General features: G+C 37.8%; 2 protein-coding genes and 1 pseudogene across 2 annotated transcripts; 2 read left to right on the top strand and 1 right to left on the bottom strand.

Moving 5' to 3' along the window:
• Positions 1 to 30635: 30635 nt before the first annotated feature.
• On the top strand, positions 30636 to 102534 carry PLXNC1 (plexin C1). Its single transcript, XM_032221567.1, has 31 exons — positions 30636 to 31739; positions 43244 to 43372; positions 44179 to 44313; positions 48378 to 48478; positions 49626 to 49749; positions 50625 to 50781; positions 60359 to 60434; positions 60704 to 60788; positions 60892 to 60951; positions 61631 to 61767; positions 63135 to 63314; positions 65138 to 65222; positions 67242 to 67448; positions 67551 to 67739; positions 80061 to 80154; positions 80827 to 80937; positions 82827 to 82930; positions 83796 to 83843; positions 84164 to 84264; positions 85091 to 85289; positions 85884 to 86030; positions 89734 to 89911; positions 91101 to 91204; positions 91380 to 91434; positions 92052 to 92083; positions 92174 to 92281; positions 92841 to 93004; positions 95611 to 95758; positions 97106 to 97246; positions 98843 to 98917; positions 99808 to 102534. The coding sequence occupies exons 1-31, from the start codon at positions 30744 to 30746 to the stop codon at positions 99910 to 99912; spliced, it is 4575 nt and encodes a 1524-aa protein (XP_032077458.1). The 5' UTR covers positions 30636 to 30743; the 3' UTR covers positions 99913 to 102534.
• A 5048-nt stretch (positions 102535 to 107582) lies between these two features.
• CEP83 (centrosomal protein 83) lies at positions 107583 to 136173 on the bottom strand. The gene is given in 18 exon segments (XM_032221998.1): positions 107583 to 107873; positions 108267 to 108444; positions 109769 to 109872; positions 110245 to 110374; positions 112604 to 112761; positions 113524 to 113599; positions 117573 to 117687; positions 117690 to 117724; positions 118426 to 118570; positions 120860 to 120974; positions 125669 to 125800; positions 126557 to 126808; positions 129525 to 129656; positions 130933 to 131025; positions 131897 to 132003; positions 132006 to 132046; positions 132801 to 133064; positions 136090 to 136173. Coding segments are annotated over 17 exon segments (2154 nt in total). The 5' UTR covers positions 132953 to 133064; positions 136090 to 136173; the 3' UTR covers positions 107583 to 107684.
• LOC116511802 lies at positions 127131 to 127857 on the top strand (annotated as a pseudogene).
• Positions 136174 to 144179: the final 8006 nt, after the last annotated feature.

Here is a 144179-nt window from a genome sequence, read left to right as displayed (position 1 = left end):
ACATGGACGAACCATTTGTGGTCCAAGCTGATGCCAGTGATGTGGCAGTGGGAGCTGTACTACTTCAAGCGAATAGCCAAGGTAAATTACAACCCTGCGCTTACACCTCTCGCAAACTGACCGACACGGAAAGACGGGCTATTTGGGAGAAAGAGGCTTTTGCTGTTCGTTGGGCTTTATCAACCTGGCGCCATTTTCTAGAGGGCGCCAACACCCTTTCAAGGTGTGGACTGACCATAAAAACTTGGAGGCATTGAGAACCCCCAGAAAACTTTCTCCTAAGCAGATGCGCTGGGCTCAGCATTTCAATAGATTCAATTTTACCTTGAAATACATTCCGGGAGGGAAAAATTTTATGGCTGATGCTTTGTCCAGACTCAATACAACTGTTCAAAGCTCAGTGTTGTCCAGCCTGTCATTCCCACAAAGAGCCTAGCTGCTCCTGTAGTTACTAGAAGTCAGACAACTTCCAAATTGGAGGTCACTGAGGACTTTCTATCTAACCTAAAAAAGGCCCTTACTGAGGATGACTGGTTCCAGCAACACATGGATGAATGCACTATAAAAGATGGATTGGCTTGGATTGGGGCAAAGTTATACATCCCTGGGTCCATTAGGACCATTGTACTTCAACGGGCTCATGACTCCCGGATGGCTGGACACTTTGGGTTCGTTATGACCCTGCACCTTGTTAAGAGGCAATTTTGGTGGCCATCGCTGAAAAAAGACATTGAGGCTTATGTAGCTAGTTGTCCAGTTTGTGCCACGGCTAAACGCCCTCTGGGTAAGCCCCAGGGGTTGCTCCAGGTGGTGGCCCGCCCATTAGCCCCGTGGAAGGAGATATCCATGGATTTCATTGTTGAACTTCCGGAAAGTCAAAGAAACACAGTAATCTGGGTTGTTACTGACTTATTCTCCAAGCAAGTTCATTTCATCCCTTGTTCCAAGATCCCTTCTGCTAAATCTCTCGCTAAGATGTTCATCTCACATATATATCGCTTACATGGGGTACCCGACCGCATAATTTCGGACAGGGGTGTTCAGTTCACCTCCCTATTCTGGAAAGAATTCCTGAAGCGGATTGGCTCTGCCCAGGGGTTAAGCTCCTCCCACCACCCTCAGACTAATGGGGCCTGCGAGAGGACTAATTCTGTGCTGGAGCAATATTTACGTTGTTTCATCAACTACCAACAAGATGATTGGGTGGACTTGTTGCCTCATGCTGAAGTGACCTACAACAATTCCGTACAGCAGCACTGGCTTTACCCCTTTTCGTGTGGTGTACGGCCAGGATTTTGTGCCCATTCCTGAGATTCCTCGCGAGCAGCGCAAGTGTCTTCGCTGTCCGGGTGGAGTGATCGCCTTTGGGACATCTGGCCTTTGGCACTCCAGACTCTAGATGCTGCGCACCGCGCTCATAAGAAACAGGCTGATAAGAAATGGACTAAACCCCATGAATATAAGGTTGGTGATCAAGTTTATTTATCCACTAGATTTCTTCAAACTACGCAGAAGTCGAAGAAGTTGGGCGCCAAGTATGTTGGCCCATTTCCTGTTGTCAAGATCATCAACCCTGTCTCAGTCCGTCTCCAGTTGCCTAAGAATCTCAACCGAGTTTACCCTGTTTTTCATGTTAATCTCCTGAAGCCTCAACTCACTTCTTCCTTGAGAGCACCTCTTCCTCCTCCACCTGCCCCACTTTTGATAGAAGGAGAGCAGCATTTCGAGATCTGTGAGATTTTGGACTCTCGTAAGTGGTGGAACCGTGTCCAGTACCTGGTGGCTTGGAAGCATTTCCCCCATCTCACGCTGAATGGGTTGACAAGTCCCATGTTCAAGCTCCTCGTCTGCTCCACAAGTTCTACTCTGACTATCCTGACAAGCCCTGATTCTTGGACAGTCTGCTAATTTTCCTTTTTTTGTTGTTTTTTTCTCCCTTCCCCTTTCTCTCTTTCATGTCTTGTTGTCTGTCTGTTTGTTTGTGTTCTTTTCGTTTCTGCAGGTCTGACCTTTTCTGGAGGAGGGCCAGATGTCAGCCTCTGCTTTGCTGCTGCTTCGGCTGACATTGAAACGGGGAGAGGGGGCATGGTATTTGGGAAGTGAATCATTATATGCTGAAGGAAGATTCTAGACGCTGGCCTGACCATCTCATTGCACATGCGGAGGAAGAGAGTTTCCCACCAAGGTTAACTGTCCAGCATTCCACCCTGATGATGTTTTTTGAAGATATCTTCAAAAGAAGCCAAGGTGGCGCAGTGGTTAAAAATGCAGCACTGCAGGCTACTGCTAGATCAGCAGGTCAGCGGTTCAAATCTCACCGGCTCAGGGTTGACTCAGCCTTCCATCCTTCCGAGGTGGGTAAAATGAGGACCCAGATTGTTGGGGGCAATATGCTGACTCTCTGTAAACCGCTTAGAGAGGCCTGAAGGCCTATGAAGCGGTATATAAGTCTACTGCTATTGCTATTGCTATATCTCCCACCTGACAGTTGGGTGAATTATAATTGGACTATGGACTGGGGTGCCAAGGGGAGGGGATTGAACCATACATGATATTCTTTGCTTTCGTGCCTAATTAATCAGATTCAGCTTTGCTTCGCTACTATTCATTTGTAATTAGTAAAAGTACACTCAATTTCAAACAAATGGAGTTGAGTGGTTTTTTTTCCTGATTATTAAATGAAGTAGCATCTGACAATGGGGGCATGTAAGGATGTATAATTATATAAATATAATGATGAGAATAGCTGGGAATTGTAGACAGGTCTACATCTCAGCTAAAATTAGCCTAGCCGGGGGGGGGGGGGAGAGGTTAAAAGCACAATGACTATATATGTATACTTTTTTGTTGTATTTTTTTTAAATAAGGAGAATACATGTTAAAATTAAATATTATATTGAAAATGAATTATAAATATCATCAATATAAAATGGAGCTTGCTCAGAAGCTAAAATACACCAAGTAAATGAGCTGAAGAGTGGGAAATAGAGGAGAGAGGTAAAGGAAGAAGAGAGGGATAGGAGAGAGGGCAAGTGGGGGGGAGAGGAGGAGAGAAATTAGGAATGGAAAGGGGAGAGAGGAGAAGGAGAGAGGAAGGGGAAAGTAGAGAAGGGAAGGATGACAGAGGGAAGAAAGGAGGTAGGGGAGGGGAAAGGGAGAAAAAAGTGATGGATAAGGTACAAATATGGTGTATGGAGAGCAGAAGAGCCAATAATTGTTTTTGAGAGTTGATGGTAAGATGAATTGATGTAAACATTTAATAATACAATATGATGTAATAGTATACATGCGATTATATGTTATGAAAATGAAAAAATAAAAAACTTTATAACAAAAATAAATCATAAGATACAACTTAGTGATAGTCATGAGATACTAAATAAAAGCAATCAACATAAATCATAATACAAAGAACAAAGTGATAATCATAAGATGATAAAGGAGTAAGTCATAAGAAAATGAGTAGGATAATAGTAATACAGTCCTACAATATGGTTTAACCTCCTAGGGCATAAGACAGTGCCAAAGCTAGCATAATCACTGAAGCCTTCAATTTTAGAGCATTTGGTGCTTGCAGCCTGATGTGGACTAGAGTACTGAAACTATTTAGAACCAATAAGAATTATATGAGACTTTACGACTTTTCATTTCTATCCATGTCCTATCTATGTATCTCAGTCCCTCAGTCCATCTATAATCCTTTTTCTAAAGCTGGAGGAGAGATGTAAAACAAGGATTTCTATCCAAGACCATCTCCATCAGATTCTTACTCCTGATGAATAACCAATTGGATCCTGTATGAATAACAGAATTGGAACAGAGCTTGGAGGTCATCTGGTCCAAACCCCTGCTCAGGCAGGAAACCCTATACCATTTCAGACAAATGGTTGTCCAATCTCTTCCTAAAAACTTCCAGTGTTGGAGCATTCACAACTTCTGGAGGCAAGTTGTTCCACTGATTAAGCTGTGAAACTCTCCAGCAAACCATCATGCAATATGTTGCTCTAAATATATCATCAATAGAATGTGTGGGAGGGAGCTGTAGCATTTGCTTGGCCTTTCAGAGTGAAGTTGCCTCTGTAATAATCAGCTGATGGTACATGCCAGGAAGAAGCCTCCAGAATATGATTCTTTTAGGACATCCTGAGATTAGCTTTTTTTTTTGAGGCACAGGAACAGTTTATTACAATAGTTTATAAACCTGCAGAAAAAACACCAAAAGTACTAAATCTATATGCATGTGAAGTCCACAAGCTGATTAAATATTAAAACATTCTGCTCTGAACAAGCTACAAAGGACATAATTTCCAATTTAAGATCACCATTAATCACCATGTAGCTTTAATTTCCCCCCTGTATTGTTATTTGACTAGATGCCTTCTGTTATGATTTCATAAGCAAGAAATTAATAAAGCACTTAATTTTCATACTCTGAATTAATTAACATATAAATTCAGATACTCTGGGCTGGTACAGATTATGAAATGTTACTCATGTGACATCACAGTTCTGGGTGATGAAACATTTCAGTGATGCCAGTGCTTACTCAAGAGTTCCACTACCTTGGAAGATTTTTTTTGGGGGGGGGGGTGGCTTTTAATGTCACATGCATGTTCATGCTGTGATACTTCATTGTACAATTGTCTATATATGCCATAGTATCTTGCATCCCCAAACTACATTTTCTAGGCAATAGAAGACACAGTGACACTACGCACATAATGTGCAAGTGATGCCTAGAAGTTACAGTGACACCACGTCTTTGTGCAAGTGATGCCTAGGCATAGATTTCGTGTTTTTCATCATTTGCAAATAATTTCAGGTTGTTTTATTAAGATAATGTTTCTCACTGTTTGAATGACTGTTAGGCAAAAAAAAACAACCCAAAAGAGTCATTTTAAAATAATGCATACTTCAATATTATTAAGAAGATGAATCAAAATTAAGCCTTTATTCAGTCTAGTTTATTTGAAGCCAAGTTAACCACAGACCAGCAAGAATTAAGCAACCAGACACAGAACGCCTAAGAAAATAACCATTCAAGAAAAAGTGCTGGGAACCTGTGAATTAGAAATGTCCCTTCTCTTGTAAAGAAGCTCTTGGTTTTTTAAATTAATAATTGTAACACAATCCATTTCTTGCTGTTTAAGTGGTGAAATCTCGGGAGACCATTTATAACAAGATTATAATAATTGTTTTAGCTTAAATCTAAGAGTTGAAACGTAGGCAGGTCTTCAAGTTCTCTGGATTTTGCTGGGATGGTTTAATATTTCTACAAATACGTTTTCTTATATCCAATACAAGTCATTGGAACCGATCCAATAATTTTAATAACAGTAGCATATTTCATCGTTTGTAACAAGTTCTTACTGGAAGGAATTCTTATCTAGCCCTGCATCCAGTAATTCTAGTTTCTGTGGAATGCTATTTTATTTACTTTGCATCAGCCTCTCAGTAGTCCAAATTAATCAAAAAATAGGTTAATCAATTACACCAATGATGGCTTTTCCAGACAGAGTGCCCAAAACACATGCGCCCCACCGCATGCACCCTGCCCCCACTCATGTGCTCATGGGCCCCGCATGGGCCCCACTCCTGTGCATGCATGACAGAGACACAAAGGCCAGCTGGCCGGCTCGCACATGCGAGTGAAGCTGAACTGGGGCGACAGCTCACATGCCATCAGAGAGTGCGCTGTGTGTCACTTCTGGCACAAATGCCATAGATTCGCCATCACAGAATTACACTATTAGTTCAGGCTATTCATTTCTCTTTCCTTCTATCTTGAACAAAGCAAAAACTCCTTTTTCAATATTTAAATGTTGGCAGAAATGAAAAAAATATCTTCACATTAATTCTGAAGAACTGGAAATAGTGGCGACATGGAAGTAATTTGTGGGCTCATCCCCATATTCTTCTAATTACCTGTTTCTAATATATATAGATCATGTGCTCATGATGTCACCTTCATTCCATCCTTAGTTTACCACAGAGACAATGCATTTCCATTTTGGATGAGTGTTTTTCTTCTTCTCATGGTCAACATTTTGCATGTGAATCAACTCCAAGATTCCTAAAACTTTCTTTGTTGTCCCTGTTGTCCATCTGGGGATGCTGTGGGCATACTCCCTCCCTCAATTTAGATTTGCATTCAATTTGAATTATTGATTTGAGTTCAATTTGTAATTCAGTTCAAATTAATGTTTCAATTAATTTAGATTTGTGGTTTGAGTGGCTGATATAGACAGGTACCGTATTTTCACCCATATAACCCGCCCACGCAAATAACCCGCCCACGCGAATAACCTGCAGGTTTTCAAGATCGTGTAAAATGTTTCCCGTATACCCCGCCCACTTATATAACCCGCAACGAGTAAGCCATCGGCAAACATTACATTAGCGCTATTCCATCGGACCTACCCATTAAAACCAATCGGAGGAGAAAGCCTGGGCGAGCTGGGGAGGGGTTGGAGGAACTCAACTCAAGGGAGAGATCTTGAAATTCAATAGGAAAAAAAAATGCTTGGGTTTCGGGACGCCTTCGTGAAAACCCCGCTCCTGGCTATGGGCGAAGCGACCAGGAAGAAGCAGGAGGTGAGAGGAAGCCCGGATTCTGCAGCTCCTCGCCTTCTCTGGGCTTGGAAGTCCGGCAGGAAGGGAAGGGGAGGAGGCGGCGGCGCGGCTGTGGCTCCGTTTTCACACACACACACCCTCCCTTCTTCTGCTTTGCTCTGTGAAAGGGCTTCACTGCCGAAGCATTTTGGTTTAAAAAAAAAAAACAAAAAAACACCGTCCCTTTCTCTCTCCAGTTAACAGGGCCAACCCAAGTGGTGCATTTTATCTGGGGGACGACACACACACACACACACACACACACACACACACACGACACGTGCGGCAGGAGGAGCGGCGTCCTCCGCGCTCTCGGCTGCCACAAACGCCACGCAACGAGGGAATCTCCTTTTGTGGGGGGTGTGAGACGCTGACAGAAAAAGGGCAAGCAGTGACCGCGTGAGGCGGCCTTGAGAGCTCCAAACGACCTACCATACTGGCTGGCAAGGTTAGTTCTCTAAAGGCCGTTGAAAGCTCCGGGGAAACCCCTTTTTCCGCCCTCGGAGCCCCCAGTGCTTCCTCAACCCCCCCCACACTTTTTCCTCTTTGGTTCACCCCACCCCCACCCTCAAGGGCCCGGGACTCTGGGAAAGTGTGCAGCTGGGGGGCTGGGGAGGAGAGAGCGTCTACCGTTCCTCACGGGAGGCACTTCGAGCCCCGCCGTATCTGAGAGGCTCTTAGTCGTCGGTGTGGGAGAGGAGAGAAAGGTTAAAATGTTTTTGAAACATAAAAAGAATCCTTTGTGGGCAAACTTAAAGCTGCTGGGATGCACAGGCTTGCTGTAAATTGAGGGCATGTTTTGCCTTTATTTATTTTGCCGCCTCCCCTTCCCTTCCTCGGAGGGGAACGCTCGGAGCAAAAGGGACCCCCGCCTCGTTAAAGCCGCATCCGACGCTTCACCTAAAAACGATCCCGATTCTCCCGCGTCCTTCCTTCCCTCCCTTCAATGTACTCTTCCTATAAAGAGAAGGGAAGCGTGACAAGCTCCGGGCAGGAGATGGGCTCGCGTAGAGGTACCAGAAGTTTAACGGTTTCACCTAAGCCACAGCTCGTCCTCTCTTGGGACAGCCTTCCGCCGACATTAAAACGATGCGTGAACTTGCGAAAAACTGTGGCAGGCATGGAGGGGAGGGAGGGAGCGAAAAAAGAAGCCAGAAACGGATATTTTCTCCCTCTCGTGAAGGGGGAAGGATCTGGTGCTTTCCGGCTCGGGCTCCTTTTCTCCCTTTTCCTGCTTGGGTTTCGGGACGCCTTCGTGAAAACCCCACCCCTGGCTATGGGCGAAGCGACCAGGAAGAAGCAGGCGGTGCTCGGCAGCCCGGATTCTGCAGCTCCTCGCCTTCTCTGGGCTTGGAAGTCCGGCAGGAAGGGAAGGGGAGGAGGCGGCGGCGCGACTGTGGCTCCGTTTTCACACACACACACCCTCCCTTCTTCTGCTTTGCTCTGTGAAAGGGCTTCACTGCCGAAGCATTTTGGTTTTTTTAAAAAAAAAACCAACACCGTCCCTTTCTCTCTCCAGTTAACAGGGCCAACCCAAGTGGTGCATTTTATCTGGGGGACGACACACACACACACACACACACACATGACACGTGCGGCAGGAGGAGCGGTGTCCTCCACACTCTCGGCTGCCACAAACGCCACGCAATGAGGGAATCTCCTTTTGGGGGGGTGAGACGCTGACAGAAAAAGGGCAAGCAGTGGCCGCCTGAGGCGGCCTTGAGAGCTCCAAACGACCTACCGTACTCCGTTTTCACACACACACACACCCCTTCTTCTGCTTTGCTCTGTGAAAGGGCTTCACTGCCGAAGCATTTTGGTTTTTTTTTTTAAAAAAAAAAAACACCGTCCCTTTCTCTCTCCAGTTAACAGGGCCAACCCAAGTGGTGCATTTTATCTGGGAGATGACACACACACAGGAAAGTGTGCAGCTGGGGAGGAGAGAGCATCTACCATTCCTCACAGGAGGCACTTCGAGCCCCGCCGTATCTGAGAGGCTCTTAGTCGCCGAGCGGTTTTGTTTTTTAAAGCCGAAGGGCTCGGGGCTGAGGGCAGAAGAAGGGCGACGGTCGTTAACGCCGTCCGCCTGAACCTCGCCGCATCCGGCTCTTTAACGAGGCGGGGGTCCCTTTTGCTCCGAGCGTTTGCGAAACTGTGGCTCTGGGAACTATAAAAGGGGATAAACAAGTTTGGAGGCTCCGTCGTCGCCTCTGCCGCTTCCTCGCTCTGCCAACTGGCTGGGTGTCGAGAAGGTGCCAAAGAGGAAGAGATCAAATGAATCACCCGAACAATAACAAAGGAGCGGAGAAAGCACCAGATCCTCCCCCCTTCACGAGAGGGAGAAAATATCCGTTTCTGGCTTCTTTTTTCGCTCCCTCCCCTCCGTGCCTGCCACAGGACGACGGCGCCTCCAAAATGCTTCGGCAGTGAAGCCCTTTCACAGAGCAAAGCAGAAGAAGGGAGGGGTGGGTGTGTGTGAAAACGGAGTACGGTAGGTCGTTTGGAGCTCTCAAGGCCGCCTCACGCGGCCACTGCTTGCCCTTTTTCTGTCAGCGTCTCACCCCCCCAAAAGGAAATTCCCTCGTTGCGTGGCGTTTGTGGCAGCCGAGAGCGCGGAGGACGCCGCTCCTCCTGCCGCACGTGTCGTGTGTGTGTGTGTGTGTGTGTGTGTGGTCCCCCACATAAAATGCACCGCTTGGGTTGGCCCTGTTAACTGGAGAGAGAAAGGGACGGTGTTTTTTTTTTAAAAAAAAAAAAACCAAAATGCTTCGGCAGTGAAGCCCTTTCACAGAGCAAAGCAGAAGAAGGGGTGTGTGTGTGTGTGAAAACGGAGTACGGTAGGTCGTTTGGAGCTCTCAAGGCCGCCTCAGGCGGCCACTGCTTGCCCTTTTTCTGTCAGCGTCTCAACCCCCCCCAAAAGGAGATTCCCTCGTTGCGTGGTGTTTGTGGCAGCCGAGAGCGCGGAGGACGCCGCTCCTCCTGCCGCACGTGTCGTGTGTGTGTGTGTGTGTGTGTGTCGTCCCCCAGATAAAATGCACCACTTGGGTTGGCCCTGTTAACTGGAGAGAGAAAGGGACGGTGTTGTTGTTTTGTTTTTTTTAAACCAAAATGCTTCGGCAGTGAAGCCCTTTCACAGAGCAAAGCAGAAGAAGGGAGGGTGTGTGTGTGTGAAAACGGAGCCACAGCCGCGCCACCGCCTCCTCCCCTTCCCTTTCTGCCGGACTTCCAAGCCCAAAGAAGGCGAGGAGCTGCAGAATCCGGGCTTCCTCTCACCTCCTGCTTCTTCCTGGTCGCTTCGCCCATAGCCAGGGGCGGGGTTTTCACGAAGGCGTCCCGAAACCCAAGCAGGAAAAGGGAGAAAAGGAGCCCGAGCCGCCGAGCCAGCCCACTGCGAGGAAAGTGGTGGTCCCAAGCTCTCCCTTTAGTTAATCTGTGTAAAATATTTTACGTACACCCCGCCCACTTTTATACCCCGCAGGGGGCGCTGTGCATGTAAAAAACGCATATAACCCACGGGTTATATGGGTGAAAATACAGTAATTTGATTTGATAAAACTATTTCTGAGACTACAAAAGCAAGACCTCCTCTGAGCTTCCCTCCACTCCACTCTCTGTGCCCATGGATTGGGTGGGGGAGGCAGCATTTCCTCCTCAGAGGGGATCTGTTGTCTGTCATTGCCGCCAGCAGTCTGTAACCAATCCTCCAGTGTGTTTGTGAAGGCAGGCGGCTCCCTGTCCAGTCAACCACTTCCCCCAATGTTGAGGATGATGCTTGGGACAGCATCATCCTCAGCCCCTGGATTCTCCAGTTGTTCCAGGGGAGACGTGCCATCACTGTCAGATGGTTCTGGTTCCAACTCCCCCTCCTCTGAACTAGGATCTGATGAGGCCATGACATATTGTCTGTAAACATGGTCAAAACTAACGAAGAAATTAAATCCTGCAGTTCTTTAATCTCTTGATATACTGATATACTTACATTGTCTTGGCATCGCAAGATTTTTTAGTCCCCTAATTTTAGTAATCGCTTATTCATGAGTGGGCCAACTTCAGCTCTTGGCTGCTTGCTGTATAGTGCATACTATTCCTAAGCTGTATAGTATGGGAAAAGAGCCAACCCACTTATCAAATAGGTTTGATTAGGAACTCTTTTATTCTTTGCCCTGAATATAATAAGTATGCCTGTGTCACAAGGATCAAGTCATGTGAGCCACCACAAAGTGGCTGCTTTTGCATATGCACCACTTCCATTTGGCTTGGGTGTGGTGTACAGAACTGGCACTTTCTGTTTGGGGTGAATGAGTCACTTTATTTGCCTACCACAAGCTGGGAAAATATAAAACAACAAAACAAAACAGCTATAGAGATTGGCTTGAAGCTAATACCTAGATAGTTTTGTAAGATGTAAGAAGTTCAGAGAGGATCTTATTCAGTTGTATCAGAAGGCATATAAGGGGTCTTTCAGGCAAGCTATAGCCTTGTACTCTTGCAAGACAAGCTCCCCCTCCTGATCATATGACATCATTACCAGAGGCTGAAAACAATTATGGTACATATTATTGATTTACTTAGGGACTACAGTGTTGTAAAAAGGGGGTTTATTCTTGATTTACTTATGCATTTATAAACCACTCTAAACTCTAAAAGAAGTTCAGCAGCAACTGCAGGAACCAGTGCAACAACAAATAATCAAGAAAGCTATAAAGTAAAAACTTTTTTATATTTATATCTCACCTCTTGTACAGAACCTTGAAAGAGTATACTAGTTAGTTAGCTAGTTATATTCAGTCTTTATTATTTTTATAAGCAACTCTGGACAGCAACAATCTTTCCTCCTCCTATTTTGTGAGGTCCCCCCAGACAACTTCTCTGGCTGTGGGTAGACTAGAAGCTGGGTCTCTACTGCTAATCCAACCACTTCCTCACAATTGTTCTCCATTCTCCTCTTGGAGTCAAGAGCTATCAAATTACAAAGACCTCTCAGAGGAAGTATGAAAAACAAGGGGGGAAACCAGCAATATATTCATTTTTATTTTTGTCAAAGGAGGAAGAAGCACAGCGATACAGGTCTTTTCAGCCACGGTTGCTTGATTTACAGTTCCTTGTGCTCAGCTGGTGTTCAGAAAGGGAAGAACTGATTGAGTTGTTCTTCACAGATTTTATAGGCTGGCAAGCCAGCAAACATGCTTTATTTGTAAATGTCCAAATAAATCTGAAAACAGTCAAAACAATCTGATTTCCACCCACACACTGTCTAAACCAGGGACAATCTGTATGTGAATCGATAGTTCTTTCCATAAGAAAGAAAGAATGATGATATGCCCACATATAATTATATTCCAGATTCCAAAGTAATTTATATGCATAAGTCTACTCACAAAAACAGCAGTCCCTTTACACTGGGGATCAGAATGAATTCTCTCCAACAAGAACACCTAAGAATATTCTTCTGCTTGAAAAAGTGTATTTTTTTTTTGTAATGATGCATGCTAAAAGATCTATAGCTTCTTTCTAAATCAGCAACAACACAACGTTCAATAACTGTAAGATCTAGAGATATTTCTTACATGATGATAATGACATTATATCTCTGTAATTTCCAAGTCCCAATAAACTGCAGCAAAGATGTTCCAAGGACATTTGTGCATAAATAAATATATGTTCCAAAAATGAAGGCTAAAATATATGAAGACTGGTTGCAAGAACTGGATCTGTCTAGTCCATGAATGTCAAACTCGATTTCATTGTGGGCTGCATCAGGATTATGTTTGACCTCGGGGGGGCTTGGGGGGGGGCATGGCCAGAGTGGCCGTTGCCAGTTCAACGTCATTCATGTGATCAAATACTACTTTTGCTAGTAGTTTGTTTTGCAAACACTCTGCCAGTGAAAACAGAGCTCCTCCTGGGCTCCATTTTCAGCTGCCTCCTGTAGCCCTTTGCCAGCAAAAATGGAGCTCAGGATGGCTGTGCTTTGTTTTCACTGGCAGAACACTGCAGGCTGGTCCTTCGCTATTTCCAGGGAAGCCCTACGGGCCTTGAATTTGACACCCCTGGTCTAGTCTAATAAACAGAAGGACTAGAGATGACATGATAGAAATCTTTCAATATCTAACGGGTTGCCACAAAGAAGAGGGAGGTCAACCTATTCCTGAAATGAGGTCAAGAACTAACAGGTGGAAACTTATCAAGGAGCGATCCAGCTAGAACCAAGAAGACATTTCCTGACAGTGACAACAATTAATCAGTGGAATGGTTTGCCTCCAGAAGTTGTGGGTGTCTCATCATTACAAGTTTTTAAGAAGAGATTGGACAACCATTTTTCTGAAATGATATAAAGTTTCCTGTTTGAACAGGGGACTGGTCTGAGAGACCTCCAAAGACACTTCCAGCTCTGTTATTCTATTACTTCAAAACCTTAAGAACTAGTTCTTCTTCCTAATATGTATTATTGGCGCCATCCTGTGGTTAAACCACTTCTGTAAAGCTTAAAAAAAGATTTTAGCTCATGGTGCTTTTTCAAAGGAGCCAACAGGATATCAGAACTTGAGGGAGTATTTCCTTTTTAATTAATATGCCCAAACATGAAGGCATGTGCTTCAGCCACAATTTTTACCCATGATTTAATCTCAGTTAACTTGTTAAAATCACAGTATTGTGGATCATTCAAATTCAATTAACTAGCCTCTGAATATATAGAACCAAAAGCATCACTGTAGCTTCTGGTACTAGTTTGACTAGTTTGACTATTTTGACTATAGTATGGGATATCCTGTTGTAGACATGAGATTTTGATTCTTATAAATTATAACAACTGCATTACCTATCAATCTGCAAATGATCTGTTTCTCAGCCGCTCCTTGAGTTGTGGCATTATCTGGGATGGCATCAAACTGCTCAGAATATCTTAGGTAAAGGTAAAGATTCCCCTCGAACATATGTGCTAGTCATTCTTGACTCTAGGGGGCAGTGTTCATCTCCATTACAAAACCGAAGACCCAGTGCTGTCCGAAGACATCTCCGTGCTCATGTGGCCAGCATGACTAAATGCTGAAGATGCACAGAATGCTGTTACCTTCCCACCTCAGAATGTTTAAATATGTGCAAAACTGAACATTTTATTGAGGTGCTTTTGTAAAATATTTATATTATCTGAAATAATCTTGTCACTTAATTTATAATACTTTGACATGGAAGAGATTATTGGAATATGTACATCCTCTTCTTTAGAAAATAAAGCTACACTGCCATTTTGTAAAATGTTGAGAGTTCCTGATAGCTATTGTTTTCTTTAAATTCATGAAGAATATAAATGAGAGGATATATGCTTGTTATTATATTTGTGTAATGAATTTTGAGTTTGTTTATGATGCCTAGCAGTGGAATATTACTGAGGCAATACCTAAGAAGTTTTATGATTTTGTTTGTCCTCTATAATTTCCAAACATCAACTGTAAGATATATCGGTATTGCAACTTCCAGAATTCCAAAATAAATTGGCATGCTGAAAATTATAATGCGTGAAGATGAAGTATTGTGCTTCAGGTAACAATATATTTGTTTTTTCTTTGCTACAGCCACAGAAATATGAAGTTAACTTTGTGTGTTTTCTCTTTCGTCTTCATTAGCAGTTTTGCTCTGAATGATCTCTGCAGAAAATATCTCATGATACAGATAGGACTAACTTTCTCCTGCACTTGCTGCTGTTTCTTGAGATGTTTACTGATTGATCTGGAAATCTGATCACTTCCTTATTGTATCTGTTCTTTCGCATATTATTTTTAATAACACAAGAATTCCTCAACTTATGACAACAATGGAGTTTGCCAATTACGTGCGTAAGTCATGTCTGTTGTAGAATGTGACCAGTCCAATTTCATGACATTTTTTTGTGGCTATCATTAAGTAAGTATGGTGATTTTTAAACAAACACCATGGTCATTAAGTGTTATTGTTTGCTATAGGGCAGTTTCCGAAACCGATACTGGTTTTCAACAAAAATTTAAATTACAATCATGTGACATGGAATGATGCATATAGACATAAATGCGGGGTGGTTGTTATGTGTAAACATGTGACTCTCTCTGTATGTCGGGTGCTACTGGAACTTCAGAACCAGATTGTAAGTACTTTTGAGAATTCCATTGTAACTTTGAACAATTGCTAAGTGACTGGTCATAAGTCAAGGACTACCTATAAAATCTCTGCATTTAATTTGCACTAATAACCCATTTCTATTATTAACACTGTATTTTCTACTCCTTTCTTTGAGCATAAAGTAAGCTTGCTTGCTTTACTGTCAAGGAAACAATTGGCCCATTGCTGGGAGAAAGTAGCAAGAAGATAACAAGCAACACGGAGAAAGCAGAACTATTTAACTTGTTTTTTGCATCTGTCTTTATGCAAAGGGAAAAAACAGCACCACAAAAAATCAGATTAGGAACACAAATTAAAATAGGGAAGAAAATGGTAACTGAGCACCTGTCTACCATAGACAAGTTCAAATCACCAGGATGGATTGCACCCCAAGGTTCTGAAGTAACTGGCAGATGTGATCTCAGAATCACTTAACTATATCTTTCAAAGATCTTGGAGCACCGGGGAACTACCAGAGGATTGAAAAAGAGTTGATGTAGTTCCCATCTTCAAAAAAAGGAAAAAAATAGATCCAGGAAACTATAGACCCATCAGTCTGATCTCAATACCAGAGAAGATTCTGGAAAAGATAATCAAGCAATGAATCAGCAAACACTTAGAGGCAAACAAAGTAATAACCATAGCCAACATAGGTTTGTCAAAAACAGACCATGCCAGAGTAATCTTATTGCATTATTTGACAAAGTGGCAAAATTAGTGGACCAGAGGAATGCTGTCAATATAATTTACTTAGACTTCAGTAAGGCATTTGACAAAGTAGACCAGTGTTTCCCAAACTTTTGACATATGTGTACCCCTTCTATAATTTTCGTAATGCTGAGTACCCCTCATAAAAAACGCTGAGTACCCCTCATAACTACATAAAAAAATGTAGTTAATGATTTTCACGCTTTCATCCAGAACTTTCTGTAGATCAGTGGGCATCTTACGTGTTGCCAAAGGCTCTCTGTGTATGCAACAATGTGTGGCTATGACATTTGGAGCAACATTTTGAATTCTTGCAACGAGTCCTTTATTAATTCCGACCATACTTTTTGCTCCATCTGTGCTTATTCCAACACATCTATTCCAATGAATTTTGTTCTCTTGCATAAATGTATTCATAACATTAAAGATATCTTCTCCTGTTGTGATATTCCCACGTGATCCCCACCAAACTCTTCCCGTACCCCTGGGGGTACGCGTACCACACTTTGGGAAACACTGAAGTAGACCATAACCACTTACTTGATAAAATAGAAAAATGTGGGTTAGACAGTATTGCCACCAGATGGATTTGTAACTGGCTGACCAACCACACTCAACATGTATTCCTCAATGGAACTGCATCTACATGGAGGGAGGTATGTAGTGGGATACGCCAGGGCTCTGTTTTAGGCCCAATACTCTTCAACATATTCATCAATGATTTGGATGAGGAGATAGATGGGGAACTAATCAAATTTGCAGATGACACCAAGCTATGAGGAATAGCCAACACTCCAGAAGATAGGTTTAAGATACAGAAGGATATTGACAGACTTGAACATTGGGCGCTATCTACCAAAATGAAATTCAATTGTGAAAAAAGTAAGATTCTACATTTAGGCAATAAAAACAAAATGCACAGGAACGATATATGTGGTACCTTGCTCAATAGTGGAGACAATGAGAGGGATCTTGGAGACCTAGTGGACAACCATTTAAATATGAGCCAGCAGTGTGCTGCAGCTGCCAAAAAAGCCAACACAGTTCTAGACTGCATAAACAGAGGGATAGAATCAAGATCACATGTTAATACCACATTATAATGCCTTGGTAAGGCCACATTTGGAATACTGCATCCAGTTTTGATCACCACAATGTAAAAAAGATATTGAGACTCTATAAAGATTGCAGAGAGGAGCAACAAAGGTGATTAGGGGACTCGAGGATAAAACATATAAGGAATGGTTGCTGAATGGATGGAAACTAATCAAGGAGAGAAGCAACTTAGAACTAAGGAGAAATTTCCTGACAGTTAGAACAATTAATCAGTGAAACAACTTGCCTCCAGAAGTTGTAAATACTGCAACACTGGAAGTTTTTAAGAAGAGATTAGATAACCATTTGTCTGAAGTGGTGTAGGGTTTCCTGCCTAAGCAGGGGGTTCGACTAGAACAATGGTCACAAACTGGGGGTCCATGGACCACTGGGGGTCCATGGACCACTGGGGGTCCATGAGAAAATGTGGTGGTCTGCAGAATTTTTTTTTTCATTTTTTATATTGCACTAAATCGGGGGCCCTCAAACTACGGCCCCTGGGCTGGATACGTGCAATGAATGCTTGTGTTGCTGCAGAGAATCTCCCCCTTCAGGGTCTTTTTTGTAGGTAGGAAGGGTGTCATAAATTCTGACTTGGGATCTGCTTCAGCCTCCTGGTGTGGGGCTTTGGGCAAAGGCTGGAGGGAAGTGTTGCTGGTGGCGAAGAGCTGGAGGGCCTTATTCCAGTCGGACTGCATCATGGTCTGGAACTGGCTGACTGTCTCAGCCTGCTGCACCTCCAGGCACTGACACCTGGCCTTGCACTCCTGCAGGTCTTCTCTCTGCTTGGAAAACCTATGCTCATAGACCTCAGCAAGGTCCTTCTGCTGAACCTCCTTCTTGGTCAGATCCAATTTGAACTGAGCCAGCTGATTTGCCAACTCTTTCTCATGGTGCTACTTAGCTCCAGCAATTGCTTCCTGTTGGGGCCCTAAGGAGCCCGGGTGGGCAGGTGAAGAGTGACGAGTAGAGGCTGGCAAGGTGCCCCTTGACATGAGTGACATCAAGTTGGTCACACCAACCTAGTCACATGACCTTGCCACACCCACCCACCCAGTCATTAGGCAGATCATATTAGTGGTTTGTGGAATTTAAAATTATGAATTTAGTGGTACCTGAGGTCCAAAAAGTTTGTGACCCCTAGACTAGAAGACCTCCAAGGAGGTCCCTTCCCATTCTGTTAAATTAATTAAATGTTAATTTAATAGTTAATCCAAATCTAAGATTCATAATTTTGGGCACTTTTATTCAAAGTATGCTTAAATCTGAAGTTGAATTTCTTACATAAACAGCATAATTGCTAGTATTATGGCAAGCTTTTAGGCATAATACTATTACTAATATTTTTCAATGAATGGTAAATTGCTTTATAAAAAGATATGTAAATACTTCTTCTGACATCATTACTGTGGCTTATAAAAGTATGATGTTGGCTGGAAAGTACCTACATTTTTATACAGAAAAGTTCAGGATGCTATTCTAAGAAGTGCACATATATAGAAAATCAGTTAACAACCGACATATTGATGATCAGGAAAAAATATAGAAAAATTAACATAATGCTTCATTCTGTCCTAATTATTTGTTGTTGCTGTTTGCCTAAATGATAACATTTAGTGAGGATATTAAGTTATATGAAGACCTTTCAAAAAATAATCCAAAATGAGGAGACCCCAGGATTATTAATTCTTTTAGTGAAGGGACATATCCATTATACAAAGTGTACACTATTATGTTTCTGTAGAATTGCATTAGCCCAATAAAAGCTCAGAGAAGAAGCTCAGAAGGTCAAAAGTGGTAGACTAAGGACAATCTCTAGTTTTTATCCCATCTTAGAGAAGTTAATTATCCATACTAATTTGATTAGGGTCTAGATATACATGCAACACACACACACACACACACACACACACACACACAGCATATACTGGAATTATTTTTAAAGCTTTTCCTTGACACATGAGAAAAATAGCTACAATCTTCAAAATGAGTGTTATAGATTGCTCAATTGGGCTTATTTTAAAAAAATTACCAAAAATATAAACTTCCCAGTCTTTTTAGTTACTGTAGTAAAATTGCAATTCTTAGAATAGAGGAAAATAACTGTTACTCAGTGTTAATAATGATTATCTTCTTACGAAGTCATTTCTAAGAAAGAAAATATTAATGGACAAACAGTGGTGACCATTTTGAAATATTTTAGTGACTTAATTCAACCAAATTATGGCTCTCCAAACTTGGCAACTTTAAGACTTGTAGACTTCAACTCCCAAATTCCTGCCTGGGGAATTCTGGGAGTTGAAGTTCAGAATTCTTACAGTTGCCAAGTTTACAGAGCCTTGAGCTAAATGGAAGGATACAATGCGAATGAGAACAAAACAGAACAACCCCATTGGACCAGCCCTATAAGTCCATTTAGCCCAGTAGAGGGGCCTTCAGAGAGATTTTTAAAAAGTCAACATGGTGGGTGGTGTGTACCAGGACCTGTGGGTAGCCAGAAGAACTGAGGCGGAGACGGGAATAAAGGCTAACAAATTTTATTCCCTAACAAGTACAGGCTAACACTTCAGAACCGGCTTTAGATAGGAATGCGCGCTGCTCGTTTGGACAGCTCCCTTTTTATACAGGAGCTGTCAAACGATCAGCCAATCGGGTGTTGAGCGCTTCCCGCTTAAACTCTTTATTTTAGCGCATGCTCAGAACATGACGCTGGGCACAATCACTCTTTATTTTGCATGCGTAAATATATAGGGATTTGATCACTTGATTGTGGCTGCCATCTTGAATTTTTGTGCCACAGTATCCCAGACACACATGGAATAGCAATAGCACTTTATATTGCACCCCCCTTTCCTATGAATGTAAGCCGCCCTGAGTCCCCTCAGGGAAAAGGGCGGCCTATAAATTCCAAATAAATGATTAAAAAAAAACTTAGACTTATACTGTATATATACCACTTCACAGTGCTTTACAGCCCTCTCTAAGCAGTATACAGAGTCAGCATATTGCCCCAAACAATCTGTGTCCTCATTTTACCCACTTTGGAAGGCTAGAAGGCTGAGTCAACCTTGAGCCAATGAGATTTGATCTGCCAAACTGCTGACATCAACATAGGTAGCCTGCAGTACTTCACTGTAACCACTGAGCAACCACAGCTCATCTTTCTTCCTGTGTCACATAGATGCTTGGACTTCCACTGCCATCCTCAGCAACAGATATTTATACCAGAGGTGGGTTGCTGCCAGTTTGGCCCAGTTCAGCCGAACCAGTAGTGGAAGTCAGACTTGGGTTGAAGAACCAGCAGTGACCCAGGCCTGCCACGCCCCCGAACCAGTTCCCTAGCCACTGCTGGGCCAGTGCCATTTTGGATTTTAGTGACTGCGCATGCACAGTTCACTGTAAATTGTTCTGCGCATGCACACAGAACAATTTACATTGAACAGCAACGTGCACATTGCGCACATCGTGTGTGGGTTGCAAACCGGTAGTAAAACCAGCAGCAACCCTGATTTATACCATACAATACTATGTTAAAATTCAGAAGGAAATAAAACTCCATTTGTATTAACAGCTATTGATAGCCTGATTGTCCATAAATGTGTCTAATATCTTTTGAAAAGTGTCCAAATTAGCTGCCATTACTGTGAGCTGGCAGGAAATTCCACCAATTATCTGTGTGCATATTTACACCTCTCAGCCCTAAATTTTTTCATATTCACTGCATAGCATCAAGTGCTAACAGTGTGAAAGGGGAAGGAAAACTCTCTCTCTCTGCATTATTATGGCACACATGACATTTTACATCTATTTCATAATGTTCCTTATTTCCGTTGAGGCTAAGAAGTTCCCATTGTGGTAATATTTCTTCAGGAGACAGCTGCTCTAACCTATAAGTAATTGGCTGCTCTGATTTGCACCTTTTCTAACTGTTGAACTAGAAAACTTTAATTTAATAATTTAATTTAATAGATCGGATTTTTAAACTTTGCGCGCTCTCTCTCTCTCTCCTCCTCTTCTCTCCCTCTCTCCCTTCCTTCTCTCTTTCCTTCCCTATCCCCCCTCCCCCCTCTCATGTTTATATGACGGCCCATCTCACAAAAGTGTGACTCTATGAGTTCTAATAATGCAAATTGGAGAAGGAGTTCAACTAGGCACCATACAGAAGCTGTGACATTGGCTTGGCTTAAAATAATTTGAGAACTGCAGGTATGTAGGGGTCCCCTCTTCTCCTAGGGAATTTAAGAATGGCAGATGAGCTCTCCTGTGCATTTTTAGCAATGTAATCCTTTGTGGGAGAGATGAAATTCTACTCCCAAGTATTTGAAATGGTAGACCTGGTCAGTCTTGTGGCTGCCTAAGCTCAGGAACAGCTCCTGAGTCCTTTGGCAAATGCCATGATTTTAGTTTTCTGATAATTGAGTCCAAGCTGATCTTCTTTGCAGTATTTCTTGAGTTTAAGCTGACCTTCTTTGTGCTATTAATCTCAGTGGTCTTTTAAGGCCAATCGATCTTGAAAGTCTTGATGCATTACCTGCACAGATTAGAACAGCAAGTTCATCCAGCAAGCTTTGGGAAATAAAAGTCTGTGTGGGGAAGATGAGCCACTATGGAGTCGATATAGAAATTGCATAAAAGTAGGGCTAATATGCAGCCCTGCTTTATGTACTTCTCACTTTCAATGACATTAGTGAAAGAGCCTTTGTTCTACAGCATAAAGGGAGGGTATTGCAGGAAATAGTAAAAATAACAATATCATTTGTGGAATACTTTTTTGTAATGAAAGGATAGAGCACAGCATCATAATTAAACAATACTAACATATCTAAAGAAATGATACCGTGGCAAATAGTAAGGAAGATTTATAAACCTGAAAATTTAAGCATGTATATCCATTGAAAAAACATTTTGGCTAAACATAAATGCAGAAGAAAACAAATAATCAATAAAAACAAAACCCCTGAATCAAGTATTCTAGAAGGAAGAATAGTGGTATGAATACAGTGTAAATGCCTGAACTATACTTTGAACTTAAATAGACAGTATGTTAATAAGGGGCTGGATAAAGTAGTATGTATATATCTATATCTATATCTGTATCTGTATCTGTATCTGTATCTGTATCTGTATCTGTATCTGTATCTGTATCTGTATCTGTATCTGTATCTATATCTATATCTATACCTATACCTATCTATAGCTATAGCTATAGCTATAGCTACATCTAATCTATATCTATCTATTTACACACACACACACACACACACACACACACACACACACACACACAACTTATATATATGTTCTGACCCCCCTCCATCGGGGAGTCACGCCGACACAAGGTTACTGTTAGCCACGCTTTATTCACAGTAATTACTCACAGACAAGACATTGGCAGCAACCCAGACTCCCACAGATAATAAATTCACACAAGAGCTTCTCCAGCTTAGTATAACGGTTGTGTTCTGCAAAAGGTCTCCTCCCAAAGTCTCTTCTTATATACTCTCTTGGGAGGAGCCAAATCACAACCACCTGGGCCTGATTATCTCCTATGTCTCCGTAATTGCTGCCTGCGCTTCGTCCTTCTCTGCCTGGCGTATATATTTGTTTGCTATTGAGATTTAAGATTGAAACTTTGTGAGATGTGAGTTGTTATGTGTTCCCATTTCTATCATGTAAACTAGCAGTATAGGTAATGATTCAAGCAATAAGATAATAGAACCCTTTGAAATATGGATGTAGAATAGATTACTATTATGGGTTGAATGAAATGAGACAGTCCTCCAAAGGATGGATAAAGATATAGATATTGTGAAAAAAATATAGGAAAGGAATATTTGGAAGACATAACATGCAATAAGAAATATCAACCACAAATACAAGAAAATGTTAAGAAAACTATAGCACTGGTAGTGGTGTCCAGTATAGCTGAAAAATTTACATACACTATTTGATATACATTAATATAATATCCTTCTTTTGTTCATCAAAAAAACAAAAAAAAAGATGATTATCAGATTATCTGATAGGAGACAGCACTTAAGACAGTAAATACTCAAAAGATTCAAAAACACTCATAGGTTCACATAGCTTCATATTGCCAAATGGCTGAAAATAGTATCTTTATGTTTCTTTTATTTTACTTTGCCTAAAAATAGATGTGGAAAAAAAATCTAACATACTCTATCATAAGTTCTGTAGAGCACAATCATTTCAAGAAAACACTCCCACCTACATACAGTGCTAGAAGATATTGTTAGTGTTGTCCAAATTGCATCAAATTAGTTCTACTTAACATAAACACACTTAAAATGATGAACAAGCATCGTCCTCGAATTGGTCCATTCTCTTTGCCCTTATAAAGGAACGTGGGTGGAAAGATCAGGCTTTGCATAGGGCAACTGCTAATTATTTTTATTAATGTGTAGCTTAGTGGCATGAGATGCAGTTTAATATAAACTACAGTTTTAAAGTATAGTGGTTAAAAGTAGTGGGCTAGAAAACAGGAGACTGAGTATTATTCCCGACTTTAGACACAAAATCTAAGAAACTCCAAGAGTCTCCAGTCAAAAGGTCTTACCGGTATATGTATTGCATAATAAAACAATTAATTTGGGGTGAATTTTAATGTTAAATCATTTGTTGACAAAACTTCTGTTATTTGGGATTTAGCAGATATTACAAAGTCATGGCTGAAGATGGGGATGATGATCTCTCCCACGTCTGTCTGCCAGGGTAGAAGAATATAAGGAGAAAGCCTTCAGACTTCCCCACCTTACTCTCATGCTGAACGAACTGAAACAAAATCCAGATAGGCTTTTGGTGGTAGTATTGGTAAGAAATAGAACTAATATTTGGCATTTTGATGAAGTTTTCTCTGGGTGGAGTTATATTTCTTCAAAAGAAGTAGGTTTGCAGTTTGGGAGCATTCTTTGATTCAGTTGTAGATTATGTATCAGGACGAGTATGGTATCCAAATATTATGAAGACTCTAGCAGCTCCTTTTCAGACCAAAAGTTTCATTATGAATACAAAATATTTTGTGAGCTGCTGCTTTCATGAAGTTTTCACAGGGTTTTATCCTTCCTATTGATCTGAAACGTGCTGCCTGATTTTTTAAAAATTCTTAACAGTTCCTGATGGCAGTTATGGTGATGAGCACATCTAGATAACAGTGGTGGGTTTCAATTTATTTTACTACCGGTTTGCTCATGTGCGTGCGCTCCTGTGACACTTCTGCGCATGAACAGAGGCATCCGGGTGGGTGGACAGAGCCTCCTGCCACCGCCTCTACCAGTTCGCCTGATCGGGGGTGAACCGGCAGAAACCCAACTCTGCTACACAACTCCAACTAGTGCACCCACTGCAGTTCTTCTGAAGGTGATTCTTGACCTACAACCATTAATTTAACCACTATTCAAAGTTACAAGTGAAACTATAACAGAACTGAAAAAAGTGACTTATGACCGGTCTTCACAGTTAAAGTCACGTGAAATAATTCAGACATTTGGAAATCAGCATATATTTGTGACAGTTGCAGTGTCCAGAGTGATCTGTTCACCGTTTATGACCTTCCTAGGGGATTCTGAAAATCAGGTGTGACTCACTTAATGACCATATCATTGAAACATGTTCAGAAATTGCAGGCATGTAAAAGGCAGTGGCTAAGCTACCGTTTAATGTAAGGTTCAGGGTTCATATAATTCCACACTGAAAGATCAGCTGGCTATCAATTACCTTCCAGGCACGATTTAAGGTTTGATTCCTAAAGCACTAAACAGCCTATCTGCAGGTCAGTTTCTCCTGATATAAAGCTGCCTAACTTTACAGATTAGAAGTGGTATTTAGCCAGTTCTGACCAGTTCTGGCAAACTGGTAGCAGAAATTTTGAGTAGTTCAGAGAACCGGCAAATACCATCTCTGGCTGGCTCTGCACTCATCTATTCGCTGCCTCCCGAGTCCCAGCTCATCGGCTGGGCCTTCTGTTGCCCTACACAGGTGAACGGAGCTGGAAAGCAGGTTAGTGGGATGGGTAGGGAATAGGGATTTTACAGTATCCTTGTCCTGGAGTGGGGTGGAAATTGAGACTTTACAGTATCCTTGCCCTGGAGTGGGGAGGGAATGGGGATTATGCAGTATCCTTCCCCTGCCACGCCCACCAAGCCATTCCATGCCCACATAACCGAGAGTAAAAAAAAATTTGAATCCCACCACTGGTTCAGATCAACAGAGAAAGGTGGCTTAAAATGCTCCTGTTACTGGAGGCTCTTTTATCCAATACACAAGGAATTACGTTTTCTTGTATGGTTGTAGGATGGTGCAATAAGATACAGCATTTGGGAATTTGGTAAAAAGAGCTATCTTCCACCAAGATTCTTTTTTAATATTTGTTTTTATCAATATTTTAATCCATTTACATCTCAAAAGTAGCTTATGAGAGAACATAAATTACAACCTGGGGCAAATACCAAGTCTAGTAACATAAAGGAATATTTATATAAAAATAATGTATGAACCTAAATTTATGATTTATGGGAGTTCATCACACACTTTGATTCTGGTGTGAACATATTATGCTATTTATATTTTAAAAATTGCAATTCCTGCCACACATTATTTTTCATGCTTTGTAAATGAGTTGCGTTACTATGATATAAAAGTGACTCAGTGATTTGACTGAAACTAAATTGTTGAAATCCAAAGTGGTAGTTCTATGAATTGTATCTACAGAAGCTACAGGAAAAGGAAAAGGCTGTTCAGTTAGAACTTGAAGAGAAAGGAGGAAATAGTAGGAGGTTTATTTTTAAAAAATGCAAAATGAAAAAAGCTTTGAAGTTCTCTAGAATTTAATACATTCTGATTAAAAGATAAACAAAAATCTCTCTCTCTCTCTTTCTCTTTCTCTCTCTCTCACGCACACACACACATCAAAAGAAATATATCACTATCTTAAGCATGTATGCATGACAATGAATTCCATCAGCTTCAGTGGGACTTATCATGCATTTCAGAAAAAAACCTGATTGCTAAGAATGGGACTGAATTTGAGAAAATCAGAAATTTAGAAATTCAATCAGTACCTTCCTTGTTACAGCCAGAATTTTATTTTTATTATAAAAGAGACGTGGTATAATAGACAGTTTCGGGGATAAATTATAACACTTGTGGTCTAAACGACTGGTCTCGCTGTCCTTCTCCACTGGTTCCACATATGGCACACCATTGCTGTCACAATTTTCAGGCAGCAGAAGCATTGAGCAAAAGAAAAAAATAATTACATGCTTAAGAACTTAAAAGAGTTTGAAATAAATAGCAGATAGCTAAATAAAATTGATCTAAGAAAGTTGTAAACAAAATAAGAGTCCAGTTAAATTTGGAATGTTGACTTTCATTTTAAGATTTTGGAATTAACTATTAAAAATATCTTCTTGTGGGAACTTAGGCTAATAATATAGATAAGTGGCTTTATGATTTTAGAAACTGGACAATAGAGAAGACTAAAGGTTCCAAATAGATGGGAAAAAACCTGAGCCTGTACAAAATGGCATAACACTTCCAATCATAACATTGGGAATATTAAAGGAGATATTTGAAGAGTAGAGCTAGAAATTAGTAGGTACAATATAAATGCTGTCAGTAATAATGTCTGATTAAATGGGTAGATTATGTTCAAAATACGCTAATGAGAGAATGACAGTTGTGGAGAAAACTTTGCCTGATTAGACAAAAAGAATAGAAAGTTGAACCAGAAATGACAAGAGAGTGATTTGGAAAAGGACCATTTTATCGGACATGTACAAACAAACCTGGCTAAAGTTTTAAAAATTAAAGGGGAAATACACATGATACATCATGACAAGAGAATGATCTGGAAAATGTTTTTTTATTGGGTCTACAAAAGGAGTCCCAAATAGTGCAGCAGATCTGACTGAGGTCATGTAACTCCATCGAGCACCAAAAACAGGTAAAATCCCAGATCCAGAAGGCTCCAAAACCCAGAGCCATTCAGTCTTGCCAGGATTCAGATAAAGCCTGTTGTTTCCCATCCAGACCCCCACAGCTTCCAGGCACCAGCACAAGACATCCATAGCATCACTTACTTTGCCAGGGGCAGAGGGATATAATTAAGTATCATCAGCATACTGATGATACCTTACTCCATGGCAACCGATTATTTCACCCAAGCAGTTTCATGTAGATGCTAAGTAAAAAATGGAGAGAATTTAGAAACCCATATTGTAAGGGCCAGAACCTCTCAATCCCATTTTGTATATGTATAAAGAAGTTAATATGTCTGTTACTCCCCATGAAAAGAGAATCAATATGAATGAATCAGTGTTTCCTCATTGTAGCCAGATTGCCTCAGCAAACTTCTATTTCAGTGTTTCTGTATGGTGTTTGTTATCTTATCCCAAAAAATTATGGCATGTCCCACTGGACAAAATCGCCAGGACCCGCTGTCTCAACAGAGTGAGGAAAATCCTCAGGGATGATTCACACCCTGGTCAGCACTTCTTTACTTTCCTACCATCAGATAGGAGATATAGAAGCATAGTCAGCCGAAACAAATAGGATGAAAAATAGCTTTTATAGGCTGTCAGACTTTGAACATAACACCACAATTAGGTTTAATATGATAGACTTGCAGGGCCAGCGCAACGGGCAACATGTTCATACTGATGTAATATAATATAATGTTACATACATATAGGTGTATGGGAATGTGTGTTAGTTTTTACTTATTTGAATTTAGGGATTCTATTTCTTTCATTTATTGAGTTATTGAGATCTATTTTGTGTTTCGCGGTGGGGGGGCTGCACCAAGGAAGGCTCATTCAATTTCACTGTGCACATGTTGTGCATTGACAATAAAGGTTTGATTTGATGTGATTTGATCTATATTTGAGGCAGCTTTGAGCAATAAAAGTTAAAGTGTTAAAAGTTGTGCTTTGTTATTCCAGTGCAGCCTTATAGACATATTTTTATAAAGGAATGTTAAATCCTCTAATACTGGTGAAGCACTTAGAGTTACTAGACTCTCAGTAGATATCAAGTCACATTAAGGCAAAAGAAATTACCTACAGTTCCTCAAATAATACAGGTAGTTTTCAACTTATGAGCCCAAAGTTTCTGTTGCTAAGAGAGGCATTTGTTTTATGACTTTCCTTGCCACAATTGTTAAGTGAATCACAGCAGTTTTTAAGTTAGTGACACGGTTGTTAAGTGAATCTGGTTTCCCCACCACTTATCAGAGGTCACAAAAGGGAATCATGTGGCACTGGGACACTGCAACCATCATAAATATGAAGCGTCTGAATTTTGATAATGTGGCCATAGGGATGCCAAGGTCGTAACTGTGAAAAATGGTTATAAGTCACTTTTTTGCCATTGTAACTTTGAATAGTCACTAAAGGAATTGTTGCAAGACAAGGACTATCTGTACTAGTAATATATATTATTCTACTAATTTTACTCTAGTACACACTACTATACTTTGCCAAAGTTCTCCAAAAGAAGGATTATCTTAATATTTGATCCTCCTATAACGTTAATTACAGAAGCTCATAAATATTATGTCATGCCTCATTAGTAACTAATATGTGACAGAATCCAAAGGACTTGGACCCAAATGTCTTTTAACTTATAAGGAGTATAAGTAATAACCCTGCATCACTGTAATTATTTAATATTGATTTTATCTTAATATGACTGCAAGATTATGCTCCAAACTGTGTTTAAATGGACCTAAGCAGAACAATTGACTCAAGAAAACAATGGCAACTATAAGGAAGTAAAGATTATTATGGAGCACTTGCTACTCTTAATCTTTCAAATTTCTATGACCAGAACAATTATTTTGAGAATCTTGAAGGATCTTATTAATGTCATGTCAGCATCCATTCTATTCTCCTTAAGATATCATGGAGCTCATTGTCAAAGGACAAAAGCAGAACAATGCATTTCTTTATTCCAAGGTGAGAGGAGAAGACCTGGGTATCAGCAGAGTGGTTGGCTTGATACTGAAGCTGGACAATACTTTGGAACAGATTATTAAATAATCAATTTGTGAGCATTTAGAAAACAAATTGATTATTTGGCAGGAATCAACACAGACTTATCAAGAATAAGTCATGTCAACTAGCTTTATCTCTCTGTTTGATAGAATCATCAGTTTAGTTAATCATAGGAATGTAGTGAACATAATGTATCTTAACTTTAGCACAGCATTCAACAGTCTCCCATGAGATTCTAATAGACTAGATGGAAATGTTTGGACTAGACTATGCTATCAGTAAATGGATTCAGAACTGTTTGAATAAGTGTATATTAATGGAACTGTGTAAAGCTGAAAGAAAGAATAAGTAGCGTATGAGAAATTTCTACATTGTTCAACATACTTGTAAATGACTTGGATTTGGAACTGGAAATTATATTTAACAGTTTGTCATGAATTAACATGGAGATAAGGGGATACAGCATCTTGAAGAACAGTCTGAACAACCAGGAAAACGAGTCTTCAGATTGGAAGATACATTGATAGATTGAAAAATGGTAGAAAAGTGGCAAGATAAGTTTCAATTTGCCATTGAATATGGCAAGTTCTATATTCAAAGCCATAGGAATAGAAAAATCAAAGCCATAGGAATAGAATGGGGTGAAAATCAAAGCTATATGAATAGAATGGGGTGACATACTTGGCAGATGTCATACAAAAAGATTTGGGGTATCTTGAAGGCTCAAAATCTGAACATGAGTCCAATAGTTACAGGAAAAGGAAACGTAATTCTGGCCTGTGATCTGACAACTGGTATCAACTGTTGTCTAGAGTCTAGTGTCAAGATCTAAAGTGTCAAATCTAAAGAAATAATCATTGCACAGGATTTCGCATTGGTCAACTGAATGCCCCTGGACCAGGGGTGTCAAACTGGCAGCCTGCGAGCTGTATGTGTCACATGCAGGCCATCCCCACCCCAGCTCCATGAAGAGGAAAAACACAATGTGATGGCGCCTTTGACCCCCCCCCCCCCATGCCCTAGAATACCTAGTGCATGGCAGTTTGGAAAGACACTGACAAAATGAAGGATGTCCACAGAAACCAAGATGGCAAGAAATTTGGAAAGAAAATTACAAGAACACTTGGTATTTTTAGCCTGTGCAGCACTATAAAAGACTGCAGTGAAATATAACAGCCATTTCCACATACCTGCTGGCCTGTCTTGTGGAAGATGGACTGGAATTGTTTTTTTTCCAGGAGACAGGAAATAAAACAATGGTTTAAATGAAAAGAGGGTAGATTTCAACTAGGCATGAGGGCGGGGGATGTATTGGAAAAAGCTGCCCAACAGTGGGGTAAAGTGCTTGGGTGGGTGGTCTCTATCCCAATGGAGACGCTTGAAGGAAGGCTGGAATGGCCATCTTAACATGCTCTAGTACAGTCTTGCTCTGAGCAGAAAATTGAACTAAATGGTCTCCAAGCTCCCCTACAAGCCTTATTCCTACTTACATAAGTCTTTCATCCACATGGACCATTTTCACCCTAGTTAATTAAAACCACTGGTCTATTGAGGGCAGATCAAGCCTGCTTGTTATATTGCACCAGGGCTGGTAAGTTGATGCTGCAAATTGCTAAAGAGGGGAAATGGCTGGGGGGGGGGGCGGGGAGTCAGCCTTGGAACGTTTTTAGAAGGGGCACCTCGCGGCAGGCCCTGGGCGGAGCGGAGGCCGAGGACCCCAATTGAACCTTCTGGCACCAGCGAGGAGACCCATCCAGCCCCCCACCCTTCCTTAAATAACCAGCTGGCCTCAGCTCCGCCAGGAGAACGGCACACATCTGCAGCAGCCTGTTTCTCGCCTGGGTGACAGGGAGCTCGAGGGTTCGGGAAGAAAGCGACAAGCACGTGGAGCGCTCCGGCTGGCACGCCCTCAGAAGGAGGGAGGGAAAGTGGGGAGAGCCGGGGTCGGCCCTGCAAGCGAAGGAGACGAGGAGGGCTTCCCACCTCCCAGGGAAAAAGAGGAACCGATGAGGCGCGAGGCAGCTGAGGCACAGAGGAAGCCACAGAGGGGGGAAGGGCAGCCGCGGGAGCGGTTCCTTGCTCGTCCGAGGGGTGGGGCGGTGCCGCAGCTGCTGGCATGTCCGTGGTAGCGGAGCCTCTCCCGCTAGTCGAGGAGCCCTAGGTAGCCGGGGCAGACGGGGGACCATGGTCCGAAGGTCGGGGGGCACGAGAAGGTATCTAGCACGCCGTGACCCTGGGAGCTCGGCGTTGGCCGCGCCGCCGCCGCCGTTGCTGCTGCTGCTGCTAGCCTGGGCTGCGGCGGGAGCCCGAGGTCAGGGGCCCCTCGAGTTCCCTCACGCCGTTGCCAACCTGGCCGTGAGCGGGGAGCGCTTCCTGGTGGCCAGCGGCAACTGCTGGTACGAAGTGGCGCCTTCGCTGGCGTGGAAGGAGAAGCGCTTCTGCGAGAAGTCGGGCACGTCCTGCGGGGAGTCGGTGGCCTCGGTCAACAAGCTGCTGCTGCCCTTCAGTCGCGACCGCCTGCTCACCTGTTGGACTCAGCCGCAAGGCGTCTGCCGTCTGCAGAACCTCACCGATGTCAGCTTGAACTTGAACGAGACGTTGGGCGAGGAACTGGTGACCTACGCGTCGGAAAGCGCGGTGGTCGGGTTGATGTATTGCGAGGACGACAAGGACTCACGTTGGTCGCTGGTCGCGGCCACGACCCATAAACTGAACAACTGCCCCGAAAGCCCCCCGAAGAGCCACGCCAACAAGGCGGTCTTCCTCATAAAAGAAGGTGAGAAACACGTGGCCGAAAACAGGCAAGTGGCCATGAAGAACGTCTACAACCTGCACTTCGAGGATGCCTTTCGCTGGCAGAAGCACTTCTTTTTCCCTTATCATAACAATGACAGCATGCAGGCCAAGATGCTCATCGCTCTGTACGAGCGAAACACCTTCAGGCACAATAGCCAGATCCTGCGATGTGGCGGCAAGACCAAAATTCTTTCCTCGGCGTACCTGGAGCAACGCGGGCTCTGGGCCGGGATTTTCGGCTCAGCTTCAAGTCCCGCCACCCCGACTTCCACGGGCCTTTGCATCTTTGCTCTTGAAAAGCTGCTGGAGAATGCGAATAACTGCAAGTTAAGACAGCCCCCCGCTTCCGAGTTCAGTTCGGAAGACGATGCTTCAGACAATTGTGTGAGTACCTTGGGTTATTTGTTGGCCAGATGCTTGGCTGAATCGGTTATATTTTGGGTCGACTTGTTTTATTGTTGCAAGCTATGCATTTATGAGAGGCAGAATTCCCGAAAAAAATATTTTGGCAGACTGCTCCCCACCTCAAAAAAGGCATAGCCTTCCATCCTTAGCAAGCAGATCACAATGGAGGCCAAAACTAAAAGGGAAGTTTAGTGTTTTCTGCAGGATTGTGCCATGGTGGGGTAAGTTGTCTTTTCTGTATTTTGCAGTGATGAGACACAGCAGATTCTTTCATTGATTTCCATTCTGTTATTATATTCTTTCCATTGGCTTCAATAAAAAAACCCCAGTAGATCAGTGGTTCCCAACCTTCCTAATACAGTTCCCTTTAATACAGTTCCTCATGTTGTGGTGACTCCCAACCATAAGATTATTTTATGTTTTCCATATTTTTTCAAAAATATGTGTTTTCCAATGGTCTTAGGCGACCCCTGGGAAAGGGTCGTTCGACCCCCAAAGGGGTCCCAACCCACAGGTTGAAAACCACTGCAGTAGATAAAGAATGCTTATGCAATGAGAAGAAAACTAATGGTAGGCAACCCTGGGGTTTGGAGATGCTTTAAAGGTATCGATGAAGGAGAATGTTTGTAGATCAGGGTTGAATTGAAGGGTCTTTGATGCTCTCTGAGTTTGGTTGTTTTCTTGCAGGTGTTTCATTACCCAAGCTAGGTAACATCACCAGGATTAGCACTAGTACCAAGGTTCCCTCATTTAAAGGTACCATTATTCCTTTTATGGCTGTGGGAAGGGGCACAAATAGAGACTAACCAGCAGGAAATGAAATTCCATGGATGAGGTTAGGCAGTTTGGATAATAAAATTCCCTTGGAGAAAAATCTTGGCATTCATGCTTGAAACCAGTAGGTGGTCCAAGCCAAAAGTGAAAGCAATTATTTTACATCCAATCTTTCCACCAATGAATAGCACTTGTCCATATCCAGATTCAATTGGACTAAAAGCTATGAGTTCTAAAATATTGATTGGTTTTACTGGGCATTAGGATTGCTGGGGTCTTGACTGATGTAGCTGATACCGCTATAAGAATCCTCTTCATTGCAGAATGAAATAATAGATTGGGAACTTTCAAATGACCTTTTATATTGCTTCTGTTACTTTTTGGTATATTTGTAAACTCAAAATAATATCTTTTAAAATGGGAACAAGACAAAAATAGTAAACGTTCATTGCCTTAATTTAATCTCTGTGTGATGATAATGGTAGAATTAGGGGAAAATGTTTTTCTCCTTCGATTATGAATCTTATCTTCACATGTTTTTCAAAGGATGGGTGATCTTTTCTGAGCAGCCTGTGACAATTGGCCTAATTTTTAATATTCCCTGAAAGAGATGCTGTAAATTCAGATATTTAGTGTCTGTTCATTTCTTGCAGGCTCTTACTTGGGAGAGAGAAACAAAGATGTGAGGAAAAAGAATGGGAGAGAGAAAGTGGGAAGCAGTAAAGAAGAATATTTTTAACTCAGGTTTGAAATGAGGAGTCTTTGGTGCTCTCTGAACTTGGTTGTTTTCTTGCAGATGTGTCCTTATCCAAACAAGGTAACATCATCAATGCTAGCAGTGATGATATTACCTAGTTTGGGTAATGAAATGTCTGCAAGAAAACAATCAAACTCAGCACCAAAGACCCTTTAAAAAGGGAAGCATTGGAAAGAGAGAAATATTGTGTGCCCTTAGCCACTTTTGACAGAAGGCTGAATCCATCAAGTTGCCTCATCCTACAGAAAGAAGAAATCCTCCCATCCTTTCCATCCTTAAGAGTAATGCAATCATTCCTCTAATCATGAACATTTTTCGTGCCAACACCAAATAAACAGAATGGGGAAATGAAATGCAATCCCATTATTTTTCTGGATGTTTTGCTGCTTTTTGATGTTATCAAGGATGATACCCATTTAAAACTGTGAGGTGGAATCTTTACTTATTCACCAATTCTTAGAAAGCTGTGCTGGAATATTTAATCATACTGAAAATGCAACACAGTTTAACTGGCTGTTATTGTATTCCTGAGCTACTTAACACTGATCTTAAATTGGTGGCTAAGACTATTTGTAATGCATTATGGTTTGCATGCAAATAATGCACATATCAGTAACCATAATTTGTTTTAATCATACAGTAGTTTGGATAAACTTAAATAACCATATATAATATTGAGTCATAATTTGTTTTAACTATTGTTTGAACATATTTGAATTAAAATAAAATAGCTGGATTTATAAACATATTTATCTAATAAACAAGAAAATTGCATCATGGATTAGCGTAATGTGTAAATCCACCTTATTTTTCATTCTCTCATGTTATTTTTAAAAGTTACAATAATTCAAAAAAATCAAAGCATGAGAGAGAAGAAAATAATGTCAAAATGAAGAAAAAAATTGGATAAAAGTCTATTCAAAGCAAAAACTAACATGTCCCATACAGTAATATATCCAGAGCCAACAATTTCTAGCTGCAACTGCTATGGCACAGAATTTCCTAGAAATTTTGTAGTGTCCTAAGTGTTTAACAGGAAGCATACAATTGCCTGTAGGGATCAAGTAATTTGTAAATGGAAGAGAGATTAACTCCATCCTTCAGAGATAACAGAGCATTTCAAAAACACCATCTCAATGTCAGTATCTGAGTGTATGTGTAAGAGCTTCGAATAGGGGATATTATTGAATTTCCTAGTCAATATCTTTGCGAGCAAGTTTTCTAAGCATGTCAGTTTGAGTGGCCTCCTAAGTAAGAGTACAAGTATACAAGGAAAGTATTTGGGGATCCTGAAAGATGGGATCCACAACCTCATTGTAGCAGAGATCTGAGGTGTTTATTACTCTCTACATCAAGATCAAAGTCACTTTGCTTGACTTTGCTCCAGGCTTTGTCTGAGCCCAATATAGTTAGATATTACGATGAGAAACTACATTGGATAATTTGGAAGTGAGTTGCTTCTTCCATGGGAAATTATTTCTATCAATGCTCTCTGTCCATCAATACTAATTGGACTAGGAACTCATTCTCATAGATTTATTTGAGCCAGTACTTTTAATGGGGAAAGCTTCAGATAAGCCCTGGGAGAGCCACATTCAGGTCCTGTTCCAAATGGGGCTGTGATTGAGCTACAGATGCTACCTTTATATTGCCAGACCAAAATGCTGGAAATCAATCAATGTATTTGCTAAATGCTGGAAATCAATCAATGTATTTGCTAAGCGGCATGGTGGTTCCTGTTATATTTGTACAATCAGCAATAACCAAACTGAGCAGATAAAGGCCTTTGAACACCTATTTTCAATTCTCTATATCCTGGAACTGTCAATTTTCAAATCCTACACTCCATGCACAATAAATCAGACATGGCACTAAGTGCTAACTGCCTGTAGCAATTAATTTTTTCAGAACTAAAGAATTAAGACTTTTGTTACACTTTATGTGTACAGTGCTATGGCTATAAAGATATCCTTGTTCTAGAAGCGGTTCAGTCCAAATTTCTAAGACACTTGGTTGGAATTATTTGCTCTGTTGAAATTCGCTCCTCGTTTTCTTAAAATTAGGTATGAAAAAGTTGAGCTGAACTGATTTTGGCTCTGATGATAGAGTAAAATAACATTTAATATCTTGGATTTGACCCCAAAAGTAGATATTATTCATCTTCTAGTCTACTTTTAACTCACCTTTATGGTGCCTATTTTAATTTTTGGGCTCTGTAGTGCATGCCATATGTCTATTAGATATTTTATCAATTTTATCAGATTTTAATTGTACTTATATTTTGCAGTTTTAATCTGTTTAAAATCTAGAAATATTAATTATATGGGATTTTTAAGGTGTTTAAATAGGTCAGTGGATCTTAGATCCAGATGATAATTTTCCTAAGTAAATATTTGTTGCAGTTTATATTACTGCAATATTTCATTATTCTATATGCATTGTTTGGTACTGCCTTAAAAACATTTTAATAAAAATGCATTTAAAATTAGCTATCAGCTGTTGTAGAATTAAAAAACATTGATTTTTTTTTGCAATGTTCCGTGTTTTGCAACATAAAATTCAGGCAATGTCCCATGTTGATCTCACCTGAGTTTAATTTTCAGCAGATATGTGTGTGTGCATTAGTAACACTGTATAATTTAACATTCTATCCAATTGTTTTGGTTGTAACTTCAAGGGATATATTCCATAGTGTGATAATATAGTTTCTGTTTTCTTTTAGAATCTTTACAATCTTCTTCAAATTGATGTATAATTTTAGTTGATATACTTTTGCAAAATTCATGTTGAGGAATTGTTATTCCCTTCAGCAATTATTCATATATATATATATATATATATATATATATATATATATATATATATATATATATATATATACATACATACATACATACATACATACATACATACATACATACATACATACATATATATATATATATATAGTGTCACAACCCCTGGTAAGCCCCACTTATGGGAGGAAGCTAACTGCTTCCATTATCTGTCAATCGGCTCATCACAAGAGTCCATCACGACAGAAACCCAATATTTTTACTGTTGCCTTTGTTATATTTGTGGTTTTTTTAATTTGTGCTGATAAATAAATAAAGGGAGACTAGTATAGATCTATTTCAAGCTATTTAGCTCTCATCAGCTAGCCATACCCTTACTGGGATTAATGGCTAAGATGTTTGCCTAAGATGCAATACAGCACAGGTTCGAATCCCAGTAAGGGTATGGCTAGCTGATGAGAGCTAAATAGCTTGAAATATATCTATACTAGTCTCCCTTTATTTATTTATCAGCACAAATAAAACACACACACACACACACACATATATAGTCTAAATTGTGTGTGTGTGTGTGTGTGTATATATATATATGTGTGTGTGTGTATATATATGTGTGTGTGTGTGTGTTATATGTTATATTTATGCTGATAAATAAATAAAGGGAGACTAGTATAGATCTATTTCAAGCTATTTAGCTCTCATCAGCTAGCCATACCCTTGCTGGGAATCGAACCTGTGCTCTATTGCCTCTTAGGCAGATGTGTTAACCATTGAGCTACAGGGTTTGACTCCTTATCAGCCAGGCCAGGGTGAAAGGTATATATTTAAAGTCACAACCCCTGGTATGCCCAAATATGGGAGGAAGGTCACACTTCTTCGGCTCGTCACAAGACACCATCCAGACAGAAACCCAATATTTTTTTTACTGTTGCCTTTTTGTTACATTTGTTATATTTATGCTGATAAATTATATATATATATATATATATATATATATATATATATATATATATATATATATATATATATATATATATATATATATATAGCATTTTATTATTATTCTGTTCCAACTTTTCATCATCTAAAAAGAGCTGAAAGTGCATTTTAGACAATTACAGAGTAGACTAAGCTGGTGCATACTAAAGACATTTTTAACTGTCTTCTATGTATAAGAAAAAAAGGGATGCAGTGGCTCAGTGGCTAAGACGCTGCGCTTGTCGATCAGAAAGGTCGGCATTTTAGCAGTTTGAATCCCTAGCAATAGCAATAGCAGTAGACTTATATACCGCTTCATAGGCCTTTCAGGCCTCTCTAAGCGGTTTACAGAGAGTCAGCATATTGCCCCCAACAATCTGGGTCCTCATTTTACCCACCTCGGAAGGATGGAAGGCTGAGTCAACCCTGAGCCGGTGAGATTTGAACCGCTGACCTGCTGATCTAGCAGTAGCCTGCAGTGCTGCATTTAACCACTGCGCCACCTTGGCTCTTGTGCCACATAACGGAGTGAGCTCCCATTACTTGTCCCAACTTCTGCCAACCTAGCAATTTGAAAGCATGTTAAAATGCAAGTAGAAAAATAGGGACCACTTTGGTGGGAAGATAACAGCGTTCTCTGCACCTTTGGCATTTAGTCATGCCAGCCACATGACCCCAGAGATTTCTTCAGACAGGACTAGCTCTTCAGCTTGGAAATGGAGATGAGCACTGCCCCCTAGAGTCGGGAACGACTAGCACATATGTGCGAGGGGAGCCTTTACCTATATATATAAGAAATGTTAAAATTAGTTCAGATCTTGGAGTTTTTATATGCATAAAGAATAAGCAGATATAATCCTGAGGATGACCCAACCAATATTAAATTTATCAATTTCACTGATTTCAGTTGAAATGATTTGAACATGTTTAAATTTCCATTACAGACTGTCTGTTTAAAGATACTTATTGGCAAACAGCAAAAAATAATGACTAACTAACAGAACATATATTGCAAAAGATCATGTGGTAAGAGTTAAGAGAGGAAGAAGAAATTTGGAATTATAATGGTAGCATACAATTTAGAGGATTTTTTATTTTAAAGGTTTACTCAAATCTTAAGATTGTGTGTATATGCTTAGTTACATTACCACCTTATGAGAGAATATAGAAAATATATAGTTTGATTCACATTTCAAATAAAAGTGCAAATGTTTATCATATGGGTCAAAATTATTTGCTGCTGGAGTAATATTATCATTTGTTATCTAAAATAGAAAATTAAAAAAGGAGGAGAGGGATTGAATAGATAGAACAGTAAGGCTCTTAGGAATATTTCTTATTTAATTTAGTGATATTTATTCTATTTTTTAAATTATATTTTATCAAACCACTAAATTCAAATAATTCAATTGAAACTTAAAATTGTTTTAAAAAAGCAAAGTACATCACAGCATTGCATTGTAATATAATATGGAAGGAAAACAATAAGCAATAAAAATAATAAGAGTAAAATCAGTAGTAAAATAATAATAATAATAATAATAATAATAATAATAATAATAGTGAAATTAGCAGATCATTAAAAAGACTGAGGAAAATAAAATGCATTTCTCTGGCATAGAAAAGACAATAAAAATAACACCAGATGTCTCTCAGTTGGTATAGTATAAGTTAGAGAGCACCAGTAGTCCTCAGGTTAAGACCATTCATCCGCAAACCATTCAAGGTTATGATAGCCCTGCATGAGTGGGACTTATGATGGAGTTCCAGCCATTACAGTGTTCCTGTGGCTGTGTAAACATAATCTGGGAGCTTGGTGCGTGACTTCCAATCAGCCCTAGTCAATGTTTTCCGTTTTTGTGTTGCATCACTATATCTTGAGACTTGTAACTAAATTTTCTGGTATTCATGCTGTTAACCTTACAGGATCATCATTTATTTATTTCAATTTTAATCCTGCATTATTAATTTTATAAGTAAATCAAGGCGGTGAAATACATTTGACATGGGTTAGACTGAGAGCGTGATTGGCTACCTTTTGCTTCTCCATACTTCCAACATTTGTAGTGGTCTCTCTCAGAAGTTTTAGCAATTTATATGGCGGTATAGTATTATATATGAATCATTTTAAAGTAATTTTCCTGATCCTTGCTGATATAGTAACATGGAATTCCTTCAAAATGTAGGCCACCATGTATCTGAGATATTAGTTCTTAAATCTGATTCCTCTGTTTCTTTGAGTGATCACATCCAGCGATTTTTAACAGAATGTTATATGTTTTAAATTCTGAAGATTCTAACCTAAGGTGACATTTATTCCTAATTGTGAAAACACTGCCTAGAAAAAATAATAATGATATTACTTAGGTTTATTTCTTTGTCATCATCCTAAGGAATTACTCTTCTGTGAGAACTGCAGGATAAGGAATCTCCGCAGATTTAAATCTATTTTAATTAGATTTAAACATCCAATCTTCCCAACTTCGTCTACTTGTCCTGGGGGAAGATTGTGTATCTAGATTCCAGACCTGATAATAATACACTTTTTGGGTTCCTAAATAGAAAAGTATTTTTCATAGAGAATGCAGTGCTTCAAAAATGAGCAGCTGTCTTCTGTTCCCAGTCATTTATTCGGCATCATAATTGTATTGGGAAGTGCCAGTATTGACAGGATGATTCTTCCTATGTTCTCTATTTAAATAATAGAATTGGTAATGAACTGTGAAAATGTGGCTTCAGTGGAGATATAATACATAATGAGAGTGATCTCTTGAGTGGTCTTTTATATTTAGACTGGAACTAAGCATGGCATGGGTATGCACCAGCATGTACCCCCCTTTCCCCACCCTCTTTTTCATCGCATTACCTTCAGCTCATCCCCAATCCATATCTGAGGCAGATTAAGGCTGACCTTAGGTGCTCTAGTATTAAAGTTGTTTCCCCCTTTAAGTGGGTAAGAAGCCATGGCAATTGTCATGGCTTAAACAGAGATATTCATTGCAAGATATGCCAGATGCTCCAAAAACCTAAAGGATCATATTAAAGTTGTGTTTCTTTTTCTATGGCTTATTTCTATGCCACTTGATAGTTACATGAGCCATTGTGATGCAGTGGTTAGATTACAGTACTGCAGGCTGCTTCTGATACCTACCAGCTGCCTGCAATTTGAGAGTTCAAATCTCACCAGGCTCAAGGTTGACTCAGCCTTCCATCCTTCTGAGGTGGGTAAAATGAGGAGCCAACTTGTTGGAGGCAATATGCTATTGCTACATCACAAACAAAGCTGAAAGGCGTGACCTAACAATTGCGCGATGGACATATGCGCGCTGACAAAATAGCACCAATTAAAACGCGATGTCAAAATCGTGACGACAAATTCGCGACGATAAAATCATGATGACAAAAGCGCAATGACAAGCACAATAAAATCGAAAAAATTACTGTTGCTGTTTGTGACTTAATAATATCCATGCCTTCAGTATAATTAAAACGTATTATTCAACTGGTGTGTGCTGACTGCATTATAACATATGTTATAACGTACGTATACGCGTCCCACTATGTTAAAGGCCCAGCACACTCACTGGGCTGTCTATAGTTTGTTGATGACGTGATTTTGTGATCACGCATTTGTCGTCACGCTATTGTTGAAAATCAATTAGCGATTTTGACGGCACTCATTTGTCCGTCGCGGTTTTGTCAGCATGCTTATGTCTATGAACTGCTGAAAGGACAGCTTAAGAACAACTAGTAAACCAAACTGTGTTGCTTGTAGAGAGAAAACCATTTTACCAAATGGCAATAGATAATAGGCAATATACAGATAATCTAGTTCAGCTTTTTCCTGTTGGTATTTAATATTAACTGAAAATTGTGGAAACTGAAATGTAGTATAGCTGGTTGAAACTGAAATGTAGTATAGCTGGTTGAAGGAGATTGGAGTAATTCAGTGGTCTCCAACTTTGGCAACTTTAAGACCTGTGGACTTCAACTTCCAGAGTTTCTCAGCCAGCTTTGCTGGCCGAGGAACTCTGGGAGTTGAAGTCCACAAGTCTTAAACTTGCCAAGGTTGGAGACCACTGGAGTAATTGATCATCGCCTTGGCTTACAGCAATGTGAAAGTCACCTGACAAATTTTAACAGTGCTGTTAAATATGAACGCTTTTTATTAATTCCATTACAAATATACTAACACGATAAATTTGTCATAAATAATTATTCAGAACCACAAATAGAAATTTAAGGAATACATGGGGAAGTGATATTAATAAAAGATAATAGAGGAGCTTTGTCTTTCTAAAGTAGGTTTTCCATTGTGATTCCCTGAGCCCCGGAAACAAAGAGCCACATAAAACGAAATTATAAAAGGCATTTCAAAAAAGGAGGTGAAAGATTTTGTACAGGATTTCCTGTTTTTCTTACTTTCTTGTAGCACTGTGAAATATTAAAGAAAAAGCAACATTCAAACACTGAAGGCATCATATGAATATTAGATTTAGTTGCATCATTAGAAAAAGGACATTTTAAAAAGGTGACCCATACATTGGAAATAAATAAATGTATACCACTGAATGGTTTCCATTTACCTATAATTCTTTATGTAACATACTATATACATTGTTGGATTATCTGTGTTTATTTATTTTCTCTACTTAATGTATTATGAGAAAGAGCAGTGGGAGTCTAACACATTATGAGTACTTTCACCATCTAAAAATGCCACACATTTTTTGGTATTAATGATACATTAAATGATATCCAACCACATAACTACATTACGTGTAATTGGAAGAAAAATTCATCTGGTTCACTTCCAAGCCGGGAGAAAGATGCTGGAAACATGGTGGCTGATTGGAAAGATGGTTGAAGTTTGGTCTGCTGATGCAATGAAGGGACGTGTTGGATGATTTTTATTGAGGCTGAGGGCTAACACTACCTGTGTTCAGACCTTGCTGCAGGGAATTTGCTGCAGGGAATAAAGCTATCTGTCTCTTTATCTCTTAAGTGCTGATATCTGCTGAGGGCTATTAAGAAAGTTGGTGGCTATTAAGAATGAATCTGATTCCTGCCTCTAAAAAAACATGCTTCTCCATTTCTCATCCAGGAAAATATAATATTCTACCTTTTTAATATTTCTCAAAATATTTCATTCTTCTAAGACAGGTGTGAGTGCTAACTATCATGAACACCTCTGAATACAAAATCCACCTCTGAATACAAAATCCATAATGGGTAGTATAACCTTGTTCTACTTAGCGCCCTCCAGATATTTTGGGGTTCCAGTGCCCAGAATGCCCCACTTCACCATTAAACATCACACAATATATTCTTTCAGAACAGAATAAATTATTGACAGCAAGGAATTCACACATATTTACATTTCTGTGAACCAGATCTTCACACTTTCTGTTTTTTATGTTTCAGTCTGTATTCTATTAGATTTAATACTCATCCCTCTTCCTATTTTCCCCACAACAATGAACCTGTGGGCTGAGAGAGAGAGTGACTAGCCCACACTCACACAATTGACTTTCATGGCTAAGGAAGGACTTGAACTCAGGATCCCCTGCTTTCTTGCCTGGGGCCTTAACCACTAGACCAAACTGGGTCTGTATGTGGTCTACTTCTTCCTGTATTTTTTGGATTCAGGTAGCTAGCAACAAACTAGCTAGGCTTCATTAATTAAGAAAAGATGCTTCTAAGGACATGCTTGCTGCAGTGTTTCAGATTTTTCTCTGATCTAATTATGATGATTTTTTTAAAAAAGTATATTAAATATATATTATATTAATCCGGATGAAAAATGTAATAATATTGTGTTAAGTCTACTTGAGATAAAATACCACCTAAAATCTATAATGTGGCAACTAATTTTCCTATAGATAATGATAGCTACTGAATATTTCTTCTTTCAGTTATGATTTAATACAGGGGTGAAAGCCAGCAGGTTCTGACAGGTTCTGAAGAACTGGTAGCAGAAATTTTGAGTAGTTCGGAGAACCAGCAAATATCACCTCTGGCTGGCCCCAGAGTGGGCTGAGAATGGATATTTTGCAGTATCTTTCCCCTGCCACGCCCACCAAGCCACGCTCACAGAACCAGTAGTTAAAAAAAATGAATTTCATCACTGATTTAATGACATATTCTAAAATTTTGTTTCTTTGTTCATTCTGTTTCAGATAAATCTTACGTGGCCAATCAAGAACTCAATTTCTCTGAGTCATTTTAATTTGGTTTCAGTTTATGCCACTGTGGTTCTAAACAAGACTGTTTTATTTTTAGGGACAGGAAATGGGCAGCTATTGAAGGTAGGTTATGCCATGAATCATTATGTCGATACATTAGGTTTATGTAAAATTGCAGAAAACTGTGTTCATATTTGGATCTATTTTTCTTCAATATGTTTTTAATTCAAAAAAATTAATAGCATTAATATAAATAATCAGTATACTTAGTTTTTTAAGAACTCACAAATAATCTGCACATGCCATTTACCTTTTTTGGGTGTGTTGGAGTAAAACAGGTTGGTGCATGCGTTTTCATGTTTGCACTATTTGCATATTTAGAGCTTCCACTTTCTATAAATCAAATAGAAAAGATTTTGCATTTGAAAAAAAAACTGCTTTTAAAAAATAGATTTTTTTGCTACAGTACATTTGATTTAATAATATATTTATTTGATTTAACCATGGTATTTTGAACAAGATATAGAACTTACATGTGCTACAGTTTATAAACCACAGATTAAAACTGACTAGGCTGGGCTCATACAGTAAGCCACTATAACTGAAGTTACATAATGATTTTGCACAATATTGGAAGATAGCATAGTATGTTTTTACTATAGCAACAACTATTCACACTCTTTTCAGTCTTAATATCTATCTATCTATCTATCTATCTATCTATCTATCTATCTATCTATCATCTATCATCTTTTTATTAAATAATTTTAGCAAGGTAAAAACCAGCCTTAATCTTTTCTCACAACAGTTGTTTAACACCACATGGGAAAAGAAGTTGTGATGATAAATAGGTGGCAAAAGAGTACAAGACAACTCTATTCTAAACTGTTTGCAAGTTTATGTTCATTAAATATATCATGTTTTTATAGATTGTTCTTGATGACGAACTGAAGCCAAATTGTCCAGAAATTTTATATGAAATTAAGGAAGAAACACCCATTTTCCATAGGCTTGAACTTGACCCTACAGATCAGAATTACATCTATCTACCATCTAATAATATGGTTGGTTGAATTCTAAATTATATTCTAGAATTCCATGTATGTGCTGTTTCCAAAGTTGTATATAAAACTTCATGTAGCCAAGTATTGAAGGCCAGCAAAGCTATTGCAAATATTCCAATTGTTTTCTAGCAAAATTTTATGATAAAAAGATGCTGGAATGTCCATGGAAAAAGTTTAGAGGGTTATGAAAAGTTACCACACACTGGATCTTGGGGGTGGGGGGGACTTTGGAAAATTCTTACATCATCAGGCCTAAGAATCACCTCATCCTGAGGTAAGGGAAGAAGGAAGGGGAAAGAGAGAAGGAAGTAAGTAGAGAAGGGATGGAGGGAGAAAAGAAAGGGAAAATAAGGTGGTGTTACAACAGGCGGAAGGGATAGTAAATAAAGCAACCCAAACTATATATTATAACCTATTAAATGGAATAACAAATGTATAAGAATGACAAATGTAGAAGAATAACAATTATGTGAATGTATACTTACAATGGTATGTAAGAGAATAAAAAATAAAAAAGTGGGGGAGGGAGAATCACCTCATCCTAGTAATTTAATATTGGAAATATTCCCCCCTTGTCATATTCTTCAGTATTCACATTCTTCCACTTTATTCCCCATTTCACTGCCTTCTATTTATCTTATTCCACATTGTGATTGGTCTAGGTCTAGGACATCAATATTATCAGTCTTTCTTTTTGTAAGGTGACGGCATTATTCCAACTCTTCATTGATATAGAGTAAATGCTGTACACTAGAAGGCTCAATAATGATTTAATAGGATTAATAGAGTCCATCTGAGCTTAACAGAAATTGTTATGAGTAACCAGTTACAATTCTTCCACATTAAAACCTAAAATAGTTGATGTATGAAAAATGTATGGTTTTTTAAGTATATGAAATACTCAAGAGCAATAATTAATCCAATCTTCCTAGAAATGGAAAAATGGTCTTGGAGGTTGGCCAGAATGAATTTTAGCAGTAGTTTCCTGTGAATATAGCTAGATATCTAAAATAATTAAATACATCATTAAAACATTAATATAACAGCTCAGTAGATTTCTATTTCAGTTTACAAATAAAATATAGAGCAATGAAAATGGCTTATAAGATTTAAAACAATAATTACAAGTTGTATTCATGTGTGTGTGTTTGTGTGTATGTTTGAGGATATACTGTACATCAGTGACAGCCTCACCACTGTCATCATAAAAAGAAAAAAAAATGTAAAAGGAAAAAGGCTGAGGTAGTTGCTGCCAGAGTCACAGTGGATGACTCTGCTTAGTGCTTAACTGTTTAAAAAAGCCTCTAAAAAAGTGCCCTCTACAGGAGAAGGCGGGAGAACCACATGCCTCATTTAGTCTATCTTTATGATCACTTGAGCAGAGTTAAGCAAGGGTTAAAAGCCAAAAATTCCTTATGTAGATGAGGCACTTGGTTCTCTTGCCTCCTCCTGTAGAGGGCGTTTTTTAGAGGCTTTTTTAAACAGTTAAGCAGAGCCATCCATTGGGGACTCTGGCAGCAGCTAACCCAGCCTGACCTCAGCAGCTCTTGCCTTTTTCCTTTTATATTTTTACATTTTCATCATGGCAGACAAGAGCAGAGTTGAAATCCTCTGTGAAACAGCTGGAAAAGGTATGTGGGTCGGAGGGAGGGGGAGGAATTCAAAATTAATGTAATTTGTAAGTAATTGTATTATTGTAAGTAATTTGTGTGTGTTTGTGTGTGTTTGTGTTTTACCGCCTCTGCTGGTGTGTGGGCTGGCACTTTTTTTATGTCGGACATAGCGCCGGGGCATCCAAAAGCCCTGCTGCTATGTCCAAAAGCCCTGCCGCTATGTCCAACATAAAAAAAAGTGCCAGCCGGCGCGCCAGCAGAGACAGTAAAACACACACACACACACACACAAATTACTTACAATAATACAATTACTTACAAATTACATTAATTTTGAAAGTGGGCAAAAGCCGCCCTGCCGCCCTGGCACTAGAGGCAAAAGCCACCCTGCCTCTGTGTCCAACATAGAGGCATCCCGCCTCTATGTCGAACATAGCACTGGGGCAGCAGGGCGGCTTTTACCCGCTTTCAAGAAACCTTTCTTGAAAGCGGACAAAAGCCATCCTGCCGCTATGTCCGACATAGATGCGTCCTGTCTCTATGTCGGACATAGCACCAGGGTGGCAGGGTGGCTTTTGCCCGCTTTCAAGAAAGCTTTCTTGAAAGCGGGCAAAAGCCACCCTGCCACCCCAGCTCTATGTCAGACATAGCGCCGGGGCATCCAAAAGCCCTGCCGCTATGTCCAAAAGCCCTGCCGCTATGTCCAAAAGCCCTGCATCTATGTCCAAAAGCCCTGCCGCTATATCCAAAAGCCCTGCTGCTATGTCCGACATAAAAAAAGTGCCAGCCGGCACGCCATCAGAGGCGGTAACACACACACACACACACACACACAAATTACTTACAATAATACAATTACTTACAAATTACATTAATTTTGAAAGCGGGTAAAAGCCGCCCTGCCACCCCGGCGCTAGAGGCAAAAGCCACCCTGCTTCTATGTCTGACATAGAGGCATCTCGCCTCTATGTTGGACATAGCGCTGGGGCGGCAGGGCGTCCTTTGCCCGCTTTCAAGAAAGCTTTCTTGAAAGCAGGCAGAAGCCATCCTGCCGCTATGTCCGACATAGAGGCGTCTCATCTCTATGTTGGACATAGCGCTGGGGCGGCAGGGCGGCTTTTGCCCGCTTGTCTCACCAGCCATAAACCTCACCGCACGTCACTGCTGTACATGTGTCTGTGTTTTAACAAGTCAAAGACAAAATAAATATTGAATGGTAATTAAAGAAAATAAAAATAGTAAATAGTAAGAAAAGAAAATAGAAAAAAAGAAAAGAAAAATATAAAGGAACAGTTTCCGATCTTCATAATAGTGATTATGAATGCATTTATATTTTATTCTCTATTTCTAATACTACATCAAAATTTTCTTGTTTCCATAGTTTAGTCTGTTAATCTATAGATCATTTTTTTCTTTCTACATCAAAAAGTTCGTAAGGAGTTTCCAGCTACTAATAAATGTAGATGTTGATCAAGCCAGTCAATTTTGTCATTTCTACTAGTATACTACTACATTTCTACTACCACTTCTGTCTTCTTCACCAAGCATTCCTCCATTGTGTTTGTTTTAGAATCTTTCCATTTTTGTGCATATGCTAGCCTCACAGCAGGGAACATCTTTAAAAATAATACCCCATAACTCTTTTTGGATTGTCCATTAATCCCAGCAGGAAAAATTCTCTTTTCAGTTGAATGTTAATCTTTAAACTTCTTTGTATTGTTATGTCTATTGGAACTTAAAATTTTCTTACAAGTCCACCAAGCATGATAACATGACCTTTCTTGTCCACATAAATTTTGGTTGTAGATAGTCCTTGATTTATGACCATTTGTTCAATTACGTTAAAGTTACAAGGGTATTGAAAGAAGAGAGCTTTGATAGTGCTTGAAGTTACACCTGTTGCAATACCCAGTTATTTCCAACTGTTCCCTTAATTTTTCCATTTTCAAATTTTTTGTTAGCATCTTCATGTTTTGCTAATTTTAAAATTAGCTATTATCCCCAAACTGTTTATATTTATTAATATTTCTATTAAGGATCTTCTAAAATTATCAACTACATCATTAGAAAACATGTAATTTATATGTTTTTCTTTTAATCCTAGAATTTGTTCCAGAATCAACCCAGAATCAATATAAACTAACAGCCACAGACTTGTTATTTGTCAGCCAGCTTTTGCCAGCCAGGATAAGCTCAAATCAAGTTCACAAATGGTTATTTGTAAAAGATTGATAAAGTGAGAAATTGGTATCAACATACCCAAAACACACACCTTATTCTAGTTTCTAATGAAGCATATTTGTTTGAATACTTCCCTATATTTTTAAGAGTTATAACTTTATTTTAAAATAGTTATTATTTTTTATGTATCTTGAACTCATAAAAATATTATTTGATTTGCTTGGAATGGCTAATAAGGAATTTGTAAAATATACTTTTTGATTTTTTTAGATCAGGAGAATACAGGTTGCAAATTGCAACAAATATATTTCCTGTAGAGATTGTTTATCTGCAATGGACCCACACTGTGGATGGTGCCACACAAAGAAAAGGTATTTATCCTTGTATTAATATTGTAATACAACATAATCAATATTTCATGGAGAGTCTCAATGTCTGTTCAAAATTATGTACATTTTAAAAGAAAGAATAAGAAAAGGAAGAAAGGAAGGAAAGATAGATTATTTTATTTCTGTGGTTCATAGGGTTTTTACTAAGGCAAAGATTCTCAGAATTTGCAATTATGTCACCCCTAAAAATTATAAATGAATTTGTGCTAAAATGCATTTCAGTATTTATTGCCACGTTGATTTTCTTTTTAGATGGACCAAACTATTGACAACATTCTTTGGAACCTCTTTTCAGGGAGGTGGGGGGGAAGAACCTCTTTGCTCCAAAGAGCATTGGATTCCATAACAGTGTTCAAACAAAGCAAGATCTTTGCTTAAGATCTTTTTAAGTGCCAGAATGAGAGAAATCAAAATTTTCATTTAAGGTTCATTTAATTTTTCCAAAGCAAAATTAGCAATGCTGTTCACATAAAACTCCCAGAAATAGCTTGCATGCCAGCTTTAAAAAGAAAATGAAGCTATTTCCCCAGAATGTGGGGATTACAAATCCACAATTTCCCTGCTAGCAATTGTGAGTTCTAGGAGTTATAGTTACACTGTTGAAAATTATATAAAGATCAATGGATTTTAATACAATCTACTTGAATCTCTTTATGTTTTTTATTCTAGGCTCCCAAAATTTCAAATTTAGGCTTTTTCAAATATTAACTTCAAGCCATTATTACACTGAGCCCTGGTTTTAACTGTTTTGTAAAATGATTTTTAGAATCATAAAAATCTAAACAATACATATATGCAACAATAAGCAAATGCATCAGAGCATGATAATCTGATAAGGCCAATCTGTTTCTCAGGAATGCTTGCATTGCTTGCAGAAACATTACAGCAACTTTTTTTTACAAGAATAGCTGAGTAGAAATAGGGTAGAAACCTCAAACCATATTTGATGTAAAACACATCCTTTTAGCCTGTTATGAGCTAAGGAAAATTATAAGCCTGTCATGTTATAAACCTGTTATGAGCTGAGGAAAAAAATTAAAAATGGCTAGTGAAAAACAGTGTGAATTGCTATATAGAGTTAAAACATGTTTTAGTATTTCTATAACAATTATACTTGTATTTTCTTCAGCTGCACTTTAAAAGGAGAATGTTCATTTTCTAGTAACTCACCTAACTGGGTAAATATTTCATACGGCAAAGATAAGTGCCTGAAAATCCACACTTCTGATAATCTTCACTTCAAAAATAATAAGGTATGTAATTCACAATTCACTAGTCATAGATTAAAGTCAGTAATAGTAATAAAATGGTTAGCAATGGTGATTTTGAGACTATGATGATATTGCATTATTGCAGTGTTCCGGCCAATGGAACATTCTATTGCCCATTTTCTTAGTTTTAACAATGAAACCTGTTGCCGGGTTAGGGTTGTGCAATTGTAAGATCATTGGCCTTTAGTAATTTTTATCATTTCCTTTCCAAGTGTAGTAGCTCTCATTATACCAATAAAATTAGATAATGGATCATATCTAGATATAGTCATGATTATAATACTTTGTATTTGGATTCAGTCCAATAAAATAAACAAAATAAATAAAAGTGGAAATAGTGGAAATACAAAATTGTATATTCAACTAATATTTTTGCTGCTGTTGGAGCACAGTACATCCTTGCTCTTTAGAAAGTAACTCATGCCACAGATATTTCCTACCAGTTCTATTTATCATACCAATGTTATTTATATTTTATGACTTTCAAATTTCTAAATATTCACCTTATTAAAAGCTGTACATAATAAATAAACCAGTCTAGCTAATTTAGGGCCCTCCAGATCTATGATGATCATAGGGATATACTTTAATTTTCAAGTAATTTTTGCTACATTTTAAACAAAAGAAGCCATGCATCTCTACGTATACTGTATAATGCTATATCATTATTAAGACTGGGAACAGAAGGAAGGAAACCCAGATAGATCCTCTTTTGTAGTTGATTATTTGGATTCAATCATTGAAGTTGCACAGATTTCAGCAGATTTCAACTTCCTAACTCACTGTCAGGATAAAATTGGCAATTCTATAACTGGTACTGAATACATTTATTGTTTTCAATGTTTTTATTCTTTTAGATTCCTGTGACAGTAGATGTAAATTCTTTTGGTCTTTCTGAATCACGTTCCCGTTGCAGGATGTTAAATGCAAGGACCAATGAAATTCTTTGTGATGTGAATCAACACCATCTCAATTGTTCCTGTGATATAAATTTTAAAGATCTATCAGACAAAGGTGGGCTTCTTTATATTTCAGCTTTGAAAATTGATATTTCTATATCTTGCAATATCTTCTCTGTAGTTATACATAAACATTCAAAGCCAAACTTTTACAGATTGAACTCAGTGCAAAGGGAGGTTATATTACAATATTGGCTAATATTTGCATTGCATGTTCATGATAACATAACCCTCTTTAGATTCAGTTGTATTATAAAACATTACTTAATGTACCAATGAATTCAGTTAGGTTATTGAAAATGTTTCTCTGGTTGATGTGTGAAAAACCTATGTGAAAAAACCACTCCACACTCCAGCCTTAAATCGTGGAAGTGAAACCAGCTTTAAAAAGCCCTTTCCAGATTCCACTTTCTTCTACTTTGACCACAGTGATGGCCTTATATGGTTGTACTATGTTTACTGTATCATGGATTCCACTACTTCTTTACCCCTCCTATGCCTGTCAGGAAAGCAATCACCAATGACACAGGACGGGCTTCAAGGACACGTGGTTTTCCGTACAACAGTTCTTTTGTATAAGCCTCCTCATAGCTGACAAGGAAGGGAAGGAAGGGAAGACAGGAAGAAATGAAGGAAGGAGCACAATTTACCATTTTGCCTTGGACTAGAAGGCAAAAATGTAACATCTTGTCAATTTTATCTAATTTGAAAAAGAGAGAAAGAAAAAAAAAGATCCTCCATTTCATTGTTCCAATGTTCTATCACGTAACTTTTTAAAAAAAAGCTAGCCTTTCATTTCTCTACAAATGAACATATAAAATATTTCAGACAGCCTTAAAGCAATAGGATGGGAGGGGGCATTTCTGCAACAGGGAATCACAACTGAAATAGAGGGAACTACCTGCAATGAAATGAAGTGCGGAAGACAACATAGACAGCATTGCTAGTATGAATGTAATTTAACCCCCACCCTTCCCCCCAAAAAACAGTGGGATGTTGCCTTTCTGGATGGCTAGAGGTAAGTAGATGTCAACACGGAATGGGGTAACTCATCCTGGCCAATGTGCTATGTCCAACTCACCATGAGACAACTCATTGCAGCCAATTCACCATGGGACAACTTACCTCAGGACAATTCAACAATTTTATTTAATTATTTAAATAATTTAAAAATTATTTTAATTTTTGTCATTCACATTTCATTTTGTCCTTCCTTTTGCATCATTTCTTTAATGATTCTATTTCGCCATTTTTTTGATATTATGTAATTTTTGTCTGATGGCAAATTGCCCCGTGGCAAGTTGGCCATGGCGAATTGTCATGTGGTGAGTTGGTTGCGGCAAGTTGTCCTAGACCAAGTTTTTCTGTCCTTAAGAGTGACCAGTGGCTCATATTCACATGGGGGGGGGGGGCTGGTTCTTCAAATCAATCCTAGATTGCACAACATAGATGATTAAATAAATTGATTCATAATCCTGGTTGGCAACTATAATCTTTTTGAGATAGTTCCAGATCTACATTCTGACCCTTGCCATTATGCCACAATATACGGACCTTTCCACCCAGGCTAACCTTTTTAAAAGAATAATGGTTAAACTTTCATGCGTTATCCACTAGTTTACTTCTTGAAGCCAGTATCAACCATATACCTTTATTTAAAAAATACAGTCCATTAGAATCTAAATTATATGTCAGCTAATACAAACATGATTCAGATTACAAACATGTGTTTCTGGCAGAGGTTCATTTCTTTAAGTGTTTCCTGAAAGATAGAAAATCAATATTTGAACCACTTTATGACATTGGGTCTTCCTTCACTTGCATCTAACCGCACTATAACTTGTATCTAACCACCCCTGGCAACATTATCATTGTCTGATACGGACCTAATCCCTTGATATCATCTGAGGCAGCTTTCAAATATCTTTAACTCTTCTGGTTTTAAAGTAGGTTTTTCTTCTTACCACAACATATTTGTTGCAATAGATATAAACTGACAAGCTTCGCCAATCATTCTGTCGGGTATATTAAAGTGATCCCAAGAGAAAGGTTTGACTTAACTTCTCTTAACACTATAGAAATGTTAAGATATTTTAGGCTGATGTGGGCTCTGCCACTCTTCTCTGGTTCCAGGGCCATTCTGATTTGGGCAGCAAGACTGAAAGAGTTCAGATCTTTCAATCCAATCTTTATCCTTCTATTACTTGCAGATCTCTGATCTGATTCACATTTTAAATTAGTGATTTAAACCAGCAGTCTACACACTATAGAGCAGGGATGTCAAACTCGCAATGATACATCGTCACATGATGTATCACAACTTTTTTCCCCTTCGCTAAATTGGGTGGGGGCAGGAACAACACGTGATGCATCCAGATCACGGACCATGAGTTTGACAACCCTGCCATAGAGGGAGGGAGACTCATCTGCAATATGAAGTCTCCCTAAAAAGCCTGTCTCCTCTTAACAGGATACCTTTAAACATAGCATTTAGGGAAATTACATACAGCATGGTGCTATAGTTTAGTGAGATTGAATCTCCCATTGCACTGTATCCCATATCAGTATTATCAAAGATACTTTTAGACATGTGTAGTATAGGTATCTGTGTTTTTTAAAAAGCTGACTTATAGCTGGGTAGGTTGGAAGAGGTTAGTTGTGCAGCAGGACCTTTCTTTAATATGCTCTTTATAGTAATAACACATTTTCCAGCATCAGATTTACAGCAAGTTCAACAAAGCCACATTTTTTTTTACACTGGCATACACTCAGCTGTACTTCTAATTTCTCCTTAAGTGTTGAATAACATTTCTAAAAAACAAAGTTGGCAATCTACAAGCGAATCAACTTTCTCATATGATGTGGAAAATCTGCAGTCCATTTGAATGGCCATTTTATTGTTGGGCGGTTTTGTATTATTCATTGCTATAATTATAGTTTTACTTATGCATTATTTATAAGAGCTTTCTAGCAGAAGAAAATAATACATATTTCTTTATGAAACATATCCAACATGCAGCCATGGTATAGTAGTATTTTTCAATCCCTTGCTTTCCTGTCTGCATTTTTATTGAAGCAAAATGGACATATGTATTTTATAACTGCCTTCTAAGATCAGTGCAATTATAAGTACATTCATATACATTAATAAATAATGTCAGCTATAATACTTTCTGGAATTGCAGTGCAATAGCTTGTGTGTGTGTGTACATAAACACACAATTTTTCTGTTTTTACATCCTTTAGAGCAAAAATAAAGGTTTGTAGGTGGATTCAAGAATTCCAAATTGCTAAAAGTTTCAAAGTTTCGAAATTAGGGAGCATAAATCTATTAGTTTTTAAAATGTATGGGCAAAAACAAATTGCCTAATTTTTTTTCTCAGTGCTCAACCAGATACCAACACTGCATTAACATTGACTGGCAAATGTATTGGGAAATACATAGTAGATTTCCTGTGCATATTTTTCCTCATTTTGACTTCCTTTTTCAAAGAGATTATGAGAAAGGAAAACAGTATTGAATTTGGATGTAAAGTTGAATGATGCTATATCAGAGGTGGATTCCTACTGGTTCGGCCCGGTTTGGCCGAACCGGTAGTGATATGCCGACCTGGGTCGCAGAACTGGCAGTGACCCAGGCTGGCCACTTCCTCCGTCCTCGGTCACCGCCACCATCTTTTTTGGGACTTCTGCACATGCGTAGAACAATTTCCATTGAACTGTGGATTCACGTGCACTGCACATGCACATGAAGAGTGCATCCAGTGTGCACATGAGTGAACCGGCAGTAACACCGGCTAGAACCCACCCCTGCTATACCACTATATTTTAAGGCTGAAAACATTGCTCATTTGTTTCACCTACAACATGGTGGTGGTGGGGAGGAATCATAATATACAAAGACCTGCAAATAGAAGCAAAATGATTGTGGCAAAAAAAAAAACAAAGATAGCATCAATGGTACTAGGTGCCTTGGGTGCAATCCCAAAATATCTGGAGGACCCATTGAACACCTTCGTCATGGACTAAATCATCATCAGAAAGTTTCAGAAATTACTTGGAACAATTTACATTCTGTAATGATACCTTTAAACAACATCTACCAATAATATCCTATTTAAATATACGGCTGAATGAACTTTAATAATACATTCTAAAGAGAAAGGTAGTAATATCAATGTAATAATTAACTAAAATTTGCATTAACAACAGACTTTAAGGTCTTGTTCAAACATAATGCTAAATAATGATTGAGAAATGATATAAACAAATTTCAAATCCATTTCTTCCTTTCCTTCAATAAGAGTAGATTGGCAACTCTCATTTTTTAAAGTTAAATACAGTTTAATATTGTGCCACATCTAAATTGTGATTAAGAGATACAAACTTTAAAGAATCTTAGCCTACTTTCTTGAAGTATCATTATAAGTACTTACATCTTAAGATCTGGACATAAAAATAAACCTCTGTTAAATTGAGACAAAACTTCAATCTCCTCACAGCAACAACAAGGAAAAGGGAGAGGAGACCTAAGCTAGAGTTGTATCTAAAAAAGTTCCAGCACTATTGATCATATCTTTCAATTGTATGGCATATGACATATTTAGTCGCATCTTCTATCAATTTCATTCCTATGCATTTGAAAAATAACTTGGTGCCTCTCGTATATAAATTATCCATCACAATGTATTTTCAATGGGGTTTGCCTGGTTGCATATTGGATTATGATACCCAATAATGTTGAAAGTCTTCTAATTCCAAGTATTTTATAAATTGATAGTAATTTGCAACCTGCAAAAGAGAGCAAATTTGATCTAGTACTGGCATGTCCAGTCTGTCATCCATATGCTGCATGTGGCCTTAGATAGCTAGTAATGGGGCTTAACAAGATGGTTAACTTTTAACATTATTATGTGCATTTATATATATTAACTATATTATATATTTTATATATGGTCCAGACTATTTTTCAATGCAGCCCAGTAAAGCCAAAAGGTTGGACGCTCCCAATGTAGCGGTTAAGGCACCAAGCTAGAAAGCAAGAGATTGTGAATTCAAATCCTGCTTTAGCCATGAAAGGCAGCTGGGTGACTTTGGACCAGTCACTCACTCTCTTTCTCTCAGCCCAACTCACTTCATAGGGTTGTTGTAGGGAAAATAGGATAAGGAAAGTGTATTAGATATGTTTGACATCTTGAGTTATTTGTAAAAATAATAAAGATGGGGCCCAACCCAAGAAAAAAAAATTATGGGAATGCTTTAACTCATTTAGGTAGTAGTGGAGATATTATACTGATTTTGTAAATATGCTCTATGAAAACGGAAACCATGCTAGAAAAAAATGACTGTATAAGAAATGCATTTCAATGGCTCAACCAAGAATAATTATCACTTTGCTGAGATAAATAGCATAAAAAGAAGTGATGTCCTAGAGATGGAACTGAGGAGGCTTTGCTTCTCCAGAAAGTATTTTCTTGTAATTCAAGTATATTAGAAGTGAGATGATATTTTTCTAGAATTTCCTAGAGATACTTACTATTCCAATATATTTGGAGGATGACAGTAGTCTTGGGTATCTGGAGAAATTATAATAATTATTTTGTCCTTATTCTTTATAACCTTCTCTAGAAATATTTGCTGTATATATGCTGAATTTGAACAAGTTTGTTTAAAAGAAAATGGGACCTCTTTGGCAGACAATTTCTGAAATCCTTGTTACAGAGGGATGTGGTTGGGTGGATGCTGCATGGGAATAGAAGAAGATGTGGTTGATAAAACTGAAAAAAAAAATCCGTTTTGCCTTCACATAACCATACCCTGTGAATGCAAGTTTAAGGAAGTTGCTTTAAGTAGTCAGCATTCTGCAAAAATAAAATCTGATCTGCTGAATACAGGCCACTCTTGTGGTGACACAGTTAGAGCAATTTTAATAAATATTAATCAAATCTTTTTAGTAAACGAAAAAGGTGTAGAAGACTGAAAACAAATCTATTAGCTTCAGCATGTATAGCAGATGTAAAAGATCAAGGTAAAAATAAATGTATAATTAGTTGCTCTATGTCCAGAAATTTATTTCTTCTATATATTCTTTATACAGAAAGTTGATATATGTATATCAGCTACTTATTAGAAAAAATCATAAAACAGTCATTTAAAAGAAAAAAAAGTCAAATGTTTAGGAAAACTCCAATGACTTGAGAAAAACCACCATTAATACATTAAAAATTACATTAAAATTATCAGTTTGGAGATCTGGCATGCTCATGAAAGATTATTTCATAGGACAGTGGCTATTATGGAGAAAGATGCCTCTTTGTTAATCTGCAAGATTGAACAAATAGAACAGGATCTCCCCTATAGATGATAGGGAAGAAGGAAACAAAGATAATCCTAGAAATTGTTTTAAGAAGCCCAGTTCTTCGGAATTCTTGGTGCTAGGTTGTTTTCTTGCAGAGTTTCATTATCCAACTAAGTAACAATAGTCAAGCTCAGAGTAGCAAGGACTCCATAGTTGAATACTGAGATTCAGATATTTTCTTCTACCCTGTTTCCCTGAAAATAAGACCTCCCTGGATAATAAGCCCAGTCAGACCTTTGAGCGCATGTGCTAAAATAAGCCCTCCCCCCAAATATTTCAACACAGCAGTAGCCATGAAGTGACCATGCTCGCTGCCTCCTGCACCTCAAAAATAATAAGACCTCCCTGAAAATAAGGCCAAGTGCTTATTTTGGGAGTCAAAACAAAATTGGAGCCTGGGTTTTTAGATATTTTAGACTTTGTATATAATGCTAATACTACTTGTAAACTACTGTAACACCATTTTCATGAAAACCAATAAAAAAGTTCATAGCAATTAAAACAGCATAGTTTTAAGTAACAAATTAAGCTGTTTAAATGATATAGTTACAATATGTATCCAAAACAATACACTACTACCCATATATTAGATGACAAAGGAAAAAAGGCACTGTTGTTGTGGGGAAAACAGGAAAAGAAAGGAGCATTATCAATGTTTACTGACTTGCATTACTTATAAAGTAATATAGATGGGATAAAAATCTAATAAACAAAAAATGAATAAATTTCTAGGTATAATAGTATGGGCATGCATATTGTGGATGTGACTCCTGGCTCCCACAGAATTCTTTTAGATTAGTGTTTCACAACCTTTTGAAGATATGTGAACTTCAAATTCCAGAATTCCCCATCCAGTATTCTGGAGCTGAAGTATTCTTCAAGCTGCTAAAATTGAGAAAACTATTTTAGATCTTCCACCCATAACCACTTGTACATCATATGTGAAAAATGGCAAATCTCTTACCTTCTCTGAATAGCTGGAATATGCGAGAAATTACTTGTCAAGATGAAAGCTCTGATTTCATAAAAAAGGCAGATCCTTTATTATGTATATTGAGCTTAAGAAACTAATAGGTTTAAAGAAAACAGAATGACTGAAAATATTTTTTCTTGCACAACCCTCCCCCCAGTAGACACAGAGATCAAATAGAACAAAATCCCAATAGCACAATTTAGTATGTGAAATAAAAGTACATTTATACAACATATAGCCTCTTGGATAGCTAGATAGCTATACCATGTAATTCCTTGAATGCCAATTCTCAGCTAAATGGATTGGAGTTTGGCTCTTAAGTGGCATTCAGTCAGCCCTGGGAAAGAACTCCAACTGGAACAAAAGACAATGTGGAGTTCTGCTACTCTGTTTCAAAAAAGCAGGAGAATAGGGGAATTTTTCTGTTCCTTATTAGTTTAGAGTATGATTTTCCAGTCCCTGATAATCTTTGGTCATTATCTACATCAGTGGTTCTCAACCTGTGGGTCGGGACCCCTTTGGGGGTTGAACGACCATTTCACAGGGGTCACCTAAGACTAGGGACGTGCAGTCAGGGAAGGCAGGGGAAGCAGAGCCTCACCACTGTCATCATGAAAAAAAAGAAAATGTAAAAGGAAAAAGGCAAGAGCTGAGGTCAGGCTGAGCTAGTTGCTGCCAGAGTCACCATGGATGACTCTGCTTAGTGTTTAACTGTTTAAAAAAGCCTCTAAAAAGTGCCTTCTACAGGAGGAGGCAGGAGAATGAGGTGCCTCATCTAGTCTGACTTTATAATCACTCAAGCAGAGCTAAGCAAGGATTAAAAGCCGAAAAATTCATGACGTAGATGAGGCACATCGTTCTCCTGCCTCCTATAGAGGGAGTTTTTTTAGAGGCTTTTTTAAACAGTTAAGCAGAGTCATCCACACGGTGACTCTGGCAGCAACTAGCTCAGCCTGACCTCAGCTCTTGCCTTTTTCCTTTTTCCTTTTTTTTCTTTGCATGATGGCAGGCAAGAGCAGAGTTGAAATCCTCCCTGAAACAGCTGGAAAAGGTACATGTGGGTTGGAGGGAGGGGGAGGAATTCAAACTTCATCCTCCTGGTGCAACTTTGTCTGTCTGTCTGTGTGTGTGTGTGTGTTTGAGAGAGGGGGGAGGGAGCATATTGAGACAGTTCTTTATGTACTATGTAACACTCTAATACTATGCCTTTGGGTCTTCTGAAATTTTAATTATCCAATCATAAGCAAAAACAATGTTTTCAGTAGAATGAATTTCCACTTCTACTTACACCTGCTAGTGTATTGCTAACATGGGCTGAGGAGGAAAACCTAAATTTTTTGAATCCTGGTGCAACTTTGTGTGTGTGTGTGTGTTTGAGAGAGGGGGGAGAGAGGGAGAGAGGGGGGAGAGAGGGAGAGAGGGGGGAGGGAGGGAGAGAGGGAGAAAGGAGGGGAAGGGAGAAGAAAAAGAAAGAAGGAAACTTATTTAGCAAAGGAGAAAAACAAATGCTGTCGCTTTAAATCGGAACTGAGCATGTCTGGCTATGGAATTCTGGGAGTTGAAGTCCACATGTCTAAAAAAATTGCTGCCTCACCAGCCATAAAACTCACCGCACGTCACTGCCTATGACCATCAGAAAACACATATTTTCGATGGTCTTAGGAACTGAGACACCAATTTTATGGTTGGGGGTCACCACAACATGACGAACTGTATTAAAGGGTCGCAGCATTGGGAAGGTTGAGAACCACTGATCTACATGGACAAGTTAGATTTAATTGATGGACATCTGAACCTTTGGGATAGGATTTTCCACCATTCACTTGAAGAAAGCACTCTTAAAAACTTTGCCAATAGAAGCATGTTCATATTCCCGGAAATTATATTAATGGTATTGCAAAGACAATGCATGCAGAAATGGGTGAGATCTGTATACTCTGTACAAGTGTTATGGTACAATTGTCCCATAACTTGAGATTCTGTGCAAGGTAGTCTAACTGTATTGTTCAAGAGACACAGAACATCATTTTATTGAGACAGTTAATTCTATGTGACATATGAAACAGTAAGAGGTGCAATCTGTTTATAGGTTTATTGTTGAAGACATTTCATATTTATTTGGTAATTCATTTCACTTGTAAGCCTCTCAGGCATCCAGTCCTGACTGAAAAATAGAATATAAAAGCAACAATTATATAAAGGGAACCTGTAGCTCTAGATTTAAATCAATTGTTTTTAAGTTATTCATTATATACAGGTTTGCAGTTACTAATATAAGTGTTTTCTTCTCATTTCTTTCAGTTCAAGTGTTATTCATCTCAGGAACTTGGAATTTATCAGAAATATTTGAATTTGACATCTGTTCCTTATCAAAAACGTATGATGCATTTACTAAATTTGTTTTGAATGGATTTATAATGTTCCACTTATCGTTAAGAATTAGAAATATATACAGTTCATAAATGTAAAAAGAAGTATAGTCAAGGTTGTTACTGATAGATTCAGTATCAAATATTTAATATTTATAAGATGTAAATATCTTAAATAGGACCTAGCCTCTAGGCATTCTTCACACTTTTGCTGATGGTCCATTCTATCCTTTGCTAATTGCTACATATTCTTTTTTAAAAAAATATATATTACTAGATGCTCAAAATGTAATCATACGCACTGCATCTGGAATGCTGGAGAAAAAAAATGTGTTGCCTCTACTATGACTTGTGCCAAAAAAGTAAGATGTTTTGATTTTATAGAATTATAAAAATCATTTAATGAAATTTGTTCTCTGAAGTGGTCTTTGTAAATTGATTTGTTTTTATTGATTTATTTTTCAGATTGATTGTAGTAGCACTATCAATGCATTAAACAAAAAAGATCGTTCAGCAACATCAAAGGTCAGCACACAAAAAATTGAAACTGATATATTAAAAGTTAAAGGAAAAGATGTATTTATGTCTTACACTGGAGATGGACTTACTTTTAAGATAATCCAGAAACTTAGTTAAGCATGGCAAATGGAAACTAATCCTGAGAATTATCAACAGTATCTGGAAAGCTACAAGTTCTCTATCCCTTAACTTCTTGGCATGGATCTGTCTATTTGGAGAAAAGCAGATCTCTCCTTCCTGACAGATTAATGTGGCTGTTTATGAGAAGTAAACTACTAATACCTATTTATATATTTTGAAGCTGGCTTTGTAAATTTTCCAGATGTAACAGAATAAGGATACAAACTGGGTTGGGATAATTGCATATAAAGTAACTTAATTCTCTCACATCTGTGCAGACCTTGGTTTCAGTGAAAAACAGTAACTTTTTAAAATTTATGTTTACTAGAAAATTAAAATAATATGTATGTACAGAATCTTGATATGAGGGAAGGATTTCTTTTAAACCCTATTCCTAATTTTATATATTAGGTCTAAGCATGGACTTTAACTCATGACATCTTGCTTTCTAACTCCCAAACCCTTTATAACAAAGGAATGTTAAAGGTACTTAAAAATGATTTTACTACTTAATTTAAAAAGATTGTCTGGATATGTTAACATAGATTTATTTTGTTTCCAGTAGCCTATTAAAATTATTTCCATTGAACCAAACTACGTGTCAACATTAGGTAAACCTGAAGTGCTGGTTATAGGAGAAAACTTTACAAAATCAAATTTTTTGATGGAGATAACTGGAACTAGCAGCTGCCAACGAGATGTGTGAGTCAAAATAACACCATATTGATTTTATCTTGAACCATTTGCATTGGTGATTGGACTACATAATCAGATAGTGTCTACCTAAGAAAAGTAGATGTACAGTTCCTATATGTGGAAATTGACACTGTTCTGTTGTGTTAATTACCAAAGTGGAACTTTGCTAGTAATTAGGAAGTAAAATTCATTAATGTATTTTTTTTCTCATTCTCTGTGGAATATTGGACTGAATTTGTCTTTCTGTAACATACATATGAAGATATAATGCTATGGGCAAAATTAATAGTAAATATAAGATAAATGTAAAGGAGAGTTAAATATGGATGGCATCAGACTCCTGACAGTTATTCATGTTTTCCATAGTCATTCTTAGAATTTACTATATACTTTGCCTATGCTTGTCCACATTTTCAATATGAAAAAGAGACAAAAGATAAGAGTGACCGGAGAAACTGTATATTCTTAAAGATTATTTGTTCAACAGTAATGAGGGGAAAGGTTGATTGCCAGTAGTGTCTCCTGAAGGTTGCTGATTGTTCACTGTAGGTGATTTATTGAGTAATATCTCCTGAGTAAGCAGAGGCAGTACAAGGATTAGCTGTCCTTTCCAAGGAGAAATACACCGAGGAGGTAAACAAGGATAGTTAATGGGAAACTGCCAGTAAAAAAGAAGCAAAGAAAAGACAAAAGTCTCTGGAGAAGCTAATTCTCCGAGGGACTGTTTGTTCAGCTGTGAAAAGTAACAAGACAATATCCCAATATTACAAGCAATGCATACTGAGAGCTGATAGTTGTCCGTTATAGTGTAATTCAAGGGTCTCCAACCTTGGCCACTTTAAAACTTGTGGACTTCAACTCCCAGAATTCCTCAGCCACCAAAGCAAAGTTGGCTGAGGAATTCTGGGAGTTGAAGTCCACAAGTCTTAAAATGGCCAAGGTTGGAGACCCCTGCTGTGGTTGATTAGATGGCCTGTTCCTGTTAGATTCCAAGAAGCAATCTGAGTGAAACCACAGAGAGAGCAAACATCAGTTTGCTGAGGGAGTTTACAAATCTATCATATCTTCCTTCTAAGGGAACAGTATTTAGATAAGAGAATAAAGTTTTATCAGATCAAGCAAAGGAAACGCTAGCTGAAAGAGGAAGCAACTCTCCATACGAAAGATAATAAAAGAAAGAAGTGAATGAATCAAGACCTGTAGACAATATTTTATACTAAGAAACACCCTTGAGGCCCATGGAGGTGAAGGAAGGTTCTAAGTCTTTAAGAAAGAGGTGAAAGGGGAGAGTTTTAAAAGGAATTCAGTTAGCAGGAATATTCAGTGAGAGTAATAATGTGTTAAAAAGGGACACTTTTTTTTTTTTTCCTTAGAGGATATGTTACTAAAGTGTTAAATGGCACACACATGAAATTCTGTTTACCACCAAGTCGTAAAGAAGTCAAGAGCGCATGCATAAAGGAAGACGGATTTGAATGTTCTGCCTCTTTTCCACTACATTACGTCTCTTTTCCATCATGCACTAAGATCCTTCCAAATATTACTTGGATGAGGTAATATTTAATTTGTACTATCATAAAAGATTACACCACCTGAAAGTTAATAGTGTAACCCTGTGATGACTAACCTTTTTGGTGCCAAATGCCGAATGTACACGTGTGCAAAACCCCAAAATACAATTTGAATGCCCCCTGCTGATGGGGGTGGTGGGGTACAGTGGGGCCTCATGCAGTGTGCCCATGCTCCGTTTTGGCTTCCAGGTTGGTGCAGGAGGACCTCCAGGCCCAAAATGGAGTGCAGGGGCACCTGCACATGTACAAACCCCCAAAATGCAATGCATGCATGTCCCCCACCTGCCACCTGCCCCCCGGGCATGCGCAGCAGAGACCCAAAGACCAGCTGGCCTCTGGGAGGCACACATGTGGGGTGGAGCTGGGCGGGGGCAATGGCTGATGTGCCCACAGAGAGGGCTCTATGTGCCACCTGGGGCACATGTGCCATAGGTTCGCCATCATGGGTCTAACCTAAGCACAGCATTGTTATTGAAAGTAGATCATTTGAGTTTATAGACCTTTGTCTCTCTCCCTTTACAACTTTCCCTTTCATGTAAAGCAGGTTATTATTCCTCTACCATACCAAAATAGCAAATGGGTGAAAATACTAGAACAAACTTTTCTGTACCACTGACATTGCTACTGAAAATTCTCTTCCTCACCACGTTTTTTTCTCATAAACAGGAAACAGGTTTATGTTTCTTTCAGCAGATTCTTTCAGTGTATTACTAGAAAAAAATATTGTACTATTATTAAACTACAAGTTACTAGTACACTTTAGTAGCATAGCAAATTCACACAACTCTGTTATGTATACATACATACATTTTGTTTTGGAGATTAATTAATCTCCAAAACAGAACACTTCAATAAGAGAATAATTATGGAAGCCATCGAAATAGAGAAACAACCCCATAACATGAATAAACGTGACGATACCTCCTATCTACCAGACATCTGGAAACCAGCCCTAGTCAACAAACGAACCCCACCCACCACCCAGGTCATTACAACATAAAAGAAAACACCAGCCTGAAGATGGTGAGTGGGACCTCGCTGAAACGTTGCCAAGACAATCTCAATCTTACATGGGAAAAAACCCGAATACAACAAGACCAGCATACCTACACCCGTGAAAATCTATGAAAACACACACACACATACACACACACATATAAGCATGAAAAACAATTATGTAATCAAAATAACATAATAATTTTTCATATGTGCCAAGTCAGTTGTAGAACTGTCCCAGGTTTTGTGTATATTTGTATGGGTAACAAATTACTGATCAATTTAAAAAGTATTTCTCTATCTGCCTTTTTATTTATACTCTTGTATATTGAATGTATATGTGCTATTTATATAATATAAAGATAACATAACCTAAGAAATATATTTTGAGGGTTTTATATTTTATGGTATCTTATGCATATTTTTAATAATATATTTTTCTTTAATGCTTCTTTCTGTAATGCACTGAATATATGTATGCGTAAATTCACTTTTTAGAAACATAATCATATATTGCAGGAATTGTATTACGAGCTCAATTTTATTGTGTAGATACTTCAAGTATTGACAATATCTAAGGCTATAGCTAGCAAGCTACCTGAAACAGTCTGCCTTGTGCAGTGCCGTAAGAGGGGATAGTTGAAATCAGAAATGTGTAGATTGCCTGATTATTTGAAAATTTAATATTCTGAGTTAATGTAGTTTGCGTTCAACTCTGAAAATTAGCTTATGTGATTTTTTTTCATTTTTATTTATTAAGAAATTCATGTTTTAACATTATTTTTTATTTTTTTGCCCCCTTCCCCCAGTGGAGGTCGCAATATGACTATACATGGGAAATATCTAAATATCATAGATGAAGTTATTTTAAGTGATTTCCCACAAAGCATAATGGTAGGTACTCTTTATGTTGTCTTTCCTCCAAGTGTCTCTGCCTTTAAATGAATTAAAATGTGCCCAAATGTATTGCTTGTAAAGAATTTAGATTTATAAGGCCACTTACTCAACATATGAGTCTGCATGTTGAACAATTAAAATTAATAATAAAAATCAGAAAACAGGACAAAACAAATAATAACAGAAGTAACATGGATATTAATATTCACAATGCCCTGAAAAATAGGATCTCTAACTATCCTACCAATGGCTGAGAAAAAGCCAGAGCAGAGCTATCCAAATTTCCAGGGCTTATGCTTTCCACAGGGTAGACAGAAAAGCTGTGCTTTGTAGATCTCATCAGATGACATCATTTGATTGAGGGGACCTGTCATCTGCCCATTCTGTGGGATAGGCAGAAATAATTGGACACAGATAGTTCCCCCATGTAACCCAGACTGTCTTGACCGGTTTTATAGACGATAACATGAACTTTGAATTGCACCCGGAAACCTACTAGGAGTCAATATAGCTTGGACAGTACACAGTACATAGCTTGGGTACACAGATGTGACCATGTAGTTCTTAAGGAAGTCTCATGTTGCACGGCATGTTGCAGTAATCCAAAAAGGCATTCATCGGGGCACAAATATTTGAGTTGGACTTCCCCATCTAGATACTGATGCAGTTGCCACACGATATTGTGCAAGGATTCTCCTAGCCATGCCTACTACATACTTTTTGAACAGGATCCAATAATCTAGGACTATGCTCAAATTTACACTAGTTCTAAGAGAGAAGTTGCCTGATGATGTGCTCCAGCACAAGTCTGAAAGCTTGGAAGATTAAACCTCTGGTCCTAGTGACCAACCCAGATTGGATCCTGAAATATTATTAAATATTATCCTGTATTATATTTGCCTTCATTTGCAACCCCATTCAGAACCAATGTGGAAAATTACCAGCTTGGGGATCCTAAAGCCCAGAGTTAGTCAATCACTCCTGCTAGAATTGAACCTAAACTTATTTCTTTCCCATCCAAGCTTCTACAGCTTTCAGACACTGAGAAAGAAATTTGAGAGCATCTTTCATTGGTTGATGTTGAGAGGTGCAGTGGAGTCTCATAAACATATGGATAAAAATACTCAGCTATACCTCTCAACCCCGTCATTATGCTGACGAAGCATAATGATGATCTTGTGCCATTGGATAACTACAAATCAGTAGCTCCATAAAAATGTAAAATAGGAGTGGGGATAAGCAGTGGGATCCTGCAAAACAGAGTTTACCAGCACCAAGTGGAACCAAATCTGGAAAAAGGAAACTCTTATGCCCTGAGCCAGTCCAGAATGATGCTATGGACAATGTTACGAGAAGCTGGTGAGAAATCAAGGAAAAATCTAGACTTCTTTATTCTGATATTAATACTGTATTTAAAGCCAGCGGCTTTAAATGGTAGGATACAATGTGGGAAATTCATGCTGATTCAGAGTGCTGAATGTTTTTAACGTGTTTAAATGGAAATTTAGTTAAGATGACTGTATAAATTCTAACAAGAACAATACTAATATTCAAAGAAATTTAAGCATTATGAATAATAATAAAAATACAAGCTACAAAAAATCAAACAGTAAAATACAAAAAGAAAAATAGAAAACGAACAGAAATAACTTTCCTCTTCATCCCAGCAAGTAAAAACAATTTTAATAGCTCATCATCATTTCTAAATACAACATCATCTGATTAATGGTTTTGTATTAAATATCAAATTTGGATGTGTATGTATTTGTGTATGTGTGTATGCATAATTTAAAACTGTTATGATTCAATCTAAAGGTTAATTAGGCTGCTGATGGTGTTTTAAAATGTATGTGAATAAACTTATGAATATATATTGCATATAAGAAATATCAAATCTCACTGAATTCTGAAGTTTAAACATTTGAACTGTGCATAGATCTGCAACCTTTAATAATACTATGTGTGTGCATGTGTATTGCCATAATTTATAATTTTCTCAATACTGCTTTTTTTTAGCAATTTACTTGCCATAAAAATAGTTACGAATGCAGTTTTACAACCCCAGCTATTAAGATGGAAAAAGGATCTAAGATTATTAACATTATTTCTAAAGTTGAAAATATTAATATATCTTGCGGTTACTTTCAATATTATCCTGATCCTGAATTTATTCATTATGAACTAATAACTGATTTGGAACCTGACCTGGAATTGAAAATACATGTAAGTTGTGAGTTTTTAAAACAATTAAAACAATATTTTAAACAATTTTCATTGTTTGAATTTTACTGCATAGTTCATTCTATTTTTTTCCCATTTCTCTAGAAAACTAAAGACAACTTAAATCTTTCTAGACATGAACTTGAGGTTTTCATTTCTGATGAGAATCTGGTCAACATAACATTCAGTGTCCAAAATATTTCAAATACAGCTACTCGTAGCATAATACACTGTAGAGCTAAGCAGGAAAAAACTCTTACCAGGAAGATTAATAAGTCAAACGTGAAAGTTTATGTGAGTAAATATTGACTATATATGTTTTTTAGTTTCTTTTTTTTAGCAGATTTTATTATTATTTTTTCCCTTCTACAACACCTTACAGTCATTATATCAACATAGTTATGTCATCATACCTGTACATGTATATAATATTTCGCTTCTATATTTACACACCTTTATACACAGTTCTATATATATTTATATATATTGTTTTTCGGCTTAATTAATTTTATTCTTGTTTTGCAGCCATTTGTACCAATTGTTCCAAATTTCATAATATTCTGACTCTTCTTTATCTTTTAATTTCAGTTTTAATTTGTCCATCTCTGCACAATCCAAAGTTTTTTTAATCACTAATTCGTCTGAGGGGGTATTATTTTGTTTCCAACATTGGACAAATGCTATTCTAGCTGTAGTTAGCAGATGTGTTAATATGTACTTAATTTTCTTTGTATATTTCCCTTTGATTATTCACAGCAGAAAGAGTTTTATCTGTTCTCCTGTAATTTCTTGCACCCATTTCCAAATTTTTGTCCAATATTTTTGTCTTTCCAGGCAGGTCCACCATATGTGATAAAAAGTCCCTTGTACTTTTTTACATTTTCAGAAGGTCGGCTTCATGTTTGGGTACATTTTAGCCAATCTTGTTGGTGGTAAATGCCAACGATAAAACATTTTGTACATATTTTCTTTAAGTTCTGCTGATCGTGTTAGTTTCTAATTTGTGATCCAAATTCTTTCCCAATCCACTAGATCTATGTTGTAACCAAAGTTTTTGGCCCACGCTATCATGCAACCTTTAACTTTTTCGTCTTCAAATGTTACTTCTAATAAATATTTTTAAATTTTTGTTATGAATTTATTTATTAAAATTTTATCTATTTGTTGTAATTCTGTGTATATTCCATATTCTTTTACATCATTTTTGTATCTCAATTGTAGTTGGAGACATGGCCACCAATCTATATTTATATTTTGCTCCTTTAATTCTGGATTTGTTTCAAATTCCCTTGACTGTCTAAAATTTCACGATATCTAACCATTTTCGATAGATCTAGTGTATTGGGATGAGTCATGGCTTCCATAGTGGAAAGCCTTGTTGGTATTTTCATGTAATGTTTTTCTCTAATTGTATTCCAGACCTGTATCAGTACATCTCTAATATAGTGTCTATGAAATTATTTTTGTTTCTTTTTACCCTCTTCCTATTGGAAAAAATGCCATCTCGTTTGCAAATCGTGACCCTCTAATGTTAGTATTCTTTTATTTTTTAAATTTATCCAATCCCTGATCCATGTTAGTGCTGCTGCTTTGTAATAAAGCTCCCAGTCAGGGAGTCCCATACCACCTCTGCTTCTGTCATCCTGTAGAGCTTTCAACTTTATCCTGGCTTTCTTCCCTTGCCATATAAATTTTAATATAATCTTATTCAATTCAGTAAAAATAATAATATGGGGATTGTTTGAAATAAGTATAATAGTCTGGGTAGTACATTCATTTTTATCGCTGCTATTTTCCCTAATAATGATAGTTGTAGTTTCCACCATTTTATTTGTTGCACCAATTTTGTATAATTCTTTTCTTTTATAGTTGAGCACTTTGCAGTTAGCCATATTCCAAGATATTTAACTTTCTTTGTCACTTGCAGTCGTATTATTCTTTCTAATTTTTTATTTTGTTCTTCCTTCAAATTTTAGTTATCATTTTAGTCTTTTCTCTATTAATCTTTAACCCTGCTACATCTCCATATTTTCCTAATTTTCGCATTAAGCTATTGCCTGTTTCTAGCAGGTCTTCTATAATGAATACCAAATCATCTGCAAAGGCCTGAATTTTATACTCCTCTTTTTTAATTTTAGTTCCTCTTATCTCCAAATTTTTTCTAATTCTTATTAAAAGACTTTCAAGCGTCAGGATAAAGACCAGAGGTGTTAGTGGGCAACCCTGCTTTACTCCTTTCATTATTTTAAAGGTCTCTGTACTTTCCCCATTTAATAATATATTTGCCTTTTGGGTGGAGTATATCATTTCTATTAATCTATCAAATTGGTCCCCTAATTTCATATTCTTAATTTTTTGCATCATGAATTCCCAATTTAAATTGTCAAATGCCTTCTGTGCATCCAGAAAGACAAGTGCCACTTGTTTCTCTGGATGCGCCTCATAGTACTCTAAAATATTTGCTATTATTCTAGTGTTATTCCTGATTTGTCTTGTTGGGAGAAATCCATTTTGGTCTGGATGTATATAGTCATTTAATAGTTTTTTTTCAATTTCTCCGATATTATTATTGTGAATATTTTATAGTCGGCATTTAACAATGAGATTGGCCTATAGTTTTGAATCTGTTTTTTATCTGCACCTTCTTTAAATATTAATGTAATATGAGCTTCCCTCCATGAATATGGTATTTTTGTTTTCATCAGTACCTCATTATACATCTCCAACATCAAGGGTTCTATCAATTCGTTCAATTCATCTATTATTTTGTACCATTCTTCTGGGAATCCATCTGGGCCTGGCGGTTTATTATTTTTCTGTTTCTGAATCGCCTGTTTCAATTCTAGGTTGTTGTTTTTTTGACAACATCTCTTTCATATCTTCTGTTATTGACGGGGTTTCTTCTCCATTTAGATATTCTTTTATTTGTTTTCCATATACTTGTTCCCCTTTATACAGATTTTCAAAGTACTGGTATGCAATCTTTTTCTTCCCTTCTATTGTATGTTGTAGTTCACCAGTTTCCTCTTGAAGTTGATATATTAATCTTTTTTCTCTTTCTTTTCTCCATCTATATGACAGCCACCTCCCTGGTTTATTTGCTTGCTCAAAGAAGTTTTGTTTTGTTAGTTTTAGGCCCTTTATCATTTCTTCCTGGTCTAATATATTTAATTTATGTTTTGCTAACATCCAATCCTTTCTAATTTTTTCACTTTGTGCCTTATTTTGTAATTCTATTTCTAAATTTTTAATTTCTTCCTCTAATATCTTCTGTTGTGCCCATTTCTCTTTGTTTCTTTTTGCTGAATACGCTATAATAATTCCATGGGAATAAGCTTTCATGTGTCCCATAAATTTTGTATAGATGCCTGTTATTTTGTGTTTTCCTTAAGGAATAACTCCAATTTGTTTCTACATTTTTGAATAAATTCTTTTTCTTTTAATATTTGCAAATTTAACATCCATCTTTGTCTAGTTGTTTTCCCACTTTCCAGATTATTTTAATGGGGTGGTGATCTGCCCAAGTATTTGGTAATATTTCAACTGTATGTATTTCTGCCCCAATTTCCCCATTCGTCCATGCCATATCAATCCGTGACCAAGATTGGTGTGGATTGGAATAAAAAGCAAATTGTTTTTTTTCTGGTTCCATTTTTCTCCAAATATCTATCAAGTTTAGTCTTCCATAATCTCAAAACAAGTTGTGGGTAATACTTTTTTTATTTTTAGTTTTTTTGTCACTTACGTAATCTTTTTTGATGTCTACTATGGCATTATAATCTCCTATTATGCAGATATTCCTCACTCCAATTTCTCTAATTTTTTCATGTAATTTTTTAAGTCCTGGCTGCTCTGGCAGGCCGGGGGGCTGTTGAAATATTCAGCCCCATGGTAACTATGAATGTTGTGTATTTTAAATTGTTGTTTTGTCTATTTATCCCCTTCCCCTGTTTATTGTAAGCCGCCCGGAGTCCTTAGGGAGTGGGCGGCATATAAGACCAATAAACTACTACTACTACTACTTTATAAAAGTCCTTCTGATTTTCATTTGGGGAGTACATTGCTACCAGTGGTACTGATTTTTTATTTATCCATATCTCTATCATTAATATTCTTCCCTTTGGGTCTGCATAAATTAAATCTCTCTTTATCCCATCTTTAACATATATCGCTATCCCTTTTCTCTTGTCTTCTGCTGATGCTGCATATAATTTTCCTAATTTAGGACATTCCAGTATTTTATATCTTGTTTTTTAACATGTGTTTCCTGTAAGCATATTATATCTGCCTTTTGTTTTGTTAATTTTGCCCAGATATGCTTTCTTTTTGTTGGTGAATTTAAACCGTTAATATTTACTGACAATAATTGAATTTCTTCTTCCATCCTCCTAAATCTCTACCTGTCTTTGTTTTTTATTAACTCTAGTTTCTTTTTTGGCTCCTTGTTTTTGATCTCACTTCCTCCTCTCTCTGTTGTTATTCCTCCTCCCTACTACTTTCTCCCTGTTCTCCTTCCGTTATTCTCTGTTGTCGTTCTTCTTGGCTTGTTTGTTTGTTTGTTTATTATATTTATATGCCGCCCTTTTCCCACAAAGGGGACTCAGGGCGGCTCACAACTCAAACCAGGGAAGGGGGATACAGACAAAAAAAAAGACACATAACAATGCATAATTTAAAACACACAACAGTCATACCATTCGAGACGGGGGCAACAGCTCTTTAGCCTCAGGCCTGTCAGAACAGCCAGGTTTTAAGGGCTTTGCGGAAGGCCTGGAGGGTGGTGAGGGTTCGAATCTCCACGGGGAGTTCGTTCCAGAGGGTCGGAGCAGCCACAGAGAAGGCTCTCCTCTGGGTAGTCGCCAGTCGACACTGGCCGGCGGATGGAATTCGGAGGAGGCCTAATCTGTGGGATCTAATCGGTCTAGTGGAGGTAATTGGCAGCAGGCGGTCTCTCAAGTACCCAGGTCCAATACCATGAAGGGCTTTATAAGTGACGACTAGCACCTTGAAGCGTATCTGGAGACCAATAGGCAGCCAGTGCAGCTCACGGAGGATAGGTGTTACATGGGTGAACCAAGGTGCACCCACGATTGCTCGCGCAGCTGCATTCTGGACAAGCTGGAGTCTCCGAATGCTCTTCAAGGGCTGCCCCATGTAGAGCACATTGCAGTAGTCCAGTCTAGAGGTCACAAGGGCGCGAGTGACTGTTGTGAGGGCCTCCCGGTTCAGGTAGGGACGCAACTGGTGCACCAGGCGAACCTGGGCAAATGCCCCCCTGGTCACAGCCGACAAGTGGTGTTCAAAAGTCAGCTGTGGGTCCAGGAGGACTCCCAAATTGCGAACCCTGTCTGAGGGGCATACTGTTTGACCGCACAGCCTGAGAGATGGAACACTTAGCCAATTAATAGGAGAGAAACACACCAGCCACTCGGTCTTATCTGGATTGAGTACAAGCTTGTTAACCCCCATCCAGTCCCTCATAGCCTCGAGGCACTGGCACATCATGTCAACGGCTTCACTGAGTTGGCACGGGGGGGACAGATACAGCTGCGTATCGTCCACATACTGATGGTATTTTATCCCGTGCCGTTGAATGATCTCACCCAGTGGCTTCATGTAGATATTAAACAGGAGGGGGGACAGGACCAAACCCTGCGGCACCCCATAATTCAGGGGCCTAGGGGTCGATCTCTGCCCTCCGACCAACACCGACTGCGACCTGTCCGAGAGGTAAGAGGAGAACCACTGTAGGACAGTGCCTCCCACCCCCACCTCCCGCAGTCATCACAGAAGGATACCATGGTCGATGGTATCGAAGGCCGCTGAGAGGTCAAGGAGCACTAGGACGGAGGCATAACCTCCATCCCTGGCTCTCCAGAGATCATCGATCAATGTGACCAAAGCGGTTTCCGTGCTGTAGCCAGGCCTAAATCCCGACTGGAAGGGATCTAGATAATCGGTTTCCTCCAAGGACCGCCGGAGCTGAAAGGCTTCTATATTTCATCTCCTCTTTACTGCTCTGTTCCTCTTCTGGGCCTACTAGTTGCTCATATGAATCCTGTGCCTTTTCCCGATTGTCAACTTTAATCCTTTTCTCCTGCCAGGTTACCAGCATCCCTTCAGGTACAAACCACCTAAATAGTATATCTCGTTTAATCAGTTGTGTTGCCAGGAATCGATATTTGCTCGCTTTCCTCCTTCACTCTTCGCAGGATTTGTTTCAGGGTTTGTATCTCTTTCCCTTTGTACATCATTGGCTCATCTCTTGTTATTTTATAAATTATATATCTTACTTTTTTCCTCGCGAATCTGATGGGTACTTCTCTGGGCAATCGGTGTTTTCTGGCATAATTAGTGCTAACCCTGTATATATCGTCCAACTCATTTAGAATCTCATGCCTGTCTCTATTTAACATCTCTGCTATTAATCCCATTATCATTGGTAAATCTTCCGCTTTTGTCTCTGTTACATTCTGGAATCAAAGGTAAAATGCTGCACGGTCCATTTCCAGGTGGATGAGAGCGTCTTCTAAGTTTTTGCTTGATGTTTTCATCTGCTGTTCAACTAAGTCTAGTTTCTTCACTGTTTGTTCTGTTCTTTTTTCTACCACTTTTATTGACTGTACATTTTTTTACAGTGTTTGTTGTATAGATCCCATTTTGTAATCTAATTTCTGTATGTCATTTTTAACTTCATTTTTCATTTCACTCATCTCTATTTTCATTTCATTCATATCCATTTTCAATTCACTGTGGTTTTTAGCTACTGCCTCTTGAAGCTTAATCATAGTTTCTTGAATAGTTAGCAGTGCCATCTGCACATTTTCGATATTCGATCCAGAATTTGGTTTCCCATTGTAGTCATTTCTTCTGTTGACCTTTGGGATGCTGGAGAAGCAATCAATACCTTTGTTGCTGGATTTGTCACTGGGTTTACAATTGTCTTTTTCCCGGTTCTCAGTGCTGTTGTTGTGATATTCGCCATCTCTTTTAAAATTTTATCTTGTTCTTTTAATATCTTATATATGTTATTCCAAATTAGCATCCAATATCTTTCCCTTTCCCCCCTCTTTTTAAATGATTCCTTAACTTAGCTTGTTCTATCTATATTAATATACAAACCGTTGTCTTAAAGCAGTATAAGCAACTTAAATAATGTCTATATATATATCTCTCTAAGTTATTCAATAATAACTAGTAATAGTAAAAAGGAGAAAACCAACAGATAGAGGGAGGGACAGAGAGAGAAATTCTCAGTGCTCATTCATATCAACAGTACTATATCTTAAAGGTGCAATTATTTCATTATATCCTTAGTATGATTACTGGAATTTAACTCAGATAGGCATTTATAACATATATATATATATATGTATATGTATATGTATATGTATATGTATATGTATATGTATATGTATATGTATATGTATATGTATATGTATATAGATAGATATAGATATAGATATAGATATAGATATAGATATAGATATATAGATATATATGTGTGTGTGTGTGTGTGTGTGTGTATATGAATATCCACAAACTTTCCACTTTGTTTATGAATATAAATATTGATTTGAGTACTTATTTATAGGTATTATAAACATTATATATAGCTATTGTATATAATTGTAACTTATTTCACTAAATTATTAATACAGTCAGTTCATTCACCACTTTTTCTTTAAGTTCTGGATTGAGTTACTTTTCTTTTCAGTCTTTGCAAAATTGTCCACGTTCTTCTGTTCTAAATAGTTCTAAATAATTTCAGCACAGCTGTTGCATCAGCCTCTTCCTCTTCTCTTTCGTTGTCCTCTTCCTAACTACTGTGTGTCAACCGCTGCTCTCAAGCACACCACAGTTCTCCAAGTCCTCCTTCTTTCTCGGTTTCTTTTCACTACTTGAGTCTGCATGACTTAGAGTTAGTTCGTGCTCTTTCTTGTTGTCTCCCCTCCGATCGCTCACTTACGCCAATTAGTTCTTCGGGCCGGTCTTTGCCTCTAAAAATCTTTTGCTCTCACTTCTCCAAGTGGCCTCTCGGTTATAGGACTCTCTCACCCGATCTCTGGAGACTCACTGCTTTGCCTGTTCTCCTCTGCGAACTTCCCTTTCTGCCCACACTCACCGCTGTTTCCACTCGCAAGCCAGTCCGCTAATCCACTCGCTGACACAAGAAGTTGATTAATTTCTTCCTTCCCCTTTTAGATAGTTTGTCGAGACTTCAAGTCCACCATTGAAACAAGGCAGACGCTTGCATGCCGGATTAAAAGGGTATCCCCATGTCGTAACGGGCGGTTGCCCTCCGCCTCATTAGTTCTAGGGTTTCCCTACTCCTCCGCATCTCTCTCCAAGATCGGCTTACCCCTGAAGGGATCCTCCAAACGTGTAGATTGGGATAAGAAGTCAGAGCCCTGATTTCTTCCCCATACTCGTCTCGACGCCACCACCGGAAGTTTTTCAGTTTCTTAAGTTTGTACTATTAAATTTTATTCTTACAAATATTTCTCTGAGTTTGTAAATCATATCATATTGATAGTTCAAAATTAAATTTTACCATATGCTAAATTTTTATGTCTCTTTTCTGGAAAAAATGCTTGGCATTATGTAGGTATACTGTAGATAGAATTACACAGCTTTCAATGTGAGTAATGCTTGAATCTAAGCATTTTAGAATCTAAGCATTCATCTAATCCAAAACTCTAAGCTGTGGATAGTCAAATCCAAAGCAGAAAAGTACTTTGGATCTGACGTGGATGCATGTGCTGTATTTGTCAGCTGCACCTTAGAGAATCTGGAACTCTTTCTGGCTCATCTGAAATATACATGTTGGCCAGTACACAAATACACATTTAGGATTTGGAGCTATGCAGCACTGTGGAAGATCAGGAAAAAGTGTGAGCTGTTTTAAGTTCTGGTGACAGATACAGCAAGTGTGCCTACACTGATTCCAAGGTATTTTTCCTGTTTTGGATCAAATGCTACACATCTCTAAAATGAAATTATACCTTCTGCTTTTCTCTCAGGGTTGCAGTGTCAATGCAATTTCTCAAACTGGGAAGTGTATCTAACATTTTTTTTTAATTCGAGATTTTTGTCAGTTGAGAATAATATTTCAGATGCTGCATGAATGCACAATGCACATAAATTAATCTTATGGGAGCAGGATCCTTTGTAACTTCAGAGTTGGAAAGTGTTGATTTATTTCTGTCTCAAGTTATGGAGTGTATGATACTGCAGAAAGCTAGGATTACTTGGTCGTCTGTTTTTTTTTTTAATATTCTGGAACTTTATCTCTGTCAACCTTCCAACTAACAGACTGAATAAAATTAGGCATCTTCAGGAACTTTAAAATCCCAAAAGCATTTCTCTATTGAGTACATCATTCCAGCACAGAAGAAAGCAAAACCAACTCTAAATTTTCCCATGCAACCCTGCATAGTTAAAAATGAGATTCATCCTCTCCTCCCATGGAACGGGTCACATTGTCCAATTAGGAATCAACCTGTTGTTTTAATAATAATCCATATCTCGGCAGACACCTGCAGACAGGTCCTTGGATCTCATGGTTGAAGATTGTGGCCTATGCATTCCATCTCACCCTTCACTCTCCCATTTCATTGGCAAATTGAAAAGCAATAATAGTCACAGGAAGCTTAAGTGTTTTTCAATCTTGACAATTTCCCTGTTGAGAATAATCTTTCCTGATTCCTGCTCTGGAACTGGAATGCTAACATGATGTGTTTGAGGTACTTCCTTAGCAAAAGCCGCTAGTGCTGAAATTGACAAGAGTTTATTTCCCTTTATCTTCTTGAAAGGCTCAGTGGGCAACTCATGTGCCAAGCAACTGAGGGAATTTCCTCCCTTTTCTTTCTCTCCCTTTGTATCTTATAGTTCTGTAGGGATTTTCATTACTCCAGGACCTGTGTAACAGTCATTTTAACTTCTTGTTCAGTATTTTGACGGCAGATGCTAAGATGATCAACAATCACTTTTGGATGAGTTCTGAAGATTTGAAGTGAAAATGGTGGTAGTGGATGGAGGAAGAGTGGGAGGGAGAGGAGATTTATTTAAACTTATTTCAGTTAACCTTTGTTGAAACTAACCATGTGTATGAAGTTTTAAACAGGCAGTTCAAATCTAATCAAGGAAATATATTTGAGATTACATCACAAACTGTATTCATTGCTCTTATATTTGCCTGTAATTTTCACTGTTTCATTGCCTCTTCTTTGATCTGGAAATAGCTTTTAAGAAACTTCATTGTTTTCTTTTCCTGTTCAAGTTATTTGATAACATTAGCAAATTTAGCTAGTAATTTATTTATTCCTGGTTCCAAAACATTGTGAAAAAGTCAAAAGGTATAAGAATCTATATAAAGTCTTGTAAGATATTTCATTTCTTTTTTTCTGAACAATTTCTTTCAGCACTTTACTATTTATTTACTAATGAATTAATAAAGTGCTTAAATAAAGCAAGGAAACTAGACACCAGATATCACTAATCATGACATGTATTATTGCAATACAGTCCTGTAAAAATGGACAATATTTACTGACAGAAAATAATCTCTGAATAAAGTCTAGTATTACATTTCTTTTCTCTAGTTTTTCAGGTTATAAAAGTATATCGTATCTTGAGCTATACAATTTAATATTGCAGTAGTTAGCCCTGTGTTTTTTCTCCTTTTCTGTATGCTTTTCTCTATAGATCCTCTTATTTGCAGACACAAATTCTCTACAATTTTCCATATAATCGGGAAAGTAGATATAATTTGTAAAATAAACAGAATATCTACACACTAAATATTACAAGTAATCTGCATTTATTATGCTTAGAATACATGAAACCAGCTCTTCATTTTGACAGAGGAGAAATTGGATCTCTGCTTTTTTTTAAATTATTTATTTATTTTCATCAAGCATGAAGTAGATAACAGATATAAGTATAGACATGATTAGGAATACATGAAATTAATACAAATACAATGAAATATTAGGACAGGAATGATAAGCACTCTGGTGCGCTTATGCACACCCCCCTTAAAGACCTCTTAGGAATGGGGAGAGGTTGACGGCAGACAGTCTAAGGTTAAAGTTTTGGTGGTATGGGGAAGAAACCACAGTGTCAGATTCCAGGCATTTACAACTCTGTTACTGAAGTCGTATTTTCTGCAATCAAGTTTGGTGTGATTTATCATAAGTTTGTATCTATTGAGAGCCCGTGTGTTGTTGTGGTTGAAGCTGAAGTATTCATTGACAGGTAGGACATTGTAGCAGATAATCTGATCGAAGACGGCAAAGTTCTAAATTGTCTAAGCCAAAATTTCAAGTTTGGTGGCATAAGGTATTCTTCATTTTGAAAGAGGAGAAATTGGACCTCTGCTTATGTTGCATACTATTCTATAACAAAGAAAGATCTCTTGTTGTTTAATTGGAAAGTGCATTTTATCTTTCAAAATATTTTTCTTGAGTGCTGTCTAAGTAGAAAGATAAGATATATGTCATGCCCCCATCAGAGCCTGAATCTGTGGAAGAAGAGGAGCCATACCTGAAGCTGAGGGAGACCGACAGGGCGGTTTTGTTGGCTTCAGAGGAATGTGGGGAAGAGACAGGCCAGGGCCCCTTAGGAGTGGGCAGGCATGCTAGCAGGGGGGAACGGGGCCAGGATGACCCAACAGAGGGTAGGCAGTGGAAATGATGAGCGAAGGAGTTTAGTCGATGACAAGAACCGCCCCCTCCTGATCCCCAAGCACGGAGAGTGGAGAGAAGGTGGGAACAGCGCAGGCCAACCCAAAACTCGGGAGGAAAATGCCCCACACTTCTTCACAAGGCACATGTAGGGATTGAGACTTAAGGAGACATTTTGGGAAGGATCATTTGTCGGAAACAAATGCTGAATTCATGGAATTTTGTGTGCCGTTGCTGACATTTGGAGTTTCCTGGGCTTCTTGCTTTATTTCTTGCTTCCTGGACTAATTGCCTTGTTCTTTTGCTTCCTGAAACCATTGCTGTCTTCCTTTGCTTCCTGAAACCATTGCTATCTTCCTTTGCTTCCTGGATTCATTGACTTATTCCCTTGCCCCGCTGCATTTCTTACTTTGATGCCGTTGTGCTTACAGCATTTTGCTGGACTACTTGCAGCCAGAGGCTGATGGAGGGGTGTGTGTGTGTGTGTGTGATCACTTTGCTTTGGGACTTGCCATAATGTAGGAGCATTTGGGGGAAATTTGGTGCAATAAAGGAGCATTTTGAACTATCAGCTGACTGTGTTGCCTCTGTGCCTTACCCTTGGTCATCACAGTATAATCAAATAAATTTGAAATATTTATTTATTTGCTTGTTTGTTTGTTTATTGGATTTATATTGCCACCTGTTCACACATGGCAACTCAAAGTAGCTTACAGAATATAAAACTTCATATAAAAACAATAAAACTAATAAAAGAAGTGCCATATAATAAATTAATATAATTACTATCAACTATTTTGGAAATATAAAGAGTATATCAATTCCTTTTATCCCTATATCAGATCCTGGATATACTGACTGCAATCTTTTATACATATATAATATATAAATAATCCAATATCTAAATCAATGTCTTATTTATCCATAGGTTAAGGTGGGGAATTTTGTGCATGAAGTTCCTAATGAAAACAAAAACTATCCATTCCTCTACATTCTTTTGTTAATCCCGATAGTAATTGCGGGTAAGTAATTGCATACTTATCTCTAACCATTAATTTGTTACAGTGGCTGCATAGGATAGTCAATGAAAATAAAATAAATGAAAATAAACCAAGTCATTTGATACAGCTCAAAGCTCTGCCAGTCACCAAAACCATCAGCTAAACCCACTCAGAGTCATCAGAGAGCACTTTACCCATAATCATCTCACAGCTCAAGAAATTCCGCTTATACTGCATCTGACTAATGATCCATCCTATTCTTTTCTTTCCCTTGCTATATGCAAAACCTTTCCAAGGCCTCAGACTGAATTACCTAAATTCTTCAGTTCCATCAACAATAATGAACCCTATGGATTTTCCTTCCTAGGCAGAGGCCTCCAAATCTTGTCAAGATTTGCGATAGTGTGAGGTGACAAAAAGGAAGGCATTTGAGGAAGGAAAACCATAATCCCCAAATTTTGGAGGTTGCTTAAGCTTTCTACTACTAACTACGATCCTACTATTATTCTTAATTTTTTTTTGTAGCCTGCAGATACTTTTAATGTATTGATTTAAATATATTGAATGTCAGTTTAAACTTGCCCACTCTAAGCTATACCAGTTTTCAGATATTTTTGTCCTTTTAAAACAAATTATAAACATGTATGCATTAGGACAGATGGCATGTTAACACCTCCGTTAATTTAATGTTAGTTTTTTTAGTTGCCGTTTTTGTCACCCAGCGAAAGTCCAAACAATTAAATCAAAAATTGAGTGAACATCTGGAGCTCTTGGAATGTGAACTTCGCAAAGAAATACGGGAAGGTAAATTTGTATCAGCAGAATGCATGTGAATGAATTGACGTTTGGGTATAAAAGTCCCCAGAAATGGTCCATAGTTTTTGTGCAATTATTTTATCATTGTATCAAATACAGAAATCTAGGTTTGTACCGACACTACCACACTACATGACAGAGTTGTAAAGGAAAGCTCTTTTTTCTCAAAAATCCTTTAATATTCTTTATAAAACCCTTTGTAAAATTGTCTTGTAAGTTTCCTTTACTGTTGCAAAGCTTCAGTGCTCATTTTAGCTAATCTCCCCTTGTTCGTAGGAAACAAGAATTGTGTATACAAATAAACAAATATAAATAGACCTACAAGGTCTACTCTCATAGAAAGAGGTCAGTAATAGATTAATGTATATACCATATTTTTGGAGTATAAGACGCACCTTTTTCTCTCAAAAAAGAGGCTGAAAATATGGGTGCGTCTTATACACTGAATTCAGCATTTTTTTGCCTTCTGAAACCCCACCCCTTTTGCAAACATGGCCGTGCATAGCTTGAAGGAGGCTTTCAGAGAGCTCCTGGGGGCTGGAGAGGGCAGAAATGTGCAAAAAATAGGCCGGTTTTTGCTCAATGTTTGCCCCCCCCCCAGCTCCCAGGAGCATTCTATAAGCTTCCTAAGGGCTATTCATGCCCCTTTTTTGCAAAACAACCAGGCCCGTTTTTGTGAAAAATGGGCCAGTTTTTGCTCATTTTTGCCACCCACCGGAACACTCTACAGGCCTCCTAAGGGCTATTCATGCCATTTTTTTGAAAAGAAAATGGGCCCGTTTTTGTGAAAAACAGACCATTTTGGGGAGGTTTGCATAGTGCAAAAACTTTTTTGTTTTAAATTTGCCTCTTCAAAACCTTGGTGCGTTTTATACTCTGGTGCATCTTATACTCCGAAAAATATAGTATACCTTGCTAAAATCACAAATAATGTACAAAGAAATTTGTTAGACTAGACCCGTGATGGCGAATCTATGGCATGCGTGCCACAGGTGGCATGTGGAGCCATTTGTCAGGGCACGCAAGGTGTTCCTGAATTTCCGGTTTGCCCATAGGGCTGTTTTTTTGCACTCCAGCGGCTTCAGGGAAGCTCCTGAAGCCTCCGGAAGGCCTCCGGAGGGGGCAGGGGGTTGTTTTCACTCCCCCCAGACTCCTATAAAGCCTCTGGAGCCTGGTGAGGGTGAAAAAAGCATGCCAAAAATGAGGGGAAGCACTGGTGGTTCCTATTTTTCTACTTGCATTTTTACATGCTTTCAAACTGCTAGGTTGGCAGAAACTGGGACAAGTAACGGGAGCTCACTCCATTACGTGGTGCTAGGGATTTGAACCACCAAACTGCCGACCTTTCTGATCATCAAGGTCAGCGTCTTAGACACGGAGCCACCACATCCCTATGTTAAGTTTAGCTATACCTAAAACACATGATTTCTCCAATTTAATATAGCAAATGCTATTCCTTAAATATCTCTTATTATGTTTTTGCATATTAAGAGACAAACTATTTGTATGCATTTATCTTAAATCTTCATGTGATTGTAGGCGCCTGTTCTGAAACATTATGCATAGTTGTCTTTATTGGAGTTTGGATTAAACTCTTCCACAGAGTATTATTGCTGATTTTACATAAAATAATCATTTGATATCCCTTGGTCATTTTTCTGTTGTATACAAAAATGTATTTTAAAAATCTGCATATTAAAAAAATAGTCAGTTTTGCACATTCCAGAGAAATAAATAGATGTACACAAATGTATGCACAAACACACATACTGATATTTAATTCCTTTCTTTATTCCTTTCCAGAATCACAGTAAAAATTGTTATTAAGATATAACATTATAAAAATAAGCACTATAGCAGCCTTTTTTGTTTTATAGGATTTGTTGAACTACAAGTTGAAGAATTGGATATAGTTGATAGCTTTGGAACAATTCCATTTCTTGATTATAAACATTTTGTTCTTAGGACATTTTTTCCAGAGGTAAATGATTATTTGTCTAAAACAAACAAGTAATTGAAATACTGTATTTCAATGTATTAAATGTAATCTGCCTAACTCCATTACAACTCTAGATGATGTATGCATAATGCCATTTTTTTCAAAAATAAAATAGACCACAAAACACAAAAATAACATCTGGAGAAACAACCAACATTTTACAAATCAGATAATTGATAAGAATCTGCTTTGAATCATACCATTTTATAATGCCGAAGAATTTCAAATGTCAAAGTATTATCTTCCTTCAATATGGTGGAATATGGAGATAATAAAAATAGAAGTGAAGTTCAGGGTTCCTTCCCAACATATGCAAATCATTGGTATTTTTAAAAAGGACAAATATTGCAGTATTTTCTATGAGAGTTCTCCAAACTTTAAGACTTGTGGACTTCAACTCCCAGAATTCCCCAGCCAGTCTTAAAGTTGCTAAGTTCTTGTTTATTTCTTTATTTTTTTGAGTAGTGAGAACTTTCCAGTTATAAAGGGCCAGTATATCCTGGTGGTGCACCCCACCCCACCCCGAACAATCAGTTTCCATTCTCTATGGATAATGATGTAGAGTGAATAAGAAGGGTTTCAGATGACAAATATTTCAGCTTTGAACCAGCATTAGTTTTATTTTTCTTTTCTTAAGAAATGATTTCTAAACATTTCTAGTTTTCAATATGTAGTCAATTTACAAGCCCATAGTTTCTAAGAATTTTCAGATAACTTTCTTTTGTAGTTTAGAGAAGGAACATTCAGAACACGTCATTACATCTCATCAAAATCAGCATCATCTTTATATTTATGCTGCAGATGTTTAGAAAATGTTTAATGATGTATTCACATTTTTTTTGTTTAGGCTATAGGTATTTCGTCTATGTTTATTGAAGATTCTAATGAACCTCTAGTAAGTATAACGACCTAAAAGAATTTTCATTCTTAAGTTTGATGTGCTTTTAAAAATATTTCTAAGATTTAGATTTTTTTTACAGAATCTAGAAATATTGCATATCCAAGCTGGGACCGATATTGCAAGAACTCTGAAAAGTTTTACACAGAGGAATAATGTGTTCCTTTATCCACCTTCTTTGTATTTCATGTAACATCTATATCTGTAGCAGGATTTCTAAATATTAAAGTATGATTTTTGCAATTTTAAGGATTAAATATATACGACATTAAAAATAGGTGAAGAATAATGTAATTTATGTCTTTCATTTCTTTCAGAGCAAAGACCAGGGTCTCTATGCATTAATTTGTAACAAGAAATTTCTTGTTACTCTGATTCACATTCTTGAAAAACAGAAAACCTTTGATATAAAAGATAGGTATGCTATAAAATTTAAATTCTGCAAGTTGTATAAAACTGTGGACAAATTAATAGACACCAAATGGTCATTTTTTCATTAAAATAGTCAAAATATTTTTTGAAAGTGTCTTTCTACTTGTTCATTTCTTCACTTTTTGAAAAGTCAAAATAAGTTCTTCACATCTTGAATAGAATATGTCAACCTGGGCTATGATAAGCCATATAAATCTTACCAATCAATAATTTCACTTTAATCTAGCCTTTGCATTTGGCAGATTGTTTGAATACTTACCAACTGAAGTTGATGGGGAAGTAAGGAGTTTATATTATTTATAATAAAGCCATTTTTAATTCCAATTCAGGTGTGAAAAAAATTGTGCAGGTTAATTTTCTGTTGCATAATTTGTATAATTTGCATAATTTGAGCCATTTGTTTTATTGTCTGAACAATACACAGGTGATTATTGATAAGCATTAGTTTTATGTTTCCTGTCATTTTCTTCACCTGCAAAATGACTAACAGAGTTTACATTTAACTCTGTAAACAGTACAGAGTTGTTCATATTTCTAGCCTTGATTCGTGACCTTGCTAATAAATGCTCTGCCAGGCTACCTTTGGTGACCTTGCCAATAAATGAAGTACCGGGCTATCTTTGATTATCAATCCTATATTTTATATAGACCTGTTATATTTAGTAGTTGCAGAAATCATCTCATGTTTTGTATGACACATGACAAGATGTGGGTGAGTTTGGATCAAGCTGGTGGTGTTATTATACGTTAATAATTCAGATTCCTAACATTCAGAATTATTGTAACCTGCTTTTTTCCCTCTTTTTAAACAGATGCTTGTTTGCATCTTTTTTGACAATTGCACTACAGACCAATCTAGTCTATTTAACTAATATTCTAGAAATTTTGACAAAAGATTTGATGGAGCAGTCTAGCAATATGCAACCTAAGCTGATGCTAAGGCGCACAGAATCAGTAGTAGAAAAGCTACTTACAAACTGGATGTCAGTTTGCCTTTCTGGTTTCCTTCGGGCAAGTATTATATATTATATGTTTTTGCTATAAAACATCAGTGAGCAAGAGACTGATTTATTTGCATGCAGATTTTCCTATTCACATTTTCCACACTTGATCTCCTAGCAGTGTTGACTTGCTTTATTTTGATACTGTGGACTGCTGGCAGAAGCTCTGCAGATAACCTCTTATTTTAATTAAATTAAATTTCATAAAGTTGGTGTTCTGAATGCATTAAATAAATTCAGATTGATACGCGAGGCAGAAGTAACCTATTACTTTAAATATTCCTGAATATTTCCTGCAGAAGCCATTTAGATATGGGCGGGGGGGGGGAGGGAGTGCGATCTGATCAGCTGCATGTTAATTTAATTCATTACATATCATATTTGTTACAGGTTTTCAGGATTCATATGCCAAATATAGATACAAAGAAATAGCTTGGTTTCAAGGTTTTGTGTGAATTGAAAATGCATATTTTTCTAACAGATTTGAACTACAACTGGGGCATACTTAGTACTTCCCCTTCCATTCTTTTTCAAACCACATTCATTAAACAATTGCAAAGGGATGCAACAAAAGACAATAATTGTGCTTCATTTTCTTTTATAGGAAACAGTTGGGGAACCATTCTTTTTATTTGTAACAACTTTAAATCAAAGGATTATCAAGGGTCCTGTGGATGTAATATCTTGCAAGGCCCTATACACACTAAATGAAGACTGGTTATTGTGGCAAGCACCTAAATTCAGCACAGTGGTATGTTACCTAATGAATTTATGACTGGAACCAGGAAGTTTGTATGAAAGAAGCATATATTCCAATAAATGTTTTGCATAATGTATTCTAAAAATCAAGATTCAGTGCCAAGAAAGGCTGACTCTTTAACTTAATTTAATTGACAGACGTTTAATATGCCTTAGTATCTATTCATCTAGTTATGGAAATTGACAAAAATTATTATATTATTTTTATTTTTATTTTATTGAAGATGAATTAGCCCCAGAAAATTGAAAACAGTTCTATTCAATAAAAATTCCTCTAAATATTTTTTTCATCTTTTAAATCCTGTCTTTGTGGTAATAAGTATCTCAACACAATCAACGCATGGCTGTGTATATAGGTCAGAGGTAGCATAAAGCTCAGTGGAATTATTTTATTATTCTGTTTCTGAAACTCTGCTTAGTGGTTTGCACCACCCACAAACCAGTCACTTCAACAGGAAGTAACTTTCAAAATATGTACATAATACCATTCCCTTCTTATCAAGGATGCAGGGTTGCATGTTATTCAGTGGTGGGATTCCAAATCTTTTCCTATCGGTTCTATGAGAGAGCGCTTTGCGTGCACACGCACACTTCGCGGGTATGCAGCACTCAAAGACTACACTCGGTGTCAGCACTGGTGAACTGAGCTGTTTTTTAGCTCAGCTGAGGCACAGCGATCCGCTCTGCCATGCGAATCAGCTGAGCTAAAAAACAAGGGAATATAGGACAGGGAACAATGGGGGCAAGAGGACGGAGCCAGCCATAGGTGGTTGCCGGTTCTCCGAACTAATAAAAATTTCCACTACCGATACACCAGAACTGGTCCAAACTGGCTGAATACCACCTCTGATGTTATTCATGCACTAGACCAGTGATGGCGAACCTATGACACGCGTGTCAGTGCTGACACGCGTAGCCATTTCGGGTGACACGCACATGCTCCCCAAACTTGTTTCAGCGGCAGCTCTCAGCCTGGGCGGCAGCGTCACACAGGCTGTGGAAGGAGGAGGAGGAGGAGGAGGAGGAGGGAACCAACCAAAGAGAGGCTTTTACCGGGTCTGTGCCCCACAGCCAGGATCGTCCTTGCGCCTCAAGCCACGTTTCTTCCTGCAAAGCCCTTCGGGCAACCCGAGACTTCCGCTTGACGCCAGAAGGGCATTGCAGGAAGAAACGCGGCTTGAGGCGCCAGGACGGTCCTGGCTGTGGGGCGCAGACTCAGTAAAAGCCTCTCTTTGGTTGGTTCCCTCCTCCTCCTCCTCCTCCTCCTCCTCCTTCCACAGCCTGCGTGACGCTGCCGCCCAGGCTGAGAGCTGCCGCTGCCGCTGCTGCACAACTGAGGGAGGGAGAGGGAAAGCAGAGGTAGCCTCAAATTCCACTGTTGGGACAGGGGAAAGGGCTTGTCCCTCAAGAGTGGGGGGGGATAGAGGTGGGAAGAAGGGGCCCGGCCTGTCCCCAGCGCCCCCCACAGACGGATTACGGATCGAACGCTTCTCTCTCTGCAGCCTTTTTCTGCAAGTCCCAGCTACTCAGCGGGGCGTCATCATTTCCGGGGGGTTGCAGTTTTCCAGCTCAGATATCAGGATCCGCCGGGATTAAGTGGGAGAAAACGCCGCTGGCCGAGCGGAACAAACACATCCAAAGGTTAATCTTATTTTATGAAAAGACAACTTCCAAAAGTTGATCGTGGCCTCCGTCAAGAAGGTCTTCCCCCACCCCCCACCCATTCTGGGGTCTTGATGTCCCTCGGCTAAGATCCACCCCGGAAAGCAGAACGGGGGCAGCCCTCCTGTAATTCTGGCTGGGTTAAAGAGCAGGGATGGAGGAGCCATATCACACCTTCATTCAAAGGGTGGGGAGGGGGAGGCCCGATAAAGTCCCTCCCTTGGGGTGTCTGAAGTCCCAGCTGAAGCAGCCGAAGGAAAAAGGATAAGCATCCGTCGCTGCCCAATGGCGCTTGGGGTAACCCCGCTGGGCAGAGCCAGTCGAGGCTCATCCTGCAAATGAGGGTTTCCTTTGGGGAGGGCCAGGTGGTTTCAAGCACCCCAAACAGCCAATCTCTCTCTCTCCGTCCCCCTTCCTTTGCTCCTGGGGCTGCAGAACTTTCCATGGGCTCAACAGTAATTGAGTAAAATTCTAAGCCACTGCAGTAGCTGCTTTTTGGTTTTATTTTTTTTAATATTTATCAGTCTCTCTTTTAGTTGAAGAGTTGAAGTCCACAAGGCTTAAAGCTGTCAGGTTTGAAGACCCCTGGGTTTTTTTTCCTAAAGGGTTAGGGGTGCAAGGTTCTTGTAACTTGACAGCTTTAAGACTTGCACGCTTCAATGCCAGAGTTTCTGAGCCAACATTTTGGTTGCTAAGCAGGACCGTTGGTAAGTGATACTGATAATAATATCAAGGGCAACATACGAAATCGACTGATGAACAAAGAAGTTACTAAGCAGCTATGTTAAATAATTTGTTTTTGGTTTATTAAATACAATTATATTGCAATTATATATTTTTGTAGTTTAAACTATAAATTGTGCAAAATTATGTTTTTGTCGAAGTGACACACAACGCGAGTTATGCTCGATTTTTTGCCGATTTTTGACACACCACGCCAAAAAGGTTGCCCATCACTGCACTAGACTATCCAAGTAGTCCTTGACATGCAACAGTTCATTTAGTGATCGCTCAAAGTTACTACAGCACTGAAAAAAGTGACTTTTATCTCTGTGAATGATAAGAGGGAAAGCATATATTGGAAATTAAAGAAGGAAAACTATTTATGTGTCCATGGTTTTTGTGGTGTTAGAAATAATTCCCTTCCAATATGCTCAAGGTGATATAAGTAGTTCAGAGCTGTAGGAGAATCCGAAAACTATTCTGATAGTTTGTTCCATCTCAGTTGTACCACCTGATGCTCATTTTTTTTCACATGGAAAAGATCAGCTACAGAGATGTTTGACAGGATAGTGTGGAACTAACCTCATTCTTTAGCCCCTGAAATATTCATTATCAAATACTATAGGTTTTCTGTGAAATTGTTTTTGTAAACCACTTATTTAGAAAAATAAGCACAAAGGAAAAGAAAGTGAGACAAGGGAAGAGCAGGTTTTATTTGTACAGTTTAAGGTCAAGTTTTAGTTTAGTCTGAAGATGATGGGAATTCTAAAAAGCCTGTGGATTACTTCCTATGTGTCTGCAAAAAGCTCTGGTGATTGTTTTTCCTTTAGCTGTAGATTTGAGAACATAATAAAGTAAAACTCAGCAAACTGTCATCTGTTATCTTGAATTACTGGAGTAATAATAAGTACTACCCTAAATAAATACTACAGGATATAAATACTAACCAAAAATACTACTCCGAAATCTTGGAGATGGTGGATTTTATGGAGTTTATCTGACAAAGACTGGATCGTATAGGAAAAAGAATTGCACAGAATGAATTATGGAAAGCAGAATGAAAACATTGGACAAGCAGTGGTAGGACATAAGAAGTAATAAAGAAAGAAAACAGGGAAAGATTGTGTGTGAAAGTTGTTCATTATGTAGGTATCTGAAGAAATAAGAATGTGCATTTGGAGGAAATATGGTAATATTTTAGAAATCAGTGAATGCCATCTTTCCTGTTAGATATTCCTAATAATTCTTATGTGTATTTTCTATCCAGTTTCAACTTTTAAGTCACTTTGAATGAATATTCACTTTTCCAGGTATTAAATGTTGCCTTTGAAAATATCCAAGAAAATGAGTCCAGTGGCACTACTCAGAATATCCAAGTTAAAATATTGGATTGTGACACCATTGGGCAGGCCAAAGAGAAGATCTTACAGGCCTTTCTGAACAAGAACGGATCCCTCTATGGTCTCCAGCTAAGTGAAATGGGCCTGAGTAAGATGCTAATAGTGCTTTACTTGTTATAAATTCAAAAATAGCTTTTTGTTTTTGTTGCTCCAAAACTATATTGTTTTTATTTTTTACTTTTAATAGTATGATTTTTATTTTTATAAACTAAACATTATTATTTTTCTATTTAACATATTAACTATAAGATTAACATGTTGAAATTATTTAGTATAATTTATTATCTGAATACATCTTGGATTTTTTTTATAAATACATTCGTGGCTTTTTGCTTAAAAAAAGCACAATAGAAATGCACCCCTGTTATGCCTTTGCTCTGCAAGCTGCACCACTCTCCGAAATCTTTCAGATTCAATTCAAGGTGCTGATTATCAGCTATAACAAGCATGTTGGAGAGGGGGAGGCTATATAAATTGAACGAACAAACAAAACCTTCCACAGCCTGGGCTTTATTTGTAGAACTGTCTTTCCCCATTTGTTTCCATCTGGGGCATGTTGCGAGTCCCATCAGTTACAGAATGTCATCTTATAGGACTCAGAAAGTGATCCTTCTCTATTGCAGCCATAGAGATTAGGCTGACCATGACCCGGCTGACTTGTCAGAAAGTTTTAAGGCTTGGATTTGATTCCAGGTATGGGGGCTGGGAAGTTAGTTGGAGTCCGTGAGGTGTTAGGATTTACTCAGTTATCCTGTTAGGATTTAATACATTGTTGGGTCTGAACTTTATTTTTTACTGTGTTTTTTATAAATTACTAGCCATTCAGGTTGTTACAGACAAATGGAAAGTAATAAAATCAAATAAAATTGATCCTATCATAAAAATTCTAAATTGCATCAATGAGCAAGTATGTAGCATTGGGCACAAATAGTGTGCTAGGATAATGCTACAATTAGTGAGCAATTTTTGTTGACCTAGAATATGTACTGGCAATATCCCTTTCAGCAGTGACAATAGCACACTTACATAGTCACTTCGAAGTTTTTCACAAAATTCCACTGTGATAAATAATTTGGGGGAAAGTGAAGAAACGACTAGGGAAGGAATGTGATACAATTGCAAGCGACAGCTTTTATGTGCACCGTATAAAATAAACAATACTATACAAAAAGCATAACATTTGCTTCACATAATATTCTGCTTTAATTTAACAGGGAAAGGCCACTCTTACCTTTTTAAAACTAAGTGCAGATTAACTATTTTATTTGTGTTGTCAGCTCTTGAATCAGGTTCCCAAACAAAAGAACTTCTTGATGTAGATGGTTCCTCCGTGATTTTGGAAAATAGAGTTACTAAACTGAACACCATAGGCCATTATGGGGTAAGAATAAACATCCAAATGTGTTGAACATTTCCCTTTGTTAGGGGAGTATTACGCAGATGTTAATTTATAACATGTATTTTCATTTTGTTAACATGCAGAGAACATGTAAAGTATGACAATTTGATACAGATTTCAAGAAAAGTAAGAAAGATGCTTTATTGTATAATTTCAGATTTCAGATGGAGCAACAATTACAGTATTTAAGAAGAAACAAGATATATCAGCTGGTAAAACAAATAACATATTTATATAATATTTTGGATTTTTGAAAATTTGTGGTAATTCTTTGAATTATAATTATAACTGAATTGAATTCAATTCAGAAGTTCATATGAACTGAGAATATAGAACTAATTTTAGATATACAGTAATATAATAAGAACTAAAGAAGAAAAATTAAACATTCTGTTCTCAATATTGGGCAGCTGTATGATATGCTCATTTGCCCAGTCCAGGATTTTAATTCTCTCCAAATCGAACAATATGGAAGACAAATTGAATATTTCATGCCTTGCAAAAATCAACTCCTGGTAAACCCAATTTTGAAAAACTAATTGAAAACTAATTGAGTAAACATTTACTCCCTCCAGATGTTGGGATTACTATTTTCTTATATTTGTAAGCAAGGATCTATTTCCACTTAAATATTAATTGCACCAATTAATAGAAAGGACTTCCATGATTAAAGATCTTACCATCTACATTGGCAGTAATCTGAATAAGAATAAATTTAGCTAACCATGCATGTTTCAGTGCATTTTTCATGAGCATCAGCCTACTTTCTAGGTCATAGCTTGATCTTTATGTTTATCCTCCCCCCCCCCCTCTTCACCATGTTGACCAGATGGAGAATATTCTGAGGACTATTGCCATCTGGTAAGTCAGCTTAATACCTAGTAATTAGTCATTTGTTTAGCTCCTTAATCGCAGCATTTCCATGAACATCTGTGTAAACCTTTCTTATAGATATTACCAGATGCAGAAGCAGCCAAAGAAACCCAGAATGCAAACAATAAAGGAAAACAAAAATTTAAAGTCAAAGAAATGTATCTGACTAAACTTCTCTCTACTAAGGTGACTCCAAGGTTCTATTTCTAATCATAAAAGAATGATTTAATGCTATAATTATTCACTGTATATTCTATTACCTTACAAAATGTCTTGCTTGCATTTGAAGGCTAAAAAGCACTGGGAAAAAGAAGATATGACAAACCTTTTTATTTCATATCTAAAGCAACAGCATTTTGGAAATGCTTTATATATAATTGAATACTGGCATCATTAAGTATATATAATTATGCACTAAATCATAGTTGTGCACATCCATATATATATAAGAAGTCTCCCCCTTTGACTTACATAAATTGAGACTCAATTACACATAGAGCAGCTCTAAGAAGGGCTGCATTCATGACACTTTATCAAATGATTGTGAGGATAAAGTGTGGAGATTGAGGAAAATCACATACACTATATTGCCAAAAGTATTCGCTCACCCATCCACATAATCAGAATCATTTGTTAGCGAATACTTTTGGCAATATAGTGTATATTGTGTCAATCTTCCTAGATGAAAACACACACACACACACACACACAGTGAGTAATGAAATACTTTTTTGTTTTGCCACAGGTTGCTATCCACTCAACTGTTGAAAAGCTCTTTAGAAGCATTTGGAATTTGCCCAACAATAAAGTCCCAGTTGCTATTAAATATTTTTTTGATTTTCTGGATGCTCAGGCTGAAAATAAAAAAATTACAGATCCTGATGTGGTTCATATATGGAAAACCAACAGGTAATTTATGTGCTCACTGTAACTTGGCAACATATAGCAAATTCTTGCTTTTTGGCAGAAAAAGTTGTTTATAGTTCTGGGGGATTATTTAATTTGATTCTGTGATTCCTTAGGAAGTGAACAAGCCTATTAGCTCAGCCACATTCCTCTTCTGTGATTAAAGCTGCTCATGAGGTAACTTGTGGTTGGATGTGTGCATTGGTGTTGGCCTTCTTGAATAAAGGGTATCTCCCTTGGGCCTTGAAGGAAGCTGTTGTGTGTCCTATACTCAAGAAACCATTATGGGGTCCAAAAGTCTGGGCAATTATGCCCTTTTAGGGAAGATGATGGAGAAGGTGGTTGAAGTTCAACTTCAGAGGATCCTGGGAAAACAGTTATTTTGAATACATTTCAGTCAGTTTTCAGGGCACATTTGGTACATAGGTAACATTGTTGCATTTGTTGATGACCAGTGATGAAGCCAATACTGAGGTGGTATATTGATACTGGTGGTTTTTTAAAATTTATCATGCACTTTCGATACCATTGACTATGGTATCCTTTCAGATTCACTCTGAGCATGGGGTGGAAAGCATATTTTACAATTTCCTCTTTTCTCTGCAACTAGTATCAACTGATGTTAATTGGGCAGGACTCGTTAGGTACTACAGGCTCTCTTCCATTCTATAATACATGAAATTGTCATGTTTAACATATACATAAAATTGCTGGGTAAGTTCAACTGTCAGTTTGAGGTCAGGTGTTATCAATCTAATGGTGATAACCAGTTATATATTGACTCTGGATTGGTAAAGTGACACCATTAAAGTCCTAGCCTAATGCCTCCAGCTATATGGATATGGATGGAGTAAACTGATTCAGTCTCAGTCTTGAGAAAACCAAGTGGCTGTTTACTCAAGCCCCTCCCCCACATCAGTGGGATGTACTTCCTCATTTGAGATGGTGTGAAATCTGGGGTTCCTCCTGGACTCTCAGTTCCTGCTTGAAGAGCGTCTAATGCACCAGTTTCCTGAACTATGAGGCCCCTCTGATCGTCACTCCCTAACCAGTCATTTCACAATTAGATTATTATAACATGCTCTGGATTGGACCACCTTTAAAAACCATTCAGAAGCCACAGCTGTTTCAAGAATGCAGCAGCATAAGAAAGTACTTGGCCTGGCTAAAGTTGGCTTTCTGATAGGCTGCTTATCTCCAATTGTTTCTGCCCATCCAGTGTGAACAAGCAAGATGGGTGTGCTTTGAGCCCCAAAGATTAAACAGTGCCATCTTGTGGGGCTGAGAAAGCAGGCTATTTTGTTCCTGTGGAAACTTTTAAAAATCTACGAAACTTCTAAAAACATGGTTGTTCCTCAAAGCCTTTCTTTATGTTAATTGCAGAGGTGGTATTCAACATATTCTGACCAGTTCTGGAGAAGTGGTAGCGGAAATTTTTAGTAGTTTAGAGAACCGGTAAATACCACCTGTCTGGCCCAGTGGTGGGATTCAAATAATTTAACAACCGGTTCTCTGCCCTAATGACCAGCAGGGTAGGTGGGGCTTGGTGGTCATGTGACTCGGTGGGAATGGCCAACTCAACATCACTCACATTGATGGGCGCTTCGCCTTATCTGTTACAATGTAATAAGGGTTAACCAGAGAGGCAGTTTCTGTAAGCAGGGCGATAAAGATGAGGCTAGAAACAACACCAGAATGTTTCCTTCCTGCCCTCCTTACAGGATTAGCCCTGTAAAGTGGAAAAAACAAAATGACATTTCTTCCAATAACCAGTTCTCCAAACTGCTTAGAAAGTTACCAACCCATTCTCCCGAATAGGTGCGAACTGGCTGAATCCCACCACTGGTCTGCCCCTCTGCTGCCTTCTGAGTCCTAGCTGATAAGGAGGAAATGGGGATTTTAAAATAACCTTCCCCTGGAGTGGGGAGGGAATAGAGCCGAGGTGGCGCAGTGGTTAAATGCAGCACTGCAGGCTACTTCAGCTGACTGCAGTTCAGCTGTTCAAATCTCACCGGCTCAGGGTTGACTCAGCCTTCCATCCTTCCGAGGTGGGTAAAATGAGGACCCGGATTGTTGTTGGGGGCAATATGCTGACTCTGTAAACTGCTTAGGGAGGGCTGAAAGCCCTATGAAGCGGTATATAAGTCTAACTGCTATTGCTATTTTACAGTATCCTTTTCCTGCCATGCCCACCAAGCCACACAACGCCTACCAAGCTATGCCCACAGAACCTGTAGTAAAAATTTTTGAATGCCACCACTGGTTTATTGTGTTTGCTGAATAGCTGGCTGTATTGTTCTCCAATCAGCCAGGGTCCCTTTTATTTGTATCTCTAATATTACTCTTTTTAAAATGTGCAAGACATTCAGAATCGCAAAGAAATTGTATGGACTGAATATATACATATATGCATGCATGCATACACACGTAACAATTTCAAAAAGTATTAGCACTGCAGGGGATGTTGAAAATGTGTTCATCAATTGACAATAAAAAAATTATATTACTTTTGGTTAGTCTTTTTTATAGTAAATATTTGCTGATTTTTCCATGAAGGATTTGTATTTAATTATTTCAATATAACTTTTTTAAATATCTTTTTTGTCTAGTCTGCCTCTTCGATTCTGGGTGAATATTCTGAAGAATCCTCAATTTGTCTTTGATATTAAAAAGACTCCACATATAGATGGCTGCCTGTCAGTCATTGCACAAGCATTTATGGATGCATTTTCTCTGTCAGAGCAACATTTGGGAAAGGTAGTGTCTTGTTTTTCATGCATACCAAGAGCCTCTTTTTTAAGTTTCCCAGGAAGGAGGGAGCATATTCAGAAAGGGAGGTGGTGAGACAAGAGGTAGCCCAGTCTGGAATTGGATGGGAGACAGAGGAAGAGAGTTAGGAGTCACTCCCTAGCATCTTGTTAGTATAATAGTAGTAAGGCTTCAGTCTAGCAAAATTCTGTCCATTGTTTGTAAGCAAATAAACAACTGAATTCTGGCTGAATTAATATTTGTCATTCTTTGGCTTAGCCTGACAGAGGAATTCTTGGTGCTCTTTGAGTTTGGTTGTTTGCTTGCAGACATTTCATTGCCCAACTAGGTAGCATCATGAGTACTAATTAGTGTGGATTTTGCAAGCAAACAACCAAGCTCAGAGAGAACCCAGGATTAAAAAGTAAGTCCTGTTAGTTTGTCTAGGACTAACTTTCAGATAAGTAAATTAACAGGATTATAGTCTTCCAAGAACTGCACTATTCCTATTGAAAATGGTCATTTCATCTTTAAATGTGACTCACTGAAAAAATATTTCCTGATCCATGTCCACATTCTTTTGGGAACATAGCTTCATATCTTCTATGTCCATAGTGTTCTAGAATAGCTTCATAACATGCACAGAGGAATGTATTAGCTTCACAAACTAGCTTCTTGGATATGATGTCTGCTAGATTAGGATCACTCGGGATGTTATCTAGCCAGTTTGGGTGAACAAATTATTATTTTTTCCCAATTACCAGAAAACTGTGATAATTTTGCACGAATTGCTCTAAAATCTTGCGATTATAAGTTTGAGAAGGGGCTACATTTAGCACAAGCAAAGTTGGCTTTTATAAGAGAAGACTCATAGGCAGGCAGGTGCCCAGAGGACAAATGGGGGTGGTGGTGGTGTTTGCGGTCAGAAATTGGGATCAAATGCAAAAGCCTTTTTCTTCTAGAGCTGATCAACTGCCCTATCTTTCCTTTGTGTCCTGAAAAGGACCCCATGCTGGCTTTCTGAGCTCCCCAGTTCTTTTATCTCTGTTCCTAGGAAAGTTTTGATGCATCTGTCAACAACCAGGCATGTATTTGCCTGTTCTGGCTGGAAGGCTATATTCCTTTGACGCTGGTGGCCCTGATGTCCCATAAGACACTTTTCCTAAAATGTTGTACTCAAGAAATTTCAGAGAATGGTTGTAAACCTGCAAATAGTCTGTTATGTCCACCAAGATTGCCTGACATGACTGATGACCATAACGCATTGTTCCCTAATTTTAACAACACGGGGGTTCACTAACAAATGAGGCATCTTGCTAACTTTTATGGTATGTTTTTTCTTCTTCCTCCTCAAAGGAAGCACCAACAAATAAACTTCTGTATGCTAAGGATATACCACTCTATAAAGAGGAAGTTAAAGCTTTCTATAAAGCAATAAAGGATTTGCCTCCACTGCCCAGAGCAGAGCTGGAAGAATTTTTAATTCTGGAATCACAGGTATCGGTCAATTATTTCTGCTGTAGTTGGAATTTAAACGTATATTGAAAATGGAGCTGTGTCTTACTGTATTTAAAGGACAGTTCCCATTAATGGATTTATTCAGACACATATCAAAGGTTCCAGCAATATTTTCCATTGTCTTTTTATATTTACTTGTAATCATTATTTACAATTTTATGTGCTATGGATAATAATAATGGTATTATTATTATTATTATTAATAATAATAATAATAGTAATAGTAACATCTATTAATCGAAGTAAAGAACAAAAATCTATTGACGGTCCAACAGACGAAACAAGAATACAGAAAAGATGTGATAAAATCAAGAATGGAGAGTTGGCAGAACAAAGCACTGCATGGCCAATTTCTGGAAAAAATAAAAGATAAAGTGAACAGTGAACAAACTTGGTTATGGTTAACAGCAGGTACATTAAAGAAAGAAACAGAGTCACTAATCCTGGCTGTGCAATAGCAATAGCAATAGCAATAGCAGTAGACTTATATACCGCTTCATAGGGCTTTCAGCCCTCTCTAAGCGGTTTACAGAGAGTCAGCATATTGCCCCCAACAATCCGGGTCCTCATTTTACCCACCTCGGAAGGATGGAAGGCTGAGTCAACCCTGAGCCGGTGAGATTTGAACCGCTGAACTGCTGATCTAGCAGTAGCCTGCAGTGCTGCATTTAACCACTGCGCCACCTCGGCTCATAGAACAAGCTATCCGCACAAATGCCATTAAGGCCAAAATCGAAAAAATCCTCTGATGATGCCAAATGCAGACTTTGCAAAGAAGCTGATGAAACTGTTGATCACATACTCAGCTGCTGTAAAAAAATCGCGCAGACTGATTATAAATTGCGGCACAATTCAGTAGCACAAATGATCCATTGGAATTTCTGCAAAAATTATTATATTAAAATAGCAACAAACTGGTGGGAACATCAGCCTGAAAAAGTCACCAAAAATCACATGGTCAAGATCTTGTGGGATTTCCATATACAAACGGATAAAATACTGGAGCATAATACACCAGACATCACACTGGTTGAGAAAAATAAGGTCACAATCATAGACATCGCAATACCAGGTGATAGCAAGGTCGCCGACATGAAAAAATCGAAAATACTAGGACTTAAAAATCGAAATTCAACGACTATGGCACAAACCAGCAGTGGTAATTCCAGTGGTAATCGGCACACCGGGTGCTATTCCAAAAGCACTGGAATTACAGTTAAAACAGTTAAAAATTGACAAAATCACCATCAGTCAAATGCAAAAAACCGCACTGCTTGGATCTGCACGCATATTACGAAAATACGTTATGATGTCCTAGGCCCCTGGATGGGGCCCAACTAGTAACCAATGCCAAATCCGGCAAAACAACTGGCCACTGTGATACAATTGTATAATAATAATAATAGAAAAATAGAAATTCAACGATTATGGCATAAACCAGCAGTGGTAATTCCAGTGGTAATTGGCACACTGGGTGCTATTCCAAAAGCCGGCGAAACAACTGGCCACTGTGATACAATTGTATAATAATAGTATCTTTAAATATAAACAGTTTCTCAAACTTTTTTTTTCTAGAAACATGAAAATGAGTTTAATGAGGCTGAGGCTTTGAATAAAATTTACCAATACATAGCAAGATACTTTGATAAGGTAAGAGTCTTAATCATCTAGCATGGCTAGTTGTGGGCTACTGAATGGCATAGCCATAGAATGGCTCAGACACATTCTAATTAGGGAAGAGAGTGGTTACTGTATTAGCAATGCACATATGTAGGCAATTTTCAACTCTACAATTCCTGTGTGCACTGGCAGTTAGGACAGGGGAGGAGGGGAGGAACTGGACAGAAAGTAACTGAAAGTGAATAAACTGTCCCTTAAGGATTAATAACTCATATAGATTAATGACCCTGAAGCAATAGGTTGTGATCCTTTTTATGACTGAGTTCCTGTGCTCTATTTCTATATATCTACATATATTCCTATTCTGTTCTGTTCTATTCTATTCTACTCTACCTCTACCCTACTCTATTTTCTATTCTACTCCAGGCACCTTGCATTTTATTCTTAAGGCCAGTGCTTGACAGAGTCAAGGCATGTGAGGTAGATTAACTACTAGACTAACTTAATCTAGTTAGTTTCCAAATGAGCTGAATATCACATTTTTTTCATGATCTCAAAAGCATGTTATATCTGGCTGGCAGGTAATGAAAATGTTTTAGCACTCAATATGGCAGTATTTATAATTGAATAGTTGATTCCGCTTGATTATTGAAGTTGGAGTTTTTCTGCTTTTAACACATATACAACATAGATCTATTGCTTTTCGAGTTGTATTTACAGAAACACTTGTGACTTTAATTGAGGTTGCTAGTGCCAACAGAAGTGTTCATCTTGTGATTAATAATAACTTGCCAAAGAAGATGCAAAAATAGCCTGGCTTTAGAAGGAATGGTTACTTAAGCAGAGCTTACTTTTTAACATTGGGGGGAAATGTTATTTTTAAATAAACAAAATAAGCATACATCCCTTTGTTCTCATAGATACTGAATAAATTAGAGACAGAACGAGGATTGGAAGAAGCTCAACAGCAACTGTTAAATATAAAAAGTTTAATGGATGAAAAGAAAAAATGCAAATGGGCTTAGGAATTTAATTTTATAATTGCTGCTGTTATGGAACCAAATTCAAAATATTGGCCAATTAATTCTGTCCACACAATCAACAACGGATGCCCTCAGATTGGAACAGACATTTTCAGATGTGTCAACAAAGTGGAACCTGGACTGTGATGTATATCTGACTGCTGCTGGCATCTGAAGCAATCTCTCTATGCAGATCTTCCCTCCTATACAGATACAATCAAGTATTTTTTTGCATTAAAAACAACCTTAAATACAGATCTTATATAAACAAACTGGTTGAGTTTAGTTCACAAATTTATCTAATTTCTATGCTGTCACTGAGCAGCAATTTATGTGCCTTAAAAGACATCTCAGTTGGTTTCTGATAAGCACAAATATATTTTCTTGTTATTCATAGTCTGAGCATCAAAATTAGAGAACTTTCAACTGCTACATGGTTTTATAACGAAGTGCAGATTTTTAACTTCCTCCAATTAGTTGCACATTGTGGCAAAACTAAAAGTGATGTGGGACTGAAATGGACGGGAAGATTTCCACCCAGCACATTGATACAGCAATGCAATTCACCTCTTGATAACATCAGTTTCATATCCAGCTCTATCGCTGAAAATGTCATGGACGTATCCATGTAAGTTTCTTGACATGATAATGAAAGGGTTTGCAAAAGACAGTTTCCTTATCTTTCGAACACAAATCTACACTTCAAAATTCTTCCATCACTGTATCTGCAATTTTTAAAAATGTAGCTGGCAGCCTTTCCCATCTGTATTTTCATTAGTATATTGTACTGTAGCATTGTAAATATAAGGGCAAAAATGAAATTTACAAAGAGGGTTTTTTAATAACTGAAGATTCATAAATGTATCATAATTTTATTATTGACTATAAAGTAAATATGAATGAGGGCATCAAGTAGATGTAGGCTCTTCCACTCAGCGTCTATGCCTTCCCTGAAATTGGAATATCAATTTTCTCAGCTATATTTTATAGGGCCCTGCAGTGTCTGCATTTGAAGGAAAAAGCATATTATCTGCAACTCCTTCAGGAAGTTGTATCTTTTCCTGGGATTGGGGTGGTGCACCAAAGTTATACCAGAATCCAAGGAATAGATAGGTTTGGTGTAAGGAGTGCTATATACACACTCTAAACCATGGGTGCCAAACACGCAACATCACATCATCATGTGATGTATTATGACTCCCCCCCCTTCGCTAAACCAGAGGTGGGCATGGCCAGTGCGTGACACATCCATCCTGTGGGCTCAGAGTTTGACACCCCTGCTCTAGAGTCTCTCCTTGCCTTCAAATATAAATGCTCTAATATTGAGATTTCCTTGGTTGCCTATCACATCCTGTTCAGAGTAATTTTTACAGGCAACACATCAGCAGAAAAACTTAAAAGTGCCTCAAATAGCAGGTTTTGGTCCGATTACTTCTTGCTAGGAAAATTCTAATGACATTGGCAAGATTAACTAGCCATTATAGGCTGAGGATTCTCTATGGCGAAGGTGCAGAACTTTGGCAACTTTTAGACTTGTGGATTCCAACTCCCCAAATTCCCAAGCCAGTATGGTTAGCTTGCTCTGCAATATACAAATAGATGTGTTCTAATACAGGGATCCCCAACTCCCGGGCTGCAGACTAGTACCAGTCCTCAGCCCGTTGGAAACTGGGCAGCGCAAACAGTAGGCGAGCACATGAAGCTTTATTTGCGCATGTACGGAATTAAGTTGCGTGCTTGAAACCATCCCAGGCTGCCATTGCCAGTCTGTGAAACCAAAAAGGTTGAGACCACTGTTCCAATAGATAGGAAAATGGAGGAAAAAGCTATTTTTACATTGTTTCTTCTAAGGTGTAGACAGATAGAGAAGAGACCTGTAATATTTTTCACTAAATACATTTATGTAAAAATAAAAAACAAAGCATTAAGCCGATATTGTTTTTTCCTTTTTTCAGAAAATGTTTTACATCATATGGAAAGTAGATTTTAGAAAATTAAAAGAATATTATGCATAATGTGATGTATTTACCAACAGGTGCTGAACATTTCTCCCCAAAATAATTACCTATTAATTATTGGATGAGTAACATAGAAATGAGCGAAGCATACAACTGAATGTTACGTAGCATGGATGTCTCTGAAGGTTAGACCAGAGCTTTCCAAACTAAATCTGTTCAGAAATTATACAATGAATTTGTATGTTCCCATCACACAATTAAAATGATTACATTGGGATCAGAGTTGGGCAAGAAATAAGTATAACATTTTAAAAAGTTAACATTTAGTTTTGATATCAAATAAAACCATAATAAAACTATACAAGAGGGTTTCTTTGAAAATAAGCAATCCCTCCCTCCCCACACTTACAGCTGTATTTTTAACGGGAAAGGGAAGGACTTGCTGACTTTACTTCCTGAATTCAGTTTCATTTTGAAGAGAATTACTCTTATTCAGCAGTCAGGAAGGAAAGGGGGTGATGGTGGTTCTAAACCAGCTTGAATTAAACACTTGCACAACACTGACAGATGTAAGTCGCTTTCAGAATATCTGCCAGTTATTGTGCCCAGGCACGAGGGCTGCTCTTTTGAAGGGCAAAATGGTGATGATGGTGCTTGTGAAACAAAATAGATATATGAAAAAGAACACTCGGGCTTCTTATTTGTCAGGCATCACAGAGTTGCTTTGCTTTCAGTAAACTATTAAGCCTACTCAAAAAAGGTATGGGATTCCAAGTGGGATTTCCAAAAAATGATCCCTCTGCCCCATCTTCGTTCCTTTTTCTCATCCTAATTTGGAATTCTTTTCAGTTGTTTTCCTATTTTTTTTATTTCCCCAACAGCTACTCTTTCCTGAATTGTCATGCTGTTGTTTTTTTTTTAATATTCCATTTCCACTGGCAAATGTGTGTATGTGTGTATGTGTGTGTGTATGTGTGTATGTGTGTATGTGTGTGTGTATGTATGTGTGTATATATATATATATATATATATATATATATATATATATATATATGCATACATACATACATACATACACATACATACATACATACATTTATGTTAATCTGCGTGAAAGTGGTTTGTGCATGCAGAAAGGATCAGTATTGTAAGTGGAGCACTTTATTTCATTTTGATCAGTAGTTATTAATGTGGGAAGCAGGGATTGTATTCATTTATGGGGAAAATCATTTCCAATAAATATGTACATATGGAGCATAGGGTGCGGGTGGGGAATGTCTAGGGCTGGTTTTAGCTGGATTTTGTACACAGGATTTTAAAAAGTTCTTTGAAAATTGCAGTGTATTTATTGTGTATTGCATTATTGAGAAGAACTACTGAAATAAAATATTTCTGACAATCTCTGAAAACAAATTTTAGCATTCCTACCGTAAATGTATAAAACAATTTAAATTTATTTTAAAATTTATAGATGCATATAGTTCCAATCTATTAAAGTAACTGTTTACAAGTATAAATGGAGTTGGAAAATATATTGTATGAACATGTAAAATGTTTCATTTCACATATATAAATTGTGATGTTTGTTTTTGTTTGATTTGAAACTTTAGTATATGTTCTAGTTTTTCAAGAAAATCAATGTGAAAACAAGTATAGCATTTTTAAATGGGCAGATAGTTTAGAAATGTGTTTTTTTTTTAACAGAAATCAATTTTATTCCAGAATTATAATTTTCAAAACTGGAAAAAAATAAACTTCAAAACTTTAATCAATCAACCAGAATGGTATTTGTGTATTTATTTGTGTGTTCTCTCTAGTGAGAACACAAAGTGGCTAACAATTGTTTTGAAAAATATCAGAAGTTAACACATTAAATTTGCATTAAAATTGCTTAAAATGAAGATTTACAGTTCTTAAGTTTGAAGAGAATGGAAGATAACTAAATTCTGAAGGAAATGTTGGACAAACAAGAAAAGTCCTCTTCCATATGTGACATGATCCAGAAAGCAAAAAAAAAAAAAAAAAGCCTTTTTAGCAACTTAGCACCCCCCAAAGTTTGGAAAAAATGACCCATCAGAAAGTCGGACCCTAGGCTACTTAGGCCATAAAAATTAATATTACTACTATCAATTCCACATGGTACATCACAAATTTTTGGTTTCTGTATCATAAATTATCTATGTGTCAAATTGTGCAATTACTTCATCCATTCATCTTTTCAAGTATAATCCTAAAATGTTGGGATCAAGGTGCTGACCAAAGGTAGATAGCTCGTGAATGGACACTCAGTATAATTGGGTAAATTCAGCCTTCACGTAGGAATCTAGTAATATTCTTTGGGGGGAGATTGTAAACCTATACAAATACTCTGAATCCAGTTTTATATTTCCAGTAGCATGAGCATGACTGAATATATGTTCAGCTTAATGTCCATCTTTACGCCTATTACATTTATTTATTTATTTATTTATCATATGACATACTATGTCCGTGAACTCTACAAATGCTAGACACAATGTAGTCCTGACAGCCTAAATTTCTAGTTCATTCTCTTTGGCGCTTGCATGCCTGTCCTTGCTGCATCCTACGGGGACAAACTAGCTTACAGTAATTGACTAGCAGTGCTCAGGTTGCTGGCTCTTCTGGGATCCTCTGCGGTTTTCACCTTGCTTTGCCTCATGTTGCATTGCCTAGAGTCTGACCAGCTCCAACACCAGCTTCCGTTCTCTGCATATGAGGACCTAGCTAGGTTTTTCCCACTGAAGTGGTATCCATTTATCCACTCATAATATTGCATGCTTTCGAAGTGCCAAGTGGCAGGAGCCAGGGAGTGAGCGGTGGGAGAGCTGGGCTCGAACCACCGGAGTGCAGGCTATTTGGTCAACAATTCTAACATCATTAAGGCACATCCCCATGCCTATTACTGAACTTAAGCAATATTCAATGGTACTTACTGCTTCCTTGGAGTTCCAGTGGCATTGATATTATTGATGGCACCTCATTTGAGACTTCCAGAATTCCAGCACTTATATGTAGATACTGAACTGTACACATGATAAGACAAAACTCTACGAGATTCCGTGTCAACCAGTGATCTCTTAAAATTACTGTCTGGAATCAGTCCAATTGTTGGAGCCAAAATAGTGCCTCAGGGCCAATCCTGCCAAGTGGTCCATAGATTATTGTGAAAGGTGACATCAAAAGCTGCTAGGAAGTGCAAAGGGCTAATGTGGTTCTTGAGACAGAACAGCGTGCTTAGAAACAATATATACCATATATATATATATCCTATCACTTTTCAATTAACAATGGTTCAAAATTACAATAGCTTCTGAAAAAGTTACTTGTGATCTATCCTCAAAATTACGAGTGTCACACTAATCTCTATCACAATTTGGATGCTGGGAACCAGCTTGCATGTACGATGGTTACAGTGAGTTGCTGTCATGTAATGGAAATTTGCAATTTTTCCGCTTCCAACAAGCAAAGTCAATTGGGAAGTAGACTTTGCTTAATGATCACATGATTTACCACAGTAAAAATGATTGTTAAATTGTTTCTAGTCACATGATTTTATTTGAAATCACACCAATTTATAATAGAAACTTTGGTCCCAATCGTGGTCTAAATCAAGGACTACATGTAGTGTAAACTATCTAGACCAATTTTTATTCCATAGCTGAGCTAGGGCTTCAACAGATGAGTGCATTCAGGACCATCTCCAAAATATCAGGTGACTGGATTATTTTAATTAGTCTTCTTTTCCTGCTAATTTAAATCTACAGAATGATCTATTCATAACCACTCTATAGGTCTCCCTGCTTTCACATCACTAGTTCCATACAAACAGAATGATTAATTCTGTATGTACTGCAATGAATTCATTGGGCTAAATGCCAATTAGAACTTGTCTAAATCATAGTGCAGACTACAAAATCTTCAGTTATTTTAGGAATCGTTTTTTTTTTTTTAAAAAAAGTCAACATGTGGTGGGACTTGCTTTTTGCAGTGTATGAGGCCACCTGGAGCTCTGTCCCTTTGGATTATCATCCCTTCAGAAATTAGACTGGCCCCTACTTTGACACGTTTTCATAAGGCCCTGAAGACTTGGTTTTGCCAGCGGTCCTGAGGAGTTGGATGGAGCCCATCAAATGACTTATTTGACTATGTGTTATCACACACGACTTTCCTTGTCACAGTTGTTAATGAAACGCTGCAATTGATAAGTTAGTAACACGATTGTGAGGTCAATCTGCTTCCCCACTGACTTTGTCAGAAAATCGCAAAAGATGTTCACATGACCCCAGGACACTGCCAACTATCATAAATGAGTCTATTGCCAAGCACCTGAATTTTGATCACGTGACAATGAGGATGCTGCAGTGGTTGTGTGAAAAACAGTCATACGTCACTTTTTCCAGTGTTGTCATAACTTTGAATGGTCATTAAAAGAATGGCTGTAAGTCAAGGACTACCTTTACATGGTTATTTTCCATACCCTGAATCAGAATGAGTAGAATCCCAATTGGAGGAATTATAATACATTTTGGTCTGCTTTCCATTTTATTGTTTTTAGTTGCATTGCGTTATTTTCCTTGTGAATGCATTATTTCTTTTTCTTTTGTATGTACATGCTATAAATAAATATATCTAAGACCATTATAGCTAGCTCAAGAAAAGTGAATGGTAGCGGCACATGAATTGTTCCCCACATACTCTTTTCTTATCAAATTTGCGGATTAGCCCATTGGATATGAATCCTAACTCTTCATTTAGCTAAGTTTCAGTGATATGTTAGCTCAAGAGCCATTCAGAATTAAGTGCTTAGCTAGCAGGTGTTTCACTAACAACTAACTCTGTAACTCTTCTGATTAATTTACAAATGTAGTCACTTGAACATCTATGAACTGGCAGTAAAAATATTCTTCACCTATATATAAATCCTGAAAAAAAGCAAAAGTAACAGAATCATTTAAATTTGTTGGACAGTGGATTAAGTCCATTCTGTCGTCAAATCCCTGAAGAAATGGCAGAATCGGAGCTGCAGGTTTTTATTATTATTATTCATGAGATGATTTTGTCCATTTAACTTAGGTTTATTTACTGACTTACCGGAAACTGCTCAAAACAAATGAATAAATTGTTTTGTTGCTTATGTTATTAAAAGTTAAGAATCTGTAGAATAAAAACAATCTACTAATCTCAAAATTATGCTTTTTATGGTTGTTAAATAATTAAATAAAACACAGAGAAGATAGATTTTACAAAAATATATTATAAATAGATTTGATTAATTAACAAAACTTTGATCTGAAACACACACATTTTTTTGCATGTAGATAAAGCAATATTCATATTCACTTAAAACGTGATTATTTTTCTTGATATTTCATAACATTTTAAAGTGCAGATAGTAAAATATTTTCAAAGGTAAATTTGTGGACAAAATTCACATAATGATAACAGAGCTCAAACAATGTTGTTTTCCATTTTCTCAGTATTTTAAGATTACAAAAGTCCAGCTTGGTGAGTAACAAAAAAATGAAAACTTTATATAACAACCTGAAAACAATAGAGTAGGGGCTACTTCGAGCATTTCTTTTTTAGTCAAACTATTAAAATTTTTAGAAAAGTATTATTAGCAAAACATTACAGTGCAACATGATTCTTAGAGTTTAAAATTATTTTCCAAATATTTCAATTATATTCTTTTAAAAAAATATTAAAAACAGTACAAATGATTTAAAACAGAGCTTTTACCTATTTTACGGCACTTGTAGATGAATTTTTGGCAAAAGTTGAAAAGGGTTTAATGGTTTATTTGGCATCTCCAGATGACAGATCATATTGTTCCACAAACTTATTTCTGTCTGATTCAGTACTTATTTCCGACTGAGGTCGTTCAGTAGAAGCAGCACCAAGTTCTTGCAGTTGGCTTCTCTGTGTGGTCTCTAGTTCTTCCAATCGTTTATGAAGCAGTGAAAGTTCTCTTTGATGTTGCTCCTCCTTCACAAGAGGTAAAGGAGATGAGGAAAGGAATGTAATACACTATTTAGCACTTTTATTTTTAAAGATATTGTAGAGCTGTGGAAGATTCAGGTTACTGGTTAAAGAAATGGTATTGCTACTTTTCTGCATAATTAAGGTTAGGATGTATTTATCATATAACTTTTGGTTCAACATGGTAAAACATTTTTGAAATGGTAGGGTCTTAGCTACCATAGCTAAGCTGCAAAATAAATTGATGGCACGGTTGCACAAAAATAATCTCACTTTTCTTTCAATACTACTATATTGTTTCATCAAATTGTATTTAGGAAAACTGGAAAAATATTAATTTTATTTTTTATGCTTTTTGAAACACTATTACCTACTCTGTCATATGGGAATATTACATACCTGAAGGAGAGGGAATGGTAATTCTGGCCCAGGAATCAAAGATGAAGATAATAAGTTAGCTGGATTCAATATTGGGATATTGGGAAAAAGGATCAGTCTGCGGAACTCATTATGTCTCCGTTGCAGATCTTTTAGTCTTTTCTGAAGGCGGAGGTGTTCTTCAAAAGGAATATTTTGCCTATAATAAATATAAATAACTAAATAAAAATTCTTTTCCTACTAATGTTTTCCTTGAGCGCAGGGTCCAGCCTTTTTTTTAAACCAACCAATGAGTTGACCCATTAGTTGTGATACAAATTGACAACTTGTCACCCAAATCTGACACTGTGGTCCAAAGTCACCAGCCAGTTTTCATGCCTAAGGAAGGACTAGAACTCACAGTCTCCTGGTTTCTAGCCTGATACCCTAACCACTATCCCAAACATCTCTCAAACAAATAATGAAATGCTGATGGACAACCAACACAAGATTTTAAACCTGAATATTGCTTCTTTTACATATTCCCAATAAAACATTTGAATTATAACCTTTTGATATCCCCTATTGGTGACTCCAAAAATAAAAACATTTGAGTATGAAATGGACTGTTTGAAGACAAGTAGAAATGCTTCAAGTTTGATATTGTCCTGTTAACTTGAAAATGTTCTTGGACAGTTTAAACATCTTTATCCTGTTTCCCTGAAAATAAGACCTCCCCGGATGATAAGCCCAATTGGACTTTTGAGCGCATGCGCTAAAATAAGTCCTCCCCCGAAAATAAGCCCTTCCTTAAAGTATTTAAATACATGCGCATGAACCCCGCCATTTCCTGGGGAGGGAAGGGGAGAACATGCCCCATGTGCCCTTGCCATCCACATGGAATGGCCTCGTGGAGGCCGCTCTCACAAACCCTAGCTACCGCACGCCTTCTATTAGTGGCGGCCGCAAAAAGAGCAGCAGGCCCAGCGATGCTAGGGCTGGCAAGAGTGTGCCAGAAACATAACTTCCAGCCTTCTCTGGATTAGCTGATTCACAGGCCGAGGTTAGGGCCTCCTGAACCTCAAAAATAAGACGACCTCCCCGAAAATAAGCCCAAGTGCTTATTCCAGGGATCAAAGAAAATAAGATCCTGTCTTATTTTTGGGAAAACATGTTAGAACATTTCCAAGAGATTGTAACAGTTTATTTTCAAATTGAAATGACTATTTCCAATTGAAAAGGGTTGTTTTAGTTAGAAACATTTTTTATATTTCTAAAACAGTTTCTGATATATAGTATCATGGTTTCAGGGTAATAATAGTGCTAAGAATAAAATGCATGTATATACAGCTTTCTAAAAAAAAATCAGAAATTTGCAAATGGATGTAATGAGCCTGTGGTCTTGACCAAGATGGGCCAGCTGTAATTTCCTTTTAAAATAGAATGTTTTTTTCATTAAGACAGCAAAGACTGTACCTAAAATTTTTTAACAGCAATAGTATGAAACATTATTCAATTCAGAATCAAACAACATAAGATTATACCTGTTTAACACTTGGTTTTCTGTTTCTAGTTCTTCTCTCTTGGCTTCTAAGAGCTCTATCTTGTTCAGTAATTTCTTTTGCTTGTTGTCATTAAGTGTCTTTCTCTGTAATTAATACAATATACAAATTTATATTTTTAAGGTTGACTCCCATATTTAAATATGTAGTTGCATATGTGCAGCCTGACCAAAAACTTTCCCAATCACAAATATTCATCAGGAGAAATAGTAACAAGTGAATCAACTCTTGATCTTTTGAAAGGCCACATTTAGCACAATTAAAATTAGCATCTTGTTGTTTATATTGTTTATATATCATGGCTTCTCAGCCTCACAAACTTAAAAGAAATTTTAGTAATAGATATAATTATGTTATAATGTTATTTACAAATTGAAATCTTCTTTTAGCTATTATGGCACAAACTTTAATTCAACTAAAAAGGAATAGCTTCTTTCAAAATTATGCATGAGACATGCCTTTTTCTGAGCAACCGATGCTCGATACAATTTCTCTTTTGTTACTTTATACTTGTCTTCTATCTCTGTGACATGCTGAGTAAGTTTATGTTTTTCTTCTAGCCACTTCACCTGTTTATCTTCCAAATTCCTAAAAAACAAACAAACAGTGGTTATTTTACAAATTGATTCTACTTCTTCACAGAAGTGAACACTATAAATTCCCAGTTAAGACTGCCATCCTTGTTTGCTACTTAAAGTATAAAAAATATTTGATATGCCCAGATGAATTCCAGACTATCCTAAAAAGCATGTTTCTTGTTATTTTATAATATAAACACTAAGCAAAAAGATAATCTGTGAAGGGTTTCATTCGGAGAAGCTGAATTTCTTATGCTTCAGAAAAACATTTCTTTAAACTACAATAAGCTGTATCCATCTATAGAGAAAGGTCTCTGTGAATCCCTTCCCATAAAGGTTGCTTTCTAGTGGGCACTAAGCAGCACGTTTTCTTGAGGGGAATCACTGTTCTTTTGAAAACCTCCCTTCTCCCTGAAATCCAGCAGGCCCCTATTCCTAGGTTTCTGGAATGCCCTGAATTGCTGGCTTTCTCCACAAATATTAGGGTAGAAGGAGACAGGAATTCAACAAAGGTGAATGTTGATATGTGTGAGTATTATATATTTGGGAGTAGAGGAATTTCTTGGCTTTTGTTTTATTATTAACCCAGCATAACGCAGGGTACATGGTACAAAAGATTGGGGCACATAAATCTTTTAAATAAATACAAAAATATGTATACAGGTTTTTGCTATCACCCTGCTATCTACTTTTATTAAGATTATGCAAATCTTTTGAAAAAATATATAGTACTCTATAATATACTGTATATGAAAGCATATATTATCAAATGTTTAGTCTTTTTTCAGGCATAGGCAGCTGCTTCATAAGCTGTTTTTGGATGGCTTTCAAGATGTCTTTTATTCATTGGGAATAAAGCATTGACTGTGCTATCAAAATTACTGCAGAATTCTGGAAATAATGGGTCACCTACATTAAGAACAGTATGTGAAATGCTGTTATAACACTTTGACACAGAATATAAATATTGTTATAAGACCAATCTTGGTGGTAAGAATTCTAAAACGGATTATAAGACATCGGGTTCTCAAATTCCCTTCTTCAGAAGCAAACTCTTCACTCAGCCACCATACAGTGCTGCCAATGTCATGGGGACTATAGGACCAAAATCAGCCAATAGCATTGGTAGTAAACATAAAATCTCCAGAATCTTAATTCTGGTTCACTATTCTTCATAGAGATATGAAGTGTGATGGGGGGGGGGGGGAGAGCTACTTCAAATGTTCCAGTTCCATTTATTTGAAATTTATTTATTTATTTATTTTAATAAATAAAAAAATAAAATAAATTATTTGAAATAATTTCATCTAGGCTGCATGCACAGAATAAGAGGCGTTAAGATAAAAGCCTAGGTGTTTAAAATTTTTAGGTGCATTTGAAAATACAAAATAGACAGCTATAGAAATCGTTATGTGCCTAATTTCTCAAGTGACTTTAAGAAACCATCATCTGTGAATATACCACTATATATAAAATAGATTGTTTAAAGAACCGTGAGCATTTTAAAAATTCAGTTGCTTTATTTTTTCCAGAAACAATTTGTCAACTAACATGCCCATAATCTTAAGCAAACCATTGTCTCAAAATTGATGACAAAAAGTTAAGTAAACCTCATCTTCTATATCAGTAGTATCACAATTGATGTGATTAAAATGACATGACTGAAAACTAAACATATTTTGTAAAAGCAATAAGTAACCCCAATCTGAACAGTAAGAAAGGTCAAGAACAGTTTGTCCACTAATTCTTTGTATCAGCTTTAGGTCATATTACTATTCATTTACTTAAAATTGATTACTGTTTGAGGAGTCAGATGTTTGGGAAAGGAAGGACAACTGTTGAGAGAACCAAGAAGGATTGTAGCAAAGTCATTGGCCTTTATAGAGGTGACTTACTAGAGGTGAGTTATATGGACCAGCCATACCTATGGTTAGAAATGTATTGAGATCAATGGGCAGGCTGACAAAGAGACCAAACTGAGGAAGAAGGGGCACAGGAATGGTGCACATTAATTTTGCTCTACTTTCCCATCAAGAACCACTTAGAATTTGTTTCTGCAGAAAGCTAGACTAAAATCTTCTGACTTTAAATGGTTAAATAATTTTGATATTCTAGAGAAAATTCTGTTACAGACATATGAACCTATACTAGATGTCAAGGACAAGTTGCTCTTCATGTCATCCAGTTTTTTAGTTGCAAAAAATGCAACAGTAGCATTGCATTAACAGTGAAATCATACTTCTCTGAATCTGCTTGAGCTCTTTCTGCTTGACTTTGTGCATTCCGACATTCATGTTTTAACCTCTCTAGCATTTCCTTGAGTTTCTGATTGGAATCCAATAAATCATTCTCTGACTGTGAAAAGGAAGCCACTCGAAGTTGCAGATCATGCAGTTGCTGTAACAGAAATATCTTATGAAATGGTCAATTTCATTTATCAAATTCTAGAGCAGCGGTCCCCAACTTTTCCAGCTTGGCAGACGGGGGGGGGGGGGGAGAGGGGGAGAGAGAAAAGAGAGGATGGTTCCATGTGAGCAGCAAGTGCACATGTGAACATGTGTATGTCCATTTGCATGAGCCTGTTGCTCGTGCAAATGGAGTTTTGCACAAATATCGGCTGCTCATGCAAATGGAGCTGCACACGAGTGCAAGTGCTCACTGCAAATGGAGCTATGCACACAGACTCGCCTGATACTTGTGAGGTCTGATTCCAAATGGGCCGCAGCTCAGTTGTGGGCCACAACCTAAAACTAAACTCATTTTTCAGAATAAGCTGGGTACTAAAAATTTAATAAATAAATACACTGCAATACTAAATTTCTCATGTAATATAAAAAACAACATGTAAAAAACAAAAACAAAATGACGGTATAAAAACAAATATATACATATAAAAAACATAAAAAACAAAAACAAAATGAACGTTTAAAATTATATCATTCTTCCTAACACCACATATTATAACCAAATAAATTACAGATTCTTGTATGTGATGCTGATGATTTCTGGACTGATTTGTATCCAAGGAAGCCTCTTTTTCTGTTTTTGAAATGGAAAATGGTTATCAAAACAGAAAAAAATCAAAATATGAAATAAAATAAAACCACCACATGCACCCACAAATTAAAATAGATCAAAGAATATAAACCAACTTTGTACCTGCTTTAAATTTGCATTTTCACTTTTCTCTTTTTCTAGATCATCAGAAACAGTAACTCCTTCTTGAATTTTTACTCTACAAGTCAATATGAAGCAGAGCTGTAAAATATATACTTAAAAACATGTCTATACAGGTAGTTCTTGAGTTAAATGATAATTGGATGTGAAATTTCAAAGGGTAAGCGATGCTGTTGTTCATTCATACAACTTATATGCCATTCATCTCGCCTGGAAACAATTGGAAGCAACTCTGAGTGGCTTTCAATCATTAATTGGTTGCTAGGGGAAATATCACATGACCTCATTGCTCAGTGACACAACACCTAGCGGTCCCTGTTGCTGTTGTTAGCCAAATCCCACCAGTTGTTAGGTAAGGACCCACACTGATCCAAGCCATTCCTGGTCCTGAGCCTTGATAAGGTAAGAGACTGCTTCCTCTTGAATCTGTCCCACCCACTTATGTCTTATAATACTATACCCTGTCCTAGCGATGCTTTGGAAAGCTTCTGAGGCCTTCTAAAGCACCGTAAGAACAGGTTGTGCTATTTGGAGAAAAATAAGCATGCTATTCTCACAATGCTTCAGAAGATCTCAGAAGCTTTTCTTTTTTATTAAAAGTTTTTTATTTTTATTTTTCAAAGACAGACACAACACAAAAAATCCTCTTTCTTTACATACTTTTAAGTGTATCAGTTGGTTACAAAAAAAAGTTTGTGCATTTTTTTCATAATCACCCATGATTCATATTAATTCTAGTATTTTAAATCAAATATATTTGTACATATTACCATCATCCTACCCCCATTCTTGTTTGACTATAATTGTTTAAACGTCCTTCATCCTAAAACATACCAAAACTCAAGACATAACCACATACTGGCATCTCATTTGCTATTTCTAGTATCCCAATAACAGTATTCCTTATAGCGTATTCTAGCTAAACATCAATAACATTTAGTAACAAAGGTTTCTAATCTTCCTTTCCAAATCACTGTTTACAATTTACATCCAATTTCCCCATGTTGTACCCATACCTATATATACATTGTTTTCATTATCTCTCCTTTATTTGACTATATCCATTATCATAATTTAGTTCTTTTTTATTAATCTTTATATGTAACCAAACCATTTCTCATCTTCCTTTCATAGGTACCATTCAATATTCATATCCAATTACTACTTGTTATACCAATACATATGTATACATTATTATCATTTTCAATTGTTTATTTAACCATATCGATTGTCACTAAATTTCATTAAGTCCAACTAGTTTTAGATTAAACACTTTCATCTATCAGCCTGTTTCTTTCCAGTAGTGAACAGTCTCATGTCTTCTGCCATTTGTGGCATCAGTCCTCTAATCGTCTCCTTAATCAAGTTTGTATGGACTCTTCTTTGCAACTCCTTGTTTATTGATTCTCTCATGTAATTTCAATGCCCTTCTTCTTTTTCCTTAATCAGCGTGACTTTAATTGTCAGTGTTGTTATCGATGGTGTTACTAATAAAATTTCTCCCTTTAAATCCTTAAGTTCTTTTATTTTTTCTTCTTCTGTGTCTTGCCATCTAGGGTAGGGTTCCCATCCATCTAGTTACCCTTTCCATATTCTACTTTTTCCATTTCCAGACAGAAACCATTCACCATAGATGTCAGCAGATTTGCTTTCTTTGTAGTCATTTTTCTCTTTATTGCTTGGGACTCTACCCTCTATTTTTCCCATTTGATAAGCATCTCCATCCTTTTCATCATATTTTTCTGTTAGGTGCTCTAATTTTTCAAACATTTTCTGAAATGTATTTGATAATTTCTGTATTGCAAACATTATCTCTTGCAAGTTGACAGTTTCTTTCTGTTGTTGGAAATAAGCCATTGTTTCCAGCTATTAAAACACTGCTGCTCTGACTTGGAAGATTTTTACAAGGTTATACCTAAGTTCACCATGAGATCTCTGGTTAAGGATATACTTCAAAGGAACATTTGTATAAACAAATGGTGCTTTACTTCTTATCACTTTCTATAAACAAACTGTGAGACTTTAAAGTTCCAGACCAGAATAATCAGTAGTGAAAGTAAAAGTATTTTGTTTTCAGTACTCAAGTTTCCAGTCTTCGAGTAGGTTATCTCTCCCTTTGTTGTTACAATTATTGCAATTCTCTTTGTTCTTTTTGTATCTTTTAATATTCCAAGTTTTAAAAAAGTCAAATTCTTACATGAAATAGAGAAGAAAGAGTAAAAGAAACATGTAGTGACGAATAAGGAGAAGTTTAGTCCATAGGTTGTGAAAGTAATAGTAAAAATTTTAGAAGAAGAAAACTTGATCCATTCATTTCAAACGGTTTGCATAAATTTCATCCATGAAAATAACGTTTAAAAATTAAGATAACACACTGACCAAAACCATCCAAAGCTTAATTCCACCACTTATTTTTTTTATTCTTAGATTTAAATTAGCTTTAAGTTTTTTATAGGTGGGCTCTTTTAAAATGGATAAAAATTCCTCACCAGCTGTAAACAGTTTCTCTTCCGTTTCCTTCCATTTTGGAGCTGTCCCTACTTCATCAGCCTGGGGGCTGAGCTTTTAACGCCAGCTGAGAGACCTTCTCCTGCATCAATCAGGGACTTTGCGATGTCCCTGTGATCAGCAGAACGTAGTCTTCCTGTTCACCGTCTCTACGGGACGGTTTAGGTCCGATTGAACCACCCAGCGAAAAAAGTATTGGCGGCGATCTTGGAGCATCGAGATTGGGTGACCATTTCATAGCGACATAGGCTCCTCCTCTCAGAAGCTTTTCAAAGGCTTTCCAAACCATCACCTACTCCCACCTACTATCTGCAAATAGCTCATTCCATTCTCACAATGCACTATTTAAGAGGATGGCATAAGTGGCCTTGGGAAGAAGGCCTGACTTGACCCTAAACTGCCTTATATAGGGTAGGTATAAGAGGGATAAGGCCTGTTGGTGGTGGCAAGACTTGTGGCACACAGGGCAGTGAGGGTTTTGTGTTTTGGTGCTCCGTAGGAGCACTGGGGCTGAAGATGAGGCATGGGGGCAATTGCAGAGTGCTCTGGACTTCTACTTCAGCCCCAACAGTGCCAGTGAGGAGTACTGCTGTGCAGTGGCCAAAACAGCAGAGATATGGGGGGAAATCGGTGGGTGCCAAGAGCTGAAACATCATAAACATGGGTAGACTGCCAAGTACCCAATTTTTTATCATATGACCACAGGGGTTGCATCTGCCGTAACTTCAGGGACTGGTTGTTAATATCACATGTCCGGTGGCACTGTAATGTCAAACAGTGGTTGAATAACAGAACTGAAGTATTTAAATATTCTGAATAACTTAAACTCCCCTTTAATTCTTAATTGAGCTTAAAATGCCAAACTGTTTGGGATACAGAAAAATTTAAGAATAAGTGTATTAGGGCTGTCAGTTAACTGTTGAATTTCAAGAAAGCAGCCAAGGCTTTATACTCAGGAAAGCATTATTATCCCATAAGTAATAAAGTAAGGCCAAATTATATATTGATCCTTGATGTGATAAATGATAATAATCTGGTAGCCAAGGAAGAAGTGAAAAAGATATAAGGGAATTACAAAGAAATTTAAACATTTTCTGAAATAGCAAAATAAAGCCATTGCTTGTTGGTTTTTCTCCTTTTGTTCCATCTTATTATTTTTCTTGTGTTCATTCTTTCTAATTGAAAATAGATTTTTCAATTAATTTTTCAATGCTAAAATGCATTTTAATAAATTTTGTTTAAACTAAAATAATACGGCTGAAGGAGTAAAATTGCTGGAGAATTAGACATGAATAGCAAAATCTGTATGAGAAACTGCTGCAAAAAAAACCTTTTATTCTTATCAAATTAATATAAAATTGGTGACTTAATAAAGTGTTTTATAAACAAATAGGATTAGTAGTAGTAGTTCTGCTTTATCTTTATTGGAAACTAACTGCTTGCTTTAATATCCATCTTGGGTAATTAAATTGTTACATTCTAAGAACTTTTTCAATACATTAAATCCTTACATAGTACCTTACCTAAGATTTTTGATTTCCCTTTTGGGTGGACTTCTTCTTCCCAAGCGCATAGCAGATATCTTTTCTTCATACTGATCTTTCTCTGATTGCCTCTGAGCATCTTGCTCCATTCTGTTTTTTCTAGTTCAGTTAATTTAGATTCAAGTTCTAACCTGAAATATAGTAAATAACTATAAAAAGCAGTTGTTTATATGATCATGTTTAATGGGCCAGATTTTGGAGGGAGGGGTGTGTGTCTTCAAGTCAGCACTGACTCCTGGCGATTGCTTGGAAAAGTCCCTACAATTTTCTTGACAAAGTTTTTCTGAAGTAGTTTGACATTGCTTCGTTCTTAGGGTTGAGAGAGAGGGACTGGCCCAAGGTCAACCAGCTGGTTTTGCTGTAAAATGGGATTAGAACTATCAGTCTCCTAGCTGCTAGTCTGATGTCTTCACCACTATACTAATATGACTTTCATAGCCAGAAAAGGTATCAGATACCCATGCCATAAAGAAATGTTGATATCACACTAAGGTATATACATACAACTTCTGTAACTCAAAATGTCTCTTACTGGCAAAGCCCTAGAGTAAAGCAAAAACTGTATATAGTGTATTTCCTCATGGATGATGTGACATAAGCAAAACCCTTTTTTTTTGGCAATGGAAAGGAATGGAAGAAGAAATGATATATCACAAAAAAGGTATTAAAATCCAAAACAGTATAATAGAAATGTCAACAGCTGTTAAAATAGTATCCATTTTATAGCCAGGACAGGAAGCATAATGAATTATAATCAAAGAGAATCAAAGGAGGACATTGCAGTTTTTATTTTTAAAAAAGCTGGAAAAAAAACAAACAAAAATGTACCTACTTTTCCTCCTGTAATGCTACAATATTTTGGAAGCCTTCTTCTTTGGCAGCTTGTACTTTACGTATTAATTCACGATCCTTTTCTACTGAAAGTGCTTTGTGTCGCTGAAGAGTTGTCTTAAGTATTTCGTTATCTGAATGTAATCCTGTTATTATAAGTTTTAAAAAGTTATTCTTCTATAGTCGCAATTATGCTGAGTATTTAAAAATATTAAAATCTTTATGCAGATATCAAGAAAATAGAATTGACTCCTATGCCTCAGACATATAATTGCCTAACCAGACAACCAATGACATTGTGGGTCATTCCTTCTTCCAAATAAAATATAGGTAGTCCTTGATTTACAACAGTTCATTTAGTGACCAGAACTGCAGTGAAGTTACAACGGCACAGAAAAAATGTGACTTATGACCATTTTTCACACATATGACCATTGCAACATCCCCATGGTAACATGATTTACATTCAGATGCTTGACAACTGGATGACAACTTGACAATTTATGATGGTTGCAATGTCCAGGAGTACTGTCATCATCTTTTGCGAAATTCTGACAAGCAAAGTCACTTAACAACCCTGTTACTAATTTAAGAACTGGAGTGATTCACTTAACAACTGTGGCAAGAAAAATCATAAAATGGAGCAAAATTCATTTAACAATTTTCTCAGCAACATAAATTCTGGGCTCAATTATGGTCATAATATAAGGATTACCTGTATAGGCTTGCATTGTTTCATATAACACAAACCTCTTAGTAGAAATATACAAATATAATTTATTATGGATACACATGCCTCTTACCTAAAAACAAAATGTCACATATTTTAAAGAAATATCGCACTGGAAACGAAAAATAAATATTTTCAAGCCAGGCAGACATTTCTTCTCATCTAGGAATTACAGTCATTATATCCCCCAATTACATCATTTATCTCTGTAAGCACAGAGCTAGAGGTAAGGATAATATTTGGATAATTAGAGAAAATCAGGTTCATGATCATGAATATCAAATTAATGGTCAATTTTTAATATATAAAAAATAATGAACATAATCCTCCTCCCCTGCTATATAGAATAACTACCTACATTTGACTGATTCTATACTAAGTGTAGCAGCTGGGATCACTGGAACTTTTAAGAACAAGTTGTGGGAATTATCACAAAATGACAGTCAAAGAGTTTTCTAGTGACAAAACAGATGTTGTGGCCAGTGACAAAAACCATATTTACTGGATAAATTATCCATCATTTAATCTACCTATCCAGAAAGATAGGTAGGCACACAACCCCCCCCCCCAATCCTAAGGTAGTGTTACCTATACCTTCTATTTTCTAAGAAGTCTATGGTGGCACTAAGCCATTGCTGGACAATGCTGTTTTTTACCAGCTTATGCTCTGTGGTATGCCAGCTTGTTTTGTTTAATAAAAACAATCTAAGCTTTTTAAAAATAGTATAGTGAGCCTACTGTGCACCAAGGAATGTGCCTAATGTCCTAACGGTAGAGACCAGCTTACCTGCTGAAAAATACACAAAGTACATTTGGGAAGTCATCAAATAAATATCAGTGACTGCTCTTGTTGTTACCAGGCACTGCTCATTTAGCAACCACAACTGAGACCATCAACTCAACCATGAAGCGAGGCAGTCGCTAAACTAAAAACCATGTGACGACAACTGTGCTTACTAATTTTAGTCTTCCCTTTACAGCATTTGAATGAAACAACCCCAAATAGTCATATGATTCCAAGCAGTGGGTGGTCAACCTGGCACTGGGATAATTAGCAAGAGCTGCTTAAGAGCAAACAAAAGCCTTTAGAGGTCAGTTTGTTAACTTGCTGTTAGGGATTTTTTTTAGGGATGCACTGCACAGAAAAGCAGCTCAAGAAGAGAGTCCTTGTTAAGCAATCTCTCCGCTCTATGGGGTGGGGATGGGTCCGTCACAGGACAAGTGCTAACTAATTGTAAAGGCAGAATGTGACTGAATGTAAGGGAATGTGTGGATGATTTGGAGGAATGAGGGAAAGAGACGCTGTCTAGGACCAATCAGACAAGAAATGAAGGTGCCCCTGGTGGTTTAACTGTCAGAGAAAGAAACTTAGGAAGCACCTGCCCAAATGGATGAAGCAGTTAAAAAGTGGTGTCTGAAAGTTTTGACTTTTCAACAAGATTCTGTTAATACAACCTTACAATATAGTAGAATTAACTAATCTAGTTATGGTTAATGTTTGGTTTACCTGGATGAGCTGACAGACAGAGAGATGCTGCAAAGATTGTAAATGCCGGCATTGGTTGCAAAGTTATTTTTTCATCACCATCGTAACAGCGGATGATCGCTCTCCAAGGCAGCCACTAAACAAGGACTACCTGTATTATATCACCCAATATAACATTTGTAGTTGGTATATTAAATAATTTAAATACTAATATTTTACCATCCAGTGCACTTTGAATTTTGTTCCTTTCTCTTTCTATCTCACTCTTTGCTCTTGCTGTCTCCAGCTTAATGTTTGTTATTTCAATCTTTTGTGAATGCTTCAGTTCTTCAATCTATAGAAAAATAATGTATAATCAATTTTTAGTTTTAATAAAAAGATATCGCAAAATTGTCTTTTTTGTAATGGTAGTAAAATGGTAAGATTAATACACGATTCCACCTTATCTCACTGCCAAGACTCACAAACACTACCAACTGGTTTTCTGGGCTTCCTGCTTTAGAAAGGTAACCTAGTTTTACCTAAAAACCTGAAAGAATATTTGCACTCCTCTGCTCCTATAAAATATTTTGCATGAAGTATTATTGCCAAATGAGACTTTGTAGGTTTGTTAAGAGCAAGATATTTTCTCAAGTGATCACCACTTAAAAAAAAACCCTCTTCCCTAAAGACATTTTCTAAATCATCTTGTACTTTATTTTTCTTTCCTTGCTTTTAGCAACAACTAGATTTATTTTCTTATTTCTCATATCTTCTTATTTTAGTTCAAAAATGACTAGCCCTTTATTGATATTGCTTAATGCTTTTTATTTAATACTGGGGAATTTCATTTTCACTTTTTATAGGCACCCTTGGATTATGAAAGCATTTGGGACTGGGATTGCCATTGCTAAGTAATACGAGCATGAAGTGTGATATCTAGTGACAACATTGCTTAGTGATGCCAATCACAGCAGTCCCAGTTGCGGATATAATCCTAGGATGTGTGGGTCCCTAAGTGGGAAGAGGTGGGAATCCCAGATAAGGTGCATGGGAGTATCACAGGTTCCAAAGGGTTATATGAGGAAGAGAGGAAGGTATACAATACCTGGAAAACCCACTGTAAATAGCATTTATTAAGTGTTGCCATAACTTTGAATGGTCACTAAACAATTGTTTTTAACCCAAGGACCATCTGTATGTATATTACAAAGGATAGGTGACTAAAAAGTCCTTACAAGCTTTTTCATACCTTTGCAGGAAATATAAACAAATTTTAAAAAGGAGTCATGCTTATGGAGCAACATGCTGGGACTTTCAGGCATGTACATCCTTCCTTCCTTCCCAATTTAATACCACTATTCTCAGCATATCCCTTAGGCTTAATTACACACATAAAAAACCCCACCTAATCACTTTTAGAAAGAGACCCCCTGATTATATGTGAGTTTCTCCCAATGGATGAGCCTCATGCCTCCCCATCTTCCTTGGGATTGATGCTTATGCACTAATACAAATCTCTTCTTTTGTTTCTGCCCATATGGTTAGAGCTGACAGAGTGGGTGTGTGCTCCAGGTTCCTTTTTTAAAATAGTGACTTCTAATGGGAAATAGATGTGCCATCTTGGTTGCAGTGCCTGCTCTCTGGAATATGTATCTCTCTGAGATTTAAGCTATTCTAACTTTGCCATCCTTTAAATGGGTCTTGAAGACCTGGATTAAATTAAAAATGTGCCCCAGAGTAAAATCCTATTAATATCTAGTTTGACTGGTTTACTGACTACCATCATCAATTTTATCGTAGAGTTTAGCTTTTAATATGTATGCTATCCTGAATGAGTTTGGCATCTTTTATAAATGTGATTTATATATAGTTTATATTGTGATGATGAATGAAACGTCTGCAAGAAAACAACCAAGCTGAGAGAGCACCAAGGACCCCATAAATAAGCCACAGCTTTTATAACTGTGGAATTCTTGATACTCTCTCAGCTTGGTTGTTTTCTTGCAGATCTTTCATCACCCAAGTAGGTAACATCTTCAGTGCTAGAATGGAGTGGGATTTGCTCTGTTTATATACAGTGGCTTGCTCTGTTGGTGTTGGTGGAAATGTTGTTATCTTCTTTGTAGTTCCTTGATTAGGCTGTTGTTCACTATTTGATTGTTTATCTGAGGTAGTAATTCCTTGATTGGGGTATTGTTTATTGCTTAATTGATATTAATCCTACACTATTTTCCCCAAAATAAGACCTCCCTAGATAATAAGCCCAATCAGGCTTTTGAGCGCATGTGCTAAAATAAGCCCTCCTGAAAATATTGCAACACAGCAGCAGCCATGAGGTGACCACACTCGCTGCCTCCTGTACCTCAAAATTAATAAGACCTCCCCAAAAATAAAGCCAAGTCTTATTTTCGAGAAAACACGGTAGTGTTAACCCAGTCTGGGTGTTAATTTTCATTTCCTCTTTTTCCTAAAACTTCTCCTTTCCTCTAGACTTTCATATTCTCTTCCTCCTAAAGTAGTCTGCCTTAATTCTAGTATTTTATCTTCTGCCCATCACTACTACATTTGTTTATTCCTTACTACCTCCCTCCTCCATCTTATCACAACTTTCATTAAACAAAACTAACAATCAAAGATAGTGGGGAAGCCATCAAGAAGTTGAAATCCCAGGCGGCTAACAGGCAGGCCAGTAGGCAGATAAATGGCTCCTGCAAAATGGGGGAGTGCACAAAAGGATGTAAGAGTGGCAGGAAATGGAGTAGTTTCTAGTGGAAGAGGGTGCAGAAATGGCAGAGTAGGTGTCAGCAAGGCACAGTTTGGGATGGCTACCACCAGGTGAAAGGGAGTGCAGATGAGCGTGGGAGTAGTGGGGGATGTATGGGGTGAGGAGACTTCAGATGGCTGCTGATGGGTGAGGGAAGGCCAGCAAGACACAAATGCAGAGAGGCTGGGTAGAGAGACTTTGCATGTGAGAGACTTATGTGAGTATTTTGTAACTTTCCTTGCCAGCCTCTCCATTGATTTTGCTTGTGCTAAACAGGCAGGAAAGGTCATTAATCTCAATCATGTGATATGGGATACTGCAACTTTTGTAAATGCAAGTTGGTTGTGAAGCCCAAAGATCACGACTATTTCAGAAAGCAAAACGTTCTAGAGCTGTGATGGTGAACCTATGGCACGCATGACACAGGTGGCACTTGGAGCCATTTGTCAGGGCACGCAAGGCTTGCCCTGTCAGCTGGCCAGCGCGCATGCGTGCGCTGGCCAGCTGACTTCAGCCTTCTTTTGAGGCCATTTTTCACAAGGGAAACCTCCTGAAGGCCTCTGAAGGCCCCGAAGAGTTAAAACCGGTCCTACGAGCAAACCAGAAGTCCATTATTAAACTTCCGGTTTACCCATGGGGCCGGGTTTTCGCATTCTGGAGGTTTCAGGGAAGTCACAAAAAGCATGCCAAAAATGGGGGGGGTGTGAGCGCTGGTCATGGCCGCATGCACGCTGTGGTCGTGCACATAGCATTATGGATGTGGCATGCCTGCGCACAATCCCCCTGCGCCCCCCCCTCCTTTTGGCACGCAAGCCAAAAAAGTTTAGCCATCTCTGTTCCAGAGCATTCCGTGAACATCAGTAAGCAGTTTCTGACATAGCCAATTTGCTCTTTCTTTGTGCTTATAATTGCAATCTGTCAACTCAATTACATGTATCTTCATGTCAGAAAAGTGCTCATCTTAACTACAGTTAAATCATGCGCAGTGATGTTCTTCATTGATATTGTTGCCCTCTTCCATTTTCTTATGTTACTCTGAAGGCACTGAATATAGTTTATCTTTAGAAAAGAAATTATAACTTGCTCATTCACAATTCAACCACAATTTAGTAAAAGCTAAATGTATTTATCTTCCTGCCTCATTAAAAAATAATACAAAACTAGCTTTCAATAGAAAATTTAAATACAAAAGACAATTACAGTCTGAACTGAGACATTCTATACTTTAAGCTTTTCTGTACAATAATTATGTACATGTTGGTGACAATTAAGTAGTAAGAGGAAAGCTCTTAAAACCCATCTGCAATGTTAAATGTACTCCATAATCCGCTATTGTGTGGAAGTTCAAAAATTAAGCATATTTATTTGATTATCACTTTTTTCATATAAAATGGCAGCTAGATTATGAATACAGAACATTATTATATATTATAAAGATTTGGTAAACCTCTTCAAAAACTCTTAATTATCATTAAAGGCCCTTCCACTAAAAATAAAAGATTTTATATCTTTGCAGATCAATTTTACATTATCTAATTGGTAACTTCTAATTGTTAATAAAACTGTATTTATTTGATATCAGTAACTGCTACAAAATAGTTCATCATAGAGGGTACATCACCAGAACACCTTCTGAAAGCTAGATAAACAGAGATTAATATCTGACAAACTATCAAGCAATAAATAATACCTCAATCAAGTAACTACCAAGGAGAAAACAACACTCCCACATAAGATACCAATCTCAGTCCTTAGTATTTTTGGTTCAAGCTCTCAAAAATTAGGTGTGGAACTATTTTTGGGTCAGGGCTGCAAGAATTACTGCTGTATGTATCTTTGCTGCCACCTGGTGGTCTTCCAGATTTTTAGAGATGGGAATCTAACAGATCTAACACTCTACGATATTGACAATTAAGATTCACATGTTATTATGTTATTATATGTTTTCCATATCTTCCAAATAGAAAGTGAATATGTCAAAATAAAAGCTAAACTCAAATTCTTCAGGACATCTACATTTCCAGGTGAATGGAAAGTTGTCAAATTAAAGAATATTTTATCATTTGAGTTTTGATTTGTTGCCAGAAATGATTAAGTCAGAATCAGTATAATTACTTCAAATAAGAACTAAATCTTGGATATAACACTGGGATCAACCAATGTTCTGATTTGACATAAGGCAGCTTCATTGGTTCATAACAACAGCTATTAAATATGGTCCAATTAGACAGATCTTCTTCAATATACCTAAACATACATGCTAAACTACATAAAATACTTACTTTAGTATTCAAGGCATCAATCTCTCGTTCAGCTTTGTGAAGCTTGCCTATTAAGTCTGTATTTTGTTCACCACTTATCTGCAATTCTTTTTCAATGCGTTCAAGCTGCAACCTACCAGATTGTTTTTCTGCCTTAAAATTAGGGGGAAAATTGTATTAATAAATTGAATTTGTTGGGAGAAATTATTTGAATTATATTCTGAAACTTGTTTACACTGAAGCATTTCTACTGATGTAAATTAAATTATCTTTATATTCTCTAGGACATAGCTATATAGGTGTAAAATGTTTAACTTGGGGTTAAGAAATTTCCAAAAATATGATTAAGATAAGATAACCTTTATTGCCATTTATGTTATGTCTACACAACACACATTAAAATGACATTCAAATGCACCATTCAGAAAAGAAGGAACGTGACCCAATGTCATTATCCCAAGGATAACAATAATACAATAATACCAAAAATGCCAAGTTATGCAAAAATGGCACAAAAACTTATAATCGCAGTCCATTTTCAATACTTAGTGGAAAAAAGTCTTGAGAGTTAACAAATGTGATACTATATGGAATAAAGCTGTTACAGAATCTAGTTCTAGTTTTCAGATACCAAGAAGCCTCTTCTCAGAATGCAACAATGAAAACTTAGTCACATACTGTAATATCTCACCAGTGTAAAAGAAACAATTTATACATTTTACAGTACTGTACAATTTTGTTTCTATTGTTTCTATTCTATTTTGTTTGCTATTTTTAAAAAAGCTGATCATTAATATTCACTGATAGTCTGATGTGCATTTAGATCATTGACCAAATTCCTGAAATTCATACACATAGCGTGCATTTTTATAATGCCTATACAGAAGCAATTCAGATCAGGTTTTTTACCTCCAAAGTTCTCATTGTAGCTTGCATTTCAGCTAACTGTCGCAACTGTATTCTTTGCACATTTTCTGCTTGCATGCCAGAATTTTCTCTCTGTGCTCTTAGTTCTGTTACTTCTGCTTCTAATCCCTTCAATTTCTGCAATAGTTGGGCGTTTTCTCTTAACAGTGCTTCAACACGCTTGTTATCTCTTGTAGGATCAATACTAAGCAGCTGATTATGCAATTCTTCTTTATCTTTATCCAGCCTTGTTACCTATTAAAATTTGAACAGAAAACAGTAACATTCCAACACTATCCTCAGGGTAGTCACATATGGAGCAATATCAAAGCTTACAATATATTGGAAAATGAAAATACAAGAATCCATCACACATGAGATTTATGTTTTGACCAGACCTCATCATACTTTATTAAAATAGCTATCAAAGAGAAAATGTGGTTGATAAACAACTAGCATCAGGGAACGGCGGGAAGACGGGGGCACTCAAAGTATAAAGCATAGAGAAAATGGCAAAAGCAGGAGGACAAGAAATATCTCCTTGTCACTCTTTTTCGCCACAGCGGCATGGCTCAAGATGGCGGCACAGATCTCCAAGAAGTGAAAGTTGGTGGCTGATGGCATCTTCAAAGCCGAACTGAATGAGTTTTTGACTTGGGAGTTGACTGAAGAGGGCTACTCCAGGATGGAGGTCTGCGTCACCCTAACCAGGATCAAAATCATCATCCTTGCTACCAGAACTCAGAACGTTCTGGGAGAGAAAGGACACCGGATTTGCGAGCTGACAGCCATGGTTCAGAAGCAATTTGGCTTCCCGGAGGCCATTGTGGAGCTCTATGCCGAGATGGTGGCCACCTGAGGACTGTGCACCATCGCCCAAGCCGAATCCCTGCGGTACAAGCTTCTGGAGGACCTTTCTGTGTGTAGGGTGTGTTACAGCTTCCTCCGTTTCATCATGGAAAGCAGAGCCAAGGGTTGTGAAATGGTGGTTTCCGATAAACTCCAGGGCCAGTGCACCCATGAAGTTTGTGGACAGGTTGATGATCCACAGTGGGGACCCCATCAATTACTACGTGGACACTGCCGTGCACCACGTCCTCCTCAGGCAGGATGTGCTGGGTATTAAGGTGAAGATCATGTTGCCCTGGGATCCCAGTGGGAAGTTTGGGCCCAAGAAGCCCCTGCCGGATCACGTCAGCATTATGGAGCCCAATGAAGAGATCTTGCCCATCACCCCTATCTCGGAGCAGAAGGGCACCAAGCTGGATCAGCGGTCAATGCCCCAGTCTCTGCCCACAGCATAAGAGGTTTTTTATATATAACCTTGGAAGTTCTAAAAAAAACTGTTAATAAGATTTTTAAAAGAAAAAAAAAGAAATATCTCCTTGTCATGTTTGGGATAATACTTCTAAAGTATGAGCACATCTGTTAAAACAGATCTATATATCAAATTCAGACAAAATCTGAAAAACGAATTCGAGCAGGCAAATTTAGACTTAATCTGTATCCACAGAGACAGAAAAGGCCTAGGACTGGTGCTTTTAAAAACGTTTCTAACATTTCCCCCAAATTTTTAAAGGATATATAATCAAACATTAGGGGAATAGCCAAGTTTGCTGATGACACTAAATTGTTCTGCATTGAGTCCTGGAAGAATCAGGACTTTTTTTTTTTTTTTTTACTCAAGGCATAATTAAACTTTGGGATTTGGTACCAAGAAGGTGCAACCGGTTTATGTCTCTGTGTGTGCTATTGAATCACTGTTGACTCCTGCCTAGACAGGGTTTTTTTTGGCAAGATTTCTGAAGCAGCTTGTTAGGGCTCAGAGATTGGCCCAAGTCATCCAGCTGGCTTTGTGTCTAAGGCAGAGCTAGAACTCCTAGTCTCCCAGTTTCTAGTCTGATGCTGTAACCTCTATTCCAAGCTGATTATCTATCTATATGGCTAACTTCAAAAAAGTTTGGATCAATTCATGGAAGTCAAGGGGATGATTACTGCTTCTTGTTGGAGACTAATGGACTTCTTTGTATAGTTCATTTGCTACTGTAAAAACAGACTGCTGGAGTACATGGGCCAAGAGTCTGATCCAGCAGGACACTGATGTTTTAAGAGGATCGCTATAACACAGCCAAAATTAGAAATATTTTATGAATGATTCTGTACTTTACTGTACTGTGCTTCTATAAAGGGGAAATCGCTCAAACTGATAATCATTTGATTGTAAAAAAAATATTCCTTTTTGCTCATTTTTAATAAAACACCAGGATTAGGAAGATGATAGAGACAAATAGCTTACTTTATCAATTTTATAATCAGAAAATCATTCACCATGCCAATTTATAGCGCTCTTCCCATCACAGAAGCAGCAGTAATAGTAGTACCCTGCACATTACTAGTAATTCTACTAGTAATTCCAATGTTTGTTGGGCATTGCAGTACCTTTTCCCACACACACTTTAAATAAACATTTGTAAAAATCTCTTTATCACTTTTGACTCTTTCAACTTAAATAACTAACACTTGGGCAGTCTTCAATTTTTCAGTTTCCTCACATTCTTTCAAAGGTGATTCCATTTCATAAGGGGAAAAGACGAGCCATTTGTGTTCCCTGCATCTAGTCAGAGGGATAAATCTTGTCTTGGATAAAGCAGACACCCTGTTTCAATCTGAGCAGAAATGGTTTTTTTCTGAAATGGACCATAAACTGAAAATTATGTTCAGTATACAAACTATTACTTTCATTTCACAAATGAAAAGAAGAAAAACAAAGCAATCCACTTACACATCTCAAAGCATAATCACAATTTAAAATTAAAATCCTAAGCAAACCTTTTTGGGATTAATTCAATAAAAACAAAAATGAAGTTATCAACAAACACGGAATCATACTGTAAGCTGCATATGCTGATCAATCTCTTTTAAAAAAATCTAAAATATGATTTTACTGATATAATTTTATATTAGGACTTACCTCAGCTTCATATCTTATTTTATTTTCTTCCAATACACGGGCATGCTGTTCTCTCTGATGTTCAAATTCTGATTTGAGGAAAGTATGTTCATAACGAAGTTTGTTATATTCTGTTCTATATTTTTCTACTTCCTAAATTAAAAACAGCATGTGTGATTCAACTGGAGCAAAGCAAACAAAAATAGAAAAAAATTGGCCTGCTCAATGGACAAATTATATGTAGCATAAATGGAATTAGAATTGTAAGGTTTTATTATTTTAGTGTTCTTACTGAAGTACCACATGAAGTATTTTTATATTAACAGCTTACTAAATGCCTAATTTAGTTGTAAGGAAAGGTGCTTGTGCTTTATTGTACTTCCCAGAAACATTAAAATCATCTCAGGTTACGATGTTGTAGTTTCTTTATGGAGCCCAATTAATCAACCCCCGGTATCAACCTCCTGGAAAGAGTTTCATCTACTTTTAATAGCAAACTATTTCAAGTTCTCCATGTTATGTTATGTTTGGGAGAGCTTGCTTGTTTTCAATCTTGTAAACTGCCCAAAATTATGTGTGTGAAATGGGCAACTAGATAAATGATGTAAATAAAATGTCAAACATGCTACACTGGAAAGGAGCAGGACTTATAGTGGATTTTTAAAACATTAAATATTTGTTTCATTGATATAAAAGATAAGTTTTATTATTAAAATAGTGGTATTTATAGTGTTGATTAAAAATAATTAAAATTCTAATGCTTAAATTGCTTAAGTCATTAAGAAATAATAAAATAAATATTATCAGTCTTAATTGTGGTTTAAAATATCAAATATGGTCCAGTTATGTGATCCCTTGACTTGCAACCACAACACTTTACAACTGCAATTACAGGTTCAATTGCATTTATAAATCAAGGACTACCTGTATAATCATAGCTAAGTTATATTGCCATAAAATAGAGCCATGCTAGATAACCATTGTGAGACATTCTATGCCATTTCTTGTAGATGGTTTAGTCCATTGTAGATTTCAACCTATTTTCATTATCCAACTAGTCTGTAATAATATTATAGTTATACAGGTGTTACTGTATTAAACAAACCTAAAATCATAAGATTTTTAATGTTTGCATTAGACCTCAGTTTATAGAGGATGCAATATATTTAAGGGGATTTTGAAGAAAAACATGAAGCATTTAGGAAACTTGGGAAACAACTAATATTGAAAAAAACCTTAAAATTACACAATTCATATAATTTCAAATTAGCCATACAACTTAGGCAGCATTTGATTAGGGAATGTCTGAGTTATCTATCAAAAAAACTTCTCATCAATAGAATAAATCTGCCAAATAATCTTGCTTTCATATTTTCAGTAAATATTTAACAAACTGCTGTTATAATAAAATTCTTTCCATTTTACTTACTTCATCCAGCTTGCGAAAGCGTTCTCTCGTAGGTGTTTCTAATTCGTGATGTATTTGTGCTTTCAGCAATTCGAGCTTCTGGGGAGTTATTACCTACAGGATGGTAAAAGTAGCTATAATGCAAATAACTAAACTGCAGGGATACTGAAGTATTTACTAGATGACTGGATGACTTTCAGCGGGTCTCTGTTTCATTTTATCTCCCAACGTTTTGTGAGGAAGATCTAGGGGACAAGCAAATTTGAAGGGAGTCATAGGGCATTAGCCATTACTTGATGATGTGAGTAGAGCGACCACACAGATTGCAGGAATGGGAAGAAGCAAGTAAGTACACTACAGAACCCAGTCGAGGTTAACAGCAGTGGCCCTGAGAACAGAACTGGGGTTAGAGGGAAGGAATCCTTGGGGCAAGGAAATTATAGTGCTAAATTTGCCCAACTCATTTAGTAAAATATAACACCAAAAACCCATAAAATGACTTTACATGATATGCAAGTCCAGCAACTATCTTGCATTTTGCATAACTTCATGAGGATAAAATGAAACAGAAAGAATAATCATCGCTGCAAACTCTAACAACCCCTGCTCTAGGCCCTTCGTTTGTTCCCCATATTGGCTGAAAAATACCTACGGTATTTCTTTATGACACGCTGCAATAGTAAAATACTTTAATTCTTTAAAAAAATGAAACTACTTCTATTAATCCAAAGAAAGTCTAAAGATTCTACTGCAGCAGCAGTCTTTCTTAATACTGGCAAATGGTTTGAAATGGCGAAAAATAATATGAAAATCTTATACTTAATTGAAAAAAGTAACCTTCCGCCTGATTAGCCATAGCAATTCTTGACATACAAGTCTATTTAACAAAATAGTCACTGATAAAACTTGCTAACTATAAATTATCATGCCTATAGAACAATGTACCAGAAATTTAACATTTTCAAAACTTGGAAATATGTCTTACCTGTAATTTTAATTCCTCTGCTTCTCTAGTTTTATCTAATAATTCTCCTCTAAGTTCAGCAAGTAGCAACTGAAATTTCTCATGGACAGTTTGCTTTTCATGAACAGTTGTTTTAACTCACTTTGTGATTTGGTATATTCATCAAGTAGCCTGCAAAAAGAACCATAAAATTTTAAATCATGAAACAAATATGTGCATGAAGGAGGTACCTGTTGCTACTTTTTAGCAACAAATACCTCCTTGGTGTTGCTACTTTTTAGCCTTTCAGGGACTTCTGTACATGCATTCTCTCTCTCTCTCTCTCTCTCTCTCACACACACACACACACACACACACACAGGATATTTTATCAAGGACAACTGGCAAAGCTAAGAAGTACTCATTTTGCTTCACCAGTTACCTCAGAAATGTCCTTCACATACACCCAGAAAATTTTAGGGGATCATAAAGGCAGCCAAGTAGCTGTTTTATGCTTTGTAATGTGCATAAAGAGAAGACTTTTACCAAAGGTTTGAAAAAGACTAATCATCCATAACTTTCAGCAAAAATAACAAAGAAGAGAAATATAATAAAATGAGGCATAACTGTTTCAAATATTATGAAGTTAATAGACTATGACAACTAAAATATCTTTAAAGCTAAAACATTTTAATAAGGCTTAAATTAGTAAAAGTACTTTTCTCCAAAGCAAACTCAAGACCAAGAAACTAATATCTATTTTATACAAGTTAATAGTATTAGAATTGCTTCTTGCAGCCACTTGTTCTGTGGGCAAACTGTTCTTGTGTTATAGCTTATCATATAAATTCAACTTTCACATTACTATAAAACGTTCATGAAAGAATACCTTTGATATATTCAATCTATTGCAATCAATGCATTTTTATTAAAATAAATGTGATACCTAGTATGTTGTGCTTTTAACGTTTGATAATTTGTTTTATGATGTTCACACCGCTTCCTTTCATCAATTAGCAGTTTTTGCACTTCTACTTGTGAACTGACAAGATCACCACTCCCTCCCACTGGAGAGAGGATATTTGGCAAAGCATCCATTTTGACTGAATACTAATGAGATGACAATCAGGTAAAAATGCTGTCAGTGCAGGACTATCACCGTCATAGAGACTGCTTTCTCTCATAAGGACATCCCCAGAGATCAAATTATCTGTACAAACAAAAAGCACCCAATTAATAGTTAGTACATCATGATAAAAAAACTTTCTTAAATACATGTTGCAAAACTTCATTTACCACCAAACAAGAGACATTCATAAAGAATCTATATTCATGTATTACAATTCAATTCAAAGTAAACCAAATATGCTAAATTGTGAACAATATATGCAATTCACCAATATCTGAACTTATTTTTTCAAGAGTATTGGCTGTCCCTATGGGTGTAAAAGAGCTATTCCTGAGGGATACTGTGAACTTTGTATGAAAGCCAATCAAGTTGACCATGTCCTTCGATGAGAATGTATCTGGTTTAACTATAAACTCCGCTATTATAACATCTGAATCCCTTACTTATATTCTTGCTAAAATATCCTATTGATATGAGTGCTAAACCTAAAAGTAACAGAGTATACAGAGTACAGTAGGGCATATTATACCCTTTCAGGATTTAAAATTATCTTAAGGAAGAAATACACATCTTTAAAAGATAAAATCTCAGACTTTGAAATAGAACAGAACTTTTTGGGGAGTGATTTTTTAAAATTGTAAAACATTTTATATTTTCGTCCTTAGAATACCTTTCTACCCTGGATTGTGTAACACTGCTACCTATAAATTGTATGAAATATATTGAGTTTCAACTGAATATTATGGACATTAAAAATAGAGCTTCCATAATGAATAAGACTAAGGTAGAGAAGCTTACTGCATGACTTTAAATTGGTCACTCTTTCTTAACTAAAACTACTTCTCAAGACCGTATGTGAGAAAAATTGTAGTGAATACTTTGCATATTGACTTGAGTTCCTGGGAAAAGATCCGATACTAATCTAACTACTAAATATAAATACCAAATATATGAAAACTACAATGGTACTTCGATGTTCGAGTGCTTCAAAACTCATTGAATTTGGGACGACACATTTTGAAGTGAAAATATTGTCCCAGTATTCGTAGTTTCTTTGGTATTTGGTGTGATTCAAAAGGAAGAAGGGGGCAGCCACAGAGGACGGATAGGAAGTCAGCCATGCTGGGAAGGTCATTGACATAGGAAAAGGTTAATCAAAAAGTTCTCCCAGCCAAACAAAGGGTGATGTGGTAAGTCACCTGGTTTATTTTGGCACTCATTATTTTTAGTATTCAGGATGTTTCCTGAAATCAATTAACATCAAGTACTGAGGTACCACTGTAGACAGTAATAATATGTAGTGGGTTACCTATTTAAACATTTTACTTATGGTATAATGATCAAATTTAGTTTTGTTTATTTGTAAACTTTTTAAAATTGTATATTAACTATTAAATATATGATTTAGTAAGAAAAATAAATTATTTGGATTTTACTGATATCTTGTGGGATTTTTAAAAAATACTTAGAAATAAAAATAAAATTTCTCTAGTCTAAAATATGGGTAATTTATTTTCCATTGTGACACATTCCATTACAGTTGGGGTTGTACATTGAAACTTCACTGAATTAAGCAATATTATAGCCAGAACCAAAAGTAGATGAGAATACCTATCCCCTTCTTTCACTTCTGAATACCTCTTCCTTTTCATACAAAATACTGAAACATACTCAACTGGATTACTTAATAAAGTACAATTCATTAGATTTATATACAATTCTAAACTGTGCATTATGGATTACCAAAAATGACTACCTTAATAAGAATACACTAAAGAAATCACAGTACAGGTGCCCAAATTGTGGGTTGCACCCAATTCAGGGTTTGATTGCAATTTAGGGGGAGGATTTTTTTTTAAAAAAGCGAACAAGCTTGTCCTGGGAGCTTCTGCAAAGTAGGCTTTGAGAGCTTGTGCTAAGTGAAATTTGAGTTTCTAAATCTATATTTCTTAAAACAATTTACCAATCCCAGTTGCAGGCCTAGAATAATATGGCCTTACTCTGTTAATGAAGTCCGCCTTTTTAATCCATTATTTTAAAATAGAAAGTTTTTGTGATACTAACAGCGAAGCTGAAGATCACTGTTGCAATAAAAGTAAGCTTATGTCAAGAAGCTATGGTGAAAGTTATAGATCTTTTAAGAAGTGGTTTTTTTATTCCTTGTCCAGTTCTAATGCTGATGAAATTGTTTGTTTTATTCATGAGAATAAAAGAGTGAATACAAACACTAATTGAGCATTTTATAGGGTTTGTCGTAATGAATGTACAAAAACCTCTGTTTCAGGACTCAAAAAACAGCAATTTCAAAACCAGCATCAAGGTGGCTTTAACAAGGAAAATTGAGAGTGATTTTAGATAACATATTTTGGGTACAATTATCAGTATAAATCTATTCTTTATATGATATTATTATTCCTATCAACCTAACCAAGGATAGCAGCAGATGTTTGCAGAATTTGTTTTACATACAAAAGTAAGTAAGTAGCTGAGTGTTACAAGGTTTCCTGCCTTTTTTCGTCCTAAACTTCAAATGATGAAGATCCTGTCACATTAAATCTTATCCAGCACAATCTCATAAGCAGCTGCTCAGATATAAACCCCAGTAATTCCCACCTCAAATTCCTTACATCAAATTTCCCTAAGTGGTACCGATCAACTCCCCCCCCCCATTCAAGTAATTATCAGATAAAAGACCACACCCGATAGTATTTTCCCCCCTTCATCGCTCAGCAAAAATAAGCGTCATTTCTGAAGTATCAACATTATACATTCAAGTGTTTCCAGCCAAGGAAAGAGAGTATTTAGTAGGCCGGGAAAGGCTGTCGCAGACTTAACGCCAAAGCGTTAATGAGTTCTTTAAAATCAACCCTGTACATTACGAAATTCTCCAGTAAAGTGACATTTGAAGAAGAAAACCGTCTGTCGCCAAATGGCTCGGGAAATATTCCTAACCCTACCGGCCCCTCTTCGCCCTCTTTCCCTCACCTACCAGTTCAGAGCAGGCGTCGGGTGCCTGCTCGGCTGTTTTAAAAATGGCGCCTCGGGACTATTGCCCCGCCCCTTTGCTTTTATTTGAGACCTCTCGGGACCCGTATGCACTTTTTACCTTTCCATTTTATAAACTGCAGGTCGGACCCCTCATCGGTTTTTAGGTCTTCGTCGCTAAGCACCACGGGAACGCGGAAAAGGGATCGCCCCGTTGGAATGGGAATCGAAGCGCGAGGTGACGCGGGAAGATAAGGGGCGGGGCTAGTTACTGCCTTTCTAGCGTTGAGCCAATCATGTTATCGCCGAGGTGGTAAAGAAACGGCATTTGGAATCCTCGTTCTGGTGTGAATTTCCTTGATTAGGTCATGTGTGCAGGGTACTCCTATTGAGCGCGTGAAGGACGCTCGCTATCTCGAGCCGTCTCTCGGAATACACATAGCTTAGTCCCATCCATCAATGTGTCCATTCACTTCCTCTTTCTACTTTCCTCAATCTCCTAAGCATAACTCCCCTCCTCCCACCTGTCACCACATGTCCTGAGTTTCTGCCTATTAATCAATGCCCTCAAGGAAGCTGCCAACTTTAATTGACTGCAGTCCGAGTTACTCGTAATATTTGTCTCTAAAATTATCTAGTTTTAAATATATATAACTCGAAGTATCTGAAGGAGTTCTTTCCCTCTCTTTCAACTTGCATAAGTCATTTGCCTTTAGGATTCTGATTTTTATTATAGAAATTCATCATTATCTTGTCTACAGAAAATGTGATATTGCTCTTCTATTTGGGATGAATCTCTACTTCTCTAGCACTGTGACAATCTTACCTTCTTGAAACCAACAAAACAAAATGACTACTTTTATTTCTTTGTCATCCACATTATAGTCACTAAGCATTGCAGAAATTCTATTGACTCAATATTTAACTTTAACTTGAACAATAAACATTTATTTTGTTATTTTCATGATTAACAGTTTTCTTTCAGACTAAAAATTTCTCAAACTGATACCGAAGCATTCTGTAAAAATCCCACTGTTTAGTGGAAACTGCAGTCAGATGAGAATGCATAAGACTACATGCCTATTCTTCAGCCATGGATGATAGATGGCTGAAGAATAGGCATCTCCTGTCCTTTTTTAAATGAGGAAATTACAGTTCAGCAAGTTATTAAGAATAAATGTAAATAGTTTAGGTTGCTTACCGATGCATATTAGGTCCTCTATGCATATTTTGTGCATGAATTTGAAATCTTTAAATGATTTGCTGAGAGTTAAAAATATATGCTACCAATTCAAAAATATAAAGTGGTCATATAAATGTGGAATGGGGAAAATACATGTTTTATAAAGCTATTGTTGAAAGAAATGTCCTTCTGGGTTCAGCTCCAAGTGGGGAAGAAGACACTGGAGACATGGAGGCTGCTTGGGAAGATGGTTTATTGTTGGACAGGGCCACATGGCTTGAGCCCCGAACAGAAAAGGTGATCAAATGCTTCAATGTTGGTGGAGAAGGAGAAAAAAAGGGCTGAGGAAGGGGCTTGCTAGGCTTTTTATACCGTATATACTCGAGTATAAGCCGACCCAAATATAAGCCGAGGCACCTAATTTTACCCCAAAAGCTGGAAAAGTTATTGACTCGAGTATAAGCCTAGGGTGGGAAATGCAGCAGCTACGGTAAATTTCAAAAAATAAAAAATCAGTGTTATTGAAACTCAAAGTTATGTTTATTCAAGGACCCGCTTAATTAAAGTGTTCTATAATATCAGTATGACTTATAATACTGCAAGTCTGCAATATTAAATACTTGTATAGGGGATCCCCGGGATCCCCCGAAGAGATCAAATCACAACCAGTATGCCACCTTCTTGGTATATTGTTTTTATTTTCACTGAGTTTTTAAAAATGAGCATTATTTCATCCTTTTTTTCTTTATGTTTGATTGGTATCTGCAATTTGTGTTAATTCTGTTCATACATATAATATAAATGAAAAAACCCAGCTCTCTTAAAAAATATTTTAAGTTCTTTCTGGTGCTCCCTTTTAGAATTGGCCAACTAATATTTCTGTTTGCCCAACTAATGTCAGGCAGAGTTAACTGAAAAAGTAATTTTTTCATGAAGGACATTTTCCTAGGATTTTAATTGTTCTTACTGTCAGATTTCTCGTTATTTCCAGCTTGAGTCTCCTTCTGACAAGTTTCCATTGCTTCTTGTCCTGTCCTCAGGTGCTATTGCTGCCGCCGCCTCCTCCTCCTCCACAGCACCAGCACATTTGCTGCCCAGCGCTACGGCTGAGGTGAAGCCGCCAAAGCTCCCGCTGGCGCCCCCGCAGCGTTGGGCGGATATCCGGCAGTGCTGTTGGAGGAGGAGGAGGCGAACCAGCCTGCCATCGCCGGCCACCGCTAGCCCCGCCGCTCTTCCCACCCCCTTCCAAGCCCCACAGTCCAGCGGAGGGAGCAGCGAAGCCCCGGGGGTCTGTAGAGATTGTCAGTCATCCAGGTCACGGTTGTCCTAAAGGTGCTTTTTCAGGCAACAACTGGGCTTTCTTGGGTTTTTTTGGGAAGACGTTTCATCCAAGAAGCTTCTTCAGCTCTGCCACTATCCTACTTCCCCACTATCCTGTCAGAGCTGAATGGTGAGAAACGAAACGTCTCCAAAGAAAAAAACAATAAAGTCCAGTTGCCTCCTGAAAAAGCACCCTTGGGTTGATCAGTGATATTGAGAGACACGCTGCATTTACCTTTAATTTTCTTGCTTCTAGCCTTCTGAAGCGGGCAAACAACTCAAGAGAAACTTTTGCAAATTCATACAAGTCCAAATTTACATCATAAAGCATTGTTCTTCCACGTCGATGAAGTTTAACTCTGGCAAATTGCCTTATAATATATTACTTTCTCCGGTCTTATTGTTTTTGCTGGGGGGGACGGGGACGAGTGTTAACAACGCCACCCGATAATCATTTTTTATTGTGCCCCACCCCTCCCCTACAAAGCGAGTCTGCGCGGCCGGTGGAGACAGCCGACCTCCTTCCTAATCAGGAAAAGTCAGGCGCGTCGAAACTTCGGTAGCTCTCCGCGCTTCCTGCCATGCTCCGAGCCGCGCTCCTCTCTTCCGCGGCCTCCGACGCACCGAGAGCGGGGAGACCCTCCAGCCGCCCAGGCCCAGCCCCTGAGGCGGTCGCCTGCTGCGATAGCGAACAAGTGCAACCTCTTCCTTCGGCCGGACTGGGCTGAAGCCGCCCGCCGCCGCCGTCGCGCGCTGCTGCTCTTCCTGCCTCCGCGCTTGCAGCGGTAACGGGCGGCGGGGTTGGTGGAAAAGGCGGAGGCGGCGGCGGAGGCGAAGGGAGGGAGGCGGGAGAAAAGAATGGCAGCAGCCGAGGAACCCGGAGCGGCACCAGCAACAGGGAGCAGCAGGCCGGCGAAGGGGAGCCGGCGTCGTCTTTCCAGAGCCGCCTGTGGAGGAGCCTGCAGCTGGGGGGCAAAGGCAAAGGCAGCAGCAAAGCGGGAGCCGAACGCCGCAGTGCGGACACCTCGTCGTCGCTTCCGCGGAGTCGCGCTGCGGAGCAGCCGGCCAAGGCGGACTTGTTAGCAGGGGGCGTCGTCGTCGGTTCCAGGTGGGGCGGCTTGAGGCGTCGAAACACGTGCTGGACCGCGTCTTCTCGTCCTCTCAGCCCAACTTGTGCTGCTCCTCGGCAGAGCCCCTGGAGGGCGTGAGCGCCGAGGCCGGCTCTGCTCTGCGCCGCCTACGCGAGCATCTCCTTCACCACCCTCAGGGCAAAGGGGGACAGCAGCAACAGCAGCACGGCCGGGGGGCTGACGACCCGCCCGCCTCTCCTTCCTCGACCTCTTCGGCGGCTGCCCCCGAAAAGGAACGGGTAGTAGGCGGAGATGGAGCCCTCAAAGCCGAGGCGCGGGAGAAGCCTCCGCAGCCGCCCCGACTCGGAGCTCACCTGTCCCATCAGAAGAGCTCTTCTCTGCCCGGCAACTGGAATCCCCTCTCCAAGGGATCCCCGTGCAGAAAATGCGGGGAGCAGCAGCGAAGCCCCGGGGCTTCGCTGCTCCATCCGCTGGACTGTGGGCTTGGAAGGGGTCGGGAAGAGCGGCGGGGCTAGCGGTGGCCGGCGATGGCAGGCTGGTTCGCCTCCTCCTCCTCCAACAGGCAACAGCACTGCCGGATCCAGTTGTAGACTCGAGTATAAGCCGAGGCGGCTTTTTTCAGCCCAAAAAGTGGGCTGAAAAACTCGGCTTATACTCGAGTATATACGGTACCCTGTTTAGTCCCATCACTCTGTTTCCTGTTCCTGTGTAAGAAATGTATTCTGATTGGTTGTCAGACTCCATGGTGCCATGCAGGGGGCTATTCTCTAGGCTTTTTGAATCCAGGTATAGATGAGTTCTCAGATGCCATGTGGAGAGTTGAGTAATATCCCTTCCCCCTGCAGCTGCAGTGGAGAAGTCTTTATTATGTAAAGTGGGCTAGTGGGCTTTTGTCAATGGCCTATTGACAAAAGTGTGGATGCAGGAAGCTACAGGCAACTATTCTGTCTTTTAAAGCATGTTTCTTTCTTTTCACATCCAGAGAAATATATTGCCTTTTCAATATTTCCTAGGATATTTCATTTTTCTGGGAGAGGGCTGGATGATAACTTCCCACACTATCAAAATAGTGCTGCAAAAAAGTTTTGATTGTCTAGCCTTTGCTGTGGTTGAAGATTAATTTGATTTATCATTCATGATAAATTCTAGACATTACACAATGCAATTTCTTGACGAGAAAGTCTGTAACCTGAAATATTTTAAACTGTTATGCTTGTTGGATGAAATACTGTTAAAAATGAAAATTAAGCAAATAATGGTCTGAAAGTCATTCCTCATAAATTTCCTAGACTACCATCATGATTAGAGTAAGAATATATGCCAGTGGTGGGTTCCTACTGGTTCGGACCGGTTTGGGCAAACCGGTAGTGGTTTGGCGGCCTGGGTCGCTGGAACCTGCATGCCCTCAAATGAGTTTTTTGCTGCACAGAACAATGTTATTGCGGCCATGAGCAAACCAGCAGTAGCGACTGCTGGAACTCACCCATATTAACTCCCTTCTCAGTGAGAATCCTAATTGTTTAATTTGACAGTGGCCTTTTAGCTTTGAAAAAAATACATTTTGCTTAATATTGCTACATAAAATTATATATTATTATTATTATTATTATTATTATTATTATTGCAACAACAGAATTGTATCACAGCGGCCAGTAGTTTTGCCGGATTTGGCATTGCTTACTAGTCAGGCCCCACCCAGGGGCCTAGGACATCGTAACGTATTTTCATAATATGGGTGCAGATCCAAGCAGCAGCTGAGTATGTGATCAACAGTTTCATCAGCTTCTGCATTTAGCATCTTCAGGGTTTTTTTCGATTTTGGCCTTAATGGCATTTGTGCGGATAGCTGTTCTTGCGCAGCCAGGATTAGTGACTCTGTTCCTTTCTTTAATATACCTGCTGTTAACCATAACCAAGTTTTTTCACTGTTCACTTATCTTTATTTTTTCCAGAAATTGGCCATGCAATGCCTATCATTATTATTATTATTATTTATTATTATTATTATTATTATTATTATACAATTGTATCACAGCGGCCAGTTGTTTTGCCGGATTTGGCATTGGTTACTAGTCGGGCCCCACCAGGGGCCTAGGACGTCGTAACGTATTTTCGTAATATGCGTGCAGATCCAAGCAGTGCGGCTTTTTGCATTTGACTGATGGTGATTTTGTCAATTTTTAACTGTTTTAAATGTAATTCCAGTGCTTTTGGAATAGCACCAGTGTGCCGATTACCACTGGAATTATCACTGCTGGTTTGTGCCATAGTCGTTGAATTTCGATTTTTAAGTCATGGTATCTTGCGATTTTTTCATGTTCCTTCTCGGCGACCCTGCTATCACCTGGTATTGCGATGTCTATGATTGTGACCTTATTTTTCTCAACCAGTGTGATGTCTGGTGTATATGCGCCAGTATTTTGTCCGTTTGTGTACAGAAATCCCACAAGATCTTGACCATCTGATTTTCGGTGACTTTTTCAGGCTGATGTTCCCACCAGTTTATTGCTGTTTTAATATTATAATTTTTGCACAAATTCCAATGGATCATTTGTGCTACTGAATTGTGCCGCAATTTATAATCAGTCTGCATGATTTTTTACAGCAGCTGAGTATGTGATCAACAGTTCATCAGCTTCTTTGCAAAGTCTGCATTTGGCATCATCAGAGGATTTTTGATTTTGGCCTTAATGGCATTTGTGCGGATAGCTTGTTCATTATTATTGTTGTTGTTGTTGTTGTTGTCGTTATTATTATTATTATTCATCCCAGGCTGCCAGATGTTCAGACTAGATTTGGCATTTTTGTCTACCTATTGAGTCCTTACCAAGGACCTTGGATAGGCAGATGTTTGATAGTGTTACAGATATCGTCGCAGGATGGAAGCTGTTCCCAGTAAAACCGCCTTGTGCAATTGACTGATTTGTCAATGCCAAAGTAGTGCTCCAGTTGTTTGGGGATTGCACACAAGGCATCTATTACTATTGGTACTACCCTTGCTTGCCTTTGCCACAGTCATTCTATTTCTATTTGTAGGTCTTTGTATTTTGTTATCAGCTCCAATTCTTTATCTTCTATTCTACTGTCTCCAGGCACTGCCACTATCCAGCCTTTTTGGACTTTCTTATCGACAATTGTTAAGTCTGGGGTGTTAAGTGGCAGGTGCCTGTCTATTTGAATTCTAAAGTCCCAGATCAATTTAACTTCTTAATTTTCTATGACTTTCTCTATTTTATGATCCCATCAGTTCTTGCTTGCAGGCAAATGATATTTCTTGCAGACCTTTCAACCATTGTTGCTACTTCGTCATGCCACTGCTTGTAGTCCGTGTGTGCGATCTTGCAGCAGCTTGCCAGGTGATCCACTGTTTCCTCAGCTTTGCATAGGCGGTACTTACTGTCTATTACCGTCTTCTCAATTCTGGCTTTGTATGTATTTGTCCTCAAGGCTTGGTCTTACATCCAGAATTAGTCCCTCAGTCTCTTTCTTCAACTTTCCTGGTCTTAGCCATTGCCAGGCATTGTTATTATCTGATTTCCCTGCTATTTTTCTTTAATGTATTGTCCATGTAGTGCTTTGTCTTCCCATGCCTCCATTCTGTTCATTTGGTCTTTCTTATAGGCCAGTTTGGTCTCTCCAGTAGTCAGTAACCTTCCTTCCAGTAAACTGTCAGTGCATCTTCATCATTGTCCTTCAGATATTCTTCCAAAGCTATTCTTCTTCTTCTTCAACCATCTGATGTACTTGCAACAATTCACGTCCACTATTTACCTTAGTAAGTAGAGTTTGTCAGTGTCACTGTGAGGATGAAGGGCATGATTCATGTCATTATTTTTCTGTCTTTCTTTCCATTGCTTTTAGTTCTGCTTGATCCAGTCATTATTCCTGTGTATCTAATGACTGAAACTCCCCGGTGCTAATTGCTTTGATGGTATTTCCTCCATTGAGTTTGGATTTTAAGATCTTCTTTACTCTCTTGATGTATTTACTTGATGCATTATCATCATCATCATCATCATCATTGTTCAGGTATGCGTTCTCATCCCTTGGCTAAACATCATATCACTTATTAGCCATGTATCATTATAATCTTGCTTTAGCATCAGTTACTGGACAAATCAAGAAGTTCTTTTAGGATTCATGAGTAATAACCATATCTAAGGAATATGGGCAATGCTTATATATGTTTATTTGCTAGAAATTTGAAGGTCAGATAGAAGCACAAGGGAAATATTTTAAGGCATTTAAGGCAGTGAACAATACTGCAACCAGTCTATTGTTGCAAACAACCTTCCAGATGGTCTACACTTAAGTTCCCAAAAATGCATTGTATTCTGACTAAATGCTAGTTCTTGGGCCACATGCCAAGAACATCCTTTTCTGAATATGCCAGGGTCTTTGCAGATAACTTATTAGGGAATAGCCTAATGCTAAGTACAATATTCATTTATACTACTTTGTATCATTTTTCCACACTGAAATAAATCAAAGTGCAAATAGTTGTGGATAGAGGAACAGGCCTACTTTTCATCTATTCATGGGAGGTAAATATCTGGCATATCTCTCTAACTCTTCATTCAATGTACTGCAATAAAGATACAGATCTCAGGCTTTGTG

Source organism: Thamnophis elegans, chromosome 7, assembly GCF_009769535.1.
Source record: "Thamnophis elegans isolate rThaEle1 chromosome 7, rThaEle1.pri, whole genome shotgun sequence".
Lineage (NCBI taxonomy): Eukaryota > Metazoa > Chordata > Lepidosauria > Squamata > Colubridae > Thamnophis > Thamnophis elegans.
Note: the sequence above shows the minus strand (reverse complement) of the source record. Positions and strands in the feature narration are given on the sequence as shown.

What these genes read in the sequence shown, in the direction of transcription:
- PLXNC1 (XM_032221567.1), top strand. Translation starts at nt 30,744, where the DNA reads ATGGTCCGAAGGTCGGGGGGCACGAGAAGGTATCTAGCACGCCGTGAC. An exon ending in ATTTCCCACAAAGCATAATG is followed by an intron (nt 65,223 to 67,241) that starts GTAGGTACTCTT and finishes GCTTTTTTTTAG; the next exon opens with CAATTTACTTGCCATAAAAA. An exon ending in TTTTAATTCTGGAATCACAG is followed by an intron (nt 97,247 to 98,842) that starts GTATCGGTCAAT and finishes TTTTTTTTCTAG; the next exon opens with AAACATGAAAATGAGTTTAA.